Consider the following 106189-nt stretch of genomic DNA (forward strand, 5'->3'; position numbering starts at 1 on the left):
AAGAGGAAATTCTCAAGTGGTGAAAAGCAAGTGTGAACAGGTGTTTCTTAGTTGCTGCTGAAAAATGGAGATGTTATGTATTTCCCCGAGGTCTTCAGGGAGTAAATTCCAGAGCCTGTCCCTGTAGCTGGCTAGATGAGACTGGGAAACAAGGAGCATGTTACATATGGAGGGAACGAGCTCCACACGGTTGGACAAGCTTCACTGCCATGTCACATCGAATCATCACAGACTGATCACATGATTGACTTTCACATTGTTGATTCTCAAGTGAAAGCTATACTCGGATTGACCGATTGTCTCCACCTAGGCCTGCTGTCTGTTCATAACATGATCTATCACGTTTCAACTGACACAACATCGACACAGATCTTCACAGATTACAAGACCTGTTCGAGTCATCTATATGTACTCTATAACCATTGACCCTAATGCCACACCAGTTGTACGCCCCCCACAAATGTGGGCGTAAGTTCAAATCCAACTTCTGACACCACGTAAGATGATACAACTTCGAATGTTAGAGGTTATAGTCAAGCTTTATTCCAGATTATGAAAATAGACTGTTACATGCGGGCGGCCATGTTATAAGGTGATACAATGCATTGTGGGAAGTAAATACTAGACTTGAGTCAGTCTGCTAATGGCATACTGCTGCAGTATGAATGGCTACTGGCCCACTAAAAGGCATTTTGACAAAAAATAGTCTTGGCATCTCCGAGTCTGACTCGGACAGCGTTACTGCCTCAATGGCTATCCCCGATCTCTTTGGGGCAGACATTCCCAGATTCAGAGGCCACGGGCCAAGAGACAACCAACTGCTGAATAATTTTGGGCAGTTGTACACAGAGGATGCCCCAACTGAAGCTGCAGTAACCGATAAATTGGCCAAAGTCGTCGACAAAATGGTCTGCCACAAACTAAAAGAGGAAAAGGCAACTGAGAAACTCAAAGCCTTACAGAGACCAACAAATATAAACAAAACCTAGAATGTACATGGGTAAACCCACAGGTTTGGGGTTCACTGAACCCCAAGACATTAAACTACAGAAAATACAACAAGCACTTTTGAAAGGCATTTTACCCATAGTGGGAGTGATCAATTCACTCATGACTCGGCCAACAGCGGCAGGTCAGGTTGAGTCTAGAACTAGATGGTATAAAGAGTATATGTAGTCAAGTCACAGTCCCAAAAAGGCCAAAACAATCAGAAACAGGAACAAAATCTTCCGTCTGCTTTAAAGGCTGGACACTATTGGTAAATACTTAAAATAATTATTAGCATAAAACATTACTTGGTAATGAGTAATGGGTAGAGGTTAATAGTATAAAACATTGTGAGAAATGGCTCCTTCTGAAGTAACATAGTTTTATTAGAAAGAAGTAATTTTCCACGCGTTTGATTTCGAGACCTCAGATTAAGAACTTGAGGTCTCGAAATTAACCACCTAAACGCACACAACTTTGTGTTACAAGGGTGTTTATTTTCTATCATTATTATCTCGCAACTTCGACCATCAATTGAGCTCAAATTTTCACAGGTTTTTTTTTATGCACATGTTGAGATACACCAAGTGAGATGACTGGTCTTTGACAATTACCAATAGTGTCTAGTGTCTTTAACTTTGGGGGAGCAAATTCACACACCGGCAAGTGCCCAACATACAGTGAGACACGATCTTTCTGCTACAAGCGCAACAACTTCGCTGGAATAAGAAGAAGCGGAGCCAAAAACGCAACTTGAACTGCAAGACAATCGCTATCATTGACAAACTCTACACCAAGTACCAGACAGTGAAGCTTTCAATGAGGACTGTGTGTTCTAAACGATCAAACAACACAAAGATTCAAGCGTGTTAACAACATCAATAAGATCCAAGCGTGTTAACTAACAAGAAGATTCAAGCGTGTTTCAACAGCACCTAAACAGCACTTCAACAGCGTGTTAACAACATCGAGGGACAAAAGTGTCAACATCGACATCGAGAGGCAGGCATGTGTACATAGTATCTGTTTGTTAAATATTATCACCATACAAGGATAACAGACTAGCCAAACAGCAGTTAGAATAACCCTTGCCCAGCCTAGTCAGGGCATAACAAATCCTGAAAAATCAGCTTCAGATTGTCGTCGTCACTCACTCATTCGCGACAGGATCATTCTTGGCACTGGAGACCATGGCATCCAAAATCACCCTCAATGAGATACTGATCTCACCCAGGATAAAACAATCACCATAATCCGAACAACAACAACTGCCTCCACACAACTGAGCCACATGGCAGGCAAAAACAATCACAATGCGGTCAAGTCGCAGTCGGACAGCGGCCAAAACAATCCGCATCGGAAACCGGAACAAAATCATCCACTATCTGGCATAGGATTGAGCTTGTATGCCTGATGAATAAGGGCATAAAAAATCCTGAAAAATCGGCTATCAAGATTCAGATTGACGTCATCAAGGAAGGATTAAAGAAAATAAACTTCCTCTAGCCTAACCCCAGAAGAACAGCTCGACCCAGCCAAACTTAATAACAATAATAATAATAGAAATAAGACTTATAATGCGCACATATCCACCCTGCTGGGTGTTCACAAAGTTTGGGGACGCTCTGTCTCGGGGGAAGGTCCTTCCGACCGACTGGACTCTGCACCCGGCAGTGGTTCAGTCGATCTTCCAAGAATGGGATTCTCCTCACATCGATCTGTTTGCATCGGCACTGAACCGTCAGTTATCGGTGCATGAAGTTCAAGTTATCGGTGCATGTCCAAATGCTACGCCATACAAATCACTCACAAGAAAAACAAAAACGGTGCATCGTACAATTTGGGAGGCTCAACACTTGAAAAAATCCTCAACCACACGTACTTTGGAGTAGAATTAAACAACAAGCTGGGGCATTCACATCCAGAAAGTTACTTCAAAAGCAAATCAGATCCTTGGTCTGTTGCGCAGAAATCTGTACAGCTGTTCATTAAAAGTGAAAGCAAGAGCCTATAAGACGCTGGTTAGACCACGGCTAGAGAACTGCTCATCAATATGGGATCCTTGTTTCAAGTGACAAAAGAAAGGCCACATTGCCAGTGTTTGCTGTAGTAATGATCTTCAAAACATGTAAAGAACATGAATGCCATTCCCACGACCAATGATCACGACACGCATGAAGTCGAACAATATGACACTCCTGTGTACTCACTCTTTACTTGTTCTACTACCGGTAGTCGACCAGGAATGAAACCAATTCCAATCAACTTGTTGGTGGACAATAAGGACTTTGTAATGGAGGTAGATACAGGTGCATCGTTTGCAAGTGTTGGTGGCCTAACAAGCAACTCAGTCCATCTGAGGTAAACCTGCGAACATACACTGGTGAACTTCACACGACTCTCAGACAATTCAATGTGGAAGTGGTACAAAATGTTCAAGCCTTTGAATTGCCACTATAGTAAGGCGGCATAACACAAAATCTAATACCAATTATGCATTTTGCGATAAAAGCAAGGGATTTGGTATACAGGTAAATTAATGTGTGACAAAAAAATTTGGATATTGGGCCGTTTCAATTTCTAGCGGCTTTCGCGGCCGTTTTTGAAAATTGTTGCCAAAAGCCACTTTTATATCTATATTAAATTTCAAACCTTCTTAAAGGGGTCCAGCATCAAACTCAAGGATCAAAGTGAAGACTAAACACCAGCTGCGTTATCCATTGCCCAACTGTTAAAGTTCAACAGCATCAAACATAAAAGTACAAGATCCGCAACGGAACCTTCGAGTATGAGACACAGCACTACACAGGAGACACCTGAAATTCGTCGTGGTCAATCTGGTATCTACCGGCGAATTGACAAGCTAGAGGAAAGCTTCAATACATCTCTGGAATTCGAATCAAAAAGAATCTCCGACCTTGAAGCAAGAATCAAGGAGTTGGAAAAGCTAAACCCAACACTGGAAAATGCTGAACAGCAACTCTCCGACCACAGCGACAAGCTCAATAAAGTTTAACGTTTTAGCCGGCGGACTAACGTACCGATCATTGGGCTGCCACAGGAAAAGACTGTCGTTATGTGGCTATGTATAAATCATTATCATGGTGTTGACAGTGTAAGCTGGAGAGACCAGCCGTCGATTTCACCAAACTCTTCCTAACTTAGGATTAATCATAGGACTTAGGACGAGTAAAGTTCCGTACCCATAGATGTTTGACGCATTGGACCCATCCTAATTTAGGACAAGTTACTAGTCCTAACTGGAGATAGAATTAATCCTAGCATTTCGTTTAATCGGCGGCAGGGATGAACTTATTTTAGGCGCTCATTTCAATGCACGAGTTAACCATCCAATTTAAAATCTAGCTGGACCCGCAAATAGTGTGGGTTTCGCTCACTAGTACAATTAATTAGTCTTTATAAATACCCCAGACAATTACGATATTCTTATTGGTGGAGAGTGCATCACGTGGAACGGTTTATAACGACCGGCTGGAGCTGTTTATAACCGGCTGGCATCGCGTGTTGGGCATGCAAGCTCATGTGCGCCAACTTAACTTACGCGGAACGCAATTCATAGCTACATGTTTAAGTAACATTGCGTAATGTGTGTGCACACGCGCGTATGCATACCACCAGACGCACACAAAACATTTTCGCAAAATGTTTTGAAAATTTGCAAAGGAAACAAGTGGCAGATTGTCAAAAATTGTGTAACTCTTTTCGCATTTTAACAAAAGGGCATTTATGAATGAGAATAAAAGAGTAGTGACACGTTCTTAAACGGCAGTTTACAAACTTGCAGGGTCGTGGCCGTGAGATACGACCCGGCGATTTAAGAACTCACTACTACCATTTTATTCCCTTATTTAAATTACATAATACTGATATATAAAAAAACAGTTTATACTCAGTGCTTTCCGGTTTCCTGTGGAAACATCCATAGGCAGCACCAGTTGGATTTGAACCCATAACATTTCACATCATTGCTGAGTCATTAGGGAATGGGTTTGAATCCCAGCCATGACACTTGCGTCTATGGGCAAGACACAACTATTTCTGCTTCTCTTCACCCAGTCTTGGTTCAAGACTCTCCTGGATTTGTCACAAGAGGGCGTGCTATCACCCCCACCGCGCTATCAATCACGAACCGCTATCACCCGAGAACCGCTATCACAGGAGAGTCTTGGCACATTCGTTAAATCTCCCCCAAAATCGGGGGGAAACATAATGCGCGTGCGTAGGTTTCCCACAGAGCCCGCCCCTTCATTTTGGGGGGAGATTTAACGAATGTGCCAAGACTCTCCTGTGATAGCGGTTCTCAGGTGATAGCGGTTCGTGGTTGATAGCGCGTTGGGGGTGATAGCGCGCCCTCTTGTGACAATCCAGGAGAGTCTTGAACCAAGACTACTCTTCACCCAGAGGTAAATGGGTACCTGTGAGGGCAGCGATGATTTTGGTGATTGATTAAACTTAATGCGCTGTACTTGGCAGCACAGGCTGTGTACTCCCAAGAGAGCTGAGATGTTTTAAAGAATGAAATAAATAGCCCAGTGACCAAAGGTAATAATATCCGAAACCCAACGATCATTCTTTGGAATTGCTCTGTATAGAGTCAATATTATAATGTCAAAGCCTCCTGATTCTGAAATCCAAGTTTGACCGAGGATGGGAAGCCAGTTTGACAGCTTTATAAAGCACCAGGTACTCAAATCAATTAAAATTATATTACACCTCAAATTTCCCTTTATATTATTTCAATTCCCCTACAAAGGAAAACGAAACTTCTGAAAAAAGTTCAGAATAAGACACATTTTAATTCGAAACTTCGAAACACTAAGTGGTTAGACTGCAGGACTTTCAATCCCAAGGTTGTGGGTTCGAATAACCGCTGATTTCACAATGATCAGAATAAATATTGTCGTCTAGTTACTGAATCACAATTTTATTGATTTGTGTAATTCATAATCATAGACGTTAAATCAATGTTTGTGAGAGAGAGATTGGCTCTTGCCAGCTTGGTGTTTATATCCCTTTGTGGGAGTTTGCCAAGTTCCCTTGATGGGAAGATCATCTAAAACAAACAAACAAACAAACAAACAATCACTTAGTTTTTTGTCTTTTCAACGCTTGTTTATCACTGGTCTCAATCAGCTTGTCATGGACATGCATCAGACCTTTGAAGTATTTCACCGTCTTGACCCTTAACTCCAGAGTGGCGTCTTCGTCACATACTATGATGGTTCTAGAGTGCTGCTGGAAAGCGGACACCGTCCACATGTGGCTAACGCCTTCCTCTACTGCTTTGTATAGAGCGAACGATTTGTGGGCACCAGTGATGATGATCATGACCTTAGGTGACGAGAGAGAAAAACAAAAACTTGATCATTCCAACTTTTTTTTTGTATGAAAACAATTCTAACATGGTATACTATTTGCAAGATATTGAAAGCAAATCCATTTTTAAAGGCAGTGAACACTATTGGTAACTACTCAAAATAGTTGTTAGCATAAAAACTTACTCGGTAACGAGCAATGGAGAGCTGTTGATAGTATAAAACATTGTGAGAATCGGCTCCCTCTGAAGTAATGTAGTTTTTGAGAAAGAAATAATTTTCCACGAATTTGATTTTGAGACCTCAGAATTAGATTTTGAGGTCCCGAAATCAAGCATCTGAAAGCACACAACTTCCGTGTGACAAGGGTGTTTTTTTCTTTCATTATTATCTCGCAACTTCGAGGACCAATGGAGTAAAAAAATTCACAGGTTTGTTATTTTGTGCATATGTTGAGATATACCAAGTGAGAATACTGGTCTTTGACAATTACCAATAGTGTCCACTGTCTTTAAATCATTAGAAAGTCATATTTATCATAAGAACTCATTGCTGCGAGTATTGTTCACATAGAAGTAATGAGATTGCCATCTCAACACAAATGTAACCCGCTCTATCAAATTGAGGAATATCAAGTAAATTTCATTTTTGAGTTTTATCATATAATCCCAACAAGCAAATATCAACATTTCAAATAAATAAGCATCATGATCATAATGACCTTCCTGTTCGAAATAATGTGGAATTTTCTATGACATTGACGCTAAATTTTACAACCCGTTTTGGCAAACATAATTGCCAGAGTTATTTTTTTTTATTTTAAACATGACGCCTCACACAGTCATTAAAACAATATTTTTTACAAAATGAAAACATCAATTTTTTTTTCAGTCAGACAAACATAAGGACCAAAATTTACAAACAACTCATGAAAAGTTAAGTCATAATGTGTAGAAAACTTCAACATTCAATTTGACAATTTTTACCTGAAATCTTTCATTGTTATTTCCAACTTGAAATGCAAGTTTTGTTGCGTCATAGTCTGAGACAGCAGGGTGCAACGCACCTTGAAACCCCCTGGAGCTATACAGCAAACATCACCCGCATCTCGTGCATAGCGATTGTTGATACTCTGCTTGAAGACTAGGGAACAGACTTCATTTGCAATTTTCTCGTGCATGTTTCTCATGATTTTAGCGATATTTCTCACCCAACACAAAGTTTAACTGCAAGATTATTCCTTTAACTTTCAGAATTGTTTGGGTTTGAAATAATTCAATTATGACAAACCACGAAATATTGATGAAGATCAGACACTTTTTTTCTCAAACTTTGATAAACATTCTCCTGGATAAAGTTTGCGGCAACAGATAGCGAGCGGCAACGATGTCAAATGTAGCTTGGCTCTCTTACACGTCCCGTGGACAAAACCCGCAATGTACTTGTATCCTGCCTGTATGTTGCGCGCACAGCAGAACCAGGCTTGCGCTCACGCGCCACGCAACAGCACTGGGTCGGGTGATGGCCTCTCCCCTGCATGGATAAACAGACACCTCGGTCTGTAAGCCATACTAATCTCGCGACGCAAATTTTTAAGGAGAGGGGTTAAACTGATGAAAGAGGGTTTCCTTGTGACTCCTGTAATATGCAACGCAGTCATCTAACGTACTGATGGTGTGTATTTACATGTGTGTAAACAGTTGAGGTCATTGGCTTCACAACAGTTTACATTGGTGGCGCTGTTGTGTTTGTGCATAGTGCAGAAATCGCGGCTTCAAAAGGGGTGAATGTTTGTCTCTTGGGAGTTATTTACAACTTTGTTTTTGATAATTAGGACAAGAACATGGCTCAGAAATCATCTGTTTTTACATCTTTATTAATATTTTGACGAAAAGGTAAGACCATAGTATGGCTAATTAAGATTAGGCAACCTAAAAGTACATAAATAAAAAAAAATTAAAGTTTTCAATAAAAAAAAATTATGATTCGTGTTGGGTGTCAAATTACACAAAATGAGACTTTACTCGATATTCCTCATTACAATGTAGCGGGCCACAAATTAACAATTTATTGCAGGCCTGGATTTTCATCTTTGAAAGGGCAGGGCCATTTTTCTTTTGGAAGAGCAACTCTTGAAGGAGCATCAAGGCTATTACAATGTGTATGGAGGCCAAGACTAGGGTAAATGAGGTCAAGACAAGGGTATCCGAGGCCAATATACCAGGGCAAAAGAGGCCATGATTCGGCTGACAGAGGCCAAGATGAGGGCAACAAAGGTAAAGAGCAGGGTAACACATGTCAAGGCCAGGAAAAAAAGAGCCAAGAACAGGGCAAAGAAAAAGGTAAATGAGCCAAGACCAGTTTAGATGTCAAGACAAGGGCAATGGAGGACAAGGGACAAGGCCAGGGTAAAGGAGGCCAAGCACAGAGTAACAGAGGCCATGCCTGCGTGTAATTCCAAGCCTATTAAGATTCCAGATCAACTTTGTACAAAAAAAAACCCAGAAAAGACCACTCACCTCTCTGGCGTCCATGACAGTACCAACACCCACTGTTAGTGCACTGGTCGGTACCTTCGTAATGTCCCCATCGAAGAATCTTGCATTAGCGATGATTGTATCATGGGCTAAGGTCTTGACTCGTGTCCTGGATACCAGACTAGAACCTGGCTCGTTGAAAGCTATATGACCATCTGGACCTATGCCTGCTCATGGAAAGTATGGACAAAATAAACAAAACTGCTAGTTATTAACAAAATCGTTAACATTTGACTTCCTTGTAGTTGAGAAGCATTTTGGTAATACATGTACCAAAATGCTCCTGATTCGTCCTCTCAGTATTGTGTGCAAGGTTTTCTTGGATTACTACTTAGTTACAATTTTAGACCTACATTATTTACACTGAAATCTAACTAGGCTAGCAAAATTATTGACAGCAATGCCTTTTAATGGCGTAAGAAATACCGGATATGAAATTCCTGCTAAGAAGAAATAGACAAAGGTGATAAGAAGCACAAAGAAATTGATGATGGATATATATAAACGTATTCAATCCAATATCTAAATGAATTCTGATGCAAATAAAATTCACTTGATTAAAAGAATAATTAAAGTTATTTAAATTCAGTTCACTAGGCCTACAACTAAATATTTAGTTTAACAGAGTACAATCTAAGTTAAATCAGTTAAAATCAATTGTATTCAATGCAATTCAATTCATTTAAAATCAAATTAAACGATATCAATCAGCTTCAATGCAATTGAATTCACAATTCATATCAATCAATCAGTTTTAAATCAAACGCATTTTGATTCAATGCAGTTCTTATCAAACCAAAATCAGTTAGATCAATGCAATTCATTTCAAATCAAAAGCATTTTGATTCAATGCAATTCATTCCAAATCAAAATCACTTAGATCTATGCAATTCATTTCGAATCAAAATCAGTTAGACCAATGCAACTCATTCCAAATCAAAATCAGTTAGATCAATGCAATTCATTTCAAATCAAAACAAATTTGGTCCAAGCAATTCATTTCACATCAATCAAAATCAACTAGATCAATGCAATTCATTCCAAATCAAAATCAATTTGGTCAATACAATTCATGTCAAATCAAAATCAATGAAATCATAGCAATACAGATCAATAGGATTCAATGCAATGCAATTCAAATCAAATCAATGCAAATAAATAACCTTCAATGCAATTCAAAATCAAATAGCGTCATTAAGATTCAATGCAGTTCGATTCAATCAAATCAATATCAATTAGATTCAATGCACATCAATTATATGTATATTCAATACAAATCAATCAATATCAATTCATATCAAATAGAAAATAAGATTCAATTCAGTTCAAATCAAATCAAATCACATAATATCAATTAGATTCATTGCAAATAAAATTAATTTCAAATCAATGCACATAAAATATATGTAAATTCGATGCAATTAAAATCAATCAATATCACTTCATATCAATCAACTCAATTCAATTCAAATCGAATCAAATCAAATCAATTAGTATCAATCAGATTCATTTCAATTCGACATAAAATTCAATAAAACCATTCAACATCAGTCATATTCAATACCATCAAATTAAAGGCAATTCAGTTCATATCAATGCACATCAAATTCAATAGACACAATGCAATCCAATTCAAATGAAATCACATCACAATCGTCAATACTCATTTCAATATTGTCAAATGCACAACAAAACATTAATTCCAACAAATCATGTCGACACAATATTTGAAAAACAACACATCCTGAAGCCCGGTTCATACTTCCTGCAAATGCCAATGCAATAAAAATGTTTACAATACAGGGCTGTTTTTGCACCAAATGTTTCGCAACAGATGCAAATTATTTAGTGACGCAAACATTTGTATCTCATTTGCATTCGCAGGGAGTATGAACCTGGCTAAACTCAATACAAAGTTGTACTAAAAGTTTTGTTTCTCTTTTGAATGATCTTACCTCCTATAAAAAGTTCTATTCCTCCGGCTTTGGTGATTTCCTTCTCATAGTTCTCGCACTCTTCCTGAAGGTTCTCCGTGTTACCATTCAGAAGATGTGCATTTTCTGGCAAGATGTCGATATGCTTGAAAAACTGATTCCACATAAAGGAATGATAGCTCTCCGGGTGGTCCCTCGCCAATCCTTTCATAAATAATAAGAGTAAATACATGTTTTTAAATACAAATTTGTATTTAAAGGATTTGGGTACTTTTTATAACACAAAACACAATGTACACAGAATTCCATTAAACTTACACTTGAAGATAATGATAGTAGAAATCAGACCTTAAAATATTAGTTGCTGAGGTGGTGCTACAGTTTTTGAGATATGAGTAAAACAATGTCATGAAAATACGTTTTTACATGCTAAAATAATTTTCGTCTAATAATCACCGAGACGAAAATTATTTTCATGACATTGTTTTACTCATGTTGAAATGATGCCATTTCTACCGTTTGGTAACCCATTGGGTTATAGATTCCAAGGAGCTTTTGGAAACAGTATCCAAAGCACTAGAGAAGTAGACCAATGAGCAGGATTTCTTTATTTGTGGAAATATTGCCTGATTTTCTTCACCAGGCCGACATAAAAAGTCTGAATTCAGCCAAAAGTGTGAACAATCTCATCCCTGTATTATAGACTTTGTCTGGCCGAAGCTTTTTGTTTCAGCCAGAGTAAACCAGACAAACCTGTTTGTGATTGTTTTTAACACCAAATGAATATTACATACCTACGTACTCATCCATATTGAATGTCTTGACATATTTGAAGGAAAGATCTCCAGCTTTGTGAAACTCAATGAGTTTCTTGTACATGCCGATTGGAGTGCTCCCTGAGATAAAAGAATTCATAATAATAGTAATGATTAGAATGTTATACAACGCATGTATCCACCAATTAGGTGCTAAAGGTGCTTGAAAAAGAGAAACACTATTTAAAGGGAAGGTACACGATTGGTAATTGTCAAAGACAATTCTTATCACTTGGTGTATCCCATCATAACCATAAAATAACAAGCCTGTGAAAATTTGGGCTCAATTGGTCATCGAAGTTGCGAGAAAATGATGACACAAAAAAAAACCTTGTTGGACAAATTTGTGTGCTTTCAGATAAGAATAAAAGACTTCTAGCTAGAAGTCTTTTATTATTTTAGTGAGAAATTACCTCTTTCTCAAAAACTACGTTACTTCAGATGGAGTCGTTTCCCACAATGTTTTATACTATCAACAGCTCTCCAATGCTCATTACCAAGTCAATTTTTAAGTTAATAATTGTTATGAGTAATTACCAAACGTGTACCTTCCCTTTAAAACATGTTGTGAAGTTTTTTAATGAACTATAAGACCAATTCATTGTAGCAAGAGTTTACAAGGTGCTATGGTGCATTCAGCAGCCACTGCCAGAAACACCCTAGCCTTTAGTCAAGGCGCACGCGGCACACCGGATGGCACACACAACCCCCAAAATGTAACGCACGAAAAAAGACTATCACCGAGAGCGGCGAAGCGCCTTTACTAACTCGTTTTGGGGCCTTATGTTTTTCTTTACATTTGCCAACGATTTTGTCGGGAGAAAATGTAATGCATAATTCATTAGCGTGGTGAGTTGCTGGCCAATAAGAAGCCACAATTACTTGCATGACGTCACAAGAACGTTCGATGCAAATTCGTTACATTTTCTCCCACCAAAATCGTTGGCAAATGTAAAGAAAAACATAAGGCCCCCAAAACGAGTTGGTAAAAGCGCTTCGTCGCTCGCGGTGATGGTCTTTTTTCGTGCGTTACATTTTTGAGGCTGTGCGTGCCATCCGATGTGCCGCGTGCGCCTTGACTAAAGGCTAGAAACACCCAGGCAAACCCTTTTATCTTACATGTATGTGCATTACACATCAAACAGGACCTCTGGCTTTACGTCCCATCAGAAGGGCGAAGCAATAACAGTTCCTCGCCTAAGGACCTGTTTATCGATTGTGGCAGTGTAAAATTGTTACAGAATTGTAATTTTTTTTTTTTTTTTAAGTTTAACTGGGTTTTTTTTTTCACAGGAATTACACAACACCCAGGAACTACGACTTTACATCACATCAACAACTCGAAGCAAAGATGATCAAAGGGACTCAAAGTCACCCTGCTGATCAGAAACACCAGAACTTTCCTCTGGTGCACTTAAACTTCTATATGAAACGTTATCTTCAAGTACGCGCTAAACCTCCAATCAGATTTGCAGAATAGAGTGGTGATAAAAACCTATATTGCACGGCTAATATCACTACATGCGTCTTGTGTGTTCTATGTTACGCGCCAAGTTTGCTTGAAGATAAATACGCTATCACATGCGCGCTCGTGGAAATACGGAAAATATAGCTCGTCTGCGTCCCATATATCCAGGGACGCAGAAGCGCATATTTTTCCGTATTTCACTTGCGCTTGTGTGATAACTTATAATATTGTAACAGAAACGCCTAGGAAATGCCAGTCAAGGGAGTTATTTAAGGATTTGCTAGATAATTTACCAAAAGAAAAATGAACCAGCCAATCATTTTTGGACTTGCAAACAGCTTAACTATTTCCAGGTTGTCGTCACTGTAATTTTCAAGCAACTTTTTATTCTACTAACATTAACAAGCATTACTTCCAAATCTAGTTTCATACAAAACAAGGGGTAGCCATAATGTATACCGTAATTTTGACCAAACCATCGGACCTCTACACTTAATTGATTCACCAAAATAAACCAAGGATATAGATGAAAAATAATGAATGCTGTAAATCTAGAATAAATTGCCTAATGGAGCCCTAAAAGTCAGCCCAGTGTGTCTTTTGTAATACGCAGCAACGTTTAAAGCATTAATTTGGTTAAACTAGGTCAAATAAATAGGCAGACAAATTTTTACAAGGGGGCAAAAAACACTTGTAAACAGACCAAACGTGTCGTGTGTTGTATGACTGAAATTAAGGAAACCAAATTGCTTATCAATCATTAAGAGAAGGTGTTTGTAACATGGTTGGCAGTAGATGTGCTTTGTTGTGTATTGTATTGTGACAGCTTTGAAATAAATACTACTGAATGAATAAATAGATTGCACTAAAGCACCATGTGACACGCACAAGGGTGTTGTATAGTCTTATCATTTAACATGGCTTTGAATTGACCCATTTCACAATGTGCAGTGCACTTGCACAAAGGATCTTGTCTGCCATTTTATGGGTAAACAAGTAGACATTGGAATTGACAATGATAAAAGGCCTGGAAATGGCCTCTGTTGCCCCTGGTCTTGGCCTTGGTGCCCAATTCAAAAGTTTCCTAAAGACTAAAAGATTTTCCAATGGAAGAGCCCTTTGCAAAATGTACATATGCTTTGTTTTTGTAAGGGCAAGGGCACCAAGGCATTTTCTCCTTGGTAAAGGGCACCCTGTAACGATATATTGTACATTTCTATAAGAGCATTTCAAGGACACCAAGGGCACCAGAGGCATGGAGGCAATCGCCTTTGTTGCCTCCCAGAAAGATCAGGCTTGAAAATGGCCTTGCCCTCTTAAAAGATGAATTTCCAGGGCTGTGGTAGTCATTTGATGCAAAATATCAAACTTTTGGAAATTTGGAAAAAAAATACTACAGACAGGAAGTGTACTTTGTGATGAACATCCCTTCCAGTAAATTCCATTCAGACACACCTACCATCACGGCCCAATTTTATAGAGCTGCTAAGCACTAAAATTTGCTTAGCATGAAATTTCATCCTTGATAAAAACAGGGTTACCAACCAAATTTCCCGTTGTATTATTGCTTGTACTGGTATTCAGCTGTTGTTTGCTTATCCTGAAAACCACTTGAAAATTTGGTTGGTAATCCTGCTTTTTTCAAAGAAAAAAAGTCATGCTTAGCAAATTTTTGTGGTTAGCAGCTCAATGAAATTGGGCCCAGGTCAGTAAAGTTTTCAAACAATTTAGGTAAAAATCACTTTTTTAAACTTTCATTCAAATAATACTCACTTCCCCCTATGCTTTATGCCTTTACCACAAGTGTCGATAGATCTTAGCCTCAGTTGCGATTGTGTGCTGTAATTTTTTATTTCAAGCTGTGATCATTGCTTGCACAATATGCAGACAAAATTCTCTCAGCGTCAGTTTGCTGCCACATCCCATCAAACAAGCATTGTAAAAACTACTGATCCATACTAGTACTATGTAGAACCAATAGCAGTAAAATGTATGTGTCTGTGCCCGGACTGTATTGTGGATGTGGAGTCTCAAGGAGCCAGACTTAAACATCCTTGTGTTGCATGGGTTTTATTATACTCATGTGATCACCAAGTTTGTTTTTTTTGGCACAAATCAGTGTGGAGTGTGACAAATTGCAGCTGGGATAAAACAGTTCACTAGCAAAGCTTCAAGCTCAATGCTTCAACTTACAGGTAAATGCTATTTAAAAAAATCCTACCTTTATATTAAATAATTAATATGTTTGCAAAATTAAGTTTGGTAAAATTAATTCACAAAATTTGAAAATTAGTGGTGGTCGGGTTTTTTCGGCATCGACCCTGGCAGGCACCCATTATTACCACCCCTGGTGAAGAGTAGGCCTGGGCGAATAATTTGAATTTCCGGTTAATGGCGAATAGGTTTTCCTATCCGTAACCGCGAATACCTTTTTCTTCTTAACCGGATATCCGCAATGGGCGCGAATACCTATTTATAAACCGGATAGTCCTGTAATTACAACCAAGTAACCGGATATTCTTTAATTATCCGAATATCCGCGGACGTCGGGCGACAATCGATAGGAATGTTTTGTCTGAATCCTTAAGAAACTTCTATTAAGACAGCATAAAACAGCATAAATTAACTATTTACCTATATGCTCACCTCTGTGAAGAGTTCAAACAATGACATTTCTGACGTAATTGTTCAAAGATTACGAAAGTTTTCCTTCACGCAGAGTCAATCACGATCAAAAGAATTAGCAAATCGCCATCTTTAAATTAGATCCGGTTATTTTTTATGAATGAACCGAGTGACACCGTCTTAAACTAATATCAATCCACCCATAAGATCTCATTACAATCAAACAGCGCCCTCTCTTTTTTTTATTTTTTTTAAAACTTTTAATAGCGCCCTCTACGGCCAAAAAACCTATTCGAATATCCGGTTAATTTCGGATAGTTGGCCAGCGGTAACCGAATACCAAAATTTCACTATTCGCCCAGCACTAGTGAAGAGCTAAGCAATTATAGTATAGCCTTTTGCACAAGGACACAAGTGTCATGTCTGAGACTCAAACCAACACCGCCATGACTTACAGACACTGGATACTTTTGGTAATTGTCAAAGACCAGTCTTCTCACTTTGTGCATTTAAACATTAGGGCCTATGCGTAAAATAACAAACCTGTGAAAAGTTGAACTCAATTGGTCATTGAAGTTGCGAGATAATAATGGAAGAAAAAACACCCTTGTCACATGAAGTTGTGTGCTTTCAGATGCTTGGTTTCGAAATCAATTCAAATGTTTTTTTCTGAAAAATTACTTCTTTCTCAAAAACTATGTTACTTCAGAGGGAGCTGTTTCTCACAATGTTTTATACCATCAACCTCTCCCCATTACTCGTTACCAAGTGAGGTTTTATGCTTATAATTATTTTGAGTAGTTACAATAGTGTCCACTGCCTGTAATCAATATGTTGTTAGTGACTCTTTCAATCTATCTTAATGTATTCCACAAATGCTAATAATATCATACACAATCTGTAACTGTAAAAACTGCAACTCTAAAAATAAGTGTAATTCAAAAATCTGGGAATTTTAGGTTCAAACCGTTAAAAATAGCAGTCATTGTAAGAGTTTAGACAAGCAGGGTGGTATTCACTTACCAGTTGGCAACCCCAAGGTGAAATATCTGTCCGCATCTGGGTTGAATTCCAAGATACGATTGCGAACATACTTAGCAGCCCACTCACTGGCTTTACTGTAGTCGTCAAGAATTACCAGCCTCATTTTAAATTTCCTGTTAAAATAACAAAAGAAGAGTTCAGTATCAGCTTTATAGACGATGTGAACTATGACGTCACTCAAAAATACTAATATGATTCGCGCGCATACCGTGTTTTTGTTTGGCAGCCAGCTAGAAAGTGTATGCAATCTTACCATGACTACGCGTCTTTTAGCCTGGCGAAACATGACGTATACAGTGTTTTGTCAACAGAGGGTGGTTTGAATGTAAACAGGGGCCAATTTCATGGCTCTGCTTACCGCCAAATTCTTCGGTCGTGATTCCCCGCTCACGTGCAAGCGCCGAATTTCTGCGCTGGCCTTGTTAGCGTAGAATGCCTAGTAATGTGGAGTACGCAAGCGCAGAAGCCCAAATTCGCTGCTAACCCGTGAAATACGCTTGCCGTAAGCACAGAATTCCCTGCTTCCGTAAGCGCCGATTCTGTGTTTACGGTAAGCAGAGCCATGAAATTGGGCCCAGGTCACATCGTATATATGTAGAGCTCTCACATAAAATGTTGTAGCCATGGTGGGCTGTGCCCAGGAGTCCAGGACTCACAATTTTTGCCCAGCACTCTGAGCAAAATACATGTACATTGTGCCACCAGGCACAGACTTCAAATGGTCCACTGTGCATTGATGTGACTCACATCAATGCACAGTGGACACAGCTAATGATAAAGGAGTATCAAACATCACAGAGAAAGAACAGTCAAAAGACCATTGACTTTATTGCATGGCCCCATCACACAAATAGTTTTGGAAATCTGGCCCACTTCAGCAAGAATGGCCCTATAATTAAACAAGAAAATTTTGTTGATCTGCTCGCCTTGGTTGACTTATTTTGCCGACCACTAAAATTGGTCTAGCTACAAAACTGCTCAGAGACAAATTCTCAGCTAGCATCACTCATGTGGTGAGAGTCATTATAATACTGGCCCCTTGCACGCGCGTCACATGCGGCACCTGGTGCCACGCTCACCATGTGGGTGGGCAAGTTAGGTTTACGTGTATTAACACCTAAAATGCGTACTTCACTGCATAACGCACAGCATACTCTATGCATAGAGTTATATATGAAAACGCACAGTGAAATTGCCCACCAGTATGGCGCATTCAAGATTTTTCTGATGATGACTTCAGGTGAAATGGGTCAATAGTCTGGAGCTGGGATCCAGGATTCCAGCTCTTCAGAGGTACATTGAAATGATGACATGTCCACCTTTTGATTAGGCAAAAAAAGCAAAAAACATTTTTCTTTTTTTTTAAACGCAAAAATATTATACAATATTTTATTTTATTTAATAACCTCAGAAAAAAAATTGAAAAAAAGCCCAGCCAATTGTCTATAAAAAATGTGATGGGCGCCATTAATATAAAAAAAAATCCTTCCACTTAAAAAAAATGCAGGATTCTATAAATGTACATATTTTTTGGGTCGCCTAACCCCCATGGAGATTGATATTCGCTGTGTGATTTTTTATTACAATTGTATAACTATATTTGTTATTGTTGGCAGGGGTCTGGTTTTACACATCTTAAGACAACCGTTTTTATACTAACCTTGATATTCCCAGTCCAACTTGTAATCATTGTGTAGACCTATTAATAATTATGCCTAAAGACTAAATTTAATTTACAGGCAATGTTATTTACAACAAGCCTTGATTGAACTGTTTGAATTTGAAAAAGCCCTTCGACTAAAGTAAAAATAGAAAGAGAAGATTTGTTTTTTATTTTGGGAAAAGTTTCCATATCCTGCCGCCACTTTTTTAATTCGTTATGAAACTAAATAGAATCTATTCTATTACTAAAATTATGGAAAAGTTTCCGTATGGCGCACACCACTTTTTCATTCGATATGAAATAATATAGTATCTAATTTACCTCAATGAGATATCCCTTTTTGTAAAAATGAGTGAAAAAGTGGTGGCGCCATACGGAAAGTTATCCAAAATTATTAGTGATTCCTCTTTGTAAAAATAGGAGGTGGTGGCAGGATACGGAAAGTTTTCCAAGGAATATCTCATTCTCGAAGTAAATTAGATACATTAACAATACTAACATACTATGGGAGTATGGATAACTTTCCGTATGGCGCCACCACCTTTTCACTCATTTTTACAAAAAGGGATATCTCATTGAGGTAAATTAGATACTATATTATTTCATATCGAATGAAAAAGTGGTGGCGCCATGCGGAAACTTTTCCCATACCTTTTTGTAAAGATGAGTGAAAAAGTGGTGGCGCCATGCAGAAAGTTAGGAAGTTATCCTAGGCCTATATTGTCGAGTGCCTGAATTAAAGGGCATAACAAATGACACCCTTAACTCTACGGGACTTTTTTTCTTCCAGGTCGTCCCACACCTACCTGAGGTCAGGTGACCAGGTCCAGGGTCCAGGTGCAATTTGTACTGTGAAAAAATGCAAGTACCAAAACTATTCCCTCTCTAAATGATAACATAAACGTCCTTCTTACCTTTTTCTCAAGCTGAAAAACAAACTGCAAGCCTCAAGAAACACAACAAAGACAAATTTGCTGCACAGTTGGTGAACTTAGAAGGAAAAATTAGTGTTTTGACGAGCGGACTTGTACGTAGAGAACGTGCGAGTTGTCCGTACCGTGCGTGAAATGAAGTCACCAAACGGAAATCCTGCCCGCTACACCAGCCCGTACTTCTAGGTACCAGACCGAGATTTACATTATAACATACGGCATAATAGTCTGTTAACCAATTTGCACATGGCCTTCACAACATGAACATTGGAGGGCGCTGTTTCAACTTAATGGTTGCGCTGTCTCAAAAAAGGGGGCGTGTCAAGTTACCATGTCAAGTTTGGACTTGCATTTGGTTGTTTTAAAAGTGTTTTAGCCTACATAAGCTCCATTCATGAGCACATACACATAATAATAAAAACAAAAATTGTTTTTATTATTTTTTTCAAGTTGTCTGATGTTCTTATTTACATCGGGGATAATTGTATGAAATAATTTAAGTGGGGAAGCAGTTTAAGCCAACATTAATGCAAATGATGCTAGTTGTTAAAATATTTGTACAAAAATTACTTTTTAAATAATAATATTGCTGGGCAGATGTTATTTCGCAAAAATAAATAAAAGTTTGGCTGAAATTCGAAAGTCTCTGATAAGGGACGAGTGACGAAAGAAATTATTATTCACCGGATGAGGGCGCTTCTGAACAGGGCCACTCAGAAAGCAACACAATAGGGACTATTCACTTGAACTTTTCATTATAATAACCAAGTTCCGTTGTCTTATTTTCATGTCAATGTTCCATGACAGAATAATATTTGATGTTAGAATTATGTGTTCACCGTGCTTTTTAATGCAGCTCGACACATGTAAACGAGGAATGCCACCAAGCAGGCTACATGTCTGCGTGCTGATTCCATAAACGAGCAGGCCAAAAGGTATTAGGTAGCCCACAGAAAGTCACGGGGTGGGGCCGAAGGGGGGGGGGGGGGTTAAGGGTAGGGGTGGAAGAAACTGTGTCTTTAACAACTTTCCTCCAAAACTCCCCTCATGTTCCCTCCATTCCAGTGGTTTTCTTACACTGGTTGGACAAGAAGGTAGTAGGCCTATGATTGATAGAGCTGACCACCCCTTAAGCCATTCAATAAATACCACCACAGGCAATTATATGCAACCATCTTGGTCATGTCCATTGTGTCCAATGCGAGCAATGAATAATACCATTCTTTGTACAAAGAGGAACCAGACTATTTCTCCTTCCAGCCTCCATTTGATTACATTGACATGAAGGGAGGAAATAAAAATGGTCGCACATTAAAGATCTGTTATGCTTTATGTGAGGCTAGGTTGGACTAAAATAATATCATTAAAGATCGAACTTCCCCTCCAAAAAGAAGAAGAAAAAAAGACGGGAAACGGAGACAATACAAACAATAAAAAGTCAACGAAAAGAAACAGTTTATAATGGTGCCACAAGTGCAATGATGCATTTTTTGTTTATTGATAAACAGAATGAATTATGTCACATGTCCTCTTCCAAATCGAACCAAATTTGTACCATTCAAATAAGGTGTTCTAAATTTAAAAATTCATAACAATCTTCCAGTTCATATCACGATTTTTTACCTGTCTAATAATTATACATCATTCTATAGTACAAGTATCGGTGTTAAATCCTCCACTTTTACGAATTATATACAAACAAGTAAATGCAGCAAGAACATGGGTTTCGGTCATTAATGAAACACTAGTAAACCTCTGGCAAGATTGACTTTTAAATATTTTGAAGGCCTTCTTGCAAAAAAAAGTTTGTTTTACTTGTGTTTATTTAACCTTACAGGTGCGGGTTTTGGCCTCGAATTAACTTAAACTGCTATAAAATGTTCGCTAAGTTTTGTAATAGGAAGGGGGGGGGGGTCCACAACGTGAACATGTCACCCCTTGGAGAAAGCAATCAATAATATTTTCCATTTGTTGAAACCACAAAAAAGACTTGCTTACTCTTTAAGGAAAAAGGAATAACCGCAAAATGAAACACTGACCTACATTTCAAAGTAAAAACAGCGATGTTTTGTTTTAATTAAAATAAATACTATCAAAATCACTTCATCGTGTTACACATTGCACTTCATATCCCGGAGCCATCTTAATACGCGTTTACTAAAAGGTGCACAAAAATGAACACGGGAAATGAAATAAAATAAATGTACACAGTTCCCCCTCTGGCAATCTAGCGGCTCATCATCACCAAACTTCATTACCTTAATTTACTACCCCTTAAGTCAGTGGATCAATTGCCAGTGTGTCTCGGCAATTTGGGATTCTATAGCAGTGAGAAAATAACAAATCGCCGGTAGATACATTTTGGCGGGAAAATCGCGCGACCAAAAACTACGATATCGTCTGCAAGATTGGCAGACGACAGGATCGGTTCGGTGTATTAGTTGTGCAGGCGATAATGGCGCGCAATATACCTGGCCGTGTAGTGTTACAAAGATAGCAGGCAGCCGTGGAGACATAGCCGCTGGTCACTTTGCTCATTACATCAAATGCTATACCCCTTCTTACATTGTTATCGAGAGGCCTAAACCAAGGTTCTATCATACAAACCTTTAGAATGACATGTTTTTTTTCCAGTGTGGCCGAAAGACATCTCTTGGACCAAAACAAAACGGGTTTGCCAGCGGAATTTCCCCAATCATTCCTTCAACAATGCATCTCCAAAAGTGACATCACAGAGAACACACAAACCAAATGTAACAAAGGTGCTATTCACACGACAGCAATTTAACTACGGTCCCTTGCTTAATTTTAGCATGGTTGTAAAATATAGCAACATTTGACAAAATTTTGCCAGAGAATTTGCAAGAGAACAGTAGACAAAATATTGTTGTCCTTTCACACGAGGTAAACCTACATTTTGTACAAATTTTACAACCATGCTATAATTTAACAAGGGACCCTTGCTAAATTGCTATCGTGTGGAAGGGGCCCGCAGTCTTAGTATCCGATTAGAAACAGTCATACCAAAAGCATCTCAGCAGATAGAGATCTGGATAAGGTAAAACAAAATAAACCGTTTGAAGAAAAAAAAACAGCAAAGGCAACACCCATATCAGTGATATGTGTAAAAAAAAAACAGCCATCAGTGGTAAACAGCTTGTGTACATCGGATCTAGTATCATAGGAGAACGATCACTATACGATACAGCAAATGTCCCCTGGGTCTATTTTAAGCTAAATTGACTCTAAAATATGATATCACTGCCGTACGGTACGGGAATAAAAAAGTTCACTGTTGAAAATGTGGAAATATTAAGTTGCCGTGTTGAGATACGTCCAGGCCTTAGGTCTTACGGGATAAGGATTGGATTTGAGACGCAGAACGCGACTATGCCGAACTGGAACAGGCTTGAGTTGACTACCAACGGGCAAGTTCATCACGAGATAGTTTCTTTCTTGGAAAGGGCAAGACTTCCAGTTTCAAATCACTCAGGCCTCGCACCCCTTTTCTTAAAACTTCAGGGCCCAATTTCATAGAGCTGCTTATTAATGCTTAACCCCCTTCTGCTAAGTAGAAATTGGCAGGATACCAGTCACAAATTACACATATAAAACGGTACTTTTGCTGGTAAGCATGTTGTTGTGCTTAGCTACTTGTTGTGCTTAAGCAGCTCCATGGAATTGGGCCATATTATCCTTTCCATTTTGATAAAAAAGAACACCCGTCTATAAATATTTGTGTGTGTTTGTAGATAAGAAAATACAGTCTCAATCGGGTTATACGCATGTGAGTGACGATTTTTTGTTTGTTGAAAATATATTGACAGTTGAATTGTGAACTGTTTGTCTGGCATAATTAACAAAACATAAAATAAGTTCTTTTTATATACACGGTATGTTCGTTTCTGAATTGAACGTGAGCATTTTGGCATTGAAGTTCAGCTTAGTTTGATGACATGTGTCCTGAAATCTAGAGGTTGGAATGAATGCACTGTTCTAAAACTTGAAGAGGTATCCATCATTTTAAACTGTTAACATCTCTTGTCATAGCAAATTGGTTTACTTCTGTAAAAGAAAAACCGGTATTATTTTTGTCAATAAAGACCGTCAGCATTGACCGTTCATGATCAAGGATCTTAACTGATTCAACAGTGACTGACCGTTACTGACCGTTATTATTTCTCAAAGTAACCACATTATGAGTGAATTAACGTCATCATTCGCCAACAAAGGACATCAGTCTCAATGTTAACGACCACAGGAAAAATATTCAGAGTCGTCTTCGACTGACCGTAATTTATTAATTAGGGACGTTACTACTGTAATCATTTCCCAATAGACCGGATTGGATCGAATGAAATAGGTACTTCATTTTTTCTTCCACTGAGAAAACGGATAAACACTGACAGTGCTGTGTGATAATGACCGAGAAAATATTCCCAAGTTTTGAATAATGACCGATCGAGCAACTAGCAATTCAAGACAATCGTGTGACGCGGTAAAAGCAGACAAGTCGCGCCGGTCGTTGCCTCTTGTTTTTTAATCAGAGGCAAAAAGAAAAGAGGGACAAAAAAGATGCCCGCCTTGGGCTCTGCGCCTACGGATTAAAGGTGTAGTTTCAACGTGGGTTGAATGAACTGTCCAATTAAGATTCATTAGGTGTCATTCTAAGCATCTCGTAAATCATGCAAGACAATCGCTTTAAGGTATGAAAGCGGAATACCATCCTTATTTTCAAATATAGGATTTCAGATAATGAGGAATGTCAAATATTGTAATTAAATTAAGATTGCACGCCGATTTTGAAGGGAAAAAATATAAAGTAATAAAAAACAATGTTTGATAATAGTGAAGATGTTTATCTGCAAATCTGTCCAGAAAATATCATCAACCTCGTTCTCAAAATACGATCATAGAAGGAGAAAGAAAGAAAGAAAGAAAGAAAGGGGAAGGAATGTGAAAAGGAATTCCACAAAATGAAAACAAGAAGTTTGTCAATAAAATAAACTGAGATTAAACATTGCACGCAGAACTCTAATAAAAAAAGAATCAAAATTAAACAAATGGCGACAATTACTTGACGAGAAAAACAATGATGACAAATTAGCAAGTCTACTTAAAAGATATAAATCTAACCAAAATATTTCTTCAAAGTCTTCGATTGAGATAATTATGTAAGTATGAAATTCATACAGAGCGATGTAATTTGTTGCTTGTCCTTGGTCAAATGTGTTGGACTGATTTCCAATATTATATAATATTTAATCGATTGGTAATGTTTAAACACACACACAGATCCATGTAATTTCGATTGGTGGAAACACACACCACATGCCGTCCAAGATTTTGCCATGTATTTACTTTCGCGACACTCCAAAATTTCATTTTGGACAAGCTCTCAATATTGGACGCTCTACAACCTCGTTTCCAAAATAAACGTCCCCGCCTATTTGTCCGAACGACATGTTTTCGTGTCTATTTTGTGTTTACCGCGAACACATTTCAAATAAACAAGGATCTGTGCGAGTTTAAAAAAACAAAATATTGAATGCTTTTTATCCGTGCATTGTTGTAGAATATAACCACTAGGTGAAATTTGGCCTGTCTATACCTCGGTTTCGCCTCATACAATAGAAGATCTATTAATTCACCTTGTTTTTAAATTCTGCCACAATGCACTAATTTATGCATCAAATATTTGCATATCATCCATCATATTGGTGTGCAAAACATTAGCAAAATTGTAAACACAAGTATTCAGAGATTTGCAAGTGATTTTTATGGTATAGGCATAAAGATGGACATGTTAGGAAACCCCCCCCCTTAAAACATGTTTGCTTAAAATCCTTTTTGTGAAATAAATATTAGTCACCGATGTTGGATTTAAAGGTATTTTTTTGACAAAAATACATAAACAAACATCTCAAAATCGTTTTGTTATAGGCGATAGTCAAATAGAAAACAACTTTTTACCCAACAAAAATGTGAACAGTTTTACCTTGACATTTTTCTTTACACGTTTGGATAGGTACATTATACAATTATTATTAAACGTCCCTGTGCTTTCGAAATATTTTACATGATTTTTGGTGAATGTGCATTCGTATACACCTGGCCGAGAAAATACAGGTTAGGTGCAAAAGAAGTTAGTAGTTCTCCTTATCCTATGAAATCATAAAATATCTACCTATACAATTCATTTAGAATCTAACACTCTCTAGATAAACACACTTTTTTTAGCACGGTGTAAAACACAAACAACTTAAGTACTTTTTTGGCAAGTTTCTTTTTGTTAAGAAATAAAGAAGTAGAAATTAATATATCAACCTGGATCGTTTTCTCAAATAGTAAAATTAACATTGCGCGATTATGTATTCTCTATTAACAAACTATAATTAAAAGGTAGGTAACACGACGTCTAATTTTGACACCCTCGTCTTTGTGTATACAGCGACCCAGTGCCATTGTCTTTGCTTCATCTTCAACAGTTTGGGCGTCGAACAGCATTCAATGAGAGGCGCCTGGGTCTGAACTTTGCAAACAGTCTGAAGTCAGGAAACCAGTTTGCACACGTCACTGTAGTCTGACCAACGTCACAGCTACGTCACCATCCATCCACCGAGGAACCATAATGGAACATAGCATGGTTTGCCAATGAAGAGTCGATCTAAGTAGAGGTTGCTCGATAAAATGGCTATCACAACAAAAATACAATAGTCATTTACAAAAATGGCCACTTTGCACAAAATGGCGAACGATTTGTTGGTCTAAACAAAATGGCGAACGATTTTTTGGTCTTAACAAAATGCCTGCCCTTGGAGTACTGAAATTGTAACGTCTGCAACTCTTATTTGGGCAACCGTTGTTCATGCTGCCAAAGGAACCGATGGTCGCTCTCCAATATGGCCTTCACAAATTGAAGTTAAAGTTTACTGGATGAAATTGGCATGGTCGCCGCCATCTTGTTCTTTGCCGGCCATGTTGGCTGCAAGCAGTCAGTAGTTGAGTGGGAATAGCGACGCGTGGGATGGACTCTTCATGTGAGATGACTTTATCTGAGCATGGGCAACGTGTGGCAGAGTGGGGAATATAGTTGAGTAGGGACCGTGGAGGGCCTGGGTGGTGGATGTAGTTCCGGTCCAGGGCGTGGTCAGGGGCGTGGTGGTGCTAACCCCGCTTGGGGTGCTGGTTAAACCTGTATACCAGAAACAGAGAAAAAAACAATTGTAAGTCAAAAAATAATGTAAAGTTTGTAGTAGTGCAGCCACCCAACACTATCCTGGTATACACTTCTTTTCTAATTTTCACTCTTCACGATGAAGACTGTGGCATCATGTTCTGCGAATGACTAAAGTTAAATTGGTTTGAGAAAAATAGCCCTTACGTAACAGATGTATATACATGAAATTAGCATACAGACAACACAGTTATATGATGCTATGCACTTTTTTACAATACATGAACGACTTTTTTCGTTGAGAGATTTTATATTAAATTTATGATTCTCAGATGAAGTCTCGTGAATCTTATTGACCACACTGGTGGAATGTGTTGAAGTGAGGCGTGCCATTCAAACACCGCCCTCTACTGTCGGCAACACTTAAGAAAAAAAGAAAAAGATAAACCATTTTGTTGTTTCTCTCTGAAAACAAGAGAACGAAAACGTTCTTCCACTTCAAGTGGTGCATATAACGCGGGGAGTTATCACAGCTTATTAAATCACAGTATGGCTGCATAAAAGGGGAAGTTATTTTATATAAAAACTGAGATATAAGGCCAGGATCGGGAGTAAAACCATCTGAATGAAATGGGTCATGCGAATGAAATGCGGATGAGCTGAGTGACGCTATAGGGAGAGGCGAGGTGGGAATTGGGTATGCGGGGATTGCTTCTAACAAGGCTTATCGGACCTTAATACTAAAAGCCTGTCGGTGTAGGGCTTTAGGCAAGTGGCCGTGTAAGTCAGTCTGCTGACCGTCTTTTGGGGTCTCTTGGTGGTGGGGGCTTGGGGGTTGTTTACTAGGCACTGCGGGCTTATCTAAACCGAGGATTGACCAAAAATAACTACGTAATCAAATAAAATATGTACACGGAGGGATGGAATGAACATTATAACAAAAAGATCCCCAAAGTCATTTTGTGGAAGAATAAAACCATCATCAAATTGGAAATGGAATTACAATTCTCTTCCATTTAATATAAAGATGACTTTAATAGTTTGTATTATAGGGAATGAATGGCGTTGTTGACAATTAGAACAATGGGAAATAGAATTTGTTTATGTTCAAATGATAATATATTTAGGTTTATTGGATTGAGCCAATGCATGGTGAGGTATCAATGTTATGTCACTTTCAGAATGTGCCTTGCAAGTTGAATGGGCAAAAACAGAAGCGTAATTTTTTGTTCAAAATGGCAGGGAAATTAAATCATGTTTCACGGAACATTTCCCCAACATTTCTTTACTAGAACTATGTCACTCTATCGAAGAAGACACGTAGAGGTAATTCATGATGAAATAATGGGGTGGGGGAGAGGGGGGGGGGGTGACTAAAACTGATCATGTTAATAATATTTTCTAAGTGTTTTCCCACGTATGTTAGGGGCAGTGATGTTGGTAATAGCACGACCGTGGTGTACACGGCACGCCTGGTCACAGCACGGTGCGTGCGGGAGCCCCGGTTTACAGTCAACCGTCGACGATTGCTGATCGTCCCCGCAATAAATTAACTCGTGTAATGTAATGAATTGCAATAGACTCGGGAAGAATCACGCAAACGAGGAAGTCTAGCACACAATAAATTGGCGGGAATGAATCATTAGTGGTGACGTTTTACTTGAGCTAGATCGAGTAAAGGGGGATGTAAAGTGGTATTACTCTTATAGTATACAAAGAGAACTGACTTAGTGAAGTCTAGTTTTTTGTAACATTGCAAAATGACGATTGCTGTCTAAAATGGCATTACTCTACAACTGAACTTACTCTTTGAAGTCAGCTTTTTTGGTAACAATTGCGAAATGACGATTGTTGTCTTTAGTGGCAATATACAAACATGAACTGACTCATTCAAGTCTAGTTTAATGTATAACAATTGCAAAATGGCGATTGTTGTCTAAAGTGTTATTAGTATACAACATGAACTGACTTGTTCAAGTCTAGTTTTGTTGTAACAATTGCAAATTACAATTGTTGTCTAAAGTGGCATAGGTATACAACATGAACTGACTCATTCAAGTCTAATTTTTTTTATATACACAATGGCGACTCTTGTTAGCTTATGTTCAAACCTTTGTTTACAAATGGAGTGACCCTGTACAATCCAAGGCCTTTATGACAGGCAAGACACTTGTCATTGTGTCACAATTTCCACATAAAAGCAATATAATTATAAACGTAACACTGAATTAAGTTTTGAGACGTGCCCGTTTCTTATCAAAAGCCCGTTTTTCCATTCCAGATGTATATATTTATATATTTATTGTTTTTAAAAGTTTTATCCTTTTCGTATAAATTATTTGTAACTTTGTATTTTTATGTGAACTGCCAAATAGATAATAACAAAATAATAATAATATTAGTACGAGTAAAGTAAAACAAATACTGCTTTCTTCCATTGGACTTTGTACAAATTCTTTTGGCTTTTAAAACACCTTCCCTGATTTATATCTTTGTTGCTGTTAGTTCACACTTGTGTTTTTTATGCTTTATCTTTTAATGTTTTTTTATTGTAACATAATCTTCTTGTAAACAGATAATTTCAGTGTTTTTCTTCTCCATTCTATAGTAGTGCTTTTGTTTTAAACCGAATAAATAACAAGAAGGTGTGCACTGTGTTGATGACCATGATAAGGCGTATATAAAACATTAAAAAAAAATGTTTCCACCGAACAACTACACCCCCGTTAATACTTGTGTTTCATACAAACTTTTAAAAAAACAATAAAAAAAACCAGTTCCAATGAAACCTTACAAATGGAAAAAAATAATGGGAGAAAAAGATGGGGCAATGTTAAAGCACTTCCTTTTCATTAACTGCAGTGCATTATCTTCCTCCTTTTCTTCTTTTTTTTCCACGGAAAAAAAGGGAAAAAGGTTCGAGCGTCCGTATGGGGGGTTCTTTAATTGAATTCCACAACCATTTATTCACCGAGAGTCGTTCTCAACTGCGATGAATTCTTGCTTTTGAAGTGTCGGTGTTTTAACCATGTTCCCCAGTCAAGATGCGGTGCAAAAATCATTGTATGAATAAAATAAAAATAGCCGAGCAAGCGCGCTAAATCATTTCCAATTCGATAAAACTCGAGAAAGATATAGCTGTGCGAGAAAAAAGAGAGGTACAACAAAAAAAGAAAGATATTAATTAAATAAAAAAGATAAATAAATAAATAAGAAATTCGGAGTGCAGTTGCATCCTGGTATCCTATACTGTTGTATATTTAACCGTGTATAAATAGGGGTGCTGGACGCAAACTAAATTATAAATTTGAATAGTTTATCAAGATAGGCCCTACACATAATTATTTGTAGTAATTATTGACGTGTATATAGTTTGGACCAAAACTATTTGTTTCGGTCGGTCTTCATGTTCAAGGATGATTTTGTGATATCGGTCTATTCAAAGGTGATGTTTAATTTGAAGAATGCTTTATTTATAGATCTATTATTATTTTCATTTTTGGATTGAACAAAGAAAACATGACAAAAGCGGGATTTGAACCTTCAACCTACGGATTAATGGGCTGGTGCTCAACTGAGCTATCTAGATCTATGTAGGCAGTCTCCATATTTTCCCAAATATCTTTGTTAGGGTGCCAGTCAGAAGCCATACAACCACTAACTGCCGTGAAGCCAGGGATCACAACCAAGTTTATGATACAACCTGGGATTGTTCATGATTTTTGTCAAATGTTTAAACTTTCTATTTTTTAAAATTTTCTTTCTATTTATTTATTTGTTTATTTGTTTTGCGGCAAAGAGGAAGTTTTATAATACACTAAGCATTAATTATTTTATATAGAGTGCTTTAATGTGATGTGAAATGCCAGTTATTATCATAGATGCTACTGAGTGAAACCCCAACCTCGTTGCCCACCCAGCAACGATCGAAGTACAGCTAGCTTTAGAGCAGCGCGTTCAGCGGGGTCACCCCACGCCGTACGTTCGCTCCGATCCACGGCTCTAATTATTCAGTCTCAGCCCGTTGAATCTTATTATGCAATTACTACCGATCCCCTTATCGTGGAGTTCCCCGAGACTGCACGAAGTCTTAATAGCTTCTAACTTATATTAATGGAGATTGCCAAAGGAGTGCACGTCCTTTTGACGATGACTTACAGGCTTTACCTCAGGGCCGGCCACGGTTGTTTTATTAGCTTTTTTCCTCGTTCCCAACCGCTAAATCAAATCATGGCTAAGTTATATGCCCCATCCATATCTGGCGAACACATCTGGTATGTAATCAATTTGGCTGAAACCTGGTAATTGCGATTGTAATGGTGAATCATGTTTAGAAGCAGTTTCCAGGAGTCTGTAGACTTAAGACCGTTGGCATAGAACGAAATAGCAGGGATTAAAATCAGTGTATTTGCACTGTAAGACAATGCACTGCAAAGCCATGCCATAGTCGTGAACGCTATGCTCTGTTATCCATGATGAAGCCTTTTGATATCTCCATTTTCATCCATAATAAATGTATGTGGGGAAAGTGATAAAAAACAGTCTTTGATTGCAACTTCGAAATGGTCTGTCCGTGATTTTTAATGTCGAACTCATCAAACCGTAATAATTGACGAGGCTGGTGAGAAATTTTAGTGCTTGCTTTTAGTAACCAATCGCGGAATAAAGTGTGCTATAAAATTTCAAAACCATTACACAATTATGTCTCGGTTTTATTTGTCAGTATGTTGAACGTTGAACGCTTTTGTGCCAAGCTTACACAAAAGTATTGCACTTCACCTTTCAAAACTACAAATCTTCCAATTGTTTGGCTGGTTGTTCTTAGTTACCCCTTTTCAATTCTCCATTACGCAATTCTTGCTATGTCCACTTTTCAAATACTGGTCTTACCTTTTTTTGTTGATAATGTAACGCAATGGCACAGCACATAATGGGGCCGCCATCTTGTATCGTATTATATATATATTTTACTCGTATATTATTGTGCTGGTGTGTGTGTATTTGCCTTGGTAAGGTGTGTGTTCATTCTGCTTTTTGTTTCTTCTTTTTTTGCCGGTGATTTTTATATATTGTTGTCCTTTTAATGATGTACTTTTAACTTATGATGTATAATAGTTGCAGTTCATTTGTTTATGTTGTGATGACTATTGTGCTAAAACCTTTTATCTATCTATTATGTTATGCTTGAATAAAGTGCTATGTGTTTGTATTTCTGAAAATCAAGCTTATTGGCCAAATAGAGGGTGGAAGGACTCATAGTTTGGTCCCCATTTTTATGCTGGGAATTTGTTATTACATTGCTACAAACACAAGAAACATGACCTAAGATTGTGGTAAGTATCCTACCTGTAGGAGCAGCCGTGCAGACGGTAGCGTTCGTGGTAATAACCGGCGACGTCTCATCACCTTTCCTCTTCTTCGAAGGCGTTCCCCCTGTCACGGCCTTAGCTGTGGGTGTCTGCGCTGTGGTTTGCCCACCCGTCTGCCCCGCACCATGGCCGCCCTGCTGCGTGTTACCCGTTGTGTCATTGGTCGTGCTGTTGTTAGTGCTACCATTACTGGTGCTATTACTGTTGCTAGTTGTAGTGTTGTTGTTGTTGTTTGTTGTTGCGTTTGCTGCTGCGGTGTTTGCTCTTTCAGTCTTGCGGAATTTGGCTCGTCTGTTCTGGAACCAAACCTGTAAATTAAATTATAAGTAAGTTGTTACAACAATGAAACCTGTTACGTTCGCTGATGCTGCATGAGTTGATTAGCATGAATAATTACTGAACAAGATCGAATTGATAAACAATTAGCCCATTTCTTAAAACTGTTCAATGGTTATAGGCCAGATGAATGATCTTTGAAATTTTTGACTCAATTGGTCGTCGGCTCCATCTAAGGTAACGTAGTTTTTGAGAAAGAGGTAATTTCGCACTCAAGTATTTAAAAATGTCATGCCTTTAGCAAACAAATTTGTGGAACAAGGGTGTTTTTTTTCTTTCATTATTATCTTGCAACTTCAATGACCAAATGCGCTCAAATTTTCACAGATTTGTCATTTTATGCATATTATGCTGGGATACACCAAGTGCGAATACTGGTCTTTGACAATTACCAAAGGTGTTGCCTTTAAAGATTGAAGCATTTAATATTTAAACATATGAGATGGTATTTACGAGTACCCCCTCAAAAGCAACCTATACATTTAGAAGTATTCTCATTGAAAATGTAAATACACAAAGCCTTTAAACTGTGTGTCATCATTTATCATAAGTGTTTTGCGTTCCTTATGGACTTATAACGACAATTCTGATAAAATTGTTAATTGATTGCCGACCGTATAAAAAAAAACTCAACTGATTAAGATCAACTCCATTGGACAAAAACGGCTCTCTCTGCGGTCTGTAAATTCACGATTCAAATGGTACTGCTTCATTTTATACACAGAAACGTTTCACTGGCTATTCACTTGTGTTTTTCTTATAGATTTTTTCGGTTAATTTGCCAGCGGGCAAATTAGAAAACGCATCACTAGCGTCAACCATTGACTCGAGCAATGATGAGTTCACATTGTGCATGTCTCTTCACACTCAATTTCCCCCCTCCGGAAAACGATTGGCCGATTCAGAGGGGAAGGACGTTTCCTTTTGTGTTTTTCTAAATAAAGGGGTAATTTTCCCCTGACGTGTTGTTTGTCCTCATCTATATACTTCCAACTCTTCTTTCCGATAGATGGAAAACAGTGTTTTGTTCCTTTGACAAAATGAAATCTTCCAGATGTTTTCATCTTAAGAAATAAACCGAAATTGTTATTGATTTTTCACTGTTCTCCCTTTATCGAAGGCGAAACTGGAAAAATCTGTAAGGCAAGTTGTATACGTGGTTAATGCGACATGAATAAGTTGGGACCTGGTGGGCGGTTGGCTAGGAGGGGGGGGGGTTGTGGGGGGGGGGTTGTGGGGGGGGGGGGGGTTGTGGTGGGGAGGGGGGGGGGGGCGACAACACTTAATTTGGGTGATGCAACGGTGGTAAGCATCTCAAAGTCCTCACAATATTGATAAAACATTTCAGCTTCCCTGAGCATGCGCAAACGAGAGAAGGGGATGGGGTTTTACTATAGTTTAGAATTGCCCCCCTCAATTTTTTTCCGTTTTTTTTGTTTAAGGATTCCCTTTGTAAAAGATTTAAAAAGAAGAAAAATTCCCAATAAAAAAGCACTTCGACAGTGGCATTTTTGGTGTACAGAAAAAAATATTGTGGGGGACATGGAATTATTTTCGAAACCATGTTTTTTCTCTATTTTTTAATTATATATTTTTGTATACATTTGCACAGCTTGGAAATGCATTAAAATAACAATAGCTTGTCATTATTGTATCTTTATTCTCTCTGCGTTTCATATCATTTCATAATAATTATTCATTCAATTCTCTCCATGTCATCAATGGTACTGTAAGTACCTCTTGTACTAAACTCACCCCACCCCTCCTTCACAGCCAAACTAAGACGGATAAGGTTTCCCCACACAACGGGGAAATCGACATGAGTTTTCCCATCCAACGCTTTTACAAATAATTACCGGCCCGTCTTCCTACACAGACTCTCTGTTTGTTTTGTGTCACGGCTCCGTGAAATGTGTATACGCCGCTCTGAGAAAAGAATATACAATCCGCGGATGATGGCATTTTGCCTATCTTCGCCGAGTGTGGAGTTTGATTGATTTAGGGCAAAAGCTTTTTAGATAGAGCGGGGAAATATAGAAAGAGAGAGGGGGGAAAGCGAGTGGATGTTTGTCTTTGACGGAACGACAAGACGGGAAGGTTGTTGGCCCGTTCTCGTCGCTGTAAAAACACAATTTGCCCGATGAAAAGAAATAATAAAAACATGGACTTTGTAACTTTTTTTCTTAATTCGTGAAAGGACAATATCTCGTGTACTTTGAGGTCTTGAAATGTTGTACATGGGTAGAAGTTTTGCGTCGGCAAACTGCGGTGGACAAAATACTAGTTTTCCCAGCTATAGGCAACATGTGGAATTTGTGTAATTTATCCAACTGTAGGCCTACTTCATACAGAAACACCTTGCATGTATTTGACAAGCAAAACATAAAACAAAATTTCGGTTTGCTTGTTCAAACTTGTACTGAGCACCCCTCCCTCCTCGCTAAAAACAAAATTCTTGCATGTTATACCTGTTTACGACCACCACACATTTTTCCAAATTTTTAAATTACGCTTTCAATTTCCTTTCAAAGGTTTTCAATGAAAGGTAAAATAGGGTATTCACCAGTAAAAACCATCTGAAACCATTAATTTTGATCCTTTCTTTGATTTGAGTCTATTTGTATATTGTTCTACCATGTAACTAACCATCTCGAAATGGTTTCCATGGAAACATTTTCCACCACTAAAGAAATCCTGAATGGCCAGAACCCTGAATATGTTTTAGTTTCTTGCGAAAGTACACATGGTTCTGCTCGTGAGAATTTAAGCCTTTCATCCATGTGCCCCTAAATGAATGACAACGATGATGACATGTCTAGAAATTTAACGACAACAACACCGTAGAGTCAAGTTTAGGTATCGCGGGCATATTTGGTACCTTTCGAACTTGTTTTCTAAAGGGTAAAGAGGGAGATTTTGAAGGCCGAACGTGTTCATCCCGACTCTACGCGTTTCTCAAGCCGTGTTTTTTGGATAAATTTCGGGCTTGCTCATCCTCAGTACGTGACTCTCTCCACGGAACGGGAGACGTGCGAGAAAATTCAGCGCGATCACCGAGAATTTGATTGCCGAATAGAAGCGCGTGCTTACGGCTGAATTCTGGGGGACCGTACTGTCGTTAAACTCAATGGGATAGCACACAGTCCCAGACGAACACAAATTAATAGCAGGCGGAAAAACGCGGGAAAACAATGGATCAGTCGACGCGGATGTAATGTGCAGCTCATGATGAGTAAATTTACTGTAGTCATTTAGTTTTTTGAGGAGACTGTTCCGTTCATGGGAGAGGGAAAATTTGAGAAAAAAAACATGAAATATGGGCATGCTTCAATAAGGGAGTACAAAACCAAACTTATGGAGAAATAAACCTTGGTACAGTTTATGCAGTCAATATAATTGAATCGAATGGTACTAACTTAGCCATTCAAGGATGATACAGGGATCTAGACATGACGTAAAAGGTAAATGATTTTAAGCGAATCTCATTTGTATAGTTTGAGATCATTTTGAATCAGAATTAAAGCACAGAGCTATACCCGGAATACCCTAATTTCATGTCTGAGCTGCTTATAAGGAACTATTGCTTAACAATCGTATGATAAGCAGGAAAGAGGTGTTTTAACACAAACTATATGCCTCAACATTGCACGTTTTGTCCGTTTACTTTGCGAACTAACACGGTCGGCCATTTTGTGGAGTCAAACATGACTCCACAAAATGGCGTGCCGTGCTAGTTTACGAGGTATGAGGAACACCGTGCAATTTCGAGGTATTTTGTGTGGATCATTATATTCTACTTTTAGACATCTTTCTAACCATATGCGTTTTATAACAGTTACAAACTCTTTTCATAGACCAACTCGCCCGATCCATTACAACGTGTTTCTTTAACTGCATTGTTTTGTAATCTCCAAGGTCCATAAACTCCATGATATATAAACTGCAACCTCCAATATGTCTTACCTGTACTCTTGCTTCGGTGAGGTCTGTCTTAAGAGCCAATTCTTCCCTCTTATAGATGTCTGGATAGTGGGTCTCATTGAATGCCTTCTCCAGTTCCTTGAGTTGGGCACTAGTGAACGTTGTACGAATACGTCTTTGCTTCCGTTTCTCGTGAAGGCCGTTGGTGGCTGAGCCTTCGTGGAGGATACGGTGCATGTATGGAACCCCGGCTGGTACCAAAGAAAGTGAAGAAAGATTAGTATGTTTGACTTAACCACAGAGCAAGGACCAGACCAAAGAATGACATTCCAAAACTTGAAGGATACTGGTATTGTGGATGCGTTCGTTTAGCTCCCCTGGGTCGACCCCGGTGCGTGGCGTTTTTTTTTACCAGGACGAACGTGAGTAATTATCTGCACACACTAGTCCTGGGGAAAAAAAACCGCCACACACCGGGGTCGACCCAGGGAAGCTAAACGAACGCACCCATAAAATCCATGGTTTATAGACTCGTAGAGTATAATGTGCATGTCTGGAACCCCGGCTTTACCACAGAAAAAGAAGAATGATTAGTCTCAATTGTGGTTTTACCCTTAGCGCAAGGACCAGACCAAGACCACAAACCCTTTTTAGGTACGGTGGACACAGCACTATGACACCGTTGTATTTGGGTCAATCTGTATACATGTACACCCAAACCAAACCACTACACTCGTATAATAGTGTCCACAATACCTTAAAAAGGTTATCGTACTTTATGTAAAAAAGGGTGTCCCAAAAAAATGTTCCAATCTTGAACACACATTCTAAAATCCTGTAAAGAATTCCTAAGATTCCCAAACACAAAGAAGACACAATAGAAAGGTTACCCTTTGCCACATATCGAGCCCAAAATGCCGATTTAAGCTGTCTTTTGTTTTGAATACTCTTTGACCTTTTGCTCGATCCCCAATGTGTTACCTATCCGTTCGGGGAAAGTGTAAAACCGAGGTTGTGAGTGCTGAATAGTCAGGTTCCTTACATTGTGAATCATTGATATTGCTGCAAGCAGGGGACACGACACAATGGTAAACATCCGTAAACTCAGACATTCAACAGACCTGACTATTAATTGCACTTTGGTTTTTCAAGCGCGTGAGGACCAAGGGAAAGTTAAAAACGAAGTATTTGATTTGTACTTAACCCCAGAAAAAACCCATTGATTGCTTTCTAGCTGAAAGATCACTCAAAGTTCATACCATTACCAACTCTCAAGAGAAACATTTCTGTCTGAGATACTTCTTATAAATTCCCCTGGAACTATATCAATGCGTCTAGAAAAGCTTGCAGATGCACAAACTGCGAAGTACAATCGTGTTCTGAAATAGCACTGGTCCCAAAATACCACATTAAACAAAAGAGGTATTATGCTCAAACACAGTTCCAAAAGTGCATATGTCCTGCAAAAGACAAAGTAATCGCAGACGCTTATTTCGATTTTAAGCACGATTTGGTTGTACACAAAATTCATGAAAAAACATAAATGTTTCACGTGATCACCAAGGACAAAACAGAAAAGGAAATTAAAGGAATCCATTATTTCTATAGGAGAATACTAAAGACTGGTGTGGTCCACAAGGAAATTGTGTGTATACAAAGTATATTGGAATTATGTTAAAGACACTGGACACTATTGGTAAATGTCAAAGACCAGTCTTCTCACTTGGTGTATCTCAACATATGCAAAAAATAACAAACCTGTGAAAATTTGAGCTCAATCGGTCGTCGAAGTTGCGAGGTATTAATGAAAGAAAAAACACCCTTGTCGCACCATGGTCACAAGAAGTTGTGTGTTTTTATGCTTGATTTCGAGACCTCAAATTCTAAATCCGAGGTCTCGAAATCAAATTCGTGGAAAATTACTTCTTTCTCGAAAACTACGTCACTTCAGAGGGAGCTGTTTCTCACAATGTTTTATACTACCAACCTCTCCCCATTATTCGTAATCAAAAAGGTTTTATGATAATAATTATGTTGAGTAATTACCAATAGTGTCCAGTGCCCAAACATTCAAACCGGTAGCATGGGGGAAATCAAAGTCATCCAAGCAACCAGCTAGATAATCAGTATACCAGGCAAAAGTGAGAGCCCCGTACCCCTTCTCTTCCTAACTGTACACAGAGACAGAACACAGTGACTTAAATTTAATGGGACTCCAACCTCAAACCATCCTCGTGATTAAATTAAACCACGTTCCGATTCCTGGGCAATCGATGAAAAACTGGGGGAAATAATAGGTCAAACGAATGCATTTGTGCTAATTAGTTGCTAGTGGAAAACATGCACACGGGCGGGGATTAAAAAGCGATTGGAAATCTGTCCAATATATCGTTTTTTGTTATCATTATGAGAGAGAAATTGAGAAACGTGTACGGTTCGCTTCGGGGTTCTGGCTTGCTCAAGAAACGCCCATCGTGGAAAAGGGCGTGGCATAATGTGGTAAAATTCATATAGCGTATTACAATACTAATACTAGATTATTATGTTATATGGATGATGATATACAGTCATCTGAAACCTATTAATCTTGAATGTGAGGTCAAAGGTGAATTTGGAAGGATCCTGACTTGTAGGCTCAATGCAGATTTCTGGCGTTGATGGGAAGTAATGTGCCACTATCTTTGTCATGTTCCTTAACCATTTGAGACATTTTGTTTGTTTGTTTATTAATTTCCACTCAAGTAAAACAAAGTCGTAGAACATTGGCTTTGAAGAAAATAATACATGATTTGTACACAGGTTAACGGAAGAAAATATAAAATCTTATATTGTATGGAGATTGCACTGTCTAATTCTTATCAACTTTTGATATGACGATACGGGGCACATCTCAAAACCTAACCAGCTTTTACTTTCTTAACTCTTGGTTTTACTTTCCCATAGGACCAGTGTAGTATCTTGCCTGCCAGAATACTGAAAGAATGCACAAGGTCACACTTATTGTAAACAAGGTTCACATGGTCTATACCCAAACCCAATAGTGTCACAAAAATGTTATCGCCATATCTCAAAATGGCTTTCGGGAAGATGGGTGTATTCATGCAAAACTAGGAATGAATTGCTGAATAGTATGAAGACATGATGAAGTTATCTTCAAGGTTTGAGTGTTTGCTTTAATGCTAAACATGGATTGTGAAGGGGTGGGGGGGGGGGGTATCATGCTAGGTGAACGGTGCATACTGCGGAATGATAACATGCTTGAATGATAGGGTGATCAGTAACGCGTAGGAACATCATGTGAGGCGCGGAGTGAAATGAGATGGAACGAGTGAAAATGTCAAGGTCGGGAAAGGAAAGTGAGATAGAGTAGAGAGAGTGGAGAAAGAAAACCATGGTGGGAGATCACAAACATGGCAAAGTGAGCAATTGACATAGATACCCACACCGGGTACTAATGGATAGGGGGGACCACCTCAGTGTTTGATACCGTGGGCACGACGCTCTAAGCGGCAGGGCCAGGTGGCGTGGAGACCCAAGCCCCGCCCCGCAACACGGTGATGGAGTCGACCCCTTTTAAGTCTCACAACAAAATCTACTTCCGATCGGCGGTTTGTTTTGATAAGGTTTGTTTACATTTCAAAATGGAATCAAATGATTTGACGCAAAAATAAAGGCTTGCGACTGTGTCGATATTTTGTATAGTGTAAAACTCATTGCATTGACGATGTGGGTAAAAGAAGCTCGCATGGTATAAGTTATATACTTGAAAGCAAATGGGACAAATCAGCAATTATATTGACTAAAAAAAATTATTAGATTTAACGAAATAACCGCATAAATGTTTTCAGTTGATGTTTTTCTTGCTTCATGATTGTTGTATAATAGTTAAAATTTTCATTGCAAATCATCAATAGTACAATTTATAAACATTAGGTAGCTTTCAGGTATTTAGTTTCCCTATAATAAAGTTGCGTTTTCACCAAGATTACGCGCCGTTATTTTTCATCATTTGCCTGGGGCGGGGTGGGTGCAATCCTTTGCAATTTATGGAGTCAAATAGTCACCGTACGTCCTAACAAGGTCAAGCGATAGCTCGAAACATACATTGACATCAACACCTTTCTACAAAATACAACATATAACTTGCACACAAAACTTTCTGTTTCTAGGGCAACAAACTTTCAGATATTTCCTCTATCTTTTGTTTTGCGTTCCTTCCGCTGAAAATGTGAACTTCCACTCTTTTGTTTTGTTCGCACGTGAACCCCACCAAAAGGAAACCACTCCGGTAAAACCCAACAAAACAGTCGACAAAAACCCATCATTGCATTTCCCACTTTCTCTTTCCCCCACAGACCGGAAAAATGCCTCAATTGTATTCTTCTTCTTCCCATTACTATCAAAAAACACCTTTCAGTCGTGTTTTCTGTGCTTTTTTCGAAGAGCGGTGAGAAGGGGGGGGGGGGAGAGAAACTCTCGCGGTCTTTCAATTGCAACGTGACCTTGGATCGTGATGGCGTTTTGACTTTGAGTCACAAAGGAACAAAGGGCCGCGTCGAAGCCTCCCCAGCACCAAGCCATTTCACTATAGGTAAAAACGCTAAGTGGTGTGTACGAAGTTCGTAAAAGAGCGGGGGATTTTTTTCCCCTCTTTGTTGAACAGATGCAGAAAGAAGTAGTCTGCTCGGATGGGTTATTTATTTTGTCTTCTCACTCTGTCCAACCTCTCTCTTTTTCCCTTCCCTCTCTTCCCAACCATGTTATTGTTCCTTGATTTTTCTCTTTTCAGTCTTTGTTTTTTAGCATCACAATCGTTTCCCCATCGGGGAATAGTGCATCAATTAAACTGAAAGGAGTTTGTAAAGAATTGGTGCGACTCGTGAACAAAAGCACGATTATCACTTCGTATTTTTGTTTCCTTTTTGTTCAGTTTCAAAATGTAAACGATGATTTAAGTGTAGAGTGATTTAAAAGCTGTTAGCCGTCTCACTTTACAAAATTCATGCAAAGGTAGAATTTCTCGAAACGAAAATGGGAAAACTAAACCGAACCCTTTTACGGACGAATGTAGTCTCTAAAAGTTTGTGTTTTGTGACTTTTGAGACGAAAGGATATAAATTATTTGATTTTTTTTCTCAAAAATATCAGTATAAACCACAAGGGAAACTGACTGGGTAAATTTTGAAATGATTTTTGGGGTTGTACAAGAGTCAATTCTTTGTTCAACCCTAAAAATCTTCTTTTTTTTCTTCAAAAGTGATACAAAGGTTTACATTTGTTTTATAGTAGGCCTACGTTATTTGTTGTTCAGAGTTAAGTATATTTTCTTATGAATATATGCTTAAATTTTTTAAGGTAGGCATTCAGTATATGTTGTTTAGAGTAAAGTGTATTTTCTTATGTACATACCAAATTTCGTTGATGTTTTTTTTTATTTTAAGACGACGTAAATGCCCAAGGATTTAATTTGGCTGTAGAGTGCAAGTGGACATTTTGCAAGGGATTCAACCGGCGGGCAGCTAGTTTATTGTACAGTTTAAAAAAGACCTATCACAAATCGAACACAGAGACAAACAAAATGGAAACTTCAGACTTCAAAGCTTGTATTTCTCTGAAAAGATTGAGCCCCCTTAAGCGTTTGTGTAGGTCTGACATGCAGAGGTGAACTGCGGTGAAAAAAAAGGAAGAAAAAATGGTCTAGCGGAGGAGCCCGCTGCTGGGCGTCCGGGCACAGAGCGTCGACGGGCCCCATGACGAAGCCGAGACGTGTTTATCAAGCTGTGATGCTCCAAGGCTTTTTATACTCTGTTTGACCACGGTGCCTTGAGAATATGTTTGCTTTAAAGGGTGGACTTTACTGACGTGACCTCTTCAAAAGGAACACTTGATTTTTTTCAATGGACTTCAGTTTGAATTTGTGAGTAGGTTTATGAAAAATAGGGCTATAACCGGGGTTCGAGAATTTATACAATGCTCGCGATGTTTGGATTACTTAAGAAAACTCCCCTTCGGTCATTGAAGACATTTACAAAATGTATGAACAAGTAACAACTTCAGTTCCTTAAACTGCCTACGATTTGAATATTAAAGCAACAATTGTGAGTAAGGCATAATGCTTTACCCATATTGATAACTCATTTTCTAAATTGTCGACGCCATTGTCACTGTTTTAAGAAATCTTCATATCGTATACCTAAGATATCAAAGTACACCATAATCAGATCAGTTTAAAATTAAACACACAAATACTACTCTCAAATTTGATATTGAACTTATTTTTGAAACATGTCTTGCGTTTGCTGAGTGTAGGTATCCAGCCCTCAAAATTACTCTTTCACTGTACACTTTAATCGGAATGAGGAGCATAGTCAATTCAATTCTTCTTGCGCATTCATTTCCACTTGAATAGGGAACTAGGTCCCCTTTCAATGCAATACATAGGTACAATAAAACGGGGGAATCGTTGCGAGATTGATTAATCTTTTGTGATGTTGAAAGTCCCCAATGTGAAAGCCCTGTTTGAAAGGAACAAACGAGAGTTAATCCCAACGTAGGGACCTAATTTTGGGTCACTTCGATACTAGCAGTCGCCGAAAGACATAAAAAGGGTTATGTCACGATCGTGGGTTTTACATTAAACACAATTAAATCGATAAAACAACTTTCATATTGAGTGAAAACCCACATAATGATTGTTACATTTGATAGCTTACTTTTGATTAAGCAACTGATATGAGATATTTTAATTTCATCTCAAATTTTGAAATGTTTGTGAAAAAAGTACCATTGAACTTCAAATCGAAATTGTCGAACATCAAACTTTGTCAATTAATGTGTTTACATAATTTCCACAGGTTGGATGTGTGATTTTGATTTATATTTTTATTTTTTACATAAGTACATATCAATTATACGACATTCAGAAAACAAATGTTGAAACAAATCAGTATTATAGATGTATTAGATCCACATTTGCTTCTTAAAGATTTGAGAATTTAATGAACAAAATTGTCCCAGTACAACAAGTTTTAATTATTGTGATTGTGAATTATTTTATGAAGAAATTGTTGACCGTCCCTTTAAACTGCTCGGCTTTCCCGTCCACAAGCCAACAAATCATGCGAATGATTTTCCCCGTTCGGCTGACTAAAGACTGAGGTGTTTTTTTCTCTTTATATATCCACGTTGCAGTATTCCTTACCTTCCTCTTCAGAGGAAATTCCCCCGGGAGCCAAAGCGCTTAGAGGCCCCACGAGCTACTACGCCACAGCGCGCTAGTGTGTGCAATCACCCGGACATTTTCCAGAGGCGGTTTTGGCACGTTACGTATCTCCCAACAGTAGGGAATATTCTACTCTTTATGAAAGTGACTCTGGGGCTAAATCTCAATTTCATATTGTTTTGATATTATTCTCAAATGAGTTTAACAAAGTTGTTTTAGCAAAGGCGTGTTGGGAGTAGTGTATCACTAACAAGCGTGTACCGACCATTATGGCAAAAAAAAATATATAAAAAATAAAAATGTTCAACAAATTTTATTCGCGGCATATCCTTTTTGTGTCAAATTTCACTGTAAAATTCGGAACTGTGTTACTATTTCTGATTACCTCTAGCAAAAAGGCACATTAAGCTTCCAATTAAAAAGTTTCCATTAACAAAGAACGTTTAAAAAATGTCATGTTATTTTTTACTCTTAAAATTTAAAGAACAAATACTAAACAAACTACAAGGATATACTATCTAGTATAAACCCAATACAGTGTTAAGGCAAAATTAAAGAACGATGCCTTTTCACTTATACACAGACATCAATTTAAATCATGACTCAACCGGAATAGTTCAGAATTTTCAAGCCCGGCTTGGTTATGTGGATATTTTGTATGGCAGGAATTTACATAATACAACGCCTATTGCATAAAACATTAAAGAGAAGAGTATTGCAATAGAAGTCACAGTTACAACACAGAACATCGCCAACACTAGTGAATTTTCGTGAAACAGTTAAACAAAAACATGCAAATTATGCAAGGGCTTACATAATAAACCCTTAATATAGAGCTCTTTCATACATGATATGAAACAGCTGACTACAGTGACTTAAACATGACGTCACCATCGATGTATGCATGGTGCCCTGCATGCAATAGCAGTTATAAATGCTCGTCCACATTACACATACTGGGGACCAGACTTTTGCGATATAGTCCAAGCCTCGGTTTTGTTACAGTGGTTTGAATGGGAGGGAAATGTCAACGATAAAGGGTACGTCCTGTGTTGACGTAATAATGCCAGGCCTCGAACTTCTCTCTTGGAGGGGCACAGCATTTTTTTTCTTGAGAACAAAAATGCAAATTTGTACAGGGACTTTGACACAGGGCACCACAGCAAAAGCACAGGGCACCACAGCAAAAGCCTAGGGCACCACAGCAAAGCACAGGGCACCACAGCAAAAGCACAGGGCCACCACAGCAAAAGCAAAGGGCGCTGTGGTGCCGTGGGTTGTTTAGAGGCAGGCGCTAAATACAGATCATAGGCCTATGCTGTGACACACACAAAAAAAAAAATCCAACATTGGCTGTCATTGAACACTGCACTGTGTTTTGTCTTATTCTCGTGCTAATTGCAATAGGTGACATTGTTTGTGATGAACAAACAAACTCAGCTCAACGAAAAAAAAACAATCAGGAATATAATTCAAGTTAATTAAAGTACTCAAGTTTTGTTGCATGTCAGTGAACGTGTACAAGAGAGGGGGCAAAAATAATAAGGAAATGAAGCATGTGATGAAATTAAATTGCTCCATCGACGGTATGCTTAATGTATGACACGCTCGAGTACCAACTGAATAGTAAATAAGTTACACAACACAACAGTAACACACAAAGTACACCATGTCAACATAGAACAATACAACGGGCTTTAAAACAGGGTGAAAAATCGGCCTACCATATTGTTGAGATGACGGCGAGCGACCACTCCGGTAGGCTGTGTCCATGGCAACGAAAAGAAAACAAACAAATAAGTAATGGATTTAATTCATTTGATTTTCTGCATAAGTGATAAATTAGATTGGGTTTGAGAAACTAAATATTCACAATACTTGTAATTTTATGTTATTATTCGTTGAGACGGGTAAGGCACTGTGCGCTCGATTTGGACTCGCGTATACACAGTCATGTTTGCACAGTGCCGTATGTAAAACACATGACATACAAATTGTTCTATGTGGGGTTTTCGTGTACAAAGAACCCTTTAATGTTTATGTGACATCACAGATGTAAGATGGTACTACATCCATGTGTGTTGAAATTGTTTAGTTAAATAAACCCAATGATTTTCAGCTCAACGACATTGTCTGTGCTAGGTAACTGCATGTGTACAATAAGTATTGTTTGAAGCTTTGCATAATATGTGTGGATAAAGATGAATGAGGTATAAATAAGAATCGTAAACTTGAGGGTACCACCATGTGTAAATCTCTTTTGTGGGGGGAGTGTTTGCTCTGAAAAGAACCAATGTGGTCTCGACGTTTCGATCAGTATGCTCTGCTCGTCTTCAGGAGAAAAATATTGATAAAAGTGGGCATCAAACTACACACTTTTATAAGAGAAACACAAAGTTATTTTTTCAATGAGATAAAATATAAATATTGTCAATCAAAATGCCCTAGTAGGAGCGACAAGACATGACTTAGTCGGTATTAAACAATGACCTGATTTTGTCCTTAACAATTAGTTAGGCCAGTGAAGGACAGCACTTAAATTCATCATCGTCCTGATAGATCACATCCATTATGGTTTTTCCAAAGTCATTTAGATGAAACAATTATAGGATTGTATAGTGTATCTGAACTAACAATTCAAACCGACTACATGTATATAGTTTTCAATATCACAGACACAGAGGTAAGATGGCACTATAGACCTTTATCACGATGTCACCATCTTGGTCATATTCACTGTTTCTATCACAGTAATGAATGCTAACATTCATTGCGCAAACATGGCACCAGACTATTATTTCGTCCAGCCTCAGTTTGGTTATAATGAGTTGGAATGGAGTAAAATCAAAATGGCCACACCGTGATAAAGGTCTATACATCCAAGTGTGCTGAAATTGTTTTAGATACATAAACATCCTGGGCCCAATTTCATGGCTCTGCTTACCGTAAGGAAGCAGGAAGCTTTGTACGGAAGCAGGGAATTCTGTGCTTACGGCAAGCGTATTTCACAGGTCAGCGGCGAATTTTGGCTTCTGCGCGTGCGTACTCCGCGTTACTAGGCATTCTATGCTTACAAGGCTAGCGTAGAAATTCGGCGCTTGCACGTAAGCGGGGAATTCGGCGGTAAGCAGAGCCATGAAATTGGGCCCTAAAGACAATCATAGTATACTCTTTAAAACATGCGATATGATGTGCAAATTCAAGACATTCTTTATTTGTAATTATTCGAAGAAAAAACCTCACTCGCAAAACAACATCTCTGCCATTCTCGCGCGTTTATATGTATTCACGTTCCAGAGTCTATTTACACGTCATGCAAATGCCGACTTAAGTTACGGGTCACCTGAGATGCCATCCATTCGATTGTTTTATGCCAGCCAAATCATTAACCGCCAAAGGAAGTGTCTCATTATCAATAATAATTTAATTGTCCCCCAGCGGCCACCGTCGCAGTGTTGTCATCGTTGGTTGAGATGTCAAGATTAGTCGGGTAATTTCGCGTAACATGCCTGCGAACATCATTAACTACGTCAGGGTACACTCACGGTTACACATGAATTCAACCTGATCAAAGTTGATGACTGAACGCTGAACTTAAAGCCATGCTATATAGACGAAAATGAAAGATTGTTTATAAAAATTAAAGTTCCATTAAAGATAAAAACCTAACAAGAGTTCGTGGTCATGTTGACATGTTGTTAAGTTTTCTCAACCCAGTTTAGTCCCATATGATAAAAACAAGGAAAATGTTAAACAACATGTGCACAATGCCTTTGACAAAGAAAGTTTGAAATATTCTCGACAAATAAGAGGAATAACTACTCTTTAGAATTATTATTGAGTATGGCCCCCTTTTATTTATTGTTTATAAATAACATGGGTTATTATGCTTTGGAATCGCACTAAGTAACATCAATGTGAAGAAACAGGTCTGTAGTCAAATACCAGAAACATATAGTTTGCATCGGGGAATTATATCAGTAATTTGCCTTATACCTTAAAACCGATATGCAAACTATTCATAAAAGAAACAGCTTTATAAAACTTTATAACAATGCGTTTTGGTGAATATAGGAATTAACCAATATTATAACACATCTCGAGTGCGCAATCTTCTAACATTCTTTGATGAGTTACGATCAGAAATTGTACACAAACCCCAAATACAGCAAATACTTCTTGAAATATAGAAGTTATAACCATCCACTCTACAAACATGAGGGTATTTTTTACCGAGTATAAATATTTTATCCGCTGACATATAGCTGGCATTATCCAAGTCACAATTCACTGTCTACCATTCATCTTTTTTTTCTCCTTTCCGCATCATAATGGTATACCCCGCCATTTAATCACCGCATCAATTTGATTTCCTAGCGATTGCAGACGTCGAGATTTAATTTATACTTCCCATGGCCAACCAAAGTCAGAAATCCCGCATAATTTTGTTAATAATCATCCGCGCGGGACTTAATTGTCTGAACAAATCTTGTAATACTCTATTACGGGTATGTGGATTGAGTTATTATTTCATATAGGTCATCAAATATCGCAGGGTAATTATTGTCGAGATGTTTGGTGTGTGTTTATGATGATTAACATACCACCAATGCTATTTGTGTCAGGAATTTAAGTACGATTGAAGCACGCGTCTTGCTGTGTGTAGTAATACTATTGGAGACAAATAAAGTGTGATTTGTGTGTGCCGTGATTAACAACGATGGTCTCTTCTCTTGTGTTCTAAGTTTAGTTACTGTATTAAACTACAATGATGTATTTATTTGATGTGAATGGTGCAATCATTTGAAGATGTTTGTTAAGTGTTTATGATTATCAACATATACCAATGATATTTTTGTCAGTAGTTTAAGTACGTGTGTCTTGCTTTTATGGAGACAAATAAAGTGTGATTTATGTGCGCCGTGATTTACAACGAATGTGTTTTTTCTTCATTTTAATAAGTTCAACTAGGCCTACAAGCTGTAAATGGCGCAACCATTTTACGATGTTATATCGGAGATTGAGAACACAAGTCATAGATTAAAGATATTTATATTAATATTTGTAATATATTTAGACAACTGACCTGTTGTTTTTGTCTGTAGTATAATCTTAGTTAAAGTGCATCGAGGGATCATAAATGCTGTTTTATCATGTAGAACAAGAGAACATATTGTCTACTATCGGTTCGTGCATGATGTAAATATTGCAGGCACTATATTTGGGTGAGCTGTTGTAGCTTTTCATAGGTGTACAGTTTTCGGTTGATATGCTAGCAGACATTTTGTTGAGTTGAACAATCCATTACAATGTGGTTTAAGTCGTAGTTCTTTACCAAGACACCACTTACTCTAATTTCAACGTCCTCACAACCTAACTATAATTTGCAAATTATATTTGGCCAGCATTAGTAAGCTAACTATTGTAGTGGCATGGCTATAGGAACTTAAAAACTCCTAGTTTGACCCAACCAGGTCGTACTGTGACATCAATTAGACTTGCTCTCAATCTGTCAACTCCAATTATCGTCATTAGAATTAAAACAATTGACGGACATCAACACAAAAAACCGAATTACACAACAACCGAGTTACACATCAACCTTAACGAATCCATTTAAACGTGCACTAAAAAATGCGCCAAAACCCCTTGAAATTGGAAGTACACGGGTTGGTGCACCTATAAGCACATCCAGTAACCTCACAAGTGCAATGATAGTAGAGAATTCAACGATACATCTCATGAAGAGAGAAAATTCGTTCCCGATCGCTTGGGGACAAAATCGCGAAAAGTGCATTGCCGCGCCGCCTTCAACATTTCCCCAAATTAATACATTTTAGGAAGCGACGTTGGCGGCCCCGCCCCTTCGTTTAGTGGATATTTTTTACGAGCATACCAAATAACATGCCCGAGGCGCATGCACTATTTATGACCCGTGTTTATTGGATAGTCGAGAAGTGAACTATCCCTCCGACTTTCCCCCCGTCTGTCCTGGGCCGTGGATTTTGCAAGACGGACGGCGCATCCACACACTCGGAGGTGCGGCACTTAATTGTGATTCACAAAGAACCCTCCTTTGATTTAGTTCGTGCGAACTCTGTTTTAAGTAATTGCGCACGATTGGTAGAGGACATCTTAAAGCGTATACGATTTGGGGATTTGCACTGTGAACGTACTGTACTTAAAGTTTTCCTAAAGTCCATGCACTAAGGGGATGGGGTGGGACCATCACACATTCTTCACAAATTTACTTTTTGAAAAGTATTTGCATACCCAAGCTTTTCTGATTGGTGTCACCATTTGAGGTGGCCCATTTTGTGCTGTAAGTATGTTGACTTGATTATAACAATTTAACCCAATTTTAAAAGACGGGATCGACTGGACGCACAAACTACAAAGGAAAAGGCCTCCACCAAAAGAAGAAGAAGAAAATCAAAAGCAAAAGAAAATTCAATATTTGGATTGTGATGATTTGACTTCATGTTTTTGTCCTTTCAATTTCCACACCATGTTATTCATGGTTTGACATGGTATGTTGGTATCAACAGAAATGCAGTTTGGTTTTGTTTTAGATTACACGCCTTATCATGCAGTGCGGTCCTATATTGTGTTTAAATTATATTCTTTTCATTAATTGTCTCCACATTTAAAAACAAATATATAGAATTTCGAATTCCACTGGCAAACGGGTAAAAAACTAAGTATTATATTTTATACTAAAATACGTTAGGCTACAGCAAGAAATCCATGTTTCGTCTCTCGATGTCTTAATGTTTACTTCCAAAGAGAATGTGAGATAAAGGGACCGATTGTGTTTCAAACATTATTTTAAACAATAAGTAAACAACACAAAATCTTTGTACTTTGATATTCTTGTTGGTACAAAGTGTAGATTGTTTTCTTCTTTTGGTGGATGACTATTTCTTTGTAGTTTTTGCGTTCAGCCAAACTCGCCTCTTAAAATTGGGTAACGTAAACACTCATTGGAGTCAACATATCAAATTGAAAAACATTAATCCATTTTTAACTTCTAAATCATTTGTGTTTGCGCCCGAGTTACAATATCACTGAGTAGTCAATCATTACCACATGGTCCAGACAATAGTAAACTACCAACCCAATCAATAATTTGTTGACCATTTGGGAATGACAACAGTAATCTACCAACCCAATCAATAATCTATTGACCATTTGGGAATGACAATAGCATTCAGTCATTACTATAACGATCGACCATAATCGCCATATTGATAAAAATACAACCCATGAAAATAGACTGGTTCATTTCCATGTGTACATTATGACATAATGATAACACAGGCTGAAATGGATCTCAAACCAAAGGCCACAACAAAGGCTTACAGTAAATAAATCTTTGGAGCGCAGATGCTGAAAAATCACAGAGAACAAATCGAAGAACTCAATACTACAAACAATGGCTTTGCTATACGGGTAGAGCAAAGCTATGGTGTACTCTTTTTCCCAGAATGAAAATGTGTATTATATTGACTACAACCATGACAGAGATTGTGGCAAAGGCTTATACAGACATGCAGTTTTCTAATTGCAACTAAAAAAGCAAAATGAAGTGGAAATGGTCAATCACACTTAACTTTTGTATAGTGTTTTTAAGTTTTTTATTAATGGCACTGTTTTGAAAAAGAAAAAAAGAAAATCAGCTGATAAGTTGCATGCCTGCTTATTATATCCACAGAGCTAAACATACAACCAATCGTTGCAGATATACAGTGGACATTGACTGAGATTCTTCCCACGTGATCAGATACACGCGTTTTTCAATCTAGCATGATTTCCCACAAGGCCCTCAGTCAACAACTGTGTCAGAAATTTCAATACAAATATAAGAAGATATGAATCTGTGTACATACAGCTCTTCGAAAATATTATACAGATCTTAACTACAAATTTATAGACTTTGATAAAGATTGATACAATCAATTGTTTGAAAAACAAAGATTCACTTTTCGAGAGAGTGTCCTTAAAAACTGGCGCATTCCATTGACGTATCCTTTCGTACAATCATAACTCTGGACAATCAAACAATATGACAGTATGAACAATTCACTTCACTTAACAACTCATTATCAATACAAACACAAGCGCTATACAATCACATGGTGTGTTGTTGGGGGAACTATTGTTGGTATGGGCTTTTCTATGCATTAAAACCGATGACTTTAACAAAAGGGACCCGGGGAAAAAGGACACAGAGGACAAATTTGCTTTGATTTTCGTGTACAAAGCCAACGGGGATGACGCTAGAAAACAATGGGAAAACCAACGGGGATGACGCTAAAAAACAATGGGAAAACCAACGGGGATGACGCTAAAAAACAATGGGAAAACCAACGGGGATGACGCTAAAAAACAATGGGAAAACCAACGGGGATGACGCTAAAAAACAATGTGAAAACAATAAGACAATCAGGGTACAATGGGAGAACATAGGGAGAACAATGCTGTGTCCTCGGTATGTACCATTTACAAATATGTGTTAGTAGGTATACACATTCAAACCGAGGAATCTATAACAAAATAGGACAATAGGTTTGGGAAAAGTCCACAGTTGGAAAACGTGAACAAAACCAATGGGAGCTGTTGCAAAACAGTTAGGAGTATAAAACAACAGAGAGACAATTGGAGGTCAACGGTTGCAGGCAACTACACAATTGGGTGTGTGTGTGTGATGCATATTCACCAATCAAAGCAGTGGGGAAATGTACAATTTGCAGCTTTTAAATGAGGACATCCATGGCAGATGACAGGCAACCATTATAGGCTATCTCCGCATACCCAGTTATCTGTCTTTTTGTCATGTAGTGATTCGAAGCTTGTATTTCATGATTAATTTTTCATGACTGAGCCGAGTTCTCTCACAATGTCAATAAATCCCCCATTTTTTTTGCTGGGTGATTTTTTTTCTTCTTCCCCCAGCCAGGACGATGCTGAGCTCTGAAAGCGTAGCGATGGGGAGGGAGGGTGCAACAAACCGGCGTGCGCCTCGCGTAGACCATGTATCAAGTAACGGGCAATTGGGGAAAGATCATTCCGGCGCAAGCCATGTAGTCTAATAATATCGCATTTCAGCTGAAGTTTTCCTAATCAAACTGCAAACGAAGTCCTCCTCACGTTCACTGACAAAGTGGACCCGAATTCATCACCGAATGGAGACTGCTTTGAATTGATTGCATTTACGCACCAAATGGGGTTTACGCACCCCAACAAGAAAGAGAAAAAAAATCAAGAGATGAAGAGGAAGAAATAAAAAGAGTATGGATGAAGGAAGTGACTTCTTGATAGATCGGGGTTGTTGCCGTTCGATTTCTGGAAGAGGCTCGCTGAAGATTAAGCTTTGCTCGGAGAGCATTGGAGTGTCGTGTGTTAGGAACGAAACATGGATTTGAATAGCTCTACAAAAAATCACAGAGTTGAACGAACTTTACCGGGGCAAATCTTCAGTGTTCACAGGAAGATTTTGTGCAAATCTCAAAATACGTTCAAAGGTTAAACATAACAATCATCTATCCGGACCACGGATATATCTGGTATCGTTTTGGCCTTTGCGAAAGCACGGCTGGCTTGGGCTCGGGTTTATTTTGGAAACGTGCGCTTTCGGCAAGGAGCTCACAAACAATAGCTTGAGCCCAAGCCCGTAATAAGACGTGTTTTCGAAAACGCCTGAAATACAACCAGCGGCTCGTTTTTAGAACAGACTGGTACCCTAACTCTGAATCAAGGTCCATTATGAGTTTGTATGTGTGGTCAAGGAACCACACAACTTAAGCAATATAATAAAAGCATTTAATCACAAAAGGTGTATTTCAAATGATAATGACGAGAGAACTAATTCAAACTTTCAGCTGAACGACCTCACAATTACTTACAAAAAATCTGCCATTTTTGTTTCAATCGAACAGGGTTAACTTTTAAAATCATTCTGTGATCAGATCATGACAAATTTGAGCCTTTAGCAAAACGAATTTCATACTGGCTTTATTGCATACAGGAATGTGAAGGCAAATGTCAGAGCATGATATAGGATACCAATCACTATGACAGGACCAAAAATAAACATGTTTATCAGACAAATCAGACAAATTAGACAAATTAAACATGTTTTTCAAAACCCTGAATATAGGCACGACAGCTACATTTTTATACCATTAGGGATATTATTTTAATAACAATCTTCACATTTTAAATGTAGCCGTGTTTTATAATCTGAGTTTCCAACCAAAGCAGTATTCCCCATAACATTACAAAAACATCACCATCATAAATTCATACAATTATGACCGAGATAAAATTAATTATTACCGGCAGAAAAAATTATACTTCCCAATGATGGTTAATCATTTTGAGTATCCCGGCACGTTGTCCCGTGCTTTAGCATTGTATTTGATGTGGAACTAAATGAAATAGCGTGTGTGTATGACGGGAAAACGCCGCAGTTTAATCTACACATCGCGTGCGTTGTCATGGCCTGTATAGATACAGCAATGAACATCATCGCGCGGGCATCTTTGTGTAAAGATGTGACGTCACGGATGCTTCCTTTGTGTGAATACTTCCGCACTTCCCGACTTCCTTCCCGACTTCCTTTCCCACTACCCGACTTCCTTCCTGTTTTCCTTGACGACTTCCTGACCCCATTCCGGTGTAAATTTTGACTCAATTAGTCATCGAAGTTGCAAGAGAATAACTAAGATAAAAATACCCTTGTATCACAAATTGTGTGCGCTTTCAAAATGCCGAAAAAGGCCTTTGTCAATATTATTGCAGTATTAGAAATCAAACATTCTAAATCAATTGGCCTATACGTTTCAGAAGCAACAACGTATACACTGTTATTTTAAACCCTACTATTTAAATTGAGTAAACATCAATATTATTGCAGTATTAGCGGTCAATAGTAAAAAATATTCAATTGCCCTTTAAAAAAGATTAAATCATGACAGTCAAAACCCAACAAAAATTTGCCAGAATGGGAAGATTAAAAGTAGCGCGGATTAATATTATTTGCTTTTCAGTAGCAACAACATATACAAAATTATGTAAATTGAGTAAACATTTGTCAATATTTTTCCAGTATTAGCGGTCAAATATTCAATTGCCCTATAATTTTTTTAATTCCGGACTGTCAAAACCCAATCAAAATTGGCCAGAATGGGCAGATTAAAGAACGCGCGGATTAAGCCGTTGCTTATTTACACTACTAATGATTGCGGTAGAGTCTCTGTGACCGCGGGGTATGTGGTTTTTTCTTCGAGAGACCTGGCCCAATGTGTGTTGTTGGACAGAATGAGCAGGCCGGTGTATTATTGTAATCACTAATCAGTCTAATTAAGGGATAGACAGGCATGGTCACTCAAGGTAGCTAGGCCGTGGTTTGGCTCTAGCGTTCCCGTGTGACACTGTGGTTGGACTGACCTGTTAGGGACATAGGGACAGCGTCAGGCCTAATGGAGATGATCAGGGCGCAATTTCATAGAGCTGCTTAAGCAAAAAAAAAATTGCTGAAGCACGAAAATAGCTCGCTTATTTTTCACATGTTACTGGCAAAAATGTCATGCCATATACATTGCTTATGACTGGTATTTAGCTGTTGTTAACTTAGCATAACAATTGAGTGGAGTCTTGGCCGCAATCTGATTTTACTAAGCAAGGAAAATACTGATTGACAAAGTTTCTTTGCTAAGCAAAAATTGGGTGAGGCATCAGTCAAAACATAGAGCAAGGACTCTGCTCTTATGCAACGTCTGTGCGGTACCATAATGTACACAAACGTCAAAACAACACTGTTTATGATAAGCAATACTCTTCAGTGTGCTAAGCAAATTGTTGTGCGTATTTATAGGTTCTATGAATTGAGCCCAGGGACCGTGTTTCACAGAGCTGCTTAAAGCACTCAAAAAAGCTAAGCAAATGAATTTTATGCTGACCAGAACAGAGAAAAAGCCATGATTTAATATTTTACGCAATTTAGTATGTGTTCTTCAGAAATCTCGAAGCTGTGGACGCTAACTTTAACAGCCAAGAAACCAAAGTACAAGAACGTATTGTTTTAAAGATTTGCTTACAATAATTTCGATAGGCATGTTCACATTTTTGTGTGTATGTGACCTAATACCATATTTTTATCGTTGGCAGGGGTCTATTTTACACATCTTAAGATTACAGTTTTTATACTTTTGTATAACCTTGGCAGCCCAGTCCAACTTGTAATCATTGTGTATGATGCCTAAAGATTTAAAATAAATAAAAATAAGATATTTAATTTAAGTATCCCTCCTACAATTCAACGCACCATTCAGATCAAACAGATACCTCTCGAAAACCTGTCATCTTAGATGACAGTTTTTATACTTTTGTCTAACCTCGACAGCCCAGTCCAACTTATCATTGTGTATGATGCCTACAGATTCCAAATAAATAAAAATAATACATTTAATTTAGTCTCTCCGAAAATTCAACGCACCATTCAGATCAAACAGATACCTCTAGAAAACCTGTTCAGGACAGACCCGCGATACTAAATTTCAATTAATCAGACTGATGAAATTGCCCAAGTCTCTTGATATTTTTGTTTATTTAATTGAAAGACCCTGGTCCGGACGACCGGTGGTCTTCAGACCGGGGTAAGGCAGCGACAGATTGCGAATAAAAAGACGGCCTTTTGACTTCAGGTTTTCGATGGGAATTGTTCGTAGACAGAGGGGTGTGGTTTCAGAAGGGGGGAGGGGTGACACTTCTGCGATTGCATGGAAATCAATAAAATCATAGACTTTGATTTTATACTGATTTAGCTGGCCCTGCACAGGGGAACCTTCCCTATATACAAACACTTTGGAGGGATTCGTTTTCATTCATGATTTTGAAGTGGGAATTATTAATAAATGAAATGACTTGATTTCACGTTTCAGACCTCATCCCTGCTTAGCAATAATGAACAGGATACCAGTCACAAATTGTACCTGCGAAATGGCATTTTGGCTGGTAACCTAATTCTGGTTAGCGCAGTTTTGCTTTGCTTAGCTTATTTGTAGTGCTTGGTTTCAGACTGATTCCAGGGGAAGTCTTCTTAACATTATGTAGGGAACTCGTTTTCATTCATGACTTTGAAACTTGATTTTGTGACTAATGTGAAAAGGTTTGATTTCACGTTCCAGCCGGTCTAAAGAATACAATCACTTTCCCCTCACATGGGGAACAGATTGTGGAGACGGCTCTGTCTGACTTTGGTTTTTTATTATCTTTCCATGGATTTTTTCAGTAGTAGTCGACTCGTCTCCCCAGACGAGAGGGGGGACCACTCCTAAAGATAACACGGGTAGTCCCTCTTCCTCCCACTGCCCCTGCAGTCTCTCCGATGCCTAGTTGGTAGGGGTGGATTATACAAATCGATCTACCCGCGCTATAGTCCCGGTCGCCCTGACAGATGGGTCCTCCGATGCTTCATCAAGACAGCTACGGGTCCTGCTGTATATCATATTGATTTGTTCCCCCGTTGTTAAAATCGACTGGTGGTCTCTAAACGACAAAACACACGGGCTGTTGTGTTAAAGCGGAAACTGTGCTGTGCTGCATTCTGTTGCATTAAGAACTCCCACTCGTGTATACTTTCCTACTACTAGCAGCGTGTTCAAACACTGAGAGAAGTGGGCAAGTTTGCTCTCTCTGGGACCATGAACGAACAAGTCACAAACAGAGCTTCCTGTTGCTGCTTACACTGTGGGGTGTTACACAGTTGCAAGTCAAGTACCAAGACTTGAACGTAGCACTAGCCGAGTGAAGAGGGTCTGTTGGTAGCAGATGGTGCCATGTAAAAGGACCACACCCCTTGCCATACGCATGCTCAGCACATGTTAACTAACCAAAGATGGCTGCCAGAATTGTCAAAAGACATACAAAGTCACAATTCCTTGAGAAATCATTAAAAGTGATTTTTTTTTTAAGTTACCCAAGTTTACGAAATCAAAATATCCAAAATCGGATAAGGTAATAATACAGCATGAAATGATGTCTCTTTAGTTCGATGTTATAAAGATCACATTGACAGTATTGTAAAAAAAACCATACACAAGCACTATTCCTTTCTGATTAAAGAGGAATAATAAGTCATGATGGGAAATCATTAAAAGCGGTGGTTTTTCCAAAATTCCCTTTAGTTTGCTGAAATATTACTCTATTTCATAACAAAATCAAAATATCCGAACCAGATAAGGTAATTTAATACAATACAGTATGGAATTGTGTCTCAAGATTATTATCAATGCCATACTGGTAGTTGTAAAGAATCTAAGATCCAAGGAGTTTGTTTGTACCCGACATTATTTCCCATCAATAGCTGATCTTTTTTCCGTCCCATACTTAATTTTCCCGTTTCCTTGCAGTTCATTAATTACAGAGCACTTGTAGTATTGGTGGGGTTGATTAGTATATTGCCGTGTGCATGTATCGTGCGGTACCGTGCACAATGCACACACCGTCCGATTTAACAAACACAGTTGGAGCAGTCGGAGATAAAGAGACGTACAGAGAGACCTACTGGTGGTTCGAAGAAAGACATCTGACCATGGAGCACTCACCAATAACCAAAGAAATGACTAGTTATTACTAACACTGAGTAATCATCAAAATCAAAGCTTCTATTTGTTATTATGCAGAGGACATTTTCATCTCATCTGGTGACCGCAAACTGCATCTTTTTATTGAAGTAGCTTCTGACTTTAAAAGCACTCATACAAAGGTTATATTATTTACTCTTGCATCTTGTTTGCTGTACCATATCTTGATTCAAAGATTGTAAACACCCCAGTGACTGAGGTTTTGCCTTTCTAACTCAACGAGTTCAATCTAAGCTAAAAATTGTCATTGAAATAGCTTCTGACTTTAAACACAGACATACAAAGGTTATATTATTATTCCTTATGAATTATAATTTCACAGATTTATCTTGCCTACTGTACCATCCCTTGATTCCAAGAGCGTGAACACACCAGTGCCAGCAGTTTTGCCTTTCTGACTCCCAGAGAATCAAGTTTAAGAATTATTCAAATCTGAACCAAACAACAATTTAAAACAGAGCTGATCAAACATAAATGAAAACAACAAGTTTGTCAACATTGTGTTTGTATGATCTTGACTGGAAGAGTGTTGGCGGACTTCCAATACTTATTTGAAATTATAAATTTCCAAAATGTATTCATATTTCCATAGGAATACTAGGTTGGTGGAAAATACGAATCAATTGTTCGGACATTTAGTTTGTCAATTACATTACATTGAATAATGAGGTAAAATGACTTGGACCGACCATCTTGTCTGTCTATACACAAATGAATTCACAACCAAACGGAGGCTAGGAGGAAAACAAGGATAGTCCGGTACACATCATGGAATACTGAGAATGCATCACTGCAATGTGACACTTGGGGAACAAAGATGGACAAACAAAGATGGCGTCAAAATATTCCTTGGACACGGTGGTCTCTTTACTTAACAAATCATTACAAGGTATAATATTGCGTCCGAGCTAATGCACTACAAACTTGCATACAGGTCGCATGGATGTTTTTTTTTTTCTATTTTGGAGAATCGCTTATAAGTTGTTTTATGGTATGTTTCTTTGCACTACCAATCAGCGTTTTCAAAACGACGGTTTTAGACTTACAGGCTCTGTCAGTTATTTAGAAAACGTGCGCTTTTCTTACGTGCTTTAAATAGGCGGACGAAGCCCAGGCCCAAGCCCCCAAACCGTGGTTCGAAAACGCCCTATAAGACACATAAATGCACTATACAAAAATGCATTTTCCAGCTTTTTCACCAGTTCGTGTAAAGGGTTTTCATGTGTCTTAATATACATTGGAAAAAAATTGAATTATATAGCGCAAAATTACAAATGAAGTCTCAAAGCGCTTTTGGGAAGTGAAGAGTGAAAGCCAGGACTGTAGTTGAATACAACAATTTCATAATATACAGAAACAACTACGAAATGCATACAATGAAAAATACAAGCTATTTCACAAAAAGATGCGTCTTCAAAATAGACTTAAACTGTTCTAGAGAGGAGCTTTATTTGAGGTATGACTATTTCTACAGTACTGCCTCTAAGTAATTCACACATCTAGAAATGATCCATTCACGCGTGCAGCAACGCGACACGCCGTCTTTGATACAAATCAGTGTTTTCAAAATCGGCATTGCCCGAAACATTTCCAAACACACTGCGAAGATTTCCCCCAGGTTCCTCCCCTATATTGTGTCTTGCAACGAAGCGGATAAATAGACGGCAAGCAAGGGGGAAATAGGTCATTCTGAAGGGGCGACAAGGCCGGTTGAAGGATGGTCGGTGGACACCAGACAGTTGGGTCGGGGGAGACACACAACTGTTAGTCTGATGGAAAATCATGTTTTATTTTTGTAAATTGTCAAAAAAAAATCTGCCCTCCCGTATGCATGATGCGTGTAAGTTGTATTGTACAGATCCCTTGGAGGGTTTTCCTGACTACACCCAACAACCACATGCTGAGTTTCATTCACTAGCCGTTGATTGAGCCCAAATCATGGATTGGATTCACAATATACGGACCAGGGCCAATTTCATATTGCTTGACAATTTTCTGCTAAGCAGAAAATAGCAGGATACCAGTCACAAATTGTACTTGTGACATGGTAGTTTGGATGGTAACCTTATCCTGGAAAGGGTAATTTTGTTATGCTTATCTAGTTTGTATGCTTAAGCAGCTCTATGAAATTGGGCCCTTGAAGTAGGCTAATGGCTCAAGATACAAGCAAGCATAACTTTTATGTTTCTGTAATAATAAAAGCAAGGTTGAGAACAATAAGATGCAAACAACAGATTTAGGTTTCTATTGTGTATTGCAAATCGGGACCATATTTTTTATGGAATCACACTAAGGGGTTCTGAGTGTATACAATTTCATGCATAAACCAGCAGTATTTGAGTAGGACGTTATCTTTACACCCATCAATGTGCTTGTTAAAGAATGTGTTGTGTATAGCGACAACGTGGTATTATAATGGTTGTTCTTTGCCAAGAACTGAACAAAAACTTAAATGAAATCACATTCAATGGCCCTACTAACCTAACCAATCAGTCAACTGGGAGGCTGATGGCAACCCAAGACAATGACTTTGAAACCATTTGAGACTTCTTCATAGTGTAATTTTAGTGTTTTGTGTAGTTGTTTTGGAAATAACCCCAAAATAGGTTCTTGAAGGGAACACGGACCGCGGTTTTGTTTTTCAGCGAGGCCTGTGGAGCCGAACTACCCGAGCGAGCGCCTTCGATCACAGCCCCCGTTGACGGGGCCGAGAATCCCCGGGCTACGGGCAATTTGCTGATAGCTCTCCACTGCTCGCTGATTTCCCAGGAGCACGGAGTGATCACTCTCAGGGACTGAGTTTTACAAGGGGTTGGATTGTTAGCAGGAGCAATATACTTTACTATGGCTGCAGGGGGGCTCGCCAAAAGATGGCAATTAAATAGTTTTTCCTCGGCTGTCCTTCCTTTTTGTTGTTTCTGTATACACTGCAGTGCGATGAAATAAAGGAACGGGCATTGAAGAGGGTATATCAGGTGATTGGAACTATAGCACCCTGGCGTCTAAGATGCCTCATGCACTGTTTACAACACATAGGACTCTGACTAAACTATATCAAGAGGCATTATGCATTGAAGTTCTAACCCTCGTATTTCCCCACAATATGCCATTGAATAACATGTACTAGGCCAGCATGAAATCTGTATCCTACAAAGAATAGAACAATTTTATAGGAGTAGGATATTTCAAGCGACTAAGATGATTAAGCTTTTGTACATTTGTTTCCATGAGGTCGGATAAAATGTACTTTTGTTGCTCCAAATACAGAGAATTGTATTGTAGATTTCTAAAGAGATTTTTATGTTATGGGGTTCGAATTTCCAAATTCGATTAGAGGAAGGAAGATGTTACATATTAAGAAACATCACCTGCGATGGTGATACTTTGTGGCGACCCCCGAAAACAAAGTAGGCATATTGGGGACATTTTCATTCAAGTCGCCCATGCAGTAAAAGCCTCTGTGCTTATTGAATTAAATTGCGGACGAGTTGTTGTTAAGACAAAGTCCAAAGCCTACAGCATGTGGAGGAACAAGGACCGAAACACATGCGATCTTTACGTAGGGACAAAACCCCAAGTCGAAGATGCCTGGGCGCAGATGGGCAATGTATAGATCTATAATGACTAACAAAAGAGATATGGAAAGTGACTTTTAACTGTCGCGAGTTGCAGAGCTTTGTTCTTGCGAGGTGCAATGGCCATTAATGCAATTGTTTGTTTGAGATCGTGTTGGTGGAAGACCACTTAGGGACTGTAAAGGATACTCGAGAAATTTGTAGGAGGAGGAGGGGGGTGAATACAAGGGGGTGAGAAATGGCACGCTGGTTTTTCACGCAAGGATGGTGTAACTGTTTCGCGACAAGAAATTATCACTGATAGAAAGAATTGAAAGTGATCCAGAGATATACACAAAATATTGAAGTCTGGTGAATTGGAATATTCAAGCTGTAATTTAATTGATTCAGGTTAGGAATTTTGAGCATAAGAAGTTCAAGATTTCATCTCAGTTTGACCCGAAATACATTTCGTTTTTGCCCATAAAGACGCATTCAGAAAAAAAAACACCTGAGAATTAACACAAGGTTGTCCAATTCAAACTATGATGCATTATAGACTTGAAGAAAGTCAATTAATTCTGGCAGAAGTATTGTCAATAGCTTGTTACTCAAATATCTATGACCAACGGGATGAACTGGTTATAATCTATGAGATGTTATATACAAGCTTGTTTGTTATGACGGGGAAGTTGTGTGTACATAGATGTATAGGTCGCGCATAACCGGTACAAAAAAACATGTCCCTTCGCTCTTTTTAAAGGTACTATTTCAATCTGGTGTTATTTTCCTGAGTTCTGAAGAGACACTGTCCCACCGTCTGTCACGTTCTAAACATGAGAGTCTAACCGCTTCTCAAAAAAAAAAAAAATCAGTGGCACGGGAGTGAGCTAGCGCGGTGCGGCGGGTCCCGCAGGGCCGTGCATCGCGTCGTCTCCCCGGTGTCGTGTTCCCGCCCGTGTCCGGCGCTCATTCGCGCGGAATACTTTTGTAACGGTACACTCGACTGCACCGCAGACAAACTGGTGTTTTATTTAAGCTCGTTGGTTAAAAACGCAGCCCGAGTATTTGGAATAAAACGGTGGGGAGGTATTGGCTTACCGTCCAACAGCCGGCACGGGAATATCGGGAGGCCGGGACAGCTTGAGGTGAAGAAAGTGTATAAAATTAATCGGTGTAATAAACTAATAGCAATTTTTAGATGGGTGTTGAGGTATACAATAGTGTGGGTCTAAAATGAATCGATTGGATAGGATACTGAGTAGAATGATCTCTAAAGCTAATACGGGAACAATGCTTGGGAAGGGTTTGCCAATTCCTACAAAATGTCCATGCATTAAATCCCGCTGCATTATAATTTATTATTTTGGGGGCCGAGGTGCTTGTTCGGATCGATGTAGCACAACGATGGACATTCACTGCTTGTACAATTATAATTCATTCATTTTCTCTGCTGTGCATGTTAACAACAAGCCCAGTATGCAAATAAGTACTCACTAAGCCTCGGGCATGTTTAGCATATAAGTAATTTTTGTTCACAACAATCGCGTGAAACTACTTAGAAAACAGTTATATCTGCCGTTTGTTTTGTGTACTATTTATTTGCATGTAAGGATTTCTCGTACTGTATACAATGAAGAAATTAAAACAGCATTTTGTACGACCTCAGTTTATGAAGAAAGAGGACATAACCAAATACACAACATATTTATAATAATTGGAACTTGAGTGATCAAATGAAATTTGGACATAACATTTCAAAGCGTATCCATGCCTGTATGTGTAGTGTTTGAAAGGGCAAAGGCATCAAGGCATTTTCTCCTCTGTAAAGGGCACCCTATGAAGAAATTGTACATTTCTACTGGAGTATTTCAAGGGCACCAAGTCAATGAACAGGTGGGCATGGAGGGCAATCGTTGCATCCGTTAAAATATCAAGCCTGCGTATCAGATGGAAATGTGTGAAAATACAAGCCTAAAAACACCAACATTGACGGACAGAGTGAAGGAGCGTACAAGCCAGCACTCGACACCGAACAATCACGCTCAACAGCGGTTTCCGAGTACCTCGGAAATGGTGTCTCTCACCATGTCAAGTGACGGGTAAATATCGCACTACCTCCCCCACGCCTGTCATGACAGTAGCTCGGTGATCGATGGCCAATTGAGCCAACAATGGGCCGTGACGGACTCGATCGGTTCGGGTTAACGAGTTAACCATTACACGTCCAGGGAAAGCCGACGCTCCGCGAGCAATAAGTCAAAAAGGGAAATCAGAAATTAGTTTAAAGAATATTAGGGTGTCTCAAGGGATGGAATCAAGTTGGTGAAAAAAATTAAATACTCGAAATTTACAACACCAAAGACATATTTATGACAGCATGATTTCAAAAGGAAACGATCATATAATGTGATGCACGAGTTACAAAAATGGCCTACAATTTCATCCCATTACACATGTTGAAATGCCATGGTTTAAGAATATGATTCCATTGCCATATGATTTCATATATTTAAATAATTTTAAAAATATAACCATAAGGTCTTTGAGAAGTTTAATATGTTTTTAGTTAAAAATGCTACGCCTATTAAATTGTTTGAATAGTTTAAGGTAAATTTGTATAAAATTACATCACCAAACAGTAAGACAGTAAACTAAAACAGCATACATGCCTGTGATTTGTTCATAGAACTCTAGCAAGTATTGAGTATAAAATCCTTACATACATCGGGGTATATGGGTAAAACGAAGATTAATAAACTAAAACAACTTTATAATACCATCAGCTGAGAAATAATTAGTTCACCATTACAAAGTCTGAAACTTAAATCATCATTTCAAAAATGTGCAACTAATTGTAGAAACTAATTTATTAACTTACCTGAAGTCGTTAGGATCAAAATTAATCAACCATAAGTACAGAGAGCTAGAATTGTAGATTTAGTTAAAGATACGCGAGATATTTCCAAGGAAGAGTGAGAACGTGTGAAATGCCCGAACAGCCGAACGAGCCAGGCCGACGTGACATGATGCGAGAGCCAAGAAGTTACAAGGTAATAAAGCGGAGCTACGGGCTACCAATTAGTTTACTTTTTCATTTCCCAGCAAATTTCGCCCGTTGAATATCCACAATTAGACAGCAGTGGAGGTAAACTCCTTAATGTCATTTGCAAAACATTCCTTGCCGTTAACGAAATTACCAATAATTCTGAGGAGCAATTGAATAAGCACGCTGGCAAATCACATAATGAACGATCATAAATGACACTAAAGCACTTGGAAAACAAAACCCGCTAAATTGATCAAATTAGAGACCCGTTCTCCGCCGGAAAATGTTCTTATAAAACTTGGCCGGCCGAGGAACCGTGTTGGAGTTACCGAACGGCGATAGATTGCCGCACAGCGACACCAATATAACGCTAATTTCATCAGTATGGAGGGTTACTTCATCGAACACGTTATAAAGCACTCCTGATACAGTTGCAAGTTGTCAGTGAAGTTAAGCTTACCCGCAAGGAAAGGCCACTTTCACACACAAGAAGAAAACCCTAACTTTAACAAGTTTACTTACCTCCGGAATAAGGAGAACACTGTGGTACTTGCTGATGTTCCATCATGGAGGCAAGATTACATGTACCAGCCATTCCTCCTGCACCGCTCCCATAGCTTACAGAGGGGCGTAGACTACTGTAGGGGTACCCTTGACTTGGTTGGGAGCTTACGGCACCAGGAAACTCTCCGTAAGAGGTCTGGATCCCCAGTCCGGTCCCCTCAACCCCACTCAGGCAGGACTCGTACGCATTTTGGCTGAGATAAGAGGAGTAATCCATCCTGCACAGTACTAATATTTCGGATGTTGTGGAGAGTTTTTAAAAACTGAACCCGCGAGGAAGGGGGAAGAGAGTGAAAATGATGGAGTGACTCGCTATGATTTAATAAGATGACGAGAAGAGATGCGTCTTGCTCCTCGCTAGTTGTGACACGTCTGACAAAGAGGTCATGAAGTGAAGAATGTCCGGATGCGTTCTGGCTACTTATGCTTCTAACTTGATAACTTACACCGACGGAATATAACGGGCATGGGTGATGAGTACGTCTTAAGTTTTGGCCGTGTGTGTGAACCGGTGTTCATCAACGAACAACCCACATGGAATGTTATAGTCAGCGTAGAATGAGAAAGCCTGTGCTGGTATCGACTGTTTATGCGATCACTTAGGGGAAACTTTAGCGTGTACTGCATGCGTTATCTTACCACTGCCTATTCCTCCCTTGCTTCGAGTCTCTATATCGCCCGTACGACTAAGAGCGTTCGCAGTGGGCCCTGGCAGCGCATTGAACGCGGTTGAGTAAGTAATCACAATTTAATACACTTAGCAAAATTGCAGGGGCGCGTTTTAATCACGACGGAATCATACACAGTGATTAAGGTATTGCACTTATGTATGGACGTACATCATCGATGGGCCATTGAGTCTGGCATCAAAAATATAACCCGAGTCTTGGACAGTGTGTCGGTGAGGGTTGGACGGTTGGTCACGTGGTGTGGAGGTAGTAGCACAGTGTCATTGTCATGTGAATATGTAGACTAGATACAGGCTATTGACGTGACATGTGTAACGTGATTGGAACCATCCCTCAGGGGAAAGCTTGCATCACCCCCCCCCCCTCTCTGGAATCGAGTATTACGGTGGCTGGTAAAATAAAATAACACATCGTAAAGACAGCTTTGGTAGTTGTCAAAGGCCAGTATTTTCACTTGGTGTATCTCAACATATGCATAAAATAACAAACCTGTGAAAATTTTGGCTCAATTGGTCATCGAAGTTACAAGAGAGTAATGAAGATTTTTTTTTTGGTGTGCTTTCAGATGCCTAAAATAAAAGGCTTCAGCTGAAGTCTTTTATTGTTTGAGTGAGAAATTACCTCATCTCAAAAACTACATCACTTCAGAGGGAGCCGTTTCTCACAATGTTTTGTACTATCAACAGCTCTCCATTGCTCGTTTCCAAGTAAGTTGTTATAGTAACAACCATTTGAGTAATTATCAATAGTTTCCAGTGCCTTTAAGTCGCCCCTAATGCTTTTTAAAACCCTCACAAAACATGTGTTGTGCACAATCAAACACATGACTCAACACATCACGAAAACTAATACAAGTTACAGTGTTAATTAATTGATTACTTGATGTTTTGATTTAAAGAGCATTATGGGTCCACTAGTCGCCAACTACGCAAAATGTCATGCAAAGAAATATATAGTACAATTACACCAAAACTATAATAGAGCAATATGTTAGTATACTAATAATAAATCAATGCATCATATAACAAAAATATAAAAATAATAATGTATATGTATGAAGCACAACAATATTTGGCTCATAAAAATCTCTAAATGAATAGGCACAGAAAATTATGTTTCATTGATTGCATTTTGTTTGCGAACGTTTTCGCGTTATGTTCATACAATAACTTAAAATACAAATAAACGTAACATTTTTTTTTTGAAAACCCAAAGAAAAGTATAGGGCTTACCTCTCGTTGAAAAACGGATTGCAAACTGTCGAAGTGATAATTTCTTGTTTTTTTTTGGTTTTTTTTTTAAATTGTCCCTGCCTCCTGTTTTATGGGTGTTGTTTTTGCAAGGTTTAAGATTTAATGTTTGTGTGATTTTAAAAGCGTTCGAGTGCAATCTCCTTTTTAAGCAATGTTATCGTTGCCAAGGGTCTGGTAACTCACATGTCAACGTGTCAGTCTAACTAACTAACTAACTAACTAACTAACTAACTAACTAACTAACTAACTAACTAACTAACTAACTAACTAACTAACTAACTAACTAACTAACTAACTAACTAACTAACTAACTGGTTACCCTAAAGCATGCTGTCCTTTAAGGGGTTAATGGAGGTGGTTATAAAAAAGAATGCAAAAGGTTTTGCAATCCACAACACCTTCCCCACGTGAAATTTTAAAAGTTCTGCGCTGATTTCGAATTTCATAGATTAAGTTCTTCCACTCTTGCGATCATGGTACCTACCAACTCGTTGCTATAATTATGCTCATGTCAAATTCTTATCATTTGTTTACAACAATGTACAAGATTGTTGTTTTTATAACTCTGCTTTTTGAATTATTTGTCTTTCTTAAATATGACCTTTTCGAATGCAGGGTTGCACCGAGTCTTTCTAGCTTGTTGTCATTTACAATTTTATTTAATATCTTTTTTACAGATTTGAGGCATACATGTTTGTCTACATGTATTTGCAACTTGTACACTTTCCCCTTTCTCGTTCACTTTTGCGATTTATAATTTTTTTTTTAAATATTAATTTTGGTTTGGGTATAATATGCCTGTGATTTTTCACATGACTCTGGAAAATACTGAGTATACATGTTTTGCTGTTGTCTACTAAGATTTTTATATCTTGCAAATTGTTATGTAATTTGACCTTTTGGTCACAATGTGATGTTAATAATATATACCAATATACGATTCTGATCCCATTGAATTTATACTTCGAATTGTCAGTCATTTTCAAAATTAACTCATGAAATTAACATACAATTCTAAACTTAAAACTAATTCCACAATTCCAAATGGTTGCATTTAACTAGACTTCACAACATTTGCGTTATACATCAAGAGTGTATAATATGCCTTCTTGCAAAACATTCAAAATTTTAATCAGTTTATCGATTTTAACGTCCAAAATATTTAAAGGGCCAATTTTAAAGCTATATTTACGCTATTATCTACTGATTCGAGTTACTTAAACTGATAACTAACATGTTGTTATACATCATAAACGTCTAGTGTATGCCTTCTTGCAAAAACATTTCGACATTTTAACCATGTTTCGATTATAATGTTTAAAATGTTTTGAAGGACCAATTTTTAAAGCTGCTTTAATTCAGTGATTTAAATTACTTCGTTTAACCCCACAAAAAGAGTAGAACGTTTATTCTGGTAAAACAGAAGCCTTAACGTTGTCAATGTATGATGAATTAAAGCACTCTCTATGGCATTGAGATTGGCAAGCATTAAGTATTTCCTAGTCATTGTCACAGCAAGAAAACGTGTGTTGATTTTACCCGAGCACGGTGTCATGTTGATACAAACGTACCATGGCGAGTTGCAGAAAATGAAAATAGAAAATTAAACCGATGAAATGCCACACAGAGAAAAAAAGGAGAGGGGAAGTCAAATCGAGTATAGTGCTGCGGTCGGGGAGGGATGGTTTAGAGCCCGAGTTGACTCCGGTGATGATGGTGGAAGGAGAGTGTAGCTTCTTTTCCACCAGATGAGGTCATTAATTACTGCGATGGATTCGCAAACATTGCAGAGTATTTCCCTCCCCTCTCCTCTCTTTCCAATCACGGCGTCAGAGCCTGCGTCTTGGGTACGCTGGAGACGAGACAAGAGGGGACAGCATGGCGCATCAGTGGGCTAGGGGCGCGCTGCGATACACGGCAAGGACGAACCAAGTCAAGGTCAGCTATGATGACGGTCATGATGACATGTTATTTAAAGCTCAATGATTTTGGTTTGACAATAATATATAGTCAAACGGTTTGTTCTCCCCTTATGGTGGCCTCGCGACTAAGATACCGGCCGTTTGGCAAAACAAACACTAGATACCAGGGGGAAAAGAGAGAGAAGTGAACAAATATTTAGGCACAAAAATGGTCTGCGTTTTGAAACAAATGAAGGATGAAAATAAAACCACAGTCTGTGATTTATAAGGGGTTATTTATTTACGGTAAAAAGGTAGCTTACGCATCATGGTTCTGGGGCGGCTAGCCTGCATTAAGAAGAACAGACGTTGTTGCATTAATTCAATTAATTAAACAGTTTTTGTTCTTGGTAACCGACTGGGTTGAACGTCGCATTGTCTCAAACAAGAGCATGCCTCACCAGGCAGACATGGGATTAGGTTTTTGGGACATTGATGGGGACTCATTTCCTTACCACACAACAATCGATCTATATAGCGCACCCGGGACAAAAATGGCCGCACGTTGGTCCTATTTCCCCAAACGGCCTCTCCAAATCACTTCGCCAATTGTATTTACATAGGCCGTGTCGTTTGACAATGCATAAAAAACCTCCTCATCAATTACCCCTAAAACATCCCCCGATTCTTCTTAAAATGTAAACGCATCACAGCAATCTCACAACCCCACAACCCTATAAAGAAAATGAACAGAGTAGAGCTGCGTAACGCAAGAAGGAAAACGTGCTAACCAATCTGCCCGTAAGGTATCATGTGAACCAACGCAGGCCTGGCTGTGCATAACATACACTGCATTTTGGCGGGATTTTTTTCTTCTTACCCACGAGTGAGTTAGTCTTTTCAGCGCGGGAAAAGTTTACCAGTCGACGGTATAGGGCGACCGCGGTTTTCCGAACATAGAGACAGGTTTTGCTGTTGACACATTGATACCATTAGATTCATTGACCATCGTTGGGCAAACAGAGAGGCAGTGCATCGAGGGGAGAGATGATATAGAAGGGGGATGGGAAATAGAGAGAGGAAAAAGCAGAGGGAAAATAGGGGAGAGTGTACGAGGAAAATGCACTTTCAAAAATAGACAAGCGCTGGAGTAGCGGGGGAAAATACACCAAGTCGCGGTTTGTTGCAGGAGTTGAAATCGACTTGCTACTTTCTGTAATGAAAAACACGTCTTGACGTGTGTGTTTGAAGAAGGGGACATCGCAGAAAGGAAACCTGCAAATTATCTGTCTTTTGACCTTTGCGGGGTATAAACAGGAGAGTTGGCAGGCATGTGTTAGGGAAAGGCCATAGGCAGGGATGTTCATCACATGGAGAAAGGTTATCAATGTTTGTGAAATTGTGTGGGCTGAAATCGTCAAGTAACTGTATAATAGTTAAAAGAATACCAAGTCATATTCTTAATGCACTACCAGACATTAATTAAAAAGTTGCCAAAAGGGTCTGCAAAAATATCCTTGATCTCGAAAAACCCGTTCACCATTCACCAACATGGCCGCAAAAAAGTCATACTTTTTCGGTTGAACTATTTCCCTATATCACTTCCTAGTTTACATTACAAAAGAGGAAATAGTCCAGCACAGATACCATCTTTGGAATTGTATTATCATAAATACTCATTCCAAAAAGTCCAAACTGATACAGCGTCATTGATGGGATAGCACCAACATTTTTTTTCACATTAATAAACAAATATAAAAAACAGTTTAAATGTTTTCCTAAATAACAAACCTTGTTATCTATAGGAATCACAAGAGGGCCGCACATATGGTACTAATCTGCTTTGCGAAAACAAAAGCCATGGCGTCATTTCCGTGTGAGGCTTTGTCCGTAATGTTATGTGTCAATCCAAAAGGGCAAACGACTTGTTTGTTTGTTTGTTGTTTGTTTGTTTGTTTGTTTGAATGATCTTCCCATCAAGGGAACTCGGCAAACTCCCACGAAGGGATATAAACACCAAGCTGGCAACAGCCAATCTCTCTCGTACGCAAAATTAGTTTAACGTCTATGAGAAATTGTGATTCATTAATTATAGACGACAATGTCTATTCTAGTCATTGTGAAATCAGCGGTTACCTGGGGAATTCGAACCCACAACCTTCAGTAAAAAAGAGCCAAAACCAACCTTCGGTAAGAGCCAAAAACCAGAGTTTCTTGGCAAGAACAACGCGTCGTTTTTCATGGGGGCTGCTCGGACAATCTTGTGACAACAAAACAGTTCGTCAAAAGTAAGTATGCTGGTTGCAGCTGAGGTTTAACTACTGCAGAATGTGAACGACAATAAAAGCATTACCAATACAGCGAACAAAGGGTTGATTACATACCAGGGATCCGAGAAGAAAGAACAAAATGGACGACTGGAAACTGACAAAGGCTGGATGCTTTTTAGACAGGACAACTGATAGATTTGTTGCTTCCTATCTCATGTAGCTGTAGATTTGCGGGACCCGTAGGGTTGGGAAGAACGATTTGTTGTGATCAGGTGCTGGATATTTGGCGTAGGTTTTCCTCAAAATCGGATTCTCCACCATTTGTGACACTCATTAAATCATGGGTCGCTGAGGATTGGGCTTCTTTTATTTTAATATCTGAAAGAATGGCGACAATCGAAGTATCTGTTATATAGACGGCTGTCTTCATAGGAAGTATGGGATAACAATTAAACAATAATCAAAACACTTCCCAAAAGGAAACGACTTAAATACGTTTGCGGTTCCCGCCACGGCTTTGTGGGCCGCGCCATCTTGAAATACTATTTACATCGGCAACATTTTAGAGAACGGTAACCAAACTAGGAGCATACATGGCAGATTCCAAAGACATTAATTTCTCAAACTCATGTCTTATGAACAACAAGCTTAGATAATAAACTTAAACAACTTGAGGATTATACACATATAATACAAAAAGGGGAAATTTACCTGTAAGAATGAAGACAATCGAAGTAGGCCTACATGCTATAGAGCTGTCTTTATAGACATTATGTGAGCCCCCGAAAACCTAACGTTGAGGGCGCTCGATTTACAAAAGAATTAGTTAACGGAAGAAACAAAAGTTGATCACTCAACTCAAAACATTTCTTTTTAAAAGATATTATCTTTGAATCTTTGTATCTTTTTTATTTATTGCCTTTTTTCTGTGGTGTGATGCTATTGATTGACTCGTATTGGTGTATCTCATTGTTTGGAGCTTGCTGTGTTTTGCTTATCTCTTTTAAGCTCAATGTTTATAATATGTAAACAATTCTGTACAGCGTTTTGGGATTTGTTTTATGTTAGACGCTATATCAAAAATAAATTATTATTATTATTTATTATTATTAAACCAAAACAATAAGGGGCATGTTGTTATACCTGTCACATAAATTGATTCATTACGTCATTCATGTTGTGTTAAAAACACCAAGATAAACGCCCTCTATCGACTATACCTAATAATGCAATGTTTACCTTTAAATAAAACTCCGTTTACATTTCAAGCAGCAACATTTGTAACTGTAACGTTGTTTATTTGTTTTGAAAATTTGCTCGATTGTTATGCATTCAGAAGATTATTTTTCAATACCAGTTTAGTCAAATAATTATAACAACACTAGTAACAATATTACCAGCAAACAACAATATAAAACTACAATGCGAAAACAACCAATTAATTATGCATACTGTATACGCGCTGTGTATAATTTTATAATTTTAATACCGTCAAAGTATAAACTCAGGTGTTTTTCTGACATGTGGACATTCTGACTTTGCAATAGAACTGAGTGAATTGCTTTAATTTGACATTTGAGATGTCCACAATGACTGAAATCCCCAATTCAAACTTTACGACATGTGCATGACTCGGCCAGAAAGCCAAAATCCGTACCGATAGAAAGAATATGTTAACCGTTCCGTTTTCTAAACACAGAATCTTTATCCAAGCCGTTCCTCTTTGAGTATTCTACGGTTCATCTTCAAAGCATGCTGAGCCAAGTTTGCCAGATTGATGATTAGATCTTGCACACATGAACGCACACTGGACTGGGACGAGTGCTTTTGCGTAAAATCGCCAGCAGGTCGGTTTGGCAGCTGTAGCAACGAGTGAGACGGGGGAAAAGAGAAATTCGCCCCCATCAAACAATCCATGCTCGTCTCGCTGCTGACGCATGGAGACCTCTCGTACTTCTCGAAAAGCCAGGTTTTCATGGATGGGGGAGAAAGACCCAAACCTCCGGAGGGTTTTAAGAACAGTACAGACCACTTTACAAAAAAGTTAAGACAAACCTTTCTAGGGCTCAAAACTACGTACTAACTTGAATTTGATTTAATGCATTAACCAAGTGCATCGATATAACGTATAATGGTGTATACATTCAATTTCCCAATTTATTTACCATTTTATTTGCTGTATACTACAAGGGGCCCGGTTATGTTGTGGAAATATCTCCACCAATTGCCAATTTTGCCAATAAAGATGATAAATGAAATCACTAACAGATGAACTTAAAGGTCAGAGGTTGACCAGCACAAAGTGTTCACACAAATGAAAGAAACCACGAAAATGTGTATTTCGCTCAAAGTACAACCTTAATCTGACGTGTTTTATGAGAAAACTATACGATGACAATTAAAAATGTCAATAAGCTATACACGTACGTATTGCCGAGACATAGCCTGGTGTTTAAGTCACAAATTTAGCCGGTATGTAGTTCATCTTACAAGCGTTTTCTTTTAAAACACTTCGTTTGTTTTATTGGGAATGTGTTTTTAATCATTTCTGAAAGAAGTTGTATCCATGTTTGTCAACAAAAGAACCGGCATTACCCTCTCGTGGGTCGTGTTCCCTGCTCCCCTCGCATTGATGGACAACATCAATACACCACCATTAAAGGTACACGCCTATAATCGTTTAACCTGTGTAAATTGATAGGCAGAATAAATTGACGATACTCAAGTCAATAACGTTGTAGCCATCACGTCTAATACACTGACGGGTGCTCCTTGACAATCAATACATATACAAAAGGCACCAGTCTATTTCTATGTACAGCCCTAATTCGCATTTCGTTCCACACAGCATAAACAAACCCATACTAGTTTGGGGGAAATGGAGGATAGTCAACTTTCAATACTCCACTGATTCTAAAACTGAATCGATAGAAAGTTAATAAGTCTATGTTTATATCGACGAATTACAATGTTTTAAAGGTGAATAAGCCTCAAGTTGTGCACTATTTTTGGAATGTCACCAGTTCTGGTTTTGATGTAAGTAACAACGACCAAAAACTTCAAAACCGGCCTGAAATCCCAAAGAAAAAGAAACATTATCCACTTCCCTCCAAAGTAATTTCTCAAGACTTTTCGCCTTTACCGACCAGCCACCCTCTCCCTGGCACCCATCCATCCAAAAAACCGCCTCCCGCTTTTATTAAGTCAAAGCATCATGTATATTCAATTCGTTATGCACTTCAATCCGTGGTAATCAAACCGCCCCCCTCAAACCCCCCGCCCCAGTCCCTCACCCCCGTCCCCACCGCGGTGACAAAACATCTCTAATATCTATATCTCTACACCCTAAGGCAGGGGGCATAGTTCTTTCTTTTCCTCCTACGCCCAGTATCATCTTCATGTCTTTTTCCTCCTCCTCTTTAGCCACCGAGGGCCGAGTACTTTTCCACCGTGCTGAGCACACCAAAGGAGCTAGTTTGCCTGCTATTGCCCCCATCGGTACATTAAGAGTCTCCTCTTCCCCCTTCTTCCTAGCCTTCTGAGAGCAAGCCACACGCCGCGGGCGGCCAGACCCGGCGTCCCCTCTCTTCACGCTCGATTGACTTCCCAAGCAAAGGCCCATGAATATTTCATGGAGACGAGCCCCATCACACCCCCAGGTGACGAGCGACTGTCAATTCAGGCGAACCCGCAACAAGAATCCACCAACCGTACGATGATGTGACTAATACATTTCCCTTCTTTCCGTGTCTTCTTATTTCCTCTTGTGTGTTTTTTCCTTTCCTTCCTCTCTCCGGGCCGCCGGATGAAAGTCCTTTTGTGAGGGTGAACGGGTGAGAAGAAGATGCTTGCACTCTGGTTTAAAGGGACGCGGTCATCCAAGCAGTTTCAGCTTTCACCATCTTTGTCTCGCACCCCGTGTGCTGCAACAACAATGAATACCAATATTCCCACTACCAAAATGGGTTCCGACTAGTTTACCCGCCAAGCCTCGTTTTGGTTTACGTTGATTTGAATGGGGGAGGAAACATGGCGTGAACGCTGTGTTAAAAGATTCATTCGGGAGCAGAGACGCCGTTTATGGTGGACAAGCCATAATCTCCAGTCTCATTGATACACACATACAAATTTCAACCAAGACTAAAAAGCCAACTAATTACTGACAAAAGTTAGAGTCACTGAATACATGTTTTAAGACAAAAGGCACATACGAATTTGTTTTACTCTCCAGAAAGAAGAAATTGCATTGCAGTGTTATACCAACACCACGATTAATATCAGTTTGAAATGTCACCCTGGACAGCTGACGTTGCCATAGCACAAGCCAGAAAACTCACGATACAAATGCCTGCTATATATTATACACCAAACATCTTCACGGCTATCAGTTTCGAAAGAACAAGTTGCTGCTCGTTTTTCTCTTAAAGACGACAGTTCGAAACGTTGATACCCCACCGGCTTGTTTCAGAGCCAACACTCCCACCAAAGAGATTGTACCCGCAAGTTAACTATTTATTTATGGTTGCTTCCTAAGTTGGTGAGTACACAAAAATAAAGTGACTTAACTGATACAAGATTTATGAAATACAACAAATGCTTGTGAGTCAGGATTTAATCATGTTGTGTACCTATTTGTATTCGAATAATGCAAGGGTTGAAAGAATGACCGGTAAAAACAGCGGATCTCGCATTTCACAAACTTTAATCGATACCACAAGTTCCGACGGGTTATCCGCATATTCGGATAATCTAATTACACATATGAATAAAATATCAGAATAGAGTATTCGAAATAAGCATTTCTATTAATAAAGGACTCGAGACCGAGGAATTTACTGGTGGAATTTAAGCAGAACAAATAGAGTGAGAGTGGGGTGGGGAGCAATTTTGTTTTGATGTAAATCAAAACTACCACCGTCTTAGTGTTTTTCAATGATTTTTTTCCTTCTACATAGACTTAAAAAAGGGAATCCTTAAACCAAAAAACACAGGAACATTTTTCAGGATGGCAAGTCTTATGTACAGTAAAAAAAATTGTCGGGGAAGGGAAAATCCACTTTACAAAATTCAGCCTAGCCCTTCTGTATGTATTTGGCTGTCATGTGTAGTGTATGTGTTGGATACTCTGGAAGCCGCCAGGCCATTAGAAGTGTTATCTCCCATTATACGCGTCTCCTCACGCTTGTTTAATCACTGGAGAACGGCACTTCACTCTAAAGATGTGGGTACCCAAGAGACAAGTGGTTTGTGCGCGGGAATCATGGATACAAGCAGAGAGAGACAGAAGAAGGGAGGAAAAAACCGCGCGAAAGCGAGGAAATGGCGGGAAAGTGAAGTTAAAAAGGCGGGAAAGAAGAAAGGCACGATCATCTTGAAAGTGTCAGGGCCGGTTAACGGGGACGTTTTGTGATCGAAATGGGCAGGCGGTGGGTTTTTGTTTCTCACACCCCATGAAGTGTGTGATCTTGAGTCGGGCTATTAAGCACTGATATTCCCCGTCAGTCTGTTTCAAAAGAGATCTAAACCTCTCAACACAAACTGTTTCCTCCTGAGACATAAATTAAGGTCGACATCCATACACGAGTTTGTTTGGATTACAAAGTGTTCATCAACATCTTCAAGATCGTTAACCTTAAATAATGCACCAGAATATCATATCTGACCGCAAATCAAGGATGTATACGAGTAAATGGCTAGGGATCACGTACGAGCTATGTTGGATAACCGCAAGTCATATTTCGGCTCTCAGTTAAAGGCACGAACACGTTTAGTAATATTATCAAATACCACTTGGAATAGCCCAACATTTGTTCATGCATAAAATTACAAATCTGTTAACATTATGAATCAAATGGTCATCGAAGTTGCAAGAGAATAGTGAAAGAAAAACAACCTTATTGCACAAATTAATGTGTGCTTTCAGATGCCGAAAAAAGGCTTCATGCCTGAAGTCTTTCAATATTTGTGTCAGAAATTACCTCTTCATCAAAAACTACGTTACTTCATAAAATAACAAATCTGTCAATATTTGGAATCAAATGGTCATCGAAGTTGCAGGAGAATAGTGAAAGAAAAACAACCTTATTGCACAAATTAATGTGTGCTTTCAGATGCCGAAAAAAGGCTTCATGCCTGAAGTCTTTCAATATTTGTGTCAGAAATTACCTCTTCATCAAAAACTACTTTACTTCATAAAATAACAAATCTGTCAATTATTATTTGGAATCAAATGGTCATCGAAGTTGCAAGAGAATAGTGAAAGAAAAGCATCCTTATTGCACAAATTAATGAGTGCTTTCAGATGCCGAAAAAAGGCTTCATGCCTGAAGTCTTTTAATATTTGAGACAGAAATTACCTCTTCCTCAATAACTACGTTACTTCACAGTGAGTTCTGAGTCTCATTTCATGACGAACTACTATTACATCACAGCCTCTGTTTCATAACATTGACTCCAATGGGAGATATACAAAATGGCTGCTCCATCAGTTTAATGCATAGGCTAAAACTTAAACACAATTTATAGAGACATTGACAAAAATTATCACAGATTTTAGGTTGAAACGCACATGATAGGCTCAAATTGTCACTGTGGTCTAATTTTTTATTTTATTTTTTTTAAATCAATAAATTAGTGTTAGTTCTAGCACAATGAATATACAATCTAATAAGACATGATAAAAAGGGGGCGCCACATCTTAAAAAGAAATATTGCGACAAAAACAAACTTCGTTGATGACCTTTGCAATGATTTTTTTATAAATTAAATAAACAAACCCTACAGTGAATAAATTGAATAATAATCAGAACAAATATTTGGAAACTAGAGGGGAGAATGACATCACCTTCTAAATTTGATGTTTATTCGTTTACAAAATTAACAATATTACGCTTCAGAGACACTACCAGTGGAATTAACACAAATCCAAAACACAAAAACCGACTTTATGCGACTCTGAAATGTCAACTGAATAAGACTTTATTAATTCATAAAAGAACCAACCGTTTCAGATAGAGAGAAAATTAAATTTCTCCAATTTTGCTCCAGCCAAGATTCGCTTGAAAAGTAATAACAAGATAAAGAAATACTCAGCATTTTTTCATCATACACACACAATGGATCCCTAGGTCAAAGTATTTCCTATAGATTGTATTATAGTTAATTACATTACACGTTATTCATTGTTAGATGTTTATTCTATTATGATCCGTACACCCCTCTAACGCTAATGGTATGAACCTCCCAGGTGACCTTTCCACATTGCCAAGGTCATGATTATTTTCCCGCGCTGTTCGATTGACAGGAGAGAAAGGGGAGAAAAGAAGAAGAGCTAAAAATATCACAGGGACGGGATAGCATGATAGGCAGGTGCGACGAGCTAACTTAACGAAATTAAAATAAATGAATGTTACCATCTCGGCCTCTCGTACTTTTTTGTCCTGCTGACGTTTGTTGCTGAAGGGTATGCCGTGGATATTGAACAGGCTACGGGGAGAGAATAGAGGAGGAAGAGGGGCAGGCAGGCTGAATTAACGGACCCTCGGGCAGGCCGGTTAAGGCGGCACACATGGCGCCTGAGGGGTTGGTTAGGTTATACCATGGAGAATACGGTGGTAAAGGTTGAGAGAGTTTGGTAGATGGTGACAAATACAGTGGGGGATATTGAGTCAGCTAGGGTGAGATCAAGTCTTTGCTCTATGGTGAGATTAAGGTTTGAGACTTATTCAATGACGACAAGAGATTGTAAAGTACTTTACAGTTTCGAACGGTTTACACTTTTACTCAAGTGCATTCGTAACTACTGAATGTCTATGGGAGTTGAGGCATTGCACGGCGATGTATCAATATGTATTTGGTTTGCAGTTACACCATTGTATCTACTTGCTATAGATTATGTTTAAATATTGTATATGTCAATCTATTTCTAACTATTATAATAATTCTGTAATTTGACCTTCGAGTCACGAAGTTTCTCAATTTCAATAAAGTAAAAATTCAAATTTATTCTTCTGAGAATATTTTACATGAATGTCATTCATTACAACACGTTCTACCTCTCTACTTAATGAATATGGTTTATTTTAAGAGGTTTTGACAACAATGACAATCATCCTTCTCAGGATATTAAGAAATATGTACTTTCTTTCTGCGCACCTCAAGTCGATTCAACTGTACATGCTGATGGAATCGTTAACCAATGCCAACCCATCACACAGTTTAACTGGGGGCGCTCTTGCTGTAAACCTACTAATTTCATCAGTCGTATTTAAACAAGCGATTTTGTAAATCATATTACCAATCAACATTGGCATTATAACGGTCTATATTTGAATAGTCAAAAGCACACGTGCGAAATGACTAGATAGACGACGCAGATACAAGGGTTTGTGTTGAGGCATCGAACTGGTTAAAGAGATGATTTGACGGGAACGCGAAATTTGGCGTTTGGTTGGGAAGGAGGTTGCAGTATGGTTGCAGATACACTGATAGAATGAAACCAACATAACAGGTGCTTGCTAGCTGAGGTATGTGCCAGTCCACAGAGAGTCCGTTACCAGACGATGTATATTTTTAGCCGATTCACGCTGACACACAGGGCCCAACTTCATAAAGCTGGTTACCCGTTAGAACATTTGTGTGCTTACTGTAGCAGCAAAATGTGCGTAAGCATAAGCGTATTTCACCATGATTTCTCAAGTACTAACAATATCGCGCATACACTTTCACCAAGGAATTCCATTGTTACGTCACTCGTGTACTAACCGTGAGTTAGCGAGCACCTACCCTTGCTTTTTACGGTAAGCAGTTTTATGAAATAGAAGTTCTGCTAAGGGACGCTCCGTAAGCACAAAACGGTTGCTTACACGTTTCATGAAATTGGCCCCAGATCCACGGATACCAGTGGCCCGTAAGGCCCGGGAGCAAGATGAGCTATGCCCGTTGCTAATAGGAGCATAAACGCGCGAAACATGCCGTGGAAGACGGGGCCATGTCTTAGAGCAAGATTGGCAATCTCTTGCCCCGGTCTTGTGCACCAGTGTTCAGGACGTGTCTTCACGCGGGGGAGCAGAAACACAAGACCAGGGGTTCTTCGATCCGAGCGTTCCCTTGATTACGCACCCTTATTACATTAGCGGGAGACCAGCGTGAGCAGGCAACGTAACCCGACACACGCTCGCCTCGACGGAACCCACAGCACCAAGATGATAATTGGTCGAACAATAGATTTCAATTTAGCGGATGGAGGAGAAATCTAAACCACTTAAAGTAATGTATTTAACATCGCGCCCAGTAATAATTTCTTGGGCAAACAATACGTAAAATAACTTTCGCCTTTGTGCTGCCGTATCAATTTAATTGTGTTAAGTGGTGTGGTTGGGCAAAGAGGGGGGCTTGCATTGTCCCCCCGATTGCCGGTCCATGAATTTGAGAGATTGTGTACCATCTTTGTGTTTGTTCACTTTTGAATTTCATGGTCTCTCAAAGATCAACTGTCGATTAAAGTGAAAACAAATGGAGCAAGCAATATCGGCGATTGGTGTCCGTGGCACAGCGTAAGATGTTTCGAATGAGAACGCACAACCTGGAACTCATGGCAAGGACTCTATCCTTCAAACCTTAATGTATGTGATCATCAAGTCCAGCCAAGAGGCAACAACCGACCATTAATTGACTCTGAGTTCATCAAGGGTGTCGTCTATACAGACAATCACCCTCTACCTACAAGATGGTTTACTCTCGGCCGGTCAGAAATTGAATTTAGCCCGCATTCCCGCTCAAAAAACCCACACACTGACTTTATTACATTTATTAACACTTTACGTGCTTGTGTGGTACACTTACGCCATTATCAGACCTCAGGTATACACATCAAAGGGAAATATGTACTAGATCAATTAGAAAACTACAAGCCCTGATTTAATCAGGTTGGATTGTTGACTTTGATTGGTTGGAGTTGCGATGTTAATGTGTGATATCTCCTTGTAAGACACGTGACCTGGATACCCTGCTATACGATATGACAAGGTTAGATGACACAATAGAGGACCAATATATGAGATATACTATAGAGCTATATATAGCTATATGGATATACTCTATATATTATATACTCTATTGTTAGGTAGTGTATGGTATACCACAGTACATAAACAACACAATACATAATATTTATACAGCGAGTGACGATACAAGAAATAAAATCAAGCAAACAATGTGTTGCTCATACAAATCTTGACAACAAAGTGTTACCAAACGAAAACAAATCGGCACTGAAAAGGATAATATGGATCCCCTATATATAGACATGTGACGAAGAAGAAACATGAACACAAAACAAAATTCACTTCTCCATTTTCACGCGCTCCGAATCATTTCGTGCGACCGACCATTCAAGAGTAATATTTTGAACATCAGTAGTAACCTCATCTACAATTCTTGGTAACTTAATCCGACTTCTATTCTGAGTTTTTTTTTGCACACAGTCATGAAGTTAAGTTTCAATAAGAAGAGCACCAAAACCGATCTCTTATTTTGTAGTCAGAAGCTAACGATCTTCTCTTTACTAAAGATTTAACTGGTACAATGGGTTCTTCAGTATTTTCCTATGTAGTTTATAAGGTTTTCTTAAGACATTTTGAAGTATCGACTCAATTTTTCCGATCGAAAGAGTTCAAAGTCTTTGAGATGTAAAATACAAGTGACACTGCACACATTTCTCTTTTATTTCAAGTTCCATTAATAAAATCTTGTAATCTGATTAACTCTTCGCAGTGAAAAGCTGCACTGTTAATATTTGCCAAATAGACCTGTGTCGTTTTACACACAGTGTCATTACCACAACGGTTAATTCAGTTAATCATTACAAGCATTGCTTCCATACAAAAGAAACTTTGCCCTATAAACGATACATCATCAACGTCCCCTCTGCAAAGACCACGCCCACAAAAGTGTCATCTTATCTGGCAGCGATTCTATAGATTGTGACAGCTATAAACACTAGCAAGTAATGCAAAACAAATTAGCAGTGAATGATGAATTGTCTTGCACAACTCATGCTTCTCAATTGACCATTACATAGAAAGCAAAGACACACGGCGCAGCCCGCGTGCATCTGTTGAGTTGGACGGAGTTCGACTGAGGGGGAGAGAGCACACGCGGCCACCAGTCTCTATGGCTGGCTGGCAGTGCACCATGCACACAGTTCTGTGTATCAGCTCTTGATACAAAATGAACGTCGTTGTTGTTGTTAGCTGTTCCGACCGTCCGTCGGAACAGGTATTGTTTTTGTCAACCGGAAGTGGGACTATATATCAAGATCTTCACAACCGATTGTTTTAACTTTTTCAGTTATAGACTCCTTTGCATTGCAGATTAGTCTTTGGTAGCTGTGGGCCCAGTTTGACCTTTACTTGCGGGTCAACCGGGAAGTGTGACCTAATATCAAGAGCTACACAACTTTTTTGAAACTTTTTTTTTCAGTTATAGATTCCTATGGGCAATGAAGCACATAATCCAAGCAAAACATCACGGAACAGCTTCGTGTTTGTTCACAAACACTTAATGTCTAGTTGTTGTTGTTTTTGTAATGTTGTTATTTTAACAGCATCTAAAAAGAGATTCCCATTGTATAAGCAAATAAATTCTGAATGACAAAATGTTTTTCTTTTTTTTTTTTTTTTTTTTACACGACAGCGTTTCACAGTAATATTTGTATCTAAGCAACACTCTGTTGAATGAAAAAATGCTGAAACTAGAGGAAGTCGTTTTTTTTTTTTTTGGGGGGGGGTGTATTTCCATACGCACATAACTCTTATGACCTATTCTATAAACGAAGCTACTCTCGATATCCGTGTATCCCTACAGACCCTACTTACAGCCCCTACTTACACGGATCTATAGGTATCACAACTGTTACATCTATGATTCATGAACTAGTAGAAGCTATCTGTTCCGGACGAAGACATTGAACACAGTTGGAACATAGTTAAGGCGCTTTTGGTTAAAAAAATACACTTGTGTGAATTATTATATTCTACCTTTTATTTTATCTTGGCAACCAAATTTGTATCATAACAAAAGCTTTTTACAGCCCAAATCAACGTGTCCCTTTAAGCACATATCAGTTATGCTTAGCAGAAAAGGGCTTCTAACATCCAATCTAAATGCTTCAGGCCTTTGAAACGCATGTTTACTTTGTTTCGCATTATTTGTCCACATTTTTGGTCTGTGGAGACGCGTGGCCGGAATCGCAGTTTAAGCATTTCTTTCTTTACTTCAACTCAAACAGGCGCTTTAAGTGTTTGTTAAAAATGTGACACATTTTCCCTCACATTACTGTTATATAGATCCAGCTTTTACACTGTAATGAATTGATGTCAGAATTACACAAGTCTATTTTGTTTGTTAAGTGACGTCACGTAGCCCGCCATGGGCGCCGCCATGTTTAGCTAATTTTTACATGTCAGTGACGAATTCTAGTTGAGCTCACAATAAATATTTTGATTTCAGTACAAATGCTATTTGCTCTAAGTTATAAATACTAGGAGTACGTCTGCTACAAAAAAAACACAACAACAAACAAACCAAAACGTTGAGTTACACATCACAGTTATGCTAAGTGCTCTCCATACATATCATATAAAGACACACTCTTTACAAGTGGAAATCTCCAGGACAAAATGCCAACATGAAAGTGAATGTTTAGGGACGGGGACATTTTTGTACGGGACTACTGCACCTTTGCACTCTCGGCGCATGCCGAGCACACTTAGTTTAATTACACACGCGTGTGTGTACAGCACTACATCATGCTACTGCTCACTAATGAAAATTACCAATCAATCACATACACTGTAGAAATGTCTGAGAGGTCTAGTAATCAGACGAAGCACACACACAAACCACCAGCCCATCGATCACGAACAGTCTGGTAGCCGACTCATGTCGAGGAACATTCGCCCACTCTGGTCGCGGCCATCCATGGTTTGGTAAGTCAAACAAGACCGCATAGGCACATAGCCCCTCCCCCACTTACCCCATCTAGTCAAAAAATACCTCAGAACCCCCCTACCCTATCTCGTCTCTGCCAAACAAGCCAGTACATTTTGTTTGTTTTGGAAGAAAGAGCCCTGATACGCCATGAGATGCTGAAATCACGGTGTTTGAGCGCTGCGTACCATTGGGAACGAGGCTGCGGGCGATAATCGGGGAACGATCGCTACAACTATAGTTAAGCACGTAGTGTACACAGTGAAACTTTGTTCACCCTGGAAACACAGTCAGCATGGACTGGGCATGCGCGAGGACGATGAGTGACGTCACTGAATAAAGGTGAGCAATTCATGCAAACCACTTCATTTTTTTTATGAATCGGCTCTTAAAAACCTGTGAAATTTCCAATGGAATTCGTGTTCACGCATTCCAAACAAGGTGTGAACACAGTAAAAGCCTATATCCGCGTTTTAGAGTGTTTCTCATAAAGTCATGAATCCTGTCCTAAAAAAATTCAAAACACAATTTTTACACTACATATACTACCCTGGACGTCTGCATTGAGGTATTTCTTTAAACAATGGATCGTGTCAAGTAACATTGATAGCAACGTATGCAATTTTTCACAATAGCAGAATAGTATAACTATCTATGGTGCCATATTGACATGTATAGACACGTATTGAATATAAAACAATATTAATTTGCCGTACAATGCAATGAACTACACAACTATCAGGTATAAAAACCTCTAACCATTTTGACATCTGACCTTTTATACTCCGAGAGCTGGGCTAATTATGGAAATTGTCTACATATACTTTAAAGGTATATTACAGCGTCGGTTTTTGGAACTACATTTTTAACATCTAGTTTTCAAAAGACTTAAACAATTCCCATGTCAGAATTGACCCGGATTCCGGGTCTGAGGAGATCTGACCCATTTCTGGGTTAGGCTGACCCGGAAAGTGATTACAAATTTGATTTTTACCTTCGGAATCTGCATCAGTTTGACCAATTTCTGGGTCATTGCCGCAGAGTTGCGGATAACCGAGACCCAGAAATGGTTAGAGGCACCCATTGGACCAGGGACACGGGTCAGTTTCGATCCGGGAGAATTTCGAGTGTAAATAAACACGCTATACAACCAAACTGTCATGGATTATGTACACGTCCATATGTGCTTATTTCAGTTGTGAAAAAATGAACTTAATATTTTCAAAGAACTTTCAAATCGAAACTCGTCATTTAAGATCCATGCAATTTGTATGGATATTTTGCATATTTTGGAGCTTTGGGGGTTATTGATCAAGAGTAGTACGCTATGTATTTGTTTGGCAAAAAGAAGGATTCGTTTCCCTGCAAGTAAAATATTTAAATTATTTGTTGATTTGTTGCGAATCTTTTTTGTAAGGACATGTTGATCATTGCGCATATGAAATTGCAATAAATAACCTCCTAGTACTGAGCAGAAGAACTAATCAATTATTATTTCTTCTATATGTTAATTTGCAATCGTGTGTTTTGTCTTTAATGATATTCGTGAACTCTACACGGTTTAGGATTAATCTATCCACCCATAAATAATGTTCTTCCATCCCTAATTACAAGATCGATTATTCTTAACACCTGCTTTGTTATTGTTGTGTAATTGGAATCATTAGAATAACAGCTTAGAGGCACTGGACACGTTTGATAATTGTTAAAGACCAGTATTCTATTACTTGGTGCATCCCAGTATATTATGCATAAAATAACAAATCTGTGAACATTCTGACACAACTGGTCATCGAATTTGCAAGAGAGAATAATGAAAGAAAAATCACCAATGTTGCATTACTTTGTGTGCTTTCAGATGCATAATGAAAGGCTTCAGCTGAAGTATTTTATTATTTGTGTGGAGAAAATACCTCTTTCTCAAAAACTACGTTACTTCAGAGGGAGCCGTTTCTCACAACATTTTTTATACTATCAACATCTCTCCATTGCTCATTCTGCGCCTTGAACACCCAGCAGGGTGGATAATATGTGCGCATTACAAGTCTTATTATTATTATTATTATTATTATTATTATTATTATTATTATTATTATTATTATTATTATTATTATTATTATTATTATTATTATTATTACCAAGTAAGTCTTTATGCTAACAATTATTTTGAGTAATTACCAATAGTGTACAGGGCTCAATTTCACCATACAAAGCACAAACAAGTATATCTTAAGACACATTGTCAGTATTACCAAGAAAGTGATTTGTGTTGTGGCATCACACTTTACTAAGCAACTACGATTGATTTGCAGTTAATATCAATCTTTACTCTTTGTGAAATCGGCCCTAGTTACTTCAGAGGGAGCCGTTTCTCACAACGTTTTATACTATCAACAGCTCTCCATGGCTCATTGCCAAGTAAGTTTTTTTGCTAACAATTATTTTGAGTAATTACCAATAGTGTCCAGTGCCTTTAAAACAATAAATTACACTGCGTATAGTTTGAGCATGTTTTGACTCATTAACATAAGACAATAAAGCGTTAGTTGACTGTACGGAATAGAATGCATAACGCTTGAAAGACACCGGTTTGCATCCACCGTCCGATCTCTCTCCGATCTTTTTTTATTTTTTATATCAGGCACTGTAAAGAATTGATAAATTGTGAGAATGCCTCATCATCGATGTCCCGCTTGCCTCATCTCCCTAGGGACAACACAGGAGGAGGACGCCTAAGCGTTTTGTCACCTCGTTGCCATGCCAACTCATCCAGCGCCTGGATGTAAGAACGGTGCAAATGCTATGCGGAGAATACCTCCACATGCTTCAACCATAGAGGAGGGACTCTATGCTTAAATGCTTAAAGTCACCTGGAAGTGGTATTTTTTCAAAATAAAGCTTTTGTCACTAATATATGTGTTTTGATGAGTGGAATGTGAATAAACAGTTAACTAAGGTTTTAAAAAATCAGTTCTTATGTTATTTACAATTTTAAGAGTAGACCCCGACCCGAGAGGGCGCTGTTCGTGACGTCAATCGAGGCAGACTTTGCCTGTAATGCGTAGAGTAAACACAATTGCAAAGTACATGTACGGTCCACATCGTGAGTTTGTACGTTTCAAAAAAAAGAAAAATTGTTTTTTTCCGGCAATGCCGACCAGGTGTATTGCTGCTGAATGCAGAAAAACACTTTTTGAAATGTACCAACTCACGACTTGGACGTACATGTACTTTGCTGCACGTGTGTTTACTGTACGCATTGCAGGAAAAGTCTGCCTCGATTGACGTCACAAAAGGGGTAGGCGGAGTCAGCCCCCAAACAACTTTATATATATATTTTAAACATATAAATCGTGACAAATAATTACTAAAAAAATTGTTTTATTGTTCGTAAGCATTATACTCTTATGTTTGAAAGAAAAACAATTCTATTTCCAGGTGACTTTAAATACAGCTCCCCGTTAGCCGGGCTATTGGCTGCCTTGTCTGCTTCAAGATTGTACATGTTCGTTATACGCTGCCTTAACATAGGTTAAAGAGAGGAACCAATAACACTGTAGGAGAGTACCAAACCTAGGCTAGCTACCTCCTTCCCATCGCTATTCCAGCGACCACACATTAAACATATACCTCCTCATGTATTAATACAGCTCCCCGTTAGCCAGAGCTATTGGCCTTGTTTTGTCTGCTTCCAATATTGTATACAACCTAAACATAGGTTAAAGAGAGGAACCAATAACACTATAGGAAACATAGTATACAACCTAGGCTAGCCACCTCCTTCCCATCGCTATTCCAGCGACCACACACCCTAGAGTTAGCTATCTAATTGATTAAGTGCACCAGGGATACACAGGAAGAGTAAGCACCACCCAAGCGTGAAATGCGATCACTTAGCTGCGGCAATGTTTGCACGCAATTCCTATTAAATATGCTGTGGAGATGCAACTCGCGCGACCCAAATCTCACAAATTGCATTAGTACCAGTGTGGGGGTCTGTATGCCATTGGTGGGCTCGTGTGCCCCCTGACCCCAGTCACGTGGTAATTTATTCACGGAGGGATACAAATGCCCCTGACTCAAATACAAATCAATGGTTTGTATTCTTCCCATTAGATAGGGTGCAACTTCAACGATACGATTAAAGACTGAATGTATTGAAACACATTTAGCCTAAAATCGGCCAATTTCGGCAACGCAACGGTTTTCTTCTCTTGTAGACACAGGAACCGACCTGTGTGTCGATCAGGAAACGAAAACAAGGAGAAGGAATTTCTTGCAAAACCATTCCACAACCAACGAAACAAACATGTAATGCAATGTCCATCACTGACGTGTACTAAACACAACGTTTAATCTGCCAGTTTCTGAAACGATTCTTTTGTTAGGGAGACAAAGTGTGCAATCAATTATTTTGATGTTAAAACCTCCATTTGAGATTCAACCCATAGCGGCAAATCAGTGTCCCGCAGTGACTTGGCGGGCTGCAGCTTTATTAAGAACAATTCAGATGAATCAAGTAAATGTACGGTATTTTCAAGCCAATGTATGGGAATCAAGTCATTGATGTCTCATAGAATGGATGATCTTAAAGGGACACACCGGCTTCGTTTGCGCTGTACAGTTGGGCTATAAAATAGACTAAAATATGACACCAAAGGTCTTGCAGGAATGGTGAAAAATGGTTCCTAAAAGAAACCATCAAATTTTGTCGTTTTTTTAGCGTTTATAAAAAACAAATCACCGCGGGCACTGCTCTACTCCTATCATGACGTCACTAGCGGCAAAGGCTACGGATTTGGCTATAAATGGCTGCCTTTTGCTCATTATTCAACATTGCTACCGAGGATATAGCCATAGAGCAGAGACAGAGCTCCATAGCCAACAGCCAAAAAACACTCATTCTGTGTATATATACGTGCCGACCTCAGTCTACAATCCATCCGCCACAAGACTTGATTATGACGTCACCCGGTACACACGCAACCCACGACAGTGGTAAACGGAGCCCCCGTTAGTCTTTAAACACACAAATTGAATTGTTTCTGAATTATCGAAATCATTCTTCATGCTCTTTTTGTCTCATTAAATATTATTTGATTTGAGATTGCCGGCTCGTGCCACTCGCCAAATAAATTGACACTTACAGGGAGATTATGGATCTTGTCAACAGGTTTGCTTCCTGGGTTAGGAGACTAATGACATTACTCGGGAAGGGAGCTCCAGTATGTGTCGTGTGATGATGCAATTGAGACAATTACTGTAATCAATGATCAATGGACGGGCTGTAGAGGTAATTCCAGCCGTTTAAAGGCTTTAAGCAAGGCGCACTTGGACGTGAGTGCGTTTTGCATGGATCACAGCCCGTGAAGTAGATCCCAACACGAGACATGTTTACAAGACTACACTCACTTGTGAACGCAACGTAGAGGAACGATTGCAAGTGGACATGATGAAAACTGAACAGAAATAATGGATATATTACATGAATATATCATGAGCGAAACATTTATGAATAAAGTTTTACAAAATTTGCTCTTATAACTGTTAGAAGAGTAAAATAAATAAAATAAATAAACCATTACAGATAGAAGCACCCGAATTGTACTTGCTTGCAGTACTCAGTCAAAATGTCCCTTGCTGAGGTTTTACAAGTTGTACATATGAATTGAATTGCATTGGGATGTTGAAAATTTTACAAAATAAGTAATGCAATGTACTTATAGAGCGAAACATTAATGAATAAAGTTTGCAAAATTTGCCATAAAATTGTAGAATTTGATGGTAGAAGCACCCAAACTGTATGTGCCTACAGGACTCGGTCAACAAGTCATTTGTTGACATTTTACACGTTGAAATAGATGTACTTTTGAATTGAATTGAGACGTTGAAAATTTGACACAAATAAGTAATGAAACCTTAATGAATACGGTTTACAAAAGTTGCTTTTATAAATGTTAGAATTTGAAACATGAGAAGCACCAAAACGGTGTTTACAGTACTCGGTCAAAAAGTCATTTGTTGTCATAGATGTACATTGAATCGCATTGAGATGTCTAATACACGATAACTTTACACTCCCTATATAAGATTGATCATCATTTATCCCCAACATTATGTCAAGACTAGGGTAATTCAATAAACGGCAAATAGCGCCGATTGTATCAATGACTATGGAATCATGATAAAATTGCAAACTTTATCAACTGCTACGTCGCCCCGAGGCCACCGCCGGCCGGACAAAATGTTTAACCGTGATGTTTCAAGCAGACGTGGGCCAGATGGCTGGGGTACGGACAGACCCGCCTCCACTCTCTGACACAGAGAAACAAATCCCCCGTGCCATTATGCTCAGCCGCTGATATTTGGGCCACGGAGACGTGAAAAACGGGAGAGATTTCCTTATGCTCCGTTTCCCGTGGTAAATGGCTTGAGATTGAAGTCGCTCCCCAACCTAGATTTCACGTGGGAATCTTCAAAGTAAACATGTGTATTTTAGCTGGTAAAAAATACGGCGTCAGGGCGCAACAAAGCGCGGTTGGCGGTCAGATGGGACGGTTGGCTGAAAATTACTTCGTCCGAAGAAAAAAGTGGAGCAGGGGGGGGGGGGTGGGGTCTACGATATTTTGCCGACCATTTGGTAAAACTGCTGTGTACATTTATCCGGATGGGTATCACGAAATCATGTCACGTGACTGACAAAATGGCCCATCACACCAGTAATGGCTCAAAATAGCACACTAATATTTGTTTTAATAATAAATAAAAAATAAAATAAAAAACTCGTCAGAATCCAATTAACAAATAATTATATAATCATGAGTTTCACTCTAAATGCTCACTGACCATTATCAATTCCCTCAATAGGAGAAGAGTTGCCTCATAAAACATTCAAAGAGGAGAATGGCCTTTGCAGAATTCACTTATCAGCGTAGCTTATGTTGATTGCCACAATCGAAATAAGTCCTATAAGAACGTGCACAAAAAGAAGAAGAAAAAAACATGAATATTCGCCGATGTTTCACGAAACTTGTCTTCCGAATTTGATGAAATATTTAGGATTCCTCGATGTTTTCACGATATTGTGACTATTTTGTGTGGAAATTGAAAACCAAGAGGCAGGTTTAATAAACCCTCCCCTAAAAAAACAAATAAATGCTTCCCTTAGAAGTACCGCGAGGCCCGGTGTTATTACGTATTACGTTTATTAGGATTAAATGAGGATAAAGACATAACATATCCACCTATGAAATTCCAAGTGTCTATCATCAAGTCGCTTCTGAAATAACCTCAAGGTGTATTTTAATTGTCAGCGCATGTGACATCTCGAAATACTCATCCACTCCCCAAAACCCATCAGAACAAAAAAAAAGATCTTTATAGAGTATCCAGACTGCTAGTAATAAACAGATATCATTTTAGCAGATTAACAATGCTACAGGCTTGACGGTAGGGTTATGAAAATTTGATACTGGTGGAGTGAGGGAGGGCAGCGCGAGGGGACCGGGCGCAGGGGGTGTACGGTATCCCCCCTCGGTTCAGGACGCTGCCCGCTCCCGTACCTTCAAATACTACTCAGGTTTCACATCACTTAGTGCATAGTAAACACACCGAGGCGAGATGCTCGTCACTCCTTGCCCGTTGTCGTCTCAGGAGATGCACAATTTAAAAGAAATGATTTCCCCGGCTGCTATTTCCAAACCAGTAGAAAAATTTATCCGCTATGGTGAACCTAAGTTAAGTGTCCTTAAGTGATTAACAAATTGACCCGAATTGGACATCTTTATTAAGCCCACAAAGTGGCAACATAGAAAATGCCAACCGGGTAGCTGCATAACTTGTTTCTTGCTCTTTGTTAAACATGACTACCAATATTAATTTGGGTTTTACCCATTATACACCGATGTGTGTTAGCACTTAATACTCAGTACTTGCCAGCGTCCTGTGAACAAAATCACAGGCATTTTACTCGGGTGGGATTCGAACCCACGACCTTTGCAATTCTAGAGCAGTGTCATACCAACTAGACCACCAAGATTGCCTGGAAGCTAGAGGACTACCATACCTACGCAACATGTGTATTTTGTATGCCTTGTGTGTATCCTAACTTTTGTTTAGCATGATCTAAAACAAACTTGCTATGGGGTAATTAATATGTTACTATTCAGTATTCTCAATCAAGGATCAACTCAAACTTGCAATGTTGTCCATTAGGCCTACATTTACTCACTTCAACAAAGCTCAACTGCATAAATTCGGAAAGTAAGACAATAAAATCGCAAATACATCAGCCGTCGGCTTAATATGTTTCACCAGTGATTGCACAGTCAGCCACCCGCTATCCACGCGAAATAAGGATACATCTTTGACTTTGAAGTTTCAAACAAGCTGGCTAGATCCATTTCGCATTGCTATACGGCCATATTACAAGTATACAGGGATGTCCTTTGGCGGTCAATTGCTCGTGACAAGTGCCACTTAAAAGATGACGGTAGATCGAATCGCAGTCAAGAATGATAGACACTTCTTGACGGAACAGAGTGTTAAACGGTGAGGAGCGGACAAACCACTGTTTGGATGAACTTTCATGATGCCCTTAAAGGCACTGGACAATATTGGTATTCACTCAAAATAATTGTTAGCATACTTGGCAACCAGCAATGAAGAGCTGTTGATAGTATAAAACATTGTGAGAAACGGCTCCCTCTGATGAAGTAACGTAGTTTTTAAGAAAGAGGTATTTTCTCACTCAAACAATAAAAGACTTCGGGCCTGAAGCAATTTTAGGCATCTGAAAGCACACAGACTTCTCTTGCTACTTCGATTACCAATATTGAGTCCAATTTTCACAGATGTTTTATTTGATGCAAATTATGATGGGATAAACCAAATATGCCTCGACAGTGTATGGTTTTCCTTATAATATACGTCGTGAATAAACACGGCACGCCATTTTGTGGAGTCAAGTTTTTGACTCTTTAAAATGGCCGACCGGGTTAGCTCGACTATAGGAAATACTCAAAGGTCAATTGTGAATGACAACTTCAGGAACACATTTTTCGATGATGTGGATGTGACCCAATTTTGCAAACAGGGGCTTTGTTTATCAGGCAAACAACAAGAGTGTCCCTTCACCAAGATGTACGGGATGACACACCACACGTAGCGTCTTGAAGATCCACGGAAGCCATCATGCCGTACTAATCGTAGTCTCTACGGCGTCTGTCGGTCCATGCTAATGAGACCAAACGCCGATGCCGACAGGGCCATCATCGCCCGGGCCCCGCTCAGGAACAGTCCCCTGCCTCCAGGGGGCAACTGTCGACTCGGCTTGAACTTTTTTAGCCTCATCTTATGAGTCCATCTTAGTGTTCAGATTCTTATCATGCGTTACTTGGTTAAAAAAAGGGGGATTGAACACGAGAGGAAAGATAAACAAACAAGTCGGGAAATGTGGACACTTCGTGTGTAATGTGTAAACCTTCGTAGTGTCAAATAACACAATGTGTTTCTGGTATGTCTATAGCATGTTTAATACAGCCACAGCCCAAGGCCTAGATCATAAGCAATGCCTTGACGAAATGTGTACAAGAGTAACAACCACATAGCATAACAAGAGTAACAAGAGTAACAACCACATAGAATAACAAGAGTAACAAGAGTAACAACCACATAGAATAACAAGAGTAACAACCACATAGCATAACAAGAGTAACAAGCACATAGAATAACAAGAGTAACAACCACCTAGAATAACAAGAGTAACAAGAGTAACAACCACATAGAATAACAAGAGTAACAAGAGTAACAACCACATAGAATAACAAGAGTAACAACCACATAGCATAACAAGAGTAACAAGAGTAACAACCACATAGAATAACAAGAGTAACAACCACCTAGAATAACAAGAGTAACAACCACATAGCATAACAAGAGTAACAAGAGTAACAACCACATAGCATAACAAGAGTAACAAGAGTAACAACCACATAGCATAACAAGAGTAACAACCACATAAAGTTACAAGAGTAACAACCACCTATAGTAACAAGAGTAGAACCACATAGAGTAACAAGAGTAACAAGAGTAACAACCACATAAAGTTACAAGAGTAACAACCACCTATAGTAACAAGAGTAGAACCACATAGAGTAACAAGAGTAACAAGAGTAACAACCACATAAAGTTACAAGAGTAACAACCACCTATAGTAACAAGAGTAACAACCACATAGAATAACAAAAGTGACAACCACATAAGGTAACAAGAGTAACAGCCAGCTATATAATAAGCAAGAGTAACAACCACATAGAGTAACAAGAGTAACAACCACATAGTTACAAGAGTAACAACAACCTATAGTAACAAGTGTAACAACCACATAGAATAACAACTACCTAGAGTAACAATCAACTTAAGTGCCACCCAGGACTTCATACGAACTAGCCCAAGCTACACTCTCGGCTCAGCTAAGCAAAAACAGGGTTCGAACCTCCATGCTGTGTCAACAGTCATCCATACGCGTATTGCCTTAGCCCAAGTGCGGCATGAAGCAGTATACATAACGCGGTGACGAAATGTGTACAACAGTAACAACCAACAATAGTGCCAACCAGGAATTCATATACGAACTAGCCCAAGCTACACTCTCGGCTCAGCTAATACAGGATCCATGCCATATCATACAACATACACTCATACGCATACCATTCAGGCCAATATTGCCCCAAAGCGTACAACAGACCATCTGATATTAACTATTTTCGAATCCTATCTTGAACGATTGCCGTTTTGTGTTTATGGGATTTGTGACATTATTGTGTAGAAGTTCTCTTGAAACCGTTGTTTATAATACCATAATGAAGACATACCACAAAGCCACTTAAGATACAGCCGCATTTTACGGGGAACTTGTAACAAAGGTGCTCGGATTTGTTTGTAAACGGATTGCCATACGGACAAATGATAACTACACACTCACCCCATTTGATTATTAATCAAGGGATGTCAGATACCTTCTCTGTTAACTATAAAAATCAGTATCCGACACACGGACTGTGATACCAGACACCGAAAGGGAGAGCCCTTGATGCGCCCTCTGTTGTTCATGAAAAAGCAGGACCACATTGATAGTCGCGTCCTTATCGTTAGCCTGAACATCTGACATCACACTTCTAGGCTTATACGCCAGAGATCTGCCGTTGAGCCCACGTCCATTATCACCTTTGACCTTGCATGGCCTTCATGGTTTGGAGATTCGCAGTTAAATCAAACATGCATGTGTTCCGTCAACTCAGGATGTATGAGAAGCTACAAAAAGTTCTCACACCGTTTAAATAATACATTATAGAGTAACCGCTTCATTCAGAACTGAAGTACCGGCATGGAAGACGATTGGACAATACTGTTATAAAACCAATGCAAGACGGGACAGAGTTAGTAAAGTTTTGAGAATGAAGTTAGAGGAAGTCACAAGTCAGAAAAAAGTCTTTTTCGATAAGTAGTTAAAATAAATGAAAAAAAAAAACATCTCCGTGCAGACAACCACAGCTAAAAGATATGTAAATACACAACATATATAGAAATCCTTTGGTTCGAGAGTGTGTCACGTTGTCATAGTGGGTGCTTCAACGTACACGTCCAAAGTGTTTCCTGTGTAATAAATTGATTGTGGGGCTTAACCGGACCCCCCCCCCCGAGTTTCAAAAGGTACAAAGAGCAAATAAGTGAACAAGTAGAACGACTATACAATTTTAGATTTGATGACCTGGGTAAACACAGACTGAAAGTTAGTTGAAAGAGATATACGATGACTGAGAGAGTGGTGTTTCCGCATACCTTAGTTATACTTCCACCATGCCAAACTTCATACAACTTTCCGAGAGCCTTGAAACCTGAATGAATGAATGAATGAATGTCTTATAAATGGACACCCCAAGGCAGTGGCTGCGAAAACAGAAAAGTACTGCAGCAATAACACCATGTGGGATATGGTGTTACCGCAAACCTCTATTAGTTGTACTTCCACCATGCAAAGTTTCAAATCCCAGATATACGATTTGAAGAAAATACAACTTGCTGAGAGCCGAAAATACTGCTTAAAAGAAATCTGCTAAGCAAATAAGCAGGATACCAGCCACAGACAGTACACAATGAGATGGTATTTTGGTTGGTAACCTTATTCTTGTAAGCATAATTTTTGTATGCTTAACAACTACTTGTGCTTAAGCAGCTCTGTGAAATTGGGCCCAGAACGAACGGATGTCTTCGGGACAGTGGGTGCTAAAAAGAGGAAAGATCTGCACTTAACTCGGTACTCGTTTCATTTGAGTAGATTGGTAGAAATAAGAGGTGTGCTCTACCGTGAATAATGATGACTCTCTGCTCCAACATTTCCATTGATAAAACTAAAATTTGCAATTCACTTTCCCGAAACGACGGACATAACACCCGCCATACGGTCCTATATTCACCCAACAAAACACTAGCGACTAGTAGTCCTGGGATTAGAACGCTGCACGTACGAAGCAACCTGCTTGATTTAAGTCTATTCCAATCTGCAAGCAAAACAAAGCGCCATTGTAATCTTCGTGTTTGCTAAAACAAGGCAATCAGCGTAAGTACTGGTCCCTCCGCGGCACCGGGGAGTTAGCGGGGCCGGAGCTTATAAGCCGCCGGTAAGCCGCGGCTAAGTCTCCGGGATTAGGAGACGGTCCCAACGCGCTGTGGCGTGGGTAATGTGGTGTGAGCGAGAACCAAATTCGCCGTAATGGTAATTGAAAAAGAGTCCTGTGCTGATGATGAACGGGGAAGGTAGAGATGAAGACATGATAGAGTGAAGAAATAGGGCTGCCTTAAGATTAAGATTCAGGAGAAATCTCACTTTCTTCAAATGAAAAGAGGAAAGCTCGCATCCCAACTGATGATGAAGACGTTGCTCAGGGCATGCTTTTATGCTCTACATCTACATCAAATGCATACAATCTTCTTTTACTTTAATTAAAATAACTAATTGAATGAATTCATTTGGACACAAGCATATAAAGGAAGACCACATGTCATAAGATGGCATTCCTAATTTCAAGCAGTCACTGTATTAAAAAAATCATATGTTTATAATTATTACTCAAGTAATCCAATAGATTGATTACGTCAACAGTAATACCTTATTATAAAAACTATTATTTTTCATGAGCTTGGTTGTTTATGAAGCATTTGTTTCCACAATATTTATTCATGCCGCGTCACTCAAAAATTACCCCCGTCGTATCGGATCAGGCTTCGGTAGAAGAGCTCAGGGGCCGAGACCCAAACATAGGGGGAAAAAACACAAAAACCAAGGGTCGGTGATGCAACCGTATAGCACTAGCTATATCCCCGTAACTAACGCACTATACGTGCTAATAGGTATAACCGGCTCAAAACGGTAGGCATGAGATTGGCTTGTAAAGCTAAAGATGCATCGCGAAGACTTCACACTGCATTGGGTTCCGCTCTCAGTCTCAAGCTTCGAGGGATGGCGCATCCCTTCTTCCAGTTGATCGGGTGTCAAGTGGATGGAAAAGAAGGGATAGAGACGAGAGAGGAAGGGACAACATACACGACGACTCCCTCAGGGACTTGGAGCCGAGTATACTTGATATATTAATATTAGTCCTAACCGTAGAATTTGTTTCCACCTCAAACCTTCAGAGGAAAATTGAACGATAAGCACAAGTGCCTCGCTCGACAATAAGTATGTCCTCCATTGCACGCAATATACTACCATACCACCACATTGCAAAAGGATGTCAATTGAAGCCCCTCAGCAAGGCATGCAAAATATGACTATACCACCACAATGATTTCAATACAGAAATGACCCAAGACAATTTTACATTTCAACTGCTCACATGCAAAGGACAAAATTAAGACTGTGCTACAAAATAGTTTCACGGAAGACCCAAGAAAAGTCAACTGCAGACATGCAAAAGAAAAAAGATAGTGCTACAAAGATGATTTCAAATGTTGTGACATATACAAAACAATTACCCAAGATCATTTTCATTTCAACTGCTACCAAAGGAAAACAGATAGTGTTACAATCATTACTATGAAAAATACAACAAATTACCTAACATAATTTTTATTTCAACTGCAAACATGCAAAGGAAACAAGACAGTGTTACAACATGATCAAACATTCTTATGTTCTCTAAATACAAACACTACCTGGCAAGTAGATACACACATGGTGTTACCGCAAACCAAATATATATTGATACCTCACCATGCAATGCCTCAAATCCTAGATTATTATGTGGTATACAAAAAATGACCAGAGATCTTTTTTGTTTCAACTGCTAACACGCAAGGAGAAAACAAAAAGACAAGTTATTTTCCGTTCGGCAGTTCACCTCCAGCAGACATGAAAAACCAAACCAAATTATTCATTAACACAGCAATAAAGCACGGGGATTTTTTTATCTATCCAGTTTACCCAGCACAGTTGATAGAACCATATTATTTCGCCTTGATGGCTGTAAATTAAGCTCATCACTGATTTATCAGTGGTTACTCCATGTCTATATGTGCATTGACGAACATTACCTATGGCGCTCTACACACCATAAATTCAATTTCAGACAATTTTATTTGGAAAATCCCCGGCCCTTCCAAGTTAACGTACCCAATTAGTGGCCTTAATATAATTTTGGAGACGGCCTTACAAAGTTTCACAATCAATAATAGGGGAGATATTAATAATTATTTGCCGTCCGCATAACACTATTAACTCAACGCCTAGGTTGGAGATATATACCTTGCGAACGGCGATATTTGAGGGGCTCTAGAATGGTCTGCTTGTCTGAAGGAAAGACTACCGAGTTCATAATCTCGGTTGTCTGCCTATGAAATGATAACGACTCTGGTTATGTTTTCAACCATAATCCTGTTAAAATTCAATCAATCTTATGGGAGAAGATCCAGTTAGCACAGACGAGCTAATCAGGCGATTGAGTGTATTATGGGAGCCCGCTCCGTGCTCCATGGCGCGCCCCAGCCTAAGAACCCGGCGCGCTAGTTTGTCTGGCAGCATCAGCTTTTGTCGGAAACCCCCGTCCAATCTAGCTCGGGGAAATAAGTCTTCATTCCCCCCTACACTACCTCCATATAATACCAGCTCAAGAAATTGTCAGTTTTACACCTCAAAAAGCCGTGCCCTCATTTTTTTGTTTTTGTACGGGATAATCGGTTGCCGCGGTCCGGTGTTGAACAACCCCGTCACCTCTTGTCGTTTGAGGCCAGGATACTCGTCGTGAAGATGATTAGGTTTCGCGACTTTAGAAGTTGGCATTATGTTATAGAGAACCACTCTCGCTGCTTCACTCTCTCTGACTAGCGAGTCATTATCTCTAAAGGAAAGTACAGTTGACCCAGCAATATGTATAACAACATATCGCACTCACTGGTTTTTAGATTTACTCTATAGTGAATCATGGTTGGTTAGTGATAGCATGGAGCTAGGGTGATAGCAACATGCAATATTCACCCTGTACTCAATAAATGCACACACTCAAGAGAGTCAAGAAGTGACAACAATCCATTTAGCTGGGTATTCAGAATTAGAGTACACAGCAAATTAACAAATCAATGAAAATGTATCCTTAAATCTTGGTCAATGCAAAGTTGATCAGTGTTTCCAGAAAAAGATAAAAAACTGAAATGTCGTATCTTTTGAGGAAGCTGATTTCGAAACAACTCGGGAATGCACGCACTCAAAGAGTCGAGGAGTGAAATCCATTTAGTTGGGTATTCAGAATTAGAGTAAACAGCAAATCTACAAATCAATGAAAATGTATTCTGAAATCTATGTCAAATTGATCAGTGGTTACAGAGAAATAAACCAATCTGAAAGATCGTCTCTTTTGAGGACATTGAGTTTGAGATAACTTGCATATGAAGACAAATACTGCGTTTTTACCAAGCAAAGCCAAGACAGTAACACAAAATACCAGAAAAGCAAAACTAAAACAAAACCCTTCAAAAAACAAAAACCCAACACAACAGTCTACTACTTGGACCAATCACTTCGTAATACATCTCCAATGTGTGCTCACAGGCAGTCTCTATCATCCAATGTCTTCGCTTTTGCTCTTGTAATTTGTTAATGATTACAATAATACATTCGACAAATAAAGCCATGAAGTAAAATACTGCCAGACAGTAAAACAAAATATCAGAAAAGCAAAACTAAACCCTACACAAAAAACAACACAAATCAACACTATACATCTGTGTGAACAGGCAGTTTTGAACATCCAACGTCGTCGCTTTTGCTCTACTAATTTGTCAAATGATTTGATAAAAAGTCGACACCGTGTCCAGTTGTATAAAAACCATTGTCTCGCATTGTTGCCGTGTCGAAGAAAGGCCCAAACTTTTCGAATTCAATTCTAGCTCCTCGCTCTATTGTTTGATTTTGACGTAGAAAGATGTACACAACTCTCCAATGTAATTTAACAACCATGACAAAGAGTTGTTCCTCTTTGGTGGCGAGAAAAGCAAGACCCGAAATTAAGTTTGTGTTATTTCGCAGATTGGCAACGGAAGAGATAATTTCTGAATCGGGGAGTTTATTTTGGGGTATCATTTGATAAAAATATGAGTTTGGTTGCTTGGCATGTGTCATTGTTACAATAGCGGTGCGAATACACACACAAGAAAGGTTTGATAAAAATTGTGTAGTGTAATTAATGAGTTATTGTCAACAGCCACGTCACCTGGACAGCGAAATTGGTTTCGTTTCATGTGAATTTTCAGTCCCTTTTGTGGTCATGTTGTCCTTCCATTTTTATTTTATTAATATTTTTTTAATATTGTATACCTATAATAGTCTATCCTTTTTGGACAGCCTGCCAGTGGGAACCGCACCCATAACATGACATGCTGCGTAATTAATTACAAAATAGTAAACTTTAATAAGAAACAAACGTAATCTCGTCGTTTGCGAAATCCTTGTTTCTGATTGACTTGTTTTTAAAAGCCAATATAACGAACGATGAGTGTAAACATCAAATATTTGTTCCCCCGAAGACGAGCAGATTTCGGCTCGAAACGTCGAGACGACATTAGTTCTTCTTTGAACCAATATAGTTTTAAACATGGTTGTACCCGCAAGTTTACCAACTAGATTTACTATAAATTTCCCTATACATGTAGTATACACTGCACACATTGGGGGTGTAATACCATTTACACCACCTGTGTTGTCACATACAAGAGTGAATAAAAACAAATCACAGGGTGTTAATTTAACACAAATGTCAATGTTTTTGCAGACATTTGGTCCAGCAAGGGCACTTTTGATAATACTCAAAATAATTATTAGCATAAAAACTTCCTGGGTCAAGGCATCTGAAAGCACACAATTTGTGCGACAAGGGTGTTTTTTCTTCCATTATTCTCTTGTATCTTCTTGCAATTTTCACAGATTTGTTATTTTAAGCATAATTATGTTGAGATACATACTGGTATTTGACAATAACCAAAGGTGTCCATCATGCCTTTAAGCATATTTTATAAATTCGTAACGAATCTACAGTTAAGTGTAGATTCGTAACGAATCTACAGTTAAGTGTAGATTGGTAACAATAATCTACACTTTCATTAACGGAGTGACGTCACAGTAGTTAAAAACAATTCACTATTCACAACAGAAAAAAATAAACAAACACCACAGTAAAAAAAAATAAGCATTGCGATCATGTAACAGCACATGTAGCTATTATACAGAGGCTAAACCGCAACGTTGAAATAATAGTGTTGGTACAAGCGCCACCACAGGCGTTTTACGGAGATTAAACAAATCATAACTAAAACAAATTAGTATGGTATAAATGGCCTTAGCTTTCGATCCAAACTGGACCGTCTTGAGAGGCATAAAGAAGTGCAAACAAATATATATCCATTTATAGAAAAAAAAGAGGAGCAAATGATTAAGGGAAAGTATCCAGAAAAAGGGAAAACTATAACCAATCAAAGTTTATAAATCAATTTATAAACAATTGGGTAGCTAAAAAATATATAGGCCTATATAAGCATCTGTGTTTCACGTCTTAGTTAACACTTTCCACATTTAAACTTTTTTCTCTTGTTTAGAATTTTACAAAATGCAAGGTGTGACGAACAAGACAGAGTCAAGAGGAGTGTCCCGAATCCTTCCTTAATTATATATAGTTACTAAATAATTATCCTTTCTTTTTTAGATATAATAACAATCCTGTTTATGAAACAATATTGTTCTATTTGTCAGTTTCCGGTTATTATCAAATCGGCACAGACAAGGAAAAGCTGTCCGTACGTCTTATCAATTAAGCCCTTAATGTTGCACATGACTCTGTAACTACTTTTACGAAACAAGATCACTTAGCGAATTGTGTTACGTCCAATGATGAAGTGTCTCACACACAAAATAGTGAACTGTACTGTTCACTAATGGATAGAAAAATGGTATAAACATCCATTTATGCGTACATCAGCAGCACTTGGTTCGAGCCTCTAGTCATTGGGGGTCTAGGGCGACATAACCCTTCTCCAACACATCTAATATCCCCCGATGTCCCCTAAATTATGCATATTGGCATCAGATTGCCCGATAAGTTTGATTGAACCTACGTAAATTGGATAAAGAACGGATTGTCTTTGCGCGGGGGATCGCTGAGTGTGGTTCCGCGTGGGGACGGGAGAGGGTTTCCACCGGCGGACTGGGAGCGTGATCACCTCGCCGGGTGTAATAAACTTTTCCCCGGCTTGAAGTTTGGGTATTGCCGCTTACGAAAAAGAGACCCCTCGGGAAATCGGCTGTCGTGGCTGTCGAGTCGTTTCAGAAGGAAGGAGAAGACAACTGGGAAAGAAGGAAGAGAGAGAGAGGGGGAGAGAAAAAATCGAAGCAATCCAAATACCTCGCGGGCTGACAGGTGTGGTACGCATGGAGAAACATAAACAAGACGCAGGAAAAACACTAAGAATGATTAAAGAGATCCCTAACTATCCACTCTTGTTTCTTAGTTCGGGTGAAAATGTTTTCAAAACAGGACAGATTTTTTGAGAAAATATTTACATGATAAAGTATGGTTCTTAAGAAATTGCTTTTAGTGTGGTAGGTGGAAATGTTTCCCTTCGCCGGAGACATTTGATAAAAGTGGACATTTCTTGACAGCTAAGAATACAGGCCTGACTTGATTGAAACCTTTAAAGTGTGACAAGGCAAGAGAAAAGGTGTTGGCCTCTCCTTTTGAAGATTGCTTTTAACAATATAGCCACAGATTCTGATTATTCATGACCTGCTTGAAAGAATCTTTACATTTTACACAGTTAAAGCACTGGTCGAAGAAATGCCCGAGGTATTCAGGACTGTACGTTCAATATTGCATAGAGGCATCTCAATACAGCCAATCCATGCTTTTGCGCGGGAGACTTTTTAACGCCGGGACGTTGTGATCGATCGTACCGCTTCCGCCTGAGTAACGTCACGGGGAAAACGATGGGTTTGGCCCCGTCAACCACGATTGTGTCAGCTGGGTCGGCTGCAGTGCCCCCCGGTTCCGCTGCCACAATAGCGTCAGATTTACCGCAATAAAACTTCTCCCCGCTCGTTGCACACACAGGAAATCGCTATCGGGTTTGACTTAAGGGGGCTTCTGCATGCTTTGTGGCGTAGTGTCGAGGACTTGTGCACAAAACCAAACCGCCGGAAATATGTATTTAGTGAAGACTTGTTTTTTTCTGCGCTAGTTGCGATCGGATTGCCCCGCAGTTGTTACAATGTTATTGTGTGGACGTTGTGCTGTATGGCCGAAATTCATGTGATATGCTTTACAGTAAAGTCACTCAGTCGAATCATTAGGCCTTGGATGACAATTGGAGACGGTTAATAAAAATTTTAAGTAAGAACATTCCCCGATGATGTTTGTTCTCAACATTAAAGATGAGTTTCAGGTATTTCCATAAATTTAATAAAGATGTTTGGCTTGGTTAGTTTCATGTTAAGACAAAATATTGCATTGGCTCATGTGAGATGAACATGATTTGCCTTCACATTGTTCAACATCAAAATAAATAAATAAATAAATAAATAAATAAACAAACACATAACAAAACTTAACCTATTATTTCACAGAATAAGAAAAACTATAGGGTTGAAAATCAGGCCTTTAAACTTTTGTTTTTATGTTTACCATGGTCCCTTTGGTTGGTAATACAGCAATAAAATTGCTTAATGAAACTGCACCACTTGAAAAGAAAATGCAAAAGGAAATTAACAGAAATACACACAAGAAAATACAGAACAAAGACAGTGCCTTCTACAAACGGGGAACGAGACGGAAGGGAAACGAGATTGATGTGGAAGGAAAATCCAACCTTGAACCAAAAAAACCACCACGCAATCAGATAGAGACTGAAAATCCAATCCACATGCAAGGTCCGGTCTGAGGTGGGATTCAAACGGGGTACCAAAGTATTGAACGGCAGGGAAAAGAGATCATTGTGTAAACCAATCACTGATTAAAACTGATTTTCCTGGCTGGAAAAGCTATACGACGTTTTCCCTATGTTGTAACCCAGTTCCGTGTGGTGAAGAAGTTAAAGAACAGCTAACTATTTCAATTATGAGCGTCAAAAAACGCAATGCAATTTTTTAGAAAATAAAACATGAATATAAAGTTGACATTGATTACTACAATCACAGACAGAATAGTCCATTGGTGAATCGGCGTAAGTTGAAAATTTTGTTTTGAGAATTACAAATGATGTAATGTTTGTGATGTGTAAAGTATACCTTAAGATTATAGATTAGATTAAATGGTCGATTAGAAAATGATTAAAAACAGTCACAGGAATTTGAAGCATTGGTCTCACATCATAAAAAACTAAAGTTATCCTCACACACTATACAATAAATATGAAAACTGTATTATAGCACATTCAGTACAAAAACAAATTCCCTAAAATATACCTAAAAGCTTCTTTTGACGGTGTAACAATTTCAAATCCATTCAACTATATGCAAGGTTGAATCCTATTTTACAGGCTCGAATAATGGGTACCGGAACGCCAACTACGTTGAAATTGGGTAACCACCAAACTTCCCCCACCACTGAGGGGGGCAACCACAAAACAAAAATGCAAAGATTGTTTTCCAATCAATGAGTTGAAACAACCGCAGGGCGTGCACATACCCCTCGAAGAACAATAATTAAAACACACAGCAATTATGATTCCGTCTACTATGAAAAAAAGGAGAAAAAAAAGGAACCCGAATCTTTCCACATGAGTGACTTTTAATCGCAGACGGATATTTAGCGCGGGAGTTGGTATGCCGCCGGGCTTCGGCCATTTTATCAGCTGGTGGGCCTCCATGCTAGCGGTAGAGCTGTACAAATACAACCATGCGAGGTAATTTGCTCGCTTGAGCAGGCTTTCCTCTCATGACTTTGCGGCTTGTTTTTATTATCTGAGAGGACGAGATGGTCTTAGAACTACGGATTCCACCGATGCGCCTGAAAAACAAAATCATTGATTTGCTGTCCACTCTTCAAATGCACTAATCATTCCTATGTAGTATTACTTTTCTCTTAAAGTCACCCCAAAATCAAAGTACATATGTACCCCCGAATAATACCATACGAGTACCCGCCGTTCATTTTCACTACCCGTTGTAGTTACCAAACCACTAATCTAATGAACTCTAATTATCACTGCATTATAGCACTATATAAAAAAAAATCATTGGATTTGTTTAATTTACACTCCGTCTCAACGCAGCTATAAGCCTACAAATACATTTCTTCTGGCACTGCCAGGAACAAACAAGGTGTGGAAAACAACATGGGATTATGGATTATATAAGTAGATATTGATGA

At 38.8% G+C, this 106189-nt stretch overlaps 2 protein-coding genes across 2 annotated transcripts; both read right to left on the reverse strand.

Annotated features, from left to right (window-relative positions):
* Positions 1-6048: 6048 nt before the first annotated feature.
* On the reverse strand, positions 6049-19456 carry LOC117293704 (glucosamine-6-phosphate isomerase 2-like). The gene is made up of 6 exons (XM_033776117.1): positions 19324-19456; positions 16726-16859; positions 11589-11690; positions 10816-10998; positions 8843-9027; positions 6049-6339 (listed from the first exon to the last, which is right to left on the reverse strand). The coding sequence occupies exons 2-6, from the start codon at positions 16847-16849 to the stop codon at positions 6091-6093; spliced, it is 843 nt and encodes a 280-aa protein (XP_033632008.1). The 5' UTR covers positions 16850-16859; positions 19324-19456; the 3' UTR covers positions 6049-6090.
* Positions 19457-21972: 2516 nt separating this feature from the next.
* On the reverse strand, positions 21973-66124 carry LOC117293557 (paired mesoderm homeobox protein 2B-like). Its single transcript, XM_033775916.1, has 5 exons — positions 65140-66124; positions 45091-45129; positions 36187-36395; positions 31865-32195; positions 21973-26536 (listed from the first exon to the last, which is right to left on the reverse strand). The coding sequence occupies exons 1-5, from the start codon at positions 65396-65398 to the stop codon at positions 26337-26339; spliced, it is 1038 nt and encodes a 345-aa protein (XP_033631807.1). The 5' UTR covers positions 65399-66124; the 3' UTR covers positions 21973-26336.
* Positions 66125-106189: the final 40065 nt, after the last annotated feature.

Source organism: Asterias rubens, chromosome 8 (genome assembly GCF_902459465.1).
Source record: "Asterias rubens chromosome 8, eAstRub1.3, whole genome shotgun sequence".
Classification (NCBI taxonomy): Eukaryota; Metazoa; Echinodermata; class Asteroidea; order Forcipulatida; family Asteriidae; genus Asterias; species Asterias rubens.

What these genes read in the sequence shown, in the direction of transcription:
- LOC117293704 (XM_033776117.1), bottom strand. Translation starts at nt 16,849, where the DNA reads ATGAGGCTGGTAATTCTTGACGACTACAGTAAAGCCAGTGAGTGGGCT. An exon ending in CACCTTGGGGTTGCCAACTG is followed by an intron (nt 11,691 to 16,725) that starts GTAAGTGAATAC and finishes CTTTTATCTCAG; the next exon opens with GGAGCACTCCAATCGGCATG. An exon ending in CAATATGGATGAGTACGTAG is followed by an intron (nt 10,999 to 11,588) that starts GTATGTAATATT and finishes TATTTATGAAAG; the next exon opens with GATTGGCGAGGGACCACCCG.
- LOC117293557 (XM_033775916.1), bottom strand. Translation starts at nt 65,398, where the DNA reads ATGGATTACTCCTCTTATCTCAGCCAAAATGCGTACGAGTCCTGCCTG. An exon ending in GTGTTCTCCTTATTCCGGAG is followed by an intron (nt 45,130 to 65,139) that starts GTAAGTAAACTT and finishes CCATGGACACAG; the next exon opens with CCTACCGGAGTGGTCGCTCG. An exon ending in CTGCACGGCTGCTCCTACAG is followed by an intron (nt 26,537 to 31,864) that starts GTAGGATACTTA and finishes TCTGGTATACAG; the next exon opens with GTTTAACCAGCACCCCAAGC.